This window comes from Diceros bicornis, chromosome 21 (assembly GCF_020826845.1).
Source record: "Diceros bicornis minor isolate mBicDic1 chromosome 21, mDicBic1.mat.cur, whole genome shotgun sequence".
Classification (NCBI taxonomy): domain Eukaryota; kingdom Metazoa; phylum Chordata; class Mammalia; order Perissodactyla; family Rhinocerotidae; genus Diceros; species Diceros bicornis.
The window spans coordinates 18,708,137-18,823,969 of NC_080760.1; the positions used below are offsets into that span (position 1 = coordinate 18,708,137).

General features: G+C 38.4%; 3 protein-coding genes across 4 annotated transcripts; 2 read left to right on the forward strand and 1 right to left on the reverse strand.

The window, feature by feature from the left end:
- Positions 1 to 291: 291 nt before the first annotated feature.
- FBXO43 (F-box protein 43) lies at positions 292 to 12,380 on the reverse strand. The gene is made up of 5 exons (XM_058564715.1): positions 11,675 to 12,380; positions 7,978 to 9,457; positions 4,966 to 5,068; positions 905 to 1,108; positions 292 to 803 (listed from the first exon to the last, which is right to left on the reverse strand). The coding sequence occupies exons 2-5, from the start codon at positions 9,438 to 9,440 to the stop codon at positions 555 to 557; spliced, it is 2,019 nt and encodes a 672-aa protein (XP_058420698.1). The 5' UTR covers positions 9,441 to 9,457; positions 11,675 to 12,380; the 3' UTR covers positions 292 to 554.
- Positions 12,381 to 16,739: 4,359 nt separating this feature from the next.
- POLR2K (RNA polymerase II, I and III subunit K) lies at positions 16,740 to 18,768 on the forward strand. Of its 2 annotated transcripts, none has more exons than XM_058564716.1 (4): positions 16,740 to 16,814; positions 17,413 to 17,482; positions 17,814 to 17,906; positions 18,558 to 18,768. In XM_058564716.1, exons 2-4 carry the CDS (start codon positions 17,422 to 17,424, stop codon positions 18,578 to 18,580), a joined length of 177 nt encoding a protein of 58 aa, XP_058420699.1. In that variant the 5' UTR covers positions 16,740 to 16,814; positions 17,413 to 17,421; the 3' UTR covers positions 18,581 to 18,768. The 2 variants fall into 2 exon arrangements, with proteins under 2 accessions (XP_058420699.1, XP_058420700.1); XM_058564717.1 differs by having other exon boundaries at positions 16,767 to 16,792.
- Positions 18,769 to 25,519: 6,751 nt separating this feature from the next.
- SPAG1 (sperm associated antigen 1) lies at positions 25,520 to 102,834 on the forward strand. Its single transcript, XM_058564718.1, has 19 exons — positions 25,520 to 25,584; positions 29,006 to 29,147; positions 30,960 to 31,119; positions 43,346 to 43,471; positions 46,312 to 46,376; positions 46,891 to 47,000; positions 47,910 to 48,015; positions 50,720 to 50,850; positions 54,482 to 54,588; positions 58,862 to 59,021; positions 76,630 to 77,016; positions 77,350 to 77,449; positions 82,607 to 82,759; positions 86,897 to 87,063; positions 89,833 to 89,965; positions 92,169 to 92,295; positions 100,075 to 100,239; positions 101,306 to 101,674; positions 101,776 to 102,834. The coding sequence occupies exons 2-19, from the start codon at positions 29,008 to 29,010 to the stop codon at positions 101,905 to 101,907; spliced, it is 2,838 nt and encodes a 945-aa protein (XP_058420701.1). The 5' UTR covers positions 25,520 to 25,584; positions 29,006 to 29,007; the 3' UTR covers positions 101,908 to 102,834.
- Positions 102,835 to 115,833: the final 12,999 nt, after the last annotated feature.

The following is a 115,833-nucleotide window of genomic DNA, read 5'->3' on the forward strand; positions in this document are numbered from 1 at the left end:
AGTTATCAATATTAAGTAAATTTTATTTAACCAGAAGTCTGCCCAAAAATGACACTCATTAAATTAAGAGAAAGATTGAAATTATGGAGTAAATTCAATAGAACTTCTGAAAACATTTTATTTATATTTCATTTCAGTCAAAATACTCATTTTGCAAATCTATAAGGCCATGTGCCTCAAGTTCAAAATTTGTAATATGATTTGGAAAACTATTTTTAAAATGTGATTGAAGAACATTTCAACACATGGTGATGAAATGCACAACTTTTAATGCTACACGAAACAGTTAAATACATATATATGATAACATGGAAAATTCTTTATTTAAAACACAGTTATTAAAATGGATAAAAGTGACACAGTAAAATAAAATTTTCTCAAAACTCACCACTTTAAAGAAAACATAAAATGACATGGATTACAATATATACAAAATAGGAAATAAATCATCATCTGTCATTAATGGGAAAATTTGCATGCTTTCAAAATATTCATAATTTTAAATCAGAAAAACATTGCTTAGGGGGAATGCTTCTTTTATATTTAAAGTCTCTTTAGAGGCGTTTTAAATTCCGCTTACTCTGGGCACTTCCTGGAAGAGCATCTTTTCTATTTCTTGGCTTTGCTGTTCCTCTACTACACTCTTCAGACCCATGGTAAGCACACAAACATAACACACAAAAGTCAAAGCCACAGGCAGTGCGGCTACACAGTCCCCTTTTCTTATATGGCTGGTACTTAGCAGGGGACTGGCACCTTGGGCAAGGTTTTAATGCTTCATCAATAAAAAGTGTTTTGGCAACCTGCAGTGAAAGCATACACACTAAATCTTCCAGTTTCATACAGAGAATTGCTTTATTTCAAACTCTGTAAATATTTATTCCTAATACCTTATGATACTCACCTTAACATATTCTTCCTGTTTACTACTTAAATGAGAAACAGAAGAGCTTGCTATAGGTGTCAAAACTTCTCCCCAAGGAGAAAACGTTGAAACTTGTTCTTTCTGAGAACCTGGTGTCCTAGCCTGAGCTTGTACAGATCTTAGAGCTGATCGATTTAAAAGACGGAGCCGAGTGGCAGCATCTTCAACATTTAATATAGCCCCCTGTGGTAAAAGACAAGAGGGGTCAATACTGGAATATCAAGAGCTCCAGGACAGCTTTCTGATGCACATGTATTTAAACGTTTGGATGTGGTTTCATACCACTAGAATTTTCTCCCTAGACCATTCCTTTTTAGAAAAATTTTTTTCTCTCATCTAACATTTAAAAGTCAAGAAAATATAAAAAGAAAAAATTAAAACAATAATGCTAGGTTTAAGTTTACATGATTGGCTATTTGCATGGGTGGGCAAACTTTGCCTGAAAAGGGCCAGATGGTGTATATTTTACACTTTGCAGGCCAGGTAGTCAGTTATTCAACTGCCACTTTGGCAAAAGCAGCTGTAGAGATACATAAATAAAAGAGCAGGGCTGTGTTCCAATAACACTTACTTTAAAAACACAGGTGACAGACAGGATTTGGCCCATAGACTGGAGTTTGCCAACCCCTGTTTTAAGCCAAGGTCTAAGAAGCGGTGAATCTTTTTAAAGTTTGCTGTGGGATATCATGGAATTCTTTGAAGGTTTCTCACCTTAGCCACACGTCAGAAGAATGGGCCTGGTTAGACCATGAAACCCAATTTGTTTGGCTGGTTTTTGTAATACTTGTAAATATTTGATTCATTTTTACAGTTAAGTTTTAAACAGCTTTGGTATTTTCAAAGGAGAAAAAAAATCTCTTATCTGAACTGGATTTTCACATCACTCAAATAGTCAGCCAAGTATTATTTTCAACAATTAATCCTTATAGCTTTCCATTTTGTTAAGGTTGCTAAAAGAAAAAAAATAGGAAAGCTGTGGGGTTTTTTTTTTTGGCATTTTTAACCAGTTATCAAAATAAAATGTACTGTGGGTGAATTTTCTCATGTGTCCAACTATGATTGTGTTTCCTCTTCCTTGATAGTCTCCCTTTGCCACAATTGGCTCCAACAGTGGGGAGAGCTAAAACGTGAAAAATCACAGTAGGATAAGTATAGGAAATGAGGATAGCTGTTCACGAAAAATTATGTGATTAACAGTTTAACAACATATGCATAAGTGTAATGAATGAATATTGGTTTTCAGAAATTAGAATGAATACAGTTGAACTTTTTCAAGGACTCCATACATCTCTTTATATTACATTTGTATAAATGATTTGCAGCCTAGGCCATGCACATGACACAAGAGCATACTAAAATTTTGATGGATTTCAACACAGTTGGTAAGCACAGTGATTGTGCATGCACCAAAAAAATGAATAGGGATATGTTGAAGCAAATTTCAGCCACAGAAGAAACATTTATTCATTTAACAAATATTTATAGAACACCTAAAGGTGCCAAGTGAATAAAACAGTCTAATCCCTGTCCTCCTGGAGCTTAAAATGTGTGCTAATATCTCAACCATAGGAGGCAAAGCAGTCAACAAAGGCATATGTTTATGAATGCCAAAATTTTTCAAAACATAGTCATCATCATGTTACCAGAAAAGAGTAAAGTCACCTTATGGTTGTTCATTTCCATGCTTATAACAAAACAGTGAAGAATACAGTAAATTAAGAATTTCAATGGAAAAGATGTGGTATCCCAATTCTAATGCTCATTCTCACTGCTGCAAAGCAAACAGAAAAAATTGAGATCCTATTATATGTAGCTGGTCTGTGCCTTCTAATTTTCACACATAAGGAGCTTTCAGTGATGCTATACAAGTGTGAGGAAAACTGTCAAACAACTTAGTTTTATGACTTTTCTGTTTTGATTAACGATATACATTAGGACAGGTCAGGTAGAAAGCAACCAGTCCATATCAGAATAGGAGGGCAAAAGGCACCAGGAGGGACGTCTCTGAGGAGAAGAAGGAACAGGTAGAATACCTGATTTGTTTGGACTTACACAGAGGAGATTTCCAGTTCTGGTGGATAATAGGAGATGAATCAGGGATCTGTATAGAGAAACACTAAGCAAAGAAAGAAAGAAACTGGGCAATTATTAACTCTGGAAAAAAAAAGTTATATGAGAAAAAAGGTGTAATCATAGTGTACTACACATTGCAGCTGTCAAAAGTCATAATAATCTCAGTTCAGTCTTAATAATGTCAGCACTTAATTCTGATTCACTCCCAAATGATGGTGATAGGAGAAAGAGCGAGAGGGATTCAGAGAGACAGGTGGGTAGACAGGTAGTGGTAGCAGGGGTGAGAGGTTAGAAAACACACTTAATCTCTCTCTTGAAAAAAAAAGCAAAGAAATAGCAGTAAAGGTATGCTCCTTAGAAATGCAGAGGTAAATATCAGAAGGAACAACTAAAGAGTTGAAAGTGATTGCCTTGATGGGGCAAGAATCCAGAGTAGGAAGGGACAGGGCAGGAGAATATGTATTTTGTCATAAGCTTTATTGTCCAATTTGACTTTTTTAGCCATGTACTTGTTTTACTTTGAAAAAAAATTTAAAAAGCAAATCAAAATAGGAAAAAAAGTCCAAGTAAGGAAAACAGGATAGTCCTTTAAGAAACCAAGTTAAAAAAAACTGGTGGCCAGGATATGAAGATAGAACATTTTATCTAGAATTACCTGAAATGTCACCAAAAACAACCACATTTTCTTCCTTATAGGATGTAAGGAGTACATGGAGGTAAAAGCTTAATATTAACAGGTGCTTGCTTAAAAAATTAAGTCCTTAGCATGTAGGGAAGCACTCTAAAAAGAAATGCTAAGAAGGCAATTAATATCTTCACTATTAGAAACTCCCAGAGCCAGCAGCTGCAGAAGTAGCCAGGAGCTGTGACTAAGTCATAAGGCAACATCATAGGTGAGAAGGTAAAACTTTTCTTAAAAGTAAAGTAGAAAGTCAACATTTTAGTTAACAGCAATCTCTAATATTTCGTTGTAATGAGAAACCTACCAATCTGTATCTAGGTGTTCATATTTGTTTATGCCATGCTTTACATCAATTACTATATTTAGTCAAATTAGAAATTTACTTATGTTATTAAATACTTTTTACTAGAACAAGAATAAGGGAGTAAACTCTCAGAGTTTCTTTTGGTAATGATGCCTAAGAAAGGTCTAAAAGTGGAATATACAATAAATATGGGTGCCAGAGTCAGCAGATGCCTATTATATAAAGTAGCATTCCTAGGAAGAATTAATCAGCTTCTGTAGGACTTTTCTTGTAACTTCAAAGCTGGACCTCAGATCTTCAAGGGAATACAAGTTAATGTATTTTACTAGCACTAATCTGCTATGCTTACTAACCTCCAGGCCTTCATGTATGCTATTCCCTCTGCTGAAACACTTTTCCCTATCTTCACCTGGCTAACTGCTAACTCATGATTCAGGTCTCAGCTAAGATGCACTTTTTCTGAGAAACCTTCTCTTGATTCCCAAGTATCAAACATGCCTCTTAAATGTTCCAATAGAACTAACTCTGGGCTTCTCCTAACACACTTGTATTGTAACCACTTGTTTACCCATATCACCCACAGGGTACAAGCTCCAAGAGAGCAGGGACCATGTCAGAAGTGTTCATCATCATAATCTGAGCAACTGGCAGTAATATCTACTCAAAAGACTGGATAGAAAGTGCTATAAGGATATCTAATTATGAATGGGGTCCAGTATATCATTGGTATTCAAATACTGCTAACAGCACATACACTTAAACAACAACAAAACTCAACAAGTTGTTCTTGATGCTAGGTAGTCTACCCCACTTATGGACTGGATGGAAATGGACTTTGGGAAAAGTAAAGAATTTATGAGTGAATGTTTACTAAATGGAAAAGGTTAAAAGATAGCAGGAAAACCAAATTAGGCTGTCTAGCAATATGGGATTATCAGATATTTATACAAATCCATTTTAGAAAAATATTATATACATTACCTCAGAATATGTTTTCAGTTTTGTGATATAAATTTTCCTCCTCCGATTTGCTTTTTTATCTTGAACAACAATTTCACGCCAATTTCTGCTCACTTTCCAAACACTACAACAAAAAGATCAGTCCTCATATTGTACGTATTCCACAGGATTAACATTTTTTGCATATGGCAATTAATAAGAAAAACTGGTTTTAAAGATTTTGGACAGTAAATTTAAACCTAAAAATTTACATTAAAAACATGACTTGAGGGGCTGGCACCGTCGTGTAGTCATTAAGTTTGGTGCCTTCTGCTTCAGCAGCCGGGTTCACAGGTGTGGATCCCGGGTGCAGACCTACACCACTTGTCAGCCACGCTGTGGTGGCAACCATATACAAAGTAGAGGAAGATTGGCAACAGATGTTAGGTTAGGGCTAATCTTCCTCAGCAAAAAAAAAAAAAAAAAGACTTAATCTACATCATTGTTTCACCATATGAAAGAATTCCTATTAAAATATTAAATATATGCCAGCATTATATTGATAGATTATCATCTCATAAATGGTTAAGGGAAAAACACAGTTTCATATAGAGCCAATATGAGTCCACAGGGAGACTGATTACGAGGATTTAACTTCAAATGTGACACTAATATTAAAAATTTGGAACACAACATGCAACAAATGATTATCATCTATAGCACAAGAGGTTTTTTTTTTTTACCAATTTATCCTATTAATGTATTTAACATATCTATCATTTTGATTAAACAAACACAAGAATAATCAATCCTTCATTGGATGTACTAAGGGCTAAATGATAAATATTATTATGAGTAGCACTAAAAAGTTCCCGTTTTATAAACCAAAGTTTATGAGAATGAAGCAGCTAAAGAAAAAACACAATTTATGTCCACTGATTGCTTATTTATCAATAACTTTGACTATACTAATTGTTAAAGAAAAGGTATTTCTTCAACTGTTAATCTGGTCTTTTTTATTACTCTAACATCACAAATCATCAAAGTGAATAAGATCAGACAGCTGGAAGAAAAAGTTACTTGTTGTGGAGGGCCCCAAGTAATACTTGAGCTGTCAGCACTACTATTCTTCCAGCTACCATGGCCCGCCTCAGTTGCCCTTGCCTCTCCCTAAACTGATACATATGCCTTATATCAGATTGATGGGGAGGAATAGGCAGAAAATCACCTATTGATGGAGAAGAAATGAACCATATAACTGGGTATTTGCTACAGCTATTTCAACTGACCATAATCTCACATTACCAACAATAAACACTGCTAACGTTATACATGCATTCTGTAGTACAAATACTATAAATTTGGAGGGCTGAGCAAGAGAGGTAAGTATTGAAATATGACTGAATATCAACTGCTTCCACAAGTGAGCACCCAAAAGTATCACCCAATTTCTTATTTTGGCTGGTCTGTATCCAACTACTCCAGCATATAAAAATAAAATTCCTATATCTTAGCCATATCTTCAATTTTTAAACAAATAATTTATCTCATTTGAACTTTTTTGTGTTTGTGAGGAAGACTGTCCCTGAGCTAACATCTGTGCCAATTTCCCTCTATTTTGTATGTGGGACACCTCCACAGCACGGCTTGATGAGCAGTGTCTAGGTCCGCATGCGGGATCCCAGCCGCAAACCTGGGGCCCCCCTGAAGCAGAGCACGAGAACTTAACCACTATGCCACCGGGCCGGCCCCCTCAATTGAACATTTTTTAAAGGCACACACATATAGGTGCACTAATCTGTTTATTATCCTATTTGGGTTCCACCCAATCAAGTCTATCCAGAAAGCCCTTAAACCTTAGTAAGAGTTTTTAGGAAAAACTGGATTAGAAATCAAGGAGCTCAGTTATAGACCTAGATATATTCCTGTCTCCTTGAGTGACTGTTGATGGGTCTCTTAATTTCTCTGGAGTTCAGTTTTCTCATCTGCAAAATATGTGATTGGGCTAGATATCTCAGAAGGCTTCCAGCTACGAAATTCTACAATTCTCTACAATAGCGCACAACTAATTTATGGGAGAAAGGTGAAGAGGGGCTTTAATAGAAGTAGTGGCCATAAAAACAGCAAAGACTCTATGAACCAAACTCTTGACATATCCCTATTGAAAAAGAGGTTCACTCTCTCTCCTGCATGTACTCCTCTAACCATCACCTTGCAGAAATCCTGTTCCACACGGCTTCCCTCCTTCCTGGTCATGGCATTCCCAAGGGTCTTGTCTTCCGGGAGTCCTGCAACTCCCCAAAATTGCCAGTATGAACACAGTCTCACTTTAGTCTTTGTAGCCCTAGTTCCCACCCTCAATACTCCTAAATGTCTGACTTAGTTTCTCTTTAATTATGTAACAGCATTCAATATACTGAAATCTCTGTGAACACAAATTCTTTCGTTTCTAATTCCTTGAAGTTCTCCAAAGTAATTAACTTCCACTGCTGTGTTAGCAATGAAAATGAAATAATCCTCGTCTCCCTTGATCTCTGAAAAGACCAAACTCTAAAATGAAAGCTAACCATTGTTCTTGGATTCTAGAACTTAGATTAAATAACTACATGGTATCCTTCGTATGCTGTCATTTCTTAGTCTCCATAATGCTTTTCATTATTTCTGACCAAGTGTCATAACTTTAGTACAATTTGCAATCTGACAACAGGATGTGAACTATTAAATCATTTAATAACTTTCATGGAAGTTTGCCATCTTGAAAATTTAAAGTTCAACTTCCAGAAACTCTCTTCCCAAAGGACAGTGAAATGAACTTTATCCAGAAGATTATACTGTTGCTTCTAAAGCAGGCTTTTAAATAGAAGGGACTATACTAGTAAGCTCTACCAAGTAGTTCACTAAACCACCTTTGATAAAGTGTAGGACAACCAAAGACAGAGATAATAAAACAAATAAACAAAAAACAGGACGACTACCCCACTGATAGAAAAGCTTTTCAACTAAAAAAAAGTGATAAAAGGCAGTTTTATTTCAGAAAAAAATTTTATTTCTTACCTGCATAGGCTTTCTGTAGTCAAGGAATCTAAAACCATAGCAAGAATATGCTTTAAATTTCTATATTTTAATTCTGTTAAGATGTCCAGTTTTTCTATACCCATTTTCTTGCCAATTAGTCCTGCAAGTACACACTGTAGTACAGCAATTTTCCCCTCATCTCTTTCTTCTAGGAATTCATGTGTGCCATTTTGCTGGAATCGTTTCCTTTTGCTTTTCATAAAGAGCTCATGCACTAATTGCAAGGCTGGGGTCTTTGATAAATTCTTAAAGCTTAAAATCAAATCCCCATTCTTATTGTCACTGCTTGGCTGGCTCTCTGAGATGTCTGAAGCAGCTGCTGGTGTTGCTTCAGAGTCAGAATGGATGATCTCCTTCTCCTCTTCTGTCTCAGATTGTGAGCCTTGCTCCCGAAGGGTAGACAGTCTTCTCAACCTTCCAAGACGCCTTGACTTTTTTATGGTGTCCCTCACTTTGAGAGTTCCCTTATGTAGTTCTTGAAAAGAACTCTCCTTGTCAGAGAGCAAATCTTCTGATTTATCCAAGCAAAGTGAATTAAAACCACTGTCTTCAGGTGTTGAAATATTGCCTCTCACTTCAGTTGAAGGAGAAAGCCATTGACTTGCATTAAATTTAATGTTAGCTACAAGATTACTTACTGGAGTCACAAATATGTCCTCATCTGTTCCACAAGTTGTTCCACTAACAGAGGAGCCCCGAAGTTCGGGATATGTATTCTCATCGTTAAACCATAGACTGCTATCACTAAAGTCACGTGTGATAGAGTCTTTAAAATCATTGCCCTGAATTGGAGATATACATTCAACTTCAAATAGGCTACAAGCATCTTTGGAATCATCAACTGTGGAAGTCTTCTGTTGAGAAAAATTTAGTCTCAATTTTTGACTGCTGGAAGTTGCTTCTTCTGTTTTCAAAGCGCTAGTAACTAAAGGACTAAAATTATTTTGCCCTGGAAAACCCAAAGCACTGCTTGGAATATTTTTTCCTAAGTTGAGAACTTGGCTTGAACTACTTTCTAGAGAACTATTTTGTGATTCAAAGTCCCCCTTTAGAAGAGAGAAAGATATGTCCAGCCTTCTGCGCAGTAAAAATTTTTTCCCACTGACTTTAGGAGTTTCACAAAGTTCTGGGGTTTTATTCTTTTCCTTCCTAGGGAAGACAAATCTCTTTTTTTGAGTGGGAGACTCTAAAGGATGTGTTAAGCCCAGATTTGAAGTTTCTGGATGTTCATAGTTTAATGTTGGGCCTTTTTCTGTCTTTCCAAAAAATTCTTTATCTGTATTATCAAAGCTGCAAGATTTTAACAACTCTTTGTAGCCACTATCTTGAAATGAAGATGTGGAACAAAAATCTCTGAAGCTGGAGTACTTGAAATCGACAGTAGGAGAGTCCACCTCATTTCCTGCTCCAGTGCATGCTTGACCTGAATGACTTTCTGACATCTTCAAAATCTCTGTTTCTACAAAGTGAAAACAAATTTCATTCTTCCTTTGAAACGAGCAGCCTAACAGCCTACAGCAAAATACATTATTTGTTATGAGTACAGATAATAATAGAAAATTTTATGGCAATAAAAAAAGTTACTTTAAAAAATAAATCTATTCTACAATATACTTATGTGTATCTTACTTAAAACAACTTTTTGACATCATAAAAAACAAAACTTTCAGGTTATAAATATTCACAGATTATTTGACTAAGCAGAGTCTAAGCACCGTGCACAAATATTTTCTTGAACTACACTTGAGGAGAAAAAAAATCTGGAAGCATCATCTTTAGATGATGTTATTACCTAATGATTTTAACAGCACTAAAGTACATAACTGTAGTTTTAATATTCTAGCTTATTTGTGCTGGCCTAGATCTAGTTAGTTGGATATTTCCTTTCAAAGTTCTGGGATGTAAATAAAGCTGCTTAAAAAAACTATATGCTAATTTTCAAACATATCTTTGGGAAATGTGTCAAATGAGTGCTGCCACTAGATTTCACTGCAATTTGGCTAAGCAACTCCAGGATAATTATTCATACTTGTAACATAGACCCGTCGCAGAAATCCAGTCCCCACGACCATTCACAAAGTCTGAATTCCCAGACTTATACCTTTGCAAAGACTCTTTGGCTCACTGACAAATTACTAACACATTCTTCATGCACTAACCAAAATGAACCATTGCCCCATAGATATAAGGCCATTTCAAACCTGGCATGTTACCCTCATTCATGTCTCATCTTCTAAATATTTTGAGACATAAGGTCCAGTTGCAGGCGTGAATTCACAGGTAACAGGCAACTATTTGTGGGAAACCCACCCTTTATAATATTCTTGAAATTGAAAATAAAGAATTCAAGTAAATTACTTAAAGAAGAAATGTGACTCAGTAATTATATTTGTAAGGAATGACACTAGAAAATACTTTACTCTTTAGCCTTTTCAACAGTATCATCACATTCCTTCTTTCTAGAACCTCAATTTAAATAACTCAAAGGAAGCTAAGATAAGAAAGTTATCATAGTTTCTGATATTTCTCCAGATTACTCAAAGGACACTAAGAAAATTGTCATTCTTTCAAAGTTATCTCCAGACCAAATACACAATTTTTCTCTATTAAAAGACCCTGGGAAGATATAGTTTAGTGACTATAATAGGAAAGTAATTTATGCCTAAGTTACATCATTTAAATATATGAGTGAATGAGTTTTTTTAAAAAACCAAATTGCTACTCTAACCACAAAACGAAATAGTTTCTTTACAGTATAATGATCATTAGAAGATCATTATTACTGGGCCAAGTATCTAAGTGTTTTTCAATCTTTTAAACCTATACCCCTTTTTGGTAAATCTTCCACATGTACCCTTCTGATCTACATCCCCTCAGACGGTGAGAATCACTGCTATATCTTCTGTACATGCTTACCGGCCAAGATCATCAAACTTTGCTTTCTGTAATTTGTATTATATTTTTTAAAAATTTTTGTTTTCAAAATATTAAGTTAATAAGATAGAATATGTCTTCAAATTACACCTCCTCCCACGAATGTTTCTCCCTCTATGAGAATCATTCTATTAAGTAACAGTTTTCACTCATGTTATTTGGTAAAATTAGGTCAAGGCGTCCTTTTAAAAAGTTAAAACAAACATAACTATTCTGCTACTTCTCCACTAGGTGTCTCATCATACTAGAATTTGGGAAACAGAGGTAAACAGAAACAGGGCTGGGATGCAGATATCATCCTCTCCCCCTCCCAAAAAACCATAGACCACTTGTTACAAACATAAAAACTTTCTAGTACTTTTTGCTGTTCATCTACACATTTGAAGTTGTCTCCAACGTGCTTTCTCTGTTGTCATCATGTTCATCTTTCTACTACTCCAAGATGTCAGTCTCAAACAAAACTTAGCTCTTCAAAACTTAATTTTTTAATTATTTTAAATTATTCATGCAAAATTATGGAATGCCCGCTGACATTTAATTTTACCGATTCACCAGTTCACCGATTAATCAAACAATCTCCTCAATATTAATTTTTGTTTTAACCAGGTTCCTGATAAAAGAGTTGAGAACACTTATCGCCACAGTGCTCTTAAAAAAAAAGCGCTTGTCAAATCAGAGAATGAAACTCATTTAACTATATTAAAACGAAATTTCCTTCAGTTGTTAAAGTGGAAAATCTTACCATCAGTAAATCTTGAGCTCTTAGATGTCAAAGTTATGTAGGCTTCCAAACAAGAAAATCTCTCACTTTGCCTTTAAAATTCATGCCAAAGTAATGCTACTCAAAGAGAAAACTTTAGTTTGAACGATTAATTGAAACGTGCCGTAGCACGATGACCGCTCAAATTTGAAGGGTACCAAAAGGACACGCTGCAGGGGTTACTTCTAACACTTGAAAAGGCCTAAATCACTTTGAATTTCCTTCACCTTCCAGACAACAGTAATTTTAATATCTGTTTTCTCCAGCCAGTCTTGGAACTGAGGCAACTCCCCGATTCGGAGACGACGCAGTGGCAGCCGCAGCGCTGTCAGGCCGGCCCGAGGCGCTGTGGGCAACGGTCTCACCAGGGCGTCAACTAGCCCGCTCGGCCCTCCCGGACCCTCCCCGGGCCAGGCTGGCGGGGGAGGCTCGCTCGGCTCGGCCGCCGCGGTCCGGGGCCCAGAGAGACACCGACAGGCCGAGGGCGGCCGGGCGGCCCCTGGAGCGGAGCGAGCGGAGAAGCGAACGGCTTCGGGCGCCTCTCTAGTCCCAGCACCTGGAAAACAAAGTGGGCGCGGGGCCGGGGACGCCCAGAGGCCCGCCAGCCAGCATACACCTGGGGTCCCCCGCTCCCGTCCACCTGGAGCCCGAGGCGCGGCCGCGGGGCGGGGAGGGGAGAGGGGCAGCGGCTGCGGGCTGCGCCGGGGAGGAGCCACAGCCTCGCCCCCAGGGATGCCCGGCTATGGCAACCCCCACGCCGCGCTCGCGTGCGGCCGCCGCGTTTCCCTCCTTCGGTTTGAACTGCCCGCCCTGAGTAACCGCTACGCGCCGCCCCGCCCCGCGCCGCCCCTTCCTCCGGCTCCGCTGCGCCCCCGCCGGCCGCCCCGCGACCTGCAGGTCCCCGGCCCTCGCCTGCGCCAGAGGAGGTCTCGTCCTCTCCTTCCCGCCCTTCCAGCCCTCCCCAAGCACAGCGAGGACCTCCTAATTTGATAGGCTTTTCCTCTCCCCATTCTCACTGTGAGGAGGATTATGGAGAAAGGCTGATAAGTCCTACAGTGGGATGCCATTAAAATAATCAAAAATAATGTAGGAGAAGATTCACTTGAAAATGTTTCCTGAGATAATCAAGTGTAAAAAGCAGATTACAAACCGAATGACTCCTTTTAGAAGTATCGATGTACACAGGATAAGGTCTGAAAGGTATGACTAACTCGGTTACAGTATCTTTAGACGTGATTATGCTTCTTTTTTAAGCATCTAAAAACGGATATTTTATTTACTGGGCACCTATTATATGCCAGTCTCCCTCCTTCTGCTCTTGGCAGCTTCTTTCTGCATCTCCTTTTTCTGGCTTCTTTTCGTCTGTCTATTCCCTAAATGAGCTGTCCTACCTCAGCATTTTTCTTACTTTACCGGTCTGTGCTTACATAATTCTCATTCAGAGCTTCAACCATTACTTTTAAGCCAGTAACAGGTGCCACCACCACTCTTCTCCATCTGGATGCCCTTTAGTCATCCTAAATGCCATATATCCAAAGCCAAACTCACTAACAATGATTAAGCCTCACCTATGTGCCAATTATTGGGCTAGGTCCAGGGAATACAAAGATGAGTGACGCACAGTTACTGTCCTTAAGGGGCTGACCGCTGTAAGTGCTGTAACAGAGGAACGGTAGTAGCACAAAAGAAAGACGGATGGACTAACCCTATCGGAGAAGAAAGGGCAGAGCTAACTTCATCAAGACCATGATGTGAGATGGATTTTGAAGGACAAGTGGCAATTTAAAAGGCAGATAGGTGATTCCAAACTCCAAACATAATGTGCAAGAGCAGGAAAATTGAAACAGTTGGGCACATCAGAGAAACTAAATAATTGATTATAGCTGGAAACTAAGACTTGTTTGAGGAAAAAGAAAAGAAAATTCTTGAGAAGGGAAAGAAGTCAAGTCATGGAGAGTTTTGGATGCACGTTAAGAGTCTGACATTTATCCTCTAGGCAATGCAGAGCATTTGAGAAAGACCACTCTGGCGGCAGAATGGAGGACAGAGGAAGAGAGGTGAGGGTGGCTGCCAGGAGACCAGTTAGGAAGCTACTGCATTACTCTGGAAGATAGTAGGGGTGGGGAAGAACCTGGACTCGACATATTCAGTTGACAAAATCAACTGCATGGGGCAGAGGGTAAGAGAGTGAAGAGTACAAGTTTGGGAGAAAATAAGATGAATTTAGTATGAGGTTGTTAAGTTTGAGGAAACTGTAGGATTTAAGGTAAGGAATTGGTGAATCACACATTCCCCAAGACTGCACCTCTTGGAAGCCTCCTCCACACACTCAGTAGAGTGAGTAGTGCCCTCTCTAATTCTTCAAACAAATCTCTGTTACAGCCACTTTGCCCTTCCCTGCCTAGTATTTGTAAATCCTCCTTCTCTGCTGAATTGCGTCGTGTAGCTTATCGCCTTCTAAAATACCATATTATTTACTTATTTTGTTTAATGTCCTCTCCCCACTCCCACCATAATGTAAACAGGGCAGGGAATTTTGCCTATGGTTAAACAAAATCCACACAACCCCAAACACCATTTAAACACTGTCCTTTTCTGTTTCTCCAGCTATTTTATTTTTCTCTAGATATTTTATGACTGAAGAGTAAAAGAGCATATTATAACTCCCTTCCATCATTCAAAGAAGAATAATTTTTATACTCCCCCAAAAAGGGCAAAAAAGACACCTAGTTACATGTAGCTTGTCCTAGCTTAACTCATATACCCCAAATTTAAGCCACTGAGCTATATTTTCCTCTTCTTTACCCACCACAGTCTTTGGCCTTTTTGCTTCCCTTCTGAATTGGGTGCCATCCCATTACTGACCTCAGAATTCTAAAATCCATCTGTTTTCCACAAGATCTAATGCTTTTTTGGGGGAACATCCAGTAAAACATAATGGAAGACTTTTCCAGTCACCAAGACATTCAAGCTATGCAAGTATACTTTAATGAATATGATCAAGGAAAAAGGAAAACAAAGATTCAGGGGAAAAATAGCAACTTGCATCTCTATGACCATATAATAAGGAGTTAAAAGCACTAGTATCTAAGATGGCAAGACAAATACTCTCATTAGGAGAGGGCAATGCAATAATGTCTGGTACATAGTAAGTGCTCAAGAAAAGTTAGTTGTTACCATTGATAATAGCTTCCACTGACCATGCTCCACAGTGATCCTAAAATTACTGGTTCCTGCTGATAGGAAAGAGGGAGTTGGATTGGGAACTGGCATCAACATGAACTCTTGTTGAAATTCTGGATCTCTTTGCTACCACTTCGCATTACCCTACCCCTCTGTAGCGTCCCAGCACCCATTTGTATTCTACATGTGTTGATCCACTCTGATCTTCATAGACTGTGTTATGTGCCAGAATCATCTTTTTTTGTGTGTGAGGAAGATCAGCCCTGAGCTAACATCCGTGCCAATCCTCCTCTTTTTGCTGAGGAAGACCGGCTCCCAGCCAACATCTATTGCCAATCCTCCTCCTGTTTTCCCCCCAAAGCCCCAGTAAACAGTTGTATGTCATAGTTGCACATCCTTCCAGTTGCTGCATGTGGGAAGCAGCCTCAGCGTGGCTGGAGAAGTGGTGCGTCGGTGCGCGCCAGGGATCCAAACCAGGCTGCCAGTAGCCGAGTGTGCGCACCCAACCACTAAGCCAGGGGGCCGGCCCTGCCAGAATCATCTTGATACCCTAACTGGGAAGTCAGAATCCAGGACAGCTTCCAATGATTAAAGTTACACTTTCTGGATCACTCCATTATCTTTCTCTCATGATAACAATGGTTTTATCTAACACTGCTTGTAGGGAAGCTTATTTTGACTCTTCTATTGGATTACCTCTTTTCTTTGGTTGAGAGGAGAAGTATGTTGTGAGAGAGCTGATGGTCCAAATATTTATGCTCTATATTAGCCTGTCTGTGGAGGAAGAAGCAGGAAATTCCGGTGTGTTTCCCTGGAAATTTAAAAAATTGGCAGCTAGGAAGACTGGGAATATCAAGTTAAATCTCACAAGTTGGTCTGTGGAGGTGCAACCAGCTGGAACTCCTTCTGAAAGTGACAGGTTAAGCTCAAAGTTCTCAAGTTGCTGGATGCAAGATGGGAAAGCAGTATAGCCTGCTTAGTGAGAAAGCAAAGATGTAGTGCATGTTGGGGAGAAAGAAATCTGCTTCTCCGATTAACTATAATAGTTGTTAACGACTGGTTATTTTCTAAATTTTAATAACTTCATTTTCTTCTTCCTCCTTCTGTTGTAAGTAAAATACTACTGTGAAAGAAGCAAATGAATGTAAATGTTGTAAAACCAACTGACATTAATCTCACTGAAATTTTGATCTTTGAAAGAACCCAACCTTACATGGCAGGTTACTTTGTTGTTCTGGAGGACAATACATGTGACGGAAGGAGCGTCAGTGGATAGCCACCGCTACCAAAATCCCTCAGCTGTAGGTGGGAGTAATTGACGTAGCTGCCCTCACGCCCGCCTTTGCTTTAAAATGAGTGAAAGGAGTGGGTGAGAGGGATGACAGGAGCCTAGAACAGAAAGGGTCGAAAAGCAAAAACGAAATTATGTGAAGGATAGGAGGCGTCTGCTCCACCGCCCCAGCACAGATATCAAACCGTTCGAAAAACATAATCTGAAAAGTGTTTTTCCACGTGAAAAATCAGCAGTGAAGTCGATTCTCCCACGTTCCTCGGAATAATGGTTAGCCTAGGATTCCACGGGCACTTGTCATTTTGGTTTCTCTTCTAACCCCCCGCCCTTCTGGAAAAGTGTTACTTTCTACAGACTACATTAGTCAGGAAAACGAACTTCCTTTGACTTGAGGAACTGTTAAAATGCTTTGACGTGCTGAAAAATGAAAATAGCTGTAACGCTAACATGCACTATTGCCCGCTAAGCCTAATATGCAAAACGCCCGGCTTGACCGCCTGTATTCAATCCGGGTTCTTCGGCTACGCCCAGGGCGGAAGGGGCGGAGACTCCACTCCGCGTCATACACCAACGCCGGAAGTTGGCTGAGACGGAGCGACGAGCCGGAATCTGTGTGGAACCGTAGGGTGAGAACGTTCTCCTTGCTAGGTGGGTAGGGAATTGGCGGGTTGGGATTTTGGGCCAAAACTGGCAAGATACTCGGGTTAAACAGGTCTGGTGTGGATTTAGAGTTGGGAGAGGCTGGGGATAGAGTCAATGCTTTAGTCCTTTGCCTGGTTTCTTTCAGTTGAGCTGTTTGGCTATTGGGGGTTGTTTCATTATCCTTCCCTTATCTTCGGTTCGCTTGTTCCCCTGTTGAGGGGTATTATTTTTGTGGCCATCTCCTGCTAAAGTCGATCTGAATCTTTCTGCCTCTTAATAGCTGAATAATCCTGTGCAAATTAACTTTTCTAAGCCTCGGTTTCTTCATCTGTAAAAGGAGAGTAATACCTCCTAGGAGTGTTGTAAAGATTGTAGTGAAATGACGTATAAATGAAATAACACGTATAATGTATTTACTTTTGTGTCCAGTTTGGGGGTAATTGCGCAATATGTTGTTTTTTTGTTTCGTGCTTTACACCTCATAGGGTTTGAAAAAGTACAGATTAGGAATTGGGACGTTTTTAGCTTTCAGAGAAAAATGAGGGCTGGTTGGATTTGTGAAGAGCCCCTTTGAGATATTCAGTATTTAAGTCTGTGATTTCAGGGACTAACAATGGACACCCAGAAGGACGTTCAACCCCCAAAGCAGCAGCCAATGATATATATCTGTGGAGGTAAGAGTAGCACTTACATAAAGTAAGGGTATTTTATTTCAGTTTTTTGAAATTTCTACTTTTATCTTTGGCTTAAATGCGTCGCTCAAGTTTAAAGTTATAAAGCAGAATACTTTAGCAACCGTAAAAAAATCCTCTCATTAAGATTTCTGTCCTGAAAAAGTGCATTGCACCACATCTTTTTTTCTTTCCCCATTAATATATTGGTGATAGCAACATTCCCTTGAGATGGAGTATATTTTGGTGTTCTGGGTGAAAAATATGGTTAAGATAATTTGTTTGTCTGTAATATTTCCCTTTAGACATTGAATAAATGTGTTTTCTTTTCTAGAATGTCACACAGAAAATGAAATAAAATCCAGAGATCCAATCAGATGCAGAGAATGTGGATACAGAATAATGTATAAGAAAAGGACTAAAAGATGTATCCTTTTAACTATGCTTTCTAAATATGAGATGGGAGGAAGTGAAGAGTAATGCTTGGGTTGCGAGTCAAAGACTAATTTCTGGTAAAATGGTAATAACTTTTGGATTACTTACCAAAAAAGGCATGATTAGCATTTTCATGGACCAGTATGCCAATGTATAGGCATATACTAAATAATCTAAATACTAGTTGATTTTGGTTCTCTTAAGTCTGTTTTTCAGGGATTCTCTATTTCACAAAGTACTCATTCTTGAGCTTGAGTTTATGAACAAACTAAATTATACAAGGAGAAATCACAATATTGTGTATGTATGCTACCTGATGGAAAAAGTGAAGCTTACAAATTAGCTGAAAGAGAGTAAATTGTTATGTGGTAACTAACAATGTTTTTTAAATCAATAAGTTATCACCTTTAACATTGCTTCAGTGTTTTTTGGTGCTTTGGTCTTTTGCACTTTGGAAAGGGGACTAATAAAAATAGAAATAGTTTTTTTAGTTCATTTCCACTTGTCATAGTAAATAGTGAATTCCATTTTTTTGTGCATTTTAGATTAAATAACAAACAAGCTTATTGCAAAGAGAAAGTGACTTGGAAGTGTTAGATCAATTTTTAAATACTTTTTTTGTCCTTAACTCAGTTTAATACAGTGGTGGTTTTTGATGCTCGATGAGACATGGAATTCAGAAGAATATCTTCATTTGTATTTGGATTTGCTGTTAATGTTGTTGTATAGCTTTTGATTAGTATACTTTTCTTTATGAAGACAACTGTATACACATGATTTCATTTTAAAACCATATTGTATTTAGTATCTATTAATAGTTTATATAAATAAATTACTTCTGTTCGATTACATGATTTACAATTTAATTTTATTGTGTATGTAATCTGACGCACAATGGAGGTTAAAAGTGCTTCCCCAAATTGCACTTTCAATCAAAACTTAGAATCATCTGGGGCCCTTGTTAAAAATGAAGTTTTCTACGGCCCTCTAAAGGTGTGATTAAGTTCGTTCCTTGGAAACCACTGTTTAACATCACCAACTGTTTGTTAACCTTCTTGCATCATTTTGTTTTAGAGTGTATCAATGCACTTACTGTCAGTGTGCATACCTCATTTTGAGTTATATTTTTCATTTGTTACTTGGCATAGACCTTTCTGTATTTGTATATAATGCTTGACTATCTTTTTTTTTTTTTTTTGAGGAAGATTGACCCTGAGCTAACATCTGAGACCAATCTTCCTCTTTTTTTCTCCCCAAAGCCCAAGTACATAGTTGTATCCTAGTTGTAGGTCCTTCTGGTTTTTCTGTGTGGGACGCCGCCTCAGCATGGCTTGATGAGTGGTGAGTAGGTCCGTGCCCAGGATCCAAACTGGCAAACCCTGGGCTGCCGAAGTGGAACGTGAAAACTTAACTGCTGCATCACCGGGCCAGCCCCGTGCTTGACTATTTTTTAAATCTTGGGTGAGGGAAAAGAAATTTTAATGGTTGCTCTCTGTAAGGCAAAATCAACCCCAAGTAAAGTGGATGAAGCAGTCTGTTAAGGCAGGTGCAGTTCCCACATGTAATCATTCATTAAGGTAAAAAATTCTGGGGTCGGCCCAGTGGCATAGTGATTAAGTTTGGGCGCTCTGCTTCAGCGGCCTGGGGTTCACGGGTTGGGATCCCGGGCACAGACCTACACACCACTCATTAAGCCATGTTGTGGTGGCATCCCATGTACAAAAATAGAGGAAGATTGGGACAGATGTTAGCTCAGGGACAATCTTCCTCAAGCAAAAAGAGGAAGATTGGCAATAGATGTTAGCTCAGGGCCAATCTTCCTTAGCAAAATAAAAAAATTCTGCTTTCAGGATATAAAAAGAATAGGGATTGGTTTACACTGAATTATTGAATAAATGTTTAAAACTTTTGCCTTGATCTTAGGGATGTGGATACTCATACTCCATCTGTTCCAGGTTTCCATCATTATGGAATGTCACGTTGGCCTCCCTAACATTCATTTTGAAGATTAGATATACTACCACTTTATTAATAGCTATGTGTGTCTCTGACATTCAAAAAATTAACTATGCCATTTTAAAAAAACACCTGTATTTCTACTACCATCCTTGAATACTAAGTTTTATAAATTTATTACGTGCTCTACAGAATACTGCCATGCTCAAATTTTTAAAGAGTGCTTCCTTGGTCCAGGTTTTCCTTTAGCTATGGCTTTCATAATTTTGTATCTGCTGCATTCCTTCTTGATCTTGTCCTTTTTGGACAAAAGAATCTCAATAAATACAGTAGCTCTTTATGACAGCCCCCAAACAAACCCCAACTCACTGGATAACGTTGTTTCTCTTAACTTCTACTTTCGTCATAGGTCTTTTGCCTATCAGTAGTTAAATACAACATTGTTATTTGGTTAACTATACCGTGGTTTAATGGAAAAAGTATTACCACTGGAACTCAAGACCACTGTTTTAGTCAGTCACTTACCTCTTTGTGTCCCCTTCATCTATAAAATGGAAGTAATTTTACCTCTTGCCTATCTGGACAGTTTTAAGAAAAAAAAATGAAAAAAAATATATAAAATTGTTTTAAAAAGCTTCTCTTGAATAGTGCTCTATAAATATAAAAATCAGTAAATCTGAGCTTGAAATTAACTTATAACTTGTCCCCTATTAAACTGCTCACCGAAGATTATGGACATGCATGTCTCTGAGAAAAGCATGGAAATTGGTTCAGATCCAGCCCTGCTACTCAATGACTGGCCAGCCATTTTTTTTTACTTCAGCTTCGTTATCAAAGTGGAGGAATTCGTGATGGTCTGTACAGTGCTTTGAGACTCTGAAGCTGTCTTCAGAGACTGAAGTTATGAAAAATTCGAAAATAGTAGAGGAAATCAGAAATGACCGGTCCTAAGGAAGAATAAAATATATAAGGTGAGGAAGTGTAAACTGAGAAGATGTAAAAACAAGTTGCCTCCTCACAAATACAAATAACATACACATCCCTGCTCCTCCTAGAATAACTTCTGTGTAGAAAATTAGTCAAGAGAGAGTGGTTATTTGAGCAGAGGGAAGCAGGGTGGGAAGAAACTTGCCATAGGAAGACCAGGGGAAGAAGCATTCCCGAAATAGGGGGAACAGCCAGTGTAAAGGCTCTGAGGTGGAAAGTAAGCTTGCCTTGTTCCCACTTCAGAGTGAAGCCCATGTGACTCAAACTTCGAGGTGGACAGAGGCCAGCTCACTTAGGGCCTTGTGATGGGAGTAAGCAGGAGAGTGACATAGTTTAAGACTTAAAAGATTATTTGAACTGTTCTGTGAGAATGACAACATAGGGACAGGTGATAGTGGGGAGGCCAGTTAGGGGCCACCTGTAATAGTTCAGACAAACAATAATGTGTCTGGGCCAGAGTGGTAGCTGTGGAGGGAGTGAGACATCACTCGCTGTGAGATGGGTTTTGAAGTTGAGCTAACAGGATTTATTGATGGATTGGTTAGTACTTAGGAGCTCAGTAAACAGTACAGACTTTGGCAAAAGGCTTTGGGTCCACCCACAGTGTCCGTTGTTAGCTGGCAGTGTGACTTTACCACGGTTCATTTCCTCACTTGTAAGAATGGCATGAAATAATAGCACCTACTTAAAAGATTTGTTGCAAAATAAAGTGAAATTCTCCATAAAAACTCTCTTAGCCTAATACGTGTTAACTATTATTATTATCATTAGGGTAAGTATTACCATTTTCCACACATGATTATATTGGCTTTAGGATTAGTCTCCCAGCTACCAGCCTTACTGACCTCCATACTCCTCAGCTTGTCTTTTCTAAAATACCAATTTCATGTCACTGTCCTGCTGAAAATCCTCAGCGGCTGCCCATTTTGATAAAATCAAAACTACTGGGAATAGTACATTTGGTCCTTGATAATCTGACTCCTTTCCTACCGCTGTCACCACTTCGACCACCTCTCACTTAATTCTTTGGTTCTAAGGAGATGTTTGCAGTTCCTGAAGCAGGTAATAGACCTTATTTCTTTCTTGCCTGTGCCTTTTCCCATGGTTTTCTCTGCCTGAAATGACCTTTTCTGGTGTTCTTCACCAGCGTCAGAATTTTGAAGGATTGCTTTATTGTCTTCTAGCTTCCAGTATTATTGTTGAGAAGTCCAAAACCATTCTTATTTCTTTTTTTTTTTAATTTTTTGTTTATTGCAGTAACATTGGTTTATAACATTGTATAAATTTCAGGTGTACATCATTATACTTCTATTTTTGCATAGTTTACATCATGTTCATCACCCAAATACTAATTACAACCCATCACCACACACATGTGCCGAATTATCCCTTTCGCCCTCCCCCCTCCCCCCTTCCCCTCTGGTAACCACCAATCCAATCTCTGTCTCTATGTGTTTGTTTATTGTTGTTATTATCTACTACTTAATGAAGGAAATCATACGGTATTTGGCCTTCTCCCTCTGACTTATTTCACTTTGCACAATACCCTCAATGTCCATCCATGTTGTCACAAATGGCTGGATTTCATCATTTCTTATGGCTGAGTAGTATTCCATTGTGTATATATACCACATCTTCTTTATCTATTCGTCCCTTGATGGGCACTTAGGTTGCTTCCAAGTCTTGGCTGTTGTGAATAACGCTGCCATGAACACAGGGGTGCTTGTATCTTTACACATTGGTGTTTTCAAGTTCTTTGGATAAATACCCAGCAGTGGAATAGCTGGATCATATGGTAGTTCTATCCTTGATTTTTTGAGGACTCTCCATACTGTTTTCCATAGTGGCTGCACCAGTTTGCACTCCCACCAGCAGTGTATGAGAGTTCCCTTCTCTCCGCATCCTCTCCAACACATGTTGTTTCCTGTCTTGTTAATTATAGCCATTCTGATGGGCGTGAAGTGATATCTCATTGTAGTTTTGATTTGCATTTCCCTGATAGTTAATGATTTTGAACATCTTTTCATGTGTCTGTTGGCCATCTGTATATCTTCTTTGGAGAAATGTCTGTTCAGGTCTTTTGCCCATTTTTTAATTGGGTTGTTAGTTTCTTTGTTGTTGAGATGCATGAGTTCTTTATATATTTTGGAGATTAACCCCTTATCAGAAGTATGGTTTGCAAATATCTTCTCCCAATTGTTAGGTTGTCTTTTCGTTTTGTTGATGGTTTCCTTTGCTGTGCAGAAGCTTTTTAGTTTGATGTAGTCCCATTTGTTTATTTTTTCTGTTGTTTCTCTTGCCCGGTCAGACATGGTGCTTGAAAATATGTTGCTAAGTCCGATGTCGAAGAGCGTACTGCCTATGTTTTCTTCTAGAAGTTTCATAGTTTCAGGTCTTACATTCAAGTCTTTAATCCATTTGGATTTAATTTTTGTGTATGGTGTAAGGTAAGGGTCTACTTTGCATGTGGCTATCCAGTTTTCTCAACACCATTTGTTGAAGAGACTTTCTTTTCTCCATTGTTCGTTCTTGGCTCCTTTGTCAAAGAGTAGCTGTCCATAGATATGTGGGTTTATTTCTGGGCTTTCGATTCTATTCCATTGATCTGTGTGTGTGTTTTTGTGCCAGTACCATGCTGTTTTGTTTACTATAGCTTTGTAGTATATTTTGAAATCGGGGAGTGTGATACCTCCAGCTTTGTTCTTTTTTCTCAGGATTCCTTTAGCTATTCGGGGTCTTTTGTTTTTCCATATAAATTTTAGGATTCTTTGTTCTATTTCTGTGAAAAATGTTGTTGGAACTTTGATAGGGATTGCATTGAATCTATAGATTGCTTTAGGAAGTATGGACATCTTAACTATGTTAATTCTTCCAATCCAAGAGCACGGAATATCTTTTCCATTTCTTTGTGTCTTCTTCAATTTCTTTCAGCAATGTTTTATAGTTTTCTGTGTACAGATCTTTCACCTCTTTGGTTAAGTTTATTCCTAGGTATTTTATTACCATTCTTATTTCTAATCCTTTGTATGTAACCATTTCTCTCTGGCAACTTAGAATTTTCTTGAGCAGTGTACTGAAATCTTTGCGGTATGTGCCTTGCTATGGGTCTGTTTTCTTCCACTGTTTTGGTCACCTGGTGGGACTTTCAATCTGGAAACTAAAGTTCTTCAATTCTGGGAAATTTTCTTGAATTATTTAATAACTTCCTATCCTCAATTTTCTCTTCTCTACATCTTTTTTTAAAATTTAGTATTAGATTTCATTGACCTAACTTTCTCTTCTTTTGTTCCGTTTTGTTTTTTTTCTTTGCTCTGCTCTGTAGATTTTTTTAACTTTACTTTCTAGTCCATCTATTGGGGTTTTCTTTTCCCCAATACATAATATTTTTGTATTTCTAAGAGCTTAGGTTTTCTTTGATTGATCTGATTTCTTTGTGTATATATGATACACACACACATAAAATCTCCCCTTGTTTCTTGGATGCAATGTCTTATCTCCAAGCAAGACGATAGTGATAATTTTCATTTGTCTTCATAGTCTCTTTCCTTCAAGTTGCTTTTTATCCTGCTTGTTTATTAAGCGTAAATGTTTATGTACATAATTATAACCAGAAGAAAACATTAAGTGTGAGTGAAAAGAAAAATACAGAGCATGTGGATTTACAACCATTTCCCCAAGCATTTAAAGGATTTCTTCCTATGCTGGAAGTAAAATGATGTGAAGTTACACTAGGCTGAGTGTTTTACACTTAGCACATAATTTTGAGCGAAGTTTGCTGGCTGGAATGAGGTGTGAAGTGACATTACAGAGCCACATGTGATGCCATTCCCCATGACAATATAGTAAAGCAACCTAAGGATTACTCTAAAGTTTGAATCTGTGTCTATAAACATGCAAATTTAACGATCTCTAGCACTGGCAATAGAAATAATGTAAATATAATTAGTCATATTTTGAGCACTAGAATTTTTATCACTATTAGTGCCTGCTCAAAGACTGGAGCTCTGTAATTTAAGTGCAAAGGGGGAAGAGAAATACATTTATTGAACTATTATGTGCCAAGCACTGTATGAGATGCTTTATGTTTAACTAGTCTGAAATAATAAAACTGAAATACAGTTCCTCACAAATGATCTCTACTGTTTTACTCATCTGAATTGTATTATGTCTTATTCTCCTTTGTATCCCAGCGCCCAGTACAGTGTCTGACTCATAACCAGCACTCAGAAAAGGTTGACTGCGTGAAAGAGAAGAGAGAATCTTGCCTGTCGTTTACTCTTTTGTATAAGGGGGAGGGGCTAAGTAAATCTAGGTCGCAATGTAGCTATCCTGAACGTTTAATATGTTTCTATAGTTAAGTAGAAGTAGTTATCAATTTACCTTGCAGGTAGTACAACAATCCAGAACAATTAAAGCGTTTTAACTCAATCTAAAACGAATTCAAACGCAAAGGAGAGGAAGGGGAACTCGCCAACTTCTGCTCTTACTTCTCCCTTAATGGTCCTCTGCCCGGGTGAAGCTGGGGCCTGTAAGGCCAATCAGCGGGAAGGCAGGTCCAGGACTAGCCAATGAGACCGCGGAGGGCCTAAGCCCCGCCCCCGGCGTCCATCGCACGCCCCTGGGCGCGCAGGAGGGCGACTCCGCCCCTCCCTGCGGGGCAGCTGGTGAGGTGTGCGGCGGCGGGTGTCCTCCGCACAGCGCGGGGTCTGAGAACCAGGTGGCCAGAAGTAAGTTACATCTCCCTGTCGCAGTCTCTCCTCTAGGGAGCCGGAGGGAAAGGCAGAGCAGGTGCACCGTCGGACTCGAGTGGGAGGGAGCGTATGGTGGGATAGACAACCTTCTCGGTCGTGGGAGGCGAACTGGGGCCCTTTGCTTCTCGCGGCTGAGTGTGGCTGATGTTGGGACGGAGTCGCGACCCCAGGGGGTTCCTGCGGTCCGCCAGCGGCGACCAGTCCTGGTGACCAAAGCCCGGGAGTGGGGAGCAATTTCATAGGGTCCTGAAGTGCCCCCTGACGGTTGGGGGTTTGCTCTAGAGCTCCCGGATGCCGGCCCGTACCTGACCGCGCCGCCCTCTCGGGCAGAGCTGTACATAGAAACCGTTGCTACGGCTGGAGGATGACATGTCCTTTCGGTCTCCGGCTGCAGGGGGCGCTTGGCCTTGTGGTTGCTGGAAAGAACGTGCCTAGATGGAAGCAAACTGGTTTCCGTGTTACTAATCCATAGCAGTTTACCTTGAAGGTATTACTGATAAACTGATTAGGAAATATGGGAAATGGGTGTGGATCAGGATGATGGAGAAGAAATAAAAATCCAACTAGGACCAAAGGTTTTCCTTTGGTCAGAGACAAAGAAATTACAAACAGATGTGGAAGAGTTCTAAAGAGAGCAAATAAAATATTGTATAATTTGTTTTTTGGAACTTGAGAATTAACGTTTAGTGTTCTTGAGAATGTGTATCCTACCAAAAAAAAAATCGTAGTTTTCAAAAAGAATTCTCAGAGAAATGTTAAAACAGTGTTCAGAGTTAAACTCGTTTGATTAGGTAGGAGATGCTTCTGCCATTTCAAATGTTTTTCACTATATTTTATTCAAATCATAAAATCTCAGGGGTTGCAAGAAACGTTCAATTCGAGGTAATCTATTTTAATCCCATTAGATGCTTAAATCTCTCCCATCAAAGATCCTCCAGCTCTTTGGAAAGATTCTCCTAAGGCAACCCATTCTATTCTGGGCAGCAGCAATAATTTAAAAGATCTTCATCTTGCTTTCCTGTAACTTCTACACTTAAAGCTATCCTTGTGATGGGAGACATTCATCCTACTGGGCCCTGCCTGTGTGGTGTGAAAGCCTCACTCTCATTTCTCAGCTGGATCTCATCCAAAAGCTGTCATCTGGATCCTATCCTCAAGTCAAAGCCTGCAGGAATATGGAGAAGCTCTGCAGAGGTCTCGTATAAGACCAAAATCCAAGAGAGCAGGCATGCTGAAGGAAATACCTCTAATGAATTAGACCCATTGCTGCTACTTCTTTTAAAATTTATCACCCAGTATGTTTTAGGGCAGTGATTTTTTAAAAACTGACAATAACTCACAATAAGAAATATATTTTTCTTTGCAACATGTGCATTTATGTACACACATATATAATTTTTATTTACGTAGATGTGAATAAAAATTTTTACAAAAAATATTTGCTTTAATGGTATGTGTCAGGTAGTCTGATTGTTTTGTTATTTTATCTCATTATAAAACAATGTTGGCCCGGCCCCGTGGCTTAGCGGTTAAGTGCTCGCGCTCCGCTACTGGCAGCCCGGGTTCGGATCCTGGCGCGCACTCACGCACCGCTTCTCCTGCCATGCTGAGGCTGCGTCCCACATACAGCAACTAGAAGGATGTGCAACTAAGACATACAACTACCTACTGGGACTTTGGGGAAAAAAAGGAGGAGGATTGGCAATAGATGTTAGCTCAGAGGTGGTATTCCTCAGCAAAAAGAGGAGGATTAGCATGGATGTTAGCTCAGGGCTGATCTTCCTCATAAAAAAAAAAAAATGCTGATTGCAACTCACTAAATTGGTTTCATGGGTTGCCACCTGCAGTTTGAAAAGCACGGATATGATAAGTATGTAGGCTCTGTAATTGCTTACTGAGATTCAAATCCTCAGTTTGCTACTTAATAGCTATATGACCTTGAGCGGTTTACATACTTGAAACGTCAACTTCCTCATCTGTAAAGTGAGGGTAATTATTAATATCCTTCATGAGAGTGGTTTTGAAGAATGAGATAATTCATGGCACATAGTAATTTAGCCCCATAAATGTTAACTGTTATTACTGCTGTTTACTTAAAATAAAACCTACCTGATACAGTAGTTGAAGGATTAAATGAGGTAATATATGTAGAGTACTGACAGTGGTGCCCAGCACACATGAAGAATTATGTATTTGTTGCTGTTATTATTATCATCATCATTAGCAGCGTATCATTGGAGTGAAACTGTCCAAGGCCGCCTTATTCCGGATTCAATTCAGCAAGTGTTACTTAAGGGGTATAAGGTACTACTTATTATGTTATTCCTGAATATATGAAGATGAATAAAGTAATATCTCTCACGATCTAGAAGGGAAGACAAAGAAACATAGTTAGAATATGTGCTATATGCTATGAGAGAGCTATGTACAGAGTGCCATTGGAACACAGATCTGGGAGCTGTTCGTTGATGGAAGTAGGAGGCAGGGCATGGGAAGAGGGTGATGCTAAGGAGAGTTACAGAAAGGATGTGATTTATGTGCTGAATCACAAAGGATGGTTGGGATGTTAACATACAACTGAAGTAGAAGAAGGTCATTCAAATTAACATTAAAAAATATCTTACAAAGCAGTTTGAGCACTAAAGGCGATCAGAATATGCCACCCCCAAATAGGCCATTTGGCATAAGGATTATTTTGAGCTGAAGGCAATTAAGAAACAGCAGACACAGGAAGAACTCTCTGCCCTCCCTGTTTCTGCCTAAAAGCAGGGCATAAATTTCCTTTTATGAAGGTGTCCCCTCCTCCCCTCTCCCGTATTAGGAGGAAGAGATCAACTCTTATCATAGTAGATGGACAGTCAGCACTGAGATGAGTCTGCATAAACAAATCTTACTAAAAGAACCCTTATCTTCCATTAGTTTCTCTCGTATATTTACCTTCTCCTAGAAGCCAAAACCGGTTTTTCTTTTCTAATCACTTTACAGTTTATCACCCTTTGTTAAAATGATATGTAGATTCCCAGCCTAACAGTTTCTTTGGGTTTTCACTTTTCTGTGAAGCTCCCATGTGCATATAAAATAAACTTTTCTCCTGTTAATCTGTCTTTTGCCAGTTTAATTCACAGGCCTTAGGTACTGAATCTAAATGGGTAGAGGAAAAGTTTTTTTCCCTCTTCTACAGCATCAAAAACTGCTTTGTCATTGTAGTCCATCTTTGCTTAAGTGAAGATTAAGCAAAATAATCCATGTGTGGTACATAGTAATTTAGCTCTATGAATGTTAACTGTTATTATCAAGGAGAGAGAATTTAAAATGAGTAGCCTTCCTCTTTGGAAGAAACACACCATCTTATTTATGTATATATAAGATTAATAACTTTTCCTATACTATATTTCAGCCATGACTGCCAAAGATTATCCATCATTGTGGGGCTTTGGAACAACAAAAACATTTAAAATTCCTGTTGAACATTTGGATTTCAAATATATTGAAAAATGTTCAGATGTTAAACACTTGGAAAAAATTCTTTGTGTGCTTAGGTAAGCATTTAAAAATCATTTCATGTTTTGGTGTGTCAATGTTAATTATATTGTTATTGATTTCTAAAGGTCAAAACTACATTACAAATAGCAAATTTGGAGCAAATTTTCAAATATTGAGATTGTTGTTTTTGTCCATGTTAAGTTCCAGAATAGTGGTTTTGATCCTGTGGCTAGTTTGGAGGGTTCTGGCTAGGTCTGCTTCCAGCATGAGACTTAGGCTAATTACTATCCAAGAGGACATTTTTCTTGCTTCCTCCGCATTTTCTAGGAAAAGATAAAGTAGCTTTATTAGGAAAAGGTAAAGCAGCCATTAGGAAGTAAGGTTAGCTCACCAGCCTATGCTGATAAAGTTTTTGACACTCTCCCTCTTTATACTGTCTGCCAACAAATGTGGGTGACTCACTGGGAGCTGGTCACGCGGAGGATGGTGGGGAGGCTAGGAGGTAGGACCAGAAGGCAGGAAATCAGGGCCTTCTCTGGGTAAGAGCCCCATGGCCGTGATTGGCAAACTCGAACATACATCAACTATGGTTGTTAAAAATGCAAATTTGAGGGTCCCATTCCCAGAGATTCCACTTCAGGAAATCTGCAGGAGGGCCCAGAAACCTGTGATTTTAGCAAGCATGCTGGCTGATTGACATGCAGGTGGTAAAGGGAACGCAGTACAAGAAACACTGCCCTGGGGCATACCAGCCTGTGCCACTATTTTGGATTTCTTGAGGAATTTTCATTTGGAGAGTAGCCTACTATTGCAGAAGCACCTGTGGAGCGTGAACTGCTCCTTTCCAGGACATTGGTAGTATTCCTTCTGCTCGGTGGTAGTTCTGTATTTTCTTCCCTCTGGCCCTCATCACTGTGTCCTTTCCTTTTTCTCTCTCTTCACCTTCAGCCTCCTGCCCTCCCCAAGCATCCCTGCTTGTCCCCAGCCAGAGTTGATGTACTAACTTCATCATTTCTACAATGGAGAGATGAAACATCACATCATATTGTTTTCCCTTTTGTGTTTCTCAGCAGTATAGGACATTTTCGTTTATATTTGGTCAAGGACTGATAAAGAAAATGAGAAGTTCATGGGATGGAAGGGTTTGAAAGCTACAGTGATAATGTTGGTTCTAAGAAATTCTATCATTAGCCTAATTAAATTATATTGCATTGACTTACGATTATTTTTTAAAATTTAATTTGAAAATGAGATTTATTTCAATTTTTCTAAAAATTTAAGAGTAGACACACAAGAGAAGGGGAGAAGATTGATTTTCCTTAAAAAAACTAAAAAGAACAGATGTCTCCATTTAAGTCTCTAAGGAAGGAATTCTGTTCCTTGAGTGGTTGAATTTAGAGGCATATTGTTCTATACTATGCCTCTGCCATTTTCTTTCTATTCCTTTGGAAAAAAAAAAAATCGTGAACTCCTCCTTAGAAAGGAAGTCCCAAGTCTCACTTTCTGCCTGTCTCTAGTATTGAATTTCCATTTTAAGTTTAAAATTACCTTATGTACAAAATGAACGTGTGTGTTAAAGAGGAGAGAAAATGCTGTTTATTCAACTTTTAAAGTGTATGATGGAAATTGATGTCTTTGGAGCTCCTTTTTTTCCATCATTGCATCACTTGGGAGATTAACAGATAAAAAGGGAGGTTGCTGGTTGAGGAAGGTGAGTGGGAAGCCAGCAGCCCAGCCTTCACCTTGTGCACAGGCAGTCCTTGAACCTCCGAAGAACCCCTGGGCTCCATGGAACTCAGCTTGCCAATCACTGGTCTAGATGATCTCTAAATAAAGTGATAGCTCTAAAATTCTGAATTTTTTTGAAGGTCTGGTGAGGAAGGATATTATCCTGAACTTACAGAATTTTGTGAAAAGCGCCTTGGAAGCTTGGCTCCTGAAAGTAGAGCTTTAAGGAAAGAGAAACCTGCAGCGACAGCATCTAGTTTTACAGCAGAAGAATGGGAACAAATTGATGGTGATATAAAGGTATGGAGTAACACCAGTTTTTGTGACATTGTCACATTGTGTATATGTCTGCTTCACTTCTCCGATATCCTAGGCTTCTTTTTTGTCAGTAAAGGGCTTTTAGTGGTAATTACTTAGGTAGTATTGCTTGCTTCTTACACCCAGGGGAATATTGTAAAGTACACACACACACACGTCTGTGTATTTTAAATGGCTGAATACTATTCTATCCTACGAAAGAAACATAATTCAGTTAGCTCCTATAAATAGTGCTATTCGAACATGTTTGTTTATAATTTTTTTTTGTATCACCCTAGTTATTTCCTTGGGATAAATTATTAGAATTCAAATTGCTTGATCAAAGAATCTGAATATTGTTAAACATTTCCATGTTTTCAGAAAAGTCGTACGTTTGTTCTCTCCCACCAGCAGTGTATACGAATGCCCATTTCAGGTACTCTTCACTGGATACTGTAATCATTTTTTAATTAACTAAATAATTGAAAAAATGATAATAATGTATTGTTTGATTACTAGCAAAGTTAAATTTTTTCATCTGTCTGTCACTTAAATTTCTTCTTTTGTTAATGGCCTATTTGTGTCTCTACGGATTTCTTTTAATCAGCTTTATTTATTGAATTTACATTCAATAAAAATTAGCAATTTTATGGTACACATTTCACTTAGTTTTGATGAATGTGTATGCTATAAAACATTTCTGTTATCCGTAAAAGTTTCCTTGTGCCCCTTTGCAGTCAATGCCGACCCCACACCCTGGCCCCTGGCAACCACTGAACTACTTTCTATAGTTATAGATTTGCCTTTAGTAGACTTTCATATAATCATACAGTATGTTGTCTTTTGTGTCTGGCTTCTTTCACTTAGCATAATGCTTTTGAGATTCATCTATGTTATTGCATGTCCGTAGTTCATTTCCTTTCTCTGCTGAGTAGTATTAAATCGTATGGCTATCTCACAAATTGTTTATCTACTTACCAGTTGATGAACAGATGCCAAAATGTTTTCCAAAGTGGCAATCCTGCCAGTAATGGATAAAAGTTCCAGTTGCTCCACACCCTGGTCAGCACTTAGTATTGTCAGTTTTGTTAATTTTAGCTGTTCTATTAGGTATGTAGTGGTATCTCATTGTGGTTTTAATTTCCATTTCTCTAGTGACTAATGATGTTGAATGCCTTCTCATGTGCTTATTTGCCATCTGTATATCTTCTTTTGTGAAGGATCTTCAAATCCTTTGCCCATTTGAAAAAATAGGATTGTTTGTGTTCTTACTGAGTTGCAAAATATGTGTCTTTCATTAGATACATCTTTTTTTTTTTTGTGAGGAAATCAGCCCTGTGCTAACATCTGCCAATCTTCATCTTTTTTTGCTGAGGAAGACTGGCCCTGGGCTAACGTCTGTGCCCATCTTCCTCCACTTTATATGGGACGCCGCCACAGCATGGCCTGCCAGGCAGTGCGTCGGTGCACGCCTGGGATCTGAACCGGCGAACCCCGGGTCTCCTCAGCAGAGTGCATGCACTTAACCGTTTGCGCCACTGGGCCGGTCCCTGTTTAGATACATCTTTTGCAAATATTTTCTGATATTCTGTGGCTTGCCTTTTGTTTTTTTTTTTAATTGATGTCTTAATAGTTTATAACATTGTGAAATTTTTGTTGTACATTTTTGTTTGTCAATCACCATATACATGTCTCCTTTCACCCATTGTGCCCACCACCCATCCCCTTTGCCCCTGGTAACCACAATACAGTTTTCTCTGTCCATGTATTGGTTTATATTCCACATATGAGTGAGATCATACAGTGTTTGTCTTTCTCTTGCTGGCTTATTTCACTTAACATAATACCCTCCAGGTCCATCCATGTTGTTGCAAATGTGACAATTTTGTCTTTTTTTATGGCTGAGTAGTATTCCATTGTATATATATACACCACATCTTCTTGATCCAATCATCAGTCAGGGGACACTTGAGTTGCTTCCACTTCTTGGCTATAGTGAATAATGCTGCAATGAACATAGGGGTGCATAAGCCTCTTTGCATTGTTGGTTTCAGGTTTGTTGGATAGATTCCCAGTAGTAGGATAGCTGGATCATAGGGTATTTCTATTTTTAATTCTTTGAGGACTCTCCATACCATTTGCCATAGAGGCTGCACCAGTTTGCATTCCCACCAGCTGTGTATGAGGGTTCCTGTTTCTCCACATCCTCTCCAACATTTGTTGTTTTTTGTCTTGGTGATTATAGCCATTCTCACGGGCGTGAGGTGATATCTTAGTGTTGTTTTGATTTGCATTTCCCTGATGATTAGTGATGTTGAACATCTTTTCATGCGCCTATTGGCCATCTGTATATCTTCTTTGGAGAAGTGTCTGTTCATTTCCTCTGCCCATTTTTTGATTGGGTTGTTTTTTTTTGTTGTTGTTCAGTTGTGTGAGTTCTTTATGTATTATGGAGATTAACCCCTTGTCAGATATATGTTTTGCAAATATTTTCTCACAGCTGGTGGGTTGTCTATTCATTTTGATCCTCGTTTCATTTGTCTTGTAGAAGCTCTTTAATCTGATGAAGTCCCACTTGCTTATTTTTTCTTTAGTTTCTCTAGTTTGAGTAGGCATGTCATTTGAAAAGTTTCCTGTATGACCAATGTCAAATAGTGTGTCGCCTGTATTTTCTTCTATGAGTTTTATAGTTTCAGGTCTCGCCTTCAGGTCTTTGGTCCAGTGAGTTAATTTTTGTGAATGGTGATAGCAGATGGTCTACTTTCATTCTTCTGCATGTGCCTGTCCAGTTTTCCCAGCACCATTTATTGAAGAGACTTTCCTTTCTTCATTGTATGTTCTTAGCTCCTTTGTCGAAAATTTTTTATTTTCGTTTTATTTATGGGCTTTCAATTCTGTTGCATTGATCTGTGTGTCTGATTTTGTACCAGTACCATGCTGTTTTGATTACAAGTGCTTTGTAGTATGTTTTGAAGTCAGGGATTGTGATGCCTCCAGCTTTGTTCTTTTTTCTTAGGATTGCTTTAGGTATTCGGGGTCTTTTGTTTCCCCATGTGAATTTTAGGATTCTTTTTTCTATTTCCATGAAGAATGTCATTGGGATTCTGATTGGGATTGCATTGAATCTGTAGATTGCTTTAGGTAATATAGACATTTTAACTATGTTTATTCTTCTAATCCATGTGCATGGGATATCTTTCCATTTCTCTATGTCATTGTCGATTTCTTTCAATAACGTCTTCTAGTTTTCATTGTATAGGTCTTTTACCTCCTTGGTAAGATTTATTCCTAGATATTTTATTCTTTTTGATGCAATTGTAAATGGTATTATCATTTTGAGCTCTCTTTCTGTTAGTTCGTTATTAGCATACAGAAATGCAACTGATTTTTGTAGGTTGATTTTGTACCCTGTGACTTTGCTGTAGTTGTTGATTATTTCTAATAGTTTTCCAATGGATTCGTTAGGGTTTTCTATATGCAAAATCATGTCATCTGCAAATAGTGAGAGTTTCACTTCTTGGTTGCCTATTTGGATTCCTTTTATTCTTTTTTATTGCCTAATTGCTCTGGCCGAAACCTCTAGTACTATGTTGAATAAGAGTGGTGAGAGTGGGCAGCCTTGTCTCGTTCCTGTTCTTACAGGAATGCCTTTTGGACTTTCCCCATTGAGTATGATGTTGGCTATGGGTTTGTCATAAATAGCCTTTATTATGTTGAGGTACTTTCCTTCTATACCCATTTTGTTGAGAGTTTTTGTCATAAATGGATGTTGGATCTTCTCAAATGCCTTCTCTGCATTTATTGAGATGACCATGTGGTTTTTATTCCTCGTTTTGTTGATGTGGTGTATCACGTTGATTGATTTGCAGATGCTGAACCATCCCTGTGTCCCTGGTATAAATCCCACTTGATCATGGTGTATGATCTTTTTAATGTATTGCTGTATTTGGTTTGCCAATATTTTGTTGAGGATTTTTGCATCTATGTTCATCAGCGATGTTGGCCTGTAATTTTCCTTTTTTGTATTGTCTTTGTCTGGCTTTGGTATCAGCGTGATGTTGGCCTTGTAGAATGAGTTAGGAAGTGTTCCATCTTCCTCTTTTTTGGAATAGTTTTTTGGAATAGTTTGAGAAGGATGGGTTTTAAATCTTCTTTGAATGTTTGGTAAAATTCACCGGAGAAGCAATCTGGTCCTGGACTTTTATTTTTTGGGAGGTTTTTTGATTACTGTTTTAATCTCTTTACTTGTGATTGGTCTATTCAGATTCTCTATTTCTTCTTGGTTCAGTTTGAGGAGGTTGTATGAGTCTAGGAATTTATCCATTTCTTCTAGATTGTCCAATTTGTTGGCATATAGTTTCTCATAGTATTCTCTTATAATCCTTTGTATTTCTGTGGTATCTGTTGTAATTTCTCCTCTTTAGTTTCTAATTTTATTTATTTGAGCCTTTTCTCTTTTTTTCTTAGTAAGTCTGGCTAAGGGTCTGTCAATTTTGTTTATCTTCTCAAAGAGCCAACTCTTTGTTTCACTAATCCTTTTTACTGTTTTTTTGGGGCTCAATTTCATTTATTTCTGCTCTAATTTTTATTATTTCTCTCCTTCTGCTGACTTTGGGCTTTGTTCTTCTGTTTCTAGTTCTGTTAGGTGTAATTTAAGGTTGCATATTTGGGCTTTTTCTTGTTTGTTGAGCTGGGCATGTATTGCTATGCATTTCCCTCTCAGGACCGCTTTTGCTGCCTTGCATATGAGTTGGTGTGGCGTATTTTCATTTTCGTTTGTTTTCAGATATTTTGTGATTTCTCCTTTAATTTCATCAATGATCCATTGGTTGTTCAGTAGCATGTTATTTAATCTCCACATCTTTGTGACTTTCCCAGTTTTTTTCTTGTGGTTGATTTCCAGTTTCATAGCATTATGGTCTGAAAAGATGCTTGTTATGACTTCAATCTTCTTACATTTATTGAGGCTTGTCTTGTTTCCCAACATATGGTCTATCCTTGAGAATGTTCCATGCGTGCTTGAGAAGAATGTGTAGTCAGCTGTTTTTGGATGGAGTGCTCTGTTTATGTCTACTAGGTCCATCTCATCCAGTTTTTCTTTTAAGCTCACTGTTTCTTATTGACTTTTTGTCTGGATGATCTATCCATTGATGTAAGTGGAGTATTAAGATCCCCTACTATTATTGTGTTGTTGTTAACATTTCCTTTTAGATTTGTTAGTAGTTGCTTTATGTACTTTGGTGCTCCTATGTTGGGTGCATGTATATTTATAATTGATATGTCTTCTTGGTGGAATGTCCCTTTTATTATTATATGTTGCCCCTCTTTGTCTCTCTTAAAGTCTACTTTGTCTGATATGAGTATGACAACACCTGCTTTCTTTTGTTTGCCATTAGCTTGGAGTATTGTCTTCCATCCTTTCACTCTGAGCCTGTGTTTGTCTTTAGAGCTCAGATGTGTTTCCTGGAGGCAGCATATTGTTGGGTCTTGCTTTTTAATCCATCTGCCACTCTGTGTCTTTTGATTGGAGAGTTCAATCCATTTACCTTTAGATTAATTATTGATATATGAGGGCTTAATGTTGCTGTTTTATCACTTATTTTCCAGTTCTTTTGGATTTCCTTTGTTTCTTGTCCCATGTGTTTCAGACTGCCAATTCAGTTTGGTTGTTCTGTCTTATGACTCTTTTAGTTTTCTCTTGATTTATCATATGTGATTTTGTTCTGGTTATTTATTTAGTGGTTACCTTGAGGTTTATATAAAAAATCTTGTGTATGAGATAGTCCATTATCTGATGGCCTCTTATTTCCTTATACTAAGTCAATTCGACCTCTTTCCTCTTCCCCTTCTAAGTTATTCTTGTCACAACTTATTCTATCTTGTGTTGTGGGTGTGTGTTTAAAGTGATGAGGTTATATTTTTTTTTGGTGAATTCCTTCCTTTGATCTTTGATTTTGGTATTTAATTGGTTGCTAACCTATTCCAGTAAAGATCTGCTATTTTTCTGATTTTGTCTATCTATTTTTCTCCTTGCTCCAAGCTTTGTATTCCCTTTCTCTTCTTTTTTTCAGGCCTAAGGGCCTTCTTGAGCATTTCTTATAGTGGGGATCTCGTGGCCATGAACTCTCTTAGCTTTTGTTTATCTGGGAAAGTTATTATTTCTCCATCATATTTGAAGGATATTTTTGCTGGATAGAGTATTCTTGGCTGAAAGTTTTTGTTTTTCAGTATTTTGAATATATCATTCCGGTCTCTCCTAGCCTGTAAAAATTTCTGTTGAGAAATCCGCTGAGAGCCTGATGGGAGTTCCTTTGTACGTTATTTTTGTTTTTGTCTAGTTGCCCTTAATATTGTTTCTTTATCACTGACTTTTGCCAGCTTTACTGCTATATGACTTGGAGTGGGCCTCGGCCTGTTGACATATTTAGGTGACCTATTGGCTTCACTTACTGGTGTTTCCTGCTCCTTCCCCAGATTTGGGAAGTTCTCAGCTATTATTTCCTTGAATAGGCTCTCTGTTCCACTTTCCCTCTCTTCTCCCTCAGGAATACCTATAATTCTTATGTTACGTTTCCTAATTGAGTTGGATATTTCTTGGAGACTTTCTTCATTTCTTTGTAGTCTTAGTCCTCTCTCCTCCTCCACCTGGAGCCTATCTGTATTCCTATCCTCTATAATGCTAATTCTTTCCTCCATATTGTCAGCTCTGTTCTTTTAAGATTCCATATTCTCCTTTATCTCCTCCATTGTGTTCTTCATCTCCATCAATACTGATTGGTTTTTCTTTATGATTTTAATCTTTTTTGTGAAGAAACTCCTCATCTCGTTGAATTGTTTATCTGTGTTTTCTTGTATTTCTTTGAGCTTTTTTATGATAGCTATTTTGAATTCTCTGTCATTTAGATTATGAATTTCTGTGCCTTCAGGGTTGATTTCTGGGTGCTTGTTATTTTCCTTCTGGTCTGGTGATTTAATGTACTTTTGCATCGTGGTTGCTATATTGGCTTTGTTTTTCTTCATCCTCCAAACATCTGGCTGCAGTTTCCACCTGCTGTCACTGTGTAGGGGTCACCGGCTGTGTAATCTGTGCACCCTGTACTCCACCTTGGCTGCTCCGCCACTGCGGGCTGCCCTCACTCCGCCCTGGCTGCTCTGACTGGTTGGCTAAGCTGCAGTGTCCCGCGTGTGGGGGGGAGGGGATCTCTCTTTTGCCTGGTGGGTCCCTGGTGGGGGGCTTCTCGCTCGCCCCTCGTTATCTGCCCTCCTAGAGTGCTCAGGTGTTGATGGCACCCTTGCAGCAGTTCTGAGTCCTCTCTGTGAGAGTTTCCCACTGGCTGAGAGAGCCCGAAGAGCTATGGTTTCCCCGCAGAGGGCCATGCCTCCCCCCTCCCTGGGAGCCACGCAACTGGAGTTGCCGATCTAGTGGGGAGGGAGAGGATTTCTCCTTACCTCTCCCCACTTCCTCCAGGGACCCCAGTACATCCACTCAGATGTGTGGCAGCGTGGGTCTTTCTGATGTCCCTTTGTGCTATTTGAGTGTCCCTTGTTGCTCTATGATTGACCCTTTTGTTGTATCTTATTGGGGGAAGAGTTCACGGGAAAGCTCACTCTGCCATGATGCTGACGTCACTCTTCATTTTTTTAACAGTGTCTTTGGAAGAGCAAAAGTTTTTCATTTTGATGAAATCAATTTTTCTTTTATAGTTTATGCTTTTTGTCCTATTTAAGAAGTCTTTGTCTAACCCAAGATCCCTACATTTTCTCCTATGATTCTTCTAAAAAGTTTATAGTTTTAACTCTTAAATTTAGGTCTATGATCTGTTTTAATTTTTGGATACACACATATACACAATATGGATATCCAAGTGTTCAAACACTCTTTAATGAAAGATGATCATTTCTCCATTGAACTTCTTGGTACCATTGTCAAAAATCAATTGACCATGTATGTGTGGGTCTATTTCTGGACTCTCTCCATTCTGTTTCATTAATCTAAATGTCTATCTTTACTCCAGTACCTCATTGTCTTTTTTGTGTGTGTGAGGAAGATCAGCCCTGAGCTAACATCCATGCCAATCCTCCTCTTTTTTGCTGAGGAAGACTGACCCTGAGCTAACATCTATTGCCAATCCTCCTCCTTTTTTCGCTTTTTCTCCCCAAAGCCCCAGTAGATAGTTGTATGTCATAGTTGCACCTCCTTCTAGTTGCTGTATGTGGGACGCTGCCTCAGCATGGCTGGACAAGCGGTGCTTGGGTGTGCGCCCAGGATCCGAACCCGGGCCGCCAGTAGCGGAGCGCTCGCACTTAACCGCTAAGCCATGGGGCCAGCCCCCATCATTGTCTTGATTACAGTAAGTCTTGAAATCAAATAGTGTAAGTCCTCCATTTTTGTTCTTCTTTTTCAAAGTTGTTTTGGCTATTCTAGGTCCTTTGCTTACCAATTTTTGCAAAATAACTTGCTTGTATTTGGATTTGGTTTGTGTTGGATTTGTGGATCAATTTTGGAATAACTGACATCTTAACAATATTGAAATTTCTGATCCATTCACATCATCTATTTTATTTGTCTGTTCATTTAAATCTTCTTCAATTTTTTGTGACAGTGTCTTGTAGTTTTCAGTGTATAGTGCTTGCATATTTTTTGTTAAATTTATTCCTAAGTATTTCATATATTTTATGCTATCGTAAAAGTTAATTTTTGTGTGTGTGTGTGAGGAAGATTAGCCCTGAGCTAACATCTGTTGCCAATCCTCCTCTTTTTGCTGAGGAAGATTGGCCCTGGGCTAACATCTGTGCCCATCTTTCTCTACTTTATATGGGACACTGCCACAGCATGGCTTGACAAGCAGTGCGTTGGTGCGCACCTAGGATCTGAACTTGTGAACGCCAGGCCGCCGAAGCGGAGTGCGCACACTTAACTGCTCCGCCACCAGGCCGGCCCCAAAAGTTAATGTTTTTTAATTTTAGTTTTTTCTTCATTCTAAGTCACTCTGGTTATGAATTTTTATTATTTTTTGGTCTGGTAAAATGCATATCACATAAGATTTACCATCTTAACCATTTTTAAGTGTACAGTTTGTTAGTGTTAAGTATATTCATGTTGTTGTGCAACCAATCTCCAGAGCTTTTTCATCTTGCAGAACTGAAACTCTGTACCCATTAAATAACAACTCTCCACTTCCCCCGCCTGTCAGCCCCTGGCAACCACTGTTCTACTTTCTGTTTCTCTAAGTTTGACTAATCTAGATACCTCATATCAGTGGAATTTTAATTTTAATTTGTACATTGCAGGTTTATAGTTATCTAATTGATCTTTTAATAGTGACTTTGTGTCTTGTGATCTTGTTAAATTCACAAATTAGTTCTAGTAGTTTTTTGTTGATTCTTTGGATTTTCTATATGCAGGATCATGTCATCTGTGAATAACAAGAGATTTACTTCTCCTTTTCCAGTCTGGCTGTGTTTTATTTCTTTTACTTGCCTTCTTGCACTGGCTTGGACCTCTAGTAGAATGTTGAATAGAAGTGGTGAGAGCAGATATCCTTGTCTTATTCCTAATATTAGAGGGAAATCATTCAGCCTTTCACCATTAAGTGTAATGGTAGCTTTAGATTGTGTATAGATGACCCTTTATCAGGTTGAGGAAGGTCCCTTCTATTCCTTGTTTGATGAGAATTTTTGTCGTGAATGGGTATCAAATTTTATGGAATGCTTTTCCTGCATTTATTGAGAGAAATATAAGATTTTCTTTGTTGTCTGTTAAATAGGTGAATTATGTACACTGTTTTTGATGTTATACCAGCCCTGCATCCCAGGATAAACCCTACTTGGTCATGATGTATCTTTTTTTATATATTGCTGGATTTAATTTGCTAAAATTTTGTGAATGATTTTTGTGTCTATGATCATGAGAGATATCAGTCTGTAGTTTTCTTGTAATATCATTGTCTGGTTTTGGTAGCAGAGTAATGCTGGCCTCATAGAATTTGTTGGGGGGCCGGCCTGGTGGCATAGCGGTTAAGTTGACGTGCTCCACTTCGGCGGCCCAGGGTTTGCAAGTTCAGAGCACCGGCACAGACTGATGCACCACTTGTCAAGCTATGCTGTGATGGTCTCCCATATAAAGTAAAGGAAGATGGGCATGTATGTTAGCCCAGGGCCAATCTTCCTCAGCAAAAAGAGGGGGACTGACAACGACATTAGCTCAGGGCTAATCTTCCTCACAAAAAAAAAAAAAAAAGAAGAATGAATTGGGAAGTGTTCTCTCCTGTTCTATTTTCTAGAAGAATTTGTGTATAATTGGTATTATTTCTTCCTTAAATGTTTTCTAGAATTCACCATTAATGCCATCCTGGCCTCAAGTTTTCTTTATAGAAAGGTTTTAACTATGAATTCAATTTCTTTAATAGATATAGAGTTATTCAGGTTATCTTCAGAGCTCTCTGCCTAGCTCTCTCCTCTTGGATATTTTGCGCCCCAAATCTTTGCAATCTTGGCCTTCCCAAACCTGAACTCTGTTCTTCTGAATTCAGCAGGACCACAGAGCTGGTTGAGTTTCCTTTGCATATGCTGTAGCCGGGAAATTCCAGGCAGTAAGGTGGGGCAGATGCAGGGCTTACCACATTTGTTTCCCTTCTTTCAAGGATCATTATCCTGTGCTACCTATTGTCCAGTGTTTGAAAACCATTGTTTCATATGTTTTATCCGGTTTTCTAGAGTTTAGGCAGGAGGGTAAATCCAGCCTCCATTACTCCATCAGAGCCAGGAGATGTCCCTTTATTGATTTTTCTATTAATGTGTTTCTTATTTATTTGTAAGAGTTCTGTCCTATATATTCTACATTTTTCATCAGTTTGTTATTTGCCTTTAAAACTTTGTATGTGGTGTTTTTCATGTTTATTCATTTAGAAAAATTTAATGTAATCACACCTCTTGATTTTATCCTTTATGATCTTTTCTTTCTTTTATACTTGGGAAAGCTTTCTCTCTACCAGATTTACCTGTATTTTCTCAGAGTTCTTTTGTGGTTTCATTTTGCTTAAGAAATAGTGTTTTTAAACAGACTCTGGAGAAACATTTTGTTCTGTTTTACTTTATTTTATTCAGCGTATTTTACTGAGGTGAATAATACATTTGAAAACAATTTTGAGATGTATGTATTCTCTGACTCAGAATGCTGAGTTTTTTTTAAACTTTCAGCTTTCTCATTTTACCATTTTATTGACTTGCATTTGAAAGTCTGGTAATTAATCTACAAGTTAAAGTAGCAGTTTATGTCCAGAGTTCTTTGGCTTTGTTTTCAGTTTTAGCTGCAGAGCCTGCTTTTTCCCCCCGTTGTGTGTTCTTTCCCAGTCACTTCCTGAGTTAGTCTCCTTCTCATCTCCCTTTCTTTCATCCTCTCCTTGCCTCTTCTCCCTCGTCACCATTCTCTCTTATCCTTTTTCTTCCTCTATAACTCCTCCTCTTTTCTTTTACCTTTCTTCCCTTATGTTTTTCTTTTTCTCCTCCTGTTTCTCCTTCGTGCCCCCTTTTCATCCTCCCTGCCTCCTGTACAGATAGGACGGATAATACAGTTTATTGCTATATCCCAGTGCCTATTCTAAGTGTCTGACAAATATTAGATCATCACTATAGATTCACTGAATAATAAATAATAGAATTTCACAGATAATAAAGAAATCTCTTACTCAATTTTTCCTGGAACCTGTGACAGTTCAGTTTAATAAACATTATTGTGAACCTATTATATGCCAGACACTGTGCCACATTCTTGAATCACAAAGGTGAGATTAACACATAGGCTCTGCTCTCAAGGAACTTACAGTATGGTGAGAGACATGAACAATAAACAGATGATTTTAAATCTTTATGCTAATACGTGGAGGAGGAACACTTTTAACCCAACCAGAAAGATCAGGGAAAGCTTGCTGGAAGAGATGATGAGTAAGATCTTGCAAGATAAATAAAAGTAGGAAGGACAACAACATATGAATATACATACTGAACTGTACACTTAAAAATGGTTAAAATGGTAAATTTTGTTATGTGTATTTTACCACAATTAAAATAAAATAGTAGGAAGGGCATTCCAGATAGAGAGAATGGCATGATCAAATTGTCACCTAAAAAGTTGACCCTTAGGAAACTATGATGATGTATAGTCCTTTCTAATGCCTGGTTAATTATTTCAAACTGTGTTTTTACCTTCTTTTTTCTCCCTTCTTCTCAGAGTTGGGTATCAGAAATTAAAAAAGAAGAAAATAACGTACATTTTCATGAAACTGAAACATTTTCAGCAATGGAAGACAATCTGCCTCCAGTTCGTGGTTCAAACAGCCGTCTTCATGTTAGTAAGGTAGGCTGTTTTGGTGTGGGGTGTGGGTGGTAGGGGAGAAGGTTGTTGTTTATTAAGGGAGCTAGCTCAGTTTAATCAGAGTAGCCACAATGTAAGGTACTGTAGGAGAGTTGGGGATTTTTTTCAGCTGGCATGTGCTATTACCTTCTTGAGTAGGCTGTATTTCATCACTTGGAGATCAAAATGAAACAGCGTTTTACTTAGAAGATTTGCATCTTGGGTTTACTGCCTTTCCTCATTTTTTCTTTTGTTGTTCTGTCTCTTCTACTCTGACCAGTTTTGATGAGCACATAAGATCCAATTCAGTGTGTGAGAACTTGAGGGAATAATTTTATATATCCAGTAGAGGCAGCGAGGAAATAATTTATTACATAATTAGCTGTGGATTTAAAGTGTTCAACAGATACTTTCAAGCAGTTATAGATGACATTCCTCTGTTTAGTGCATGTGTTTTTCCCTTATACTCAGCCCTTTATGATTATTTCTCTGTGGTTGATCCCTCTTTTGTCATGTAGACCTCTCCTTGTTAACCCTTGGGTTCCATAGAGAAGGGGCCTGTTGGAGTTGCAGGTCCATTTTACTTAACTTCAAGTTGACACTGAGCTTCTAGGCGTCCACTTGACCCTGATATTACGGAATCTAGCCCGTGTCTCCTGGGCATTGGGAGTCTCTGGGCTTTCACTTGGATCACACATTCTATTCCCATTGCCCTCCTTTTTTTCTTTTATGCCTACCATTTTAGAAAGGATGGCTCCTCAAGTCTCTTCATTCTGAGTTAACTCGTTCTTGTTATTCTCATCTCTTCTTTGAATCCTCAATTTTATTTAAAAAACACCCATAGCCCTTCATCACTCTGCTCTCTGATAATGTACCTTCCTGGATCTTTTTACTCCCCATTAGAAATTACTCAGGTAATTGATGTACCCAGTAATATGGTAAGGATGCCACTATCTGTAGTCAACGAATTTGTATTTATTGAACACCCATTATGTGCTAAGTCTGTGCCCTGAAAATATAACAATGAATAAGACTTGATTTCTGCCCTTGAGGAGCTTATAGTCCAGTGGGGTAGACAGCCTGGTGGTACAGTGGTTCTCAAAGTATGGCTGTGACCCTGGTTGTCCCAGAGATCCTTCTAGGGGGTCCAGAAAGTCAATGGTATTTTAAAAAATAATGCTAATGTTTTGTCTTTTTCACTGTGTTGACATTTGCACTGAGAGTAAAACTGCTCAGGTGCCTTAGCACAAATCAAGGCAGTGGTGCCAAACTGTACTAGTGATCCTTGTTTTCTCCACTGCTGTGCACTCACAGTAAAAAATTCCAGTTTAACTTAAAAATGTCTGTGGTGAAACAATAAACCTTATTTATTTTGTTAAATCTTGAATCTTGAGGACATGTCTTTTTAATATTCTGTGTAACAAAATGGGAAGTATACAGAAAGGACTTTGCTGTGAAGTGAAATATGATGGTTATCTCGAGAAAAGCACTTGTATGATTGAGTTGCCAGCTTAAGTAGCTGCTTTTTTCTGGAACAATTTTTACTTGAAAGAGTGACAGACAAACTATAGTTATTCAAACTTGGATTTTTGGCAGGCATTGTATTGAAAATGAACAAAGTGGGCCTGTCACTTTAAGGAAGACTACCAACAGTATTTTTTGCCAGTGATAAAATCTGAGCTTTCAAGTGCAATTTAGAGTATTTTATATTCTTATGTGGCTCTTGAATACCTGCTTGTAACAGGAAAATTTCCCCTTAAGGGGGATACTTAAAGTCTTTTCTGACAAGCTCCAAGAAGATATTAACAGATATGATTTTTTAATTGTATAATGAAATGTATGAATATTTGGAAGACGTGCATAACTCCAAATGACCAGTGCACAATGTTACAAAATTGTGTGTGGGTAAATAGCCCATTCAAAATGGTTTCAGATTATGACTGACTTTTAAGAAACAATTTAAGAAGCTATTTGTAAACATAATGGCTATTGTTTGCTTTCCTCCATTCCCTTATGGTGCTCTCAGTGGGCATGTGACCTAGGTTGGGCCACTTAATAGCACCAAGCTAGTGCTTAGTCAGGGATGGGTACATGAGCCAAGCTAGCCAATCAGAGTCCTTCCCTGGGATTTCTCTAACTAAAGATGGAGAGAAGAGTACCTCTCTTTTTCCTTTCTGATTGGGAGGCCCGTGAGGTTATAATCCCAGACTGCTTGTGGCCAGGTTTCCTACTACATGGAAAAAGCAAGTAGCCAGCGGGGAAAACGAAATCAGTAGGCAGTGAGAAGCAGAGACTAGGGACAGGGGGAGAGAAGGAGAGCTGAAGGAGAGAAGGAGAGAGAAGGCATATGAATCCTTGGTCTAGCAATATCCCTGCCCTTTCATCAGTTTGGTTACGTAAGCCAATAATTTATTTATTTTTTAATAGAATTAGCCCAAGTTCGGTGTCTGCCATTGCAAACAAAACAGCTCTAATACAGCAAAGAAGTTATTCTTATTTCTCCAGTGTGTAACTTTTAAAAGAATGAATGATAGTTTAGTACTTTTTTATTTTAAGAAAATCACAAATAATCACATTTCACAAATGTGAGTTTTTAAATTTTGTGTATGTACTTTAAGTCCTGTAAATTGCTCCCAGAATTAATTACAAATTTAAAATCCTCTTTTAACCTGCTGTATATTATGTTAATAATTATAATACTGGAGTTATTTTAGCTACAAGAGTACCTATGTTTCTTATCCATTCAATTCATATATCTTAATCCAATAGTTTACATTGCATTTATAGTAAAACCTGCTAATCTTATATTAAATATCTCATAAAATATGATTTTATTTTTTCAGGAAAAATACTCTAAAAGTAAGCCAGCTAAAAAGAAAATTCCAAGGGATTATGCAGAGTGGGATAAGTATGTTTTATATTTCTTTATATAAAATTTGTCACTGAATAATTCTCTACCATAAAATACTGTAATAACTTCTTAATTATTACAAACCTGAACATATCAAGAGTACCAAGTTACTGCAATACAGTACTAGGAGTATACAGTCTAAGCACTTTTTGATCTTGATTTTTAATTAAGTAAAAATTAACTGCATCCTTTTGTTTATAAGAGCAAACAAAAATAACTAATGTAATACCCATCCACAATAAAAAAGAATAAAAATTTTAAATTGAGAGAAATTGGTCATAATTTTAATTACAAAGTTCTGAACAGTTTAGGTCTGATTAATATATGAGTCTTTACTAAATTGCATGGTTTCTAAGAGAGAATACAGATGACTTGTAATACAAACTTATTATGCGTTTTTGGAATATGTCTCTAAAGGCACAGTGAAACAAATACAAGATTGTCAATAATAAAGTTTATTTTCTTGCTTGTATTGTACTTTTTTTCAGTTTTTATTATTCTTTTGTTTAAGATTTGACGTGGAAAAGGAATGTTCAAAAATTGATGAAGATTACAAAGAAAAAACTATAGTAAACAACAAGTCACATTTGTCTAAAATTGAGACGAGAATAGACACAGCAGGTAATTGGGGGAAAATAAGAGTAATTTAGTACTCTTTAAATTTTTTGAATTATAATAAAAGCTTTCAAACTGGAAGACATTCTCTTTAAGTGCTGCAGATTTCCATTAAAAGTTTATGGATGGGGCCAGCCCCGTGGCTTAGAGGTTAAGTGCGCGGCTCTGATACCGACGGCCTGTGTTCGGATCCCGGGCGTGCACCAATGCACTGCTTCTCCGGCCATGCTGAGGCCGCGTCCCACATGCAGCAACTAGAAGGATGTGCAACTATGACATACAACTGTGTAGTGGGGCTTTGGGGGGAAAAAAAAAGGAGGAGTGGCAATAGATATTAGCTCAGAGCCGGTCTTCCTCAGCAAAAAGAGGAGGATTAGCATGGATGTTAGCTCAAGGCTGATATTCCTCACAAAAGAAAAAAAGAAAAAAAGTTTATGGATGTTCTCCTAGAGTTGACCACCTCCAACAAATTCAGTTCTGTCCTTTAACTGCTTAATTTTATATGAGTAATAGTTATACTACTTAAATTTAGTAAGACTTAAAAATATAAACCTACTTTTTTACTGTAATTCTTGTTTTTCATTCCTTTTTTCAAAGCATCTTTTTCTTCTAAATCCCTCAAATTTTTTTATTTTTGCCTCAAAAAAATGAAACAGTTTGTTTTTATTTGAAGTCCATAGGCATATAGCACCTTTAAAGTGAAACAAAACCAATCAAAAAAATCTAAACCTTCAAAAATTATGAATGATTAAAAAAAAAAGAAAAGAAACATTCTTAAACTTAGAAAACCTTTTATTTTCTTTTATTTATTTTACAATTTTCTGCTTCTGTTAAAATAAGCATTCTTGGATTTTAATTTTCAAAAAATTATATTAAATTATATTTTTATGTATAGCAGATAACATTTATTTCTAGGTCTAACTGAGAAGGAAAAAGATTTTCTTGCTACTCATGAAAAGGAAAAAGGAAATGAAGCTTTCAACTCAGGAGATTATGAAGAGGCTGTGACGTATTATACTAGGTAAGCAGATTTTTGTTGTGGTTTAAACTTAACATTTAAAAAAAGATAATTTTTAAATTTAATTGTTGAAATGATATAAATAAGCTAAAAAGTCTGTCAGAATCAATCCAGATATTGTACTTGTGATTTATCATAAATTCACTTGTGTTTGCCTTGTTTTTTCAATACTTTTCTTAAACCCCTAAGCTCCCACCCCAATCCCACTTTTGACAGAGGTCCTAACTTTCCTGTTTTACAGAGAAAATAGAAGCCATCTGAATGGAACTTGACGGAAAGTCCACATAGCATAGAGGTTAAGAACTCAAGTTCTGCAGTCAGACTGCCTGGATCTACTCCTAGTGCTTGTGCTGCTACCTCCCACCACAGGGCCTTTGCATATGATGGGTCCTCTGTCTAGAATACTCTTCCCTCTTCTCATTATCTAGTTAATTCTAAATTATCCTTCAGATCTCAGCCCTTGCCTCACTTCTTTGGAGAAGTCTTCCTTTACCTTCCAGACTAGGTTAAATCTCCTCCCACTCTATACCACCCCCTCCAATTTTTATAGTCTCTTATAGCAATCTTACTTCTCCTTTTTAGTACTTGTTGGAGGTATAATTTAAGTTTATGTGGTTTGATACTAACTAGACTGGAAGCTCTGTAAGAGCAGAGCCCACTTGTCAGTTTTTTTATACCACTGTATCTCCAACGCCCAGCAAAGTACCTGGTTCATGGTAGATGTTCAATGAATACTTGCATGAACTTTTGAAGCTCTTACAATTTATGAAAAGTAGACTAATTTCCTAAAATATTGTTGTAGACAAACTGCGCTTATAGAATCACTAATTTTAAAACTAAACTCTGTACAATTTTCCTTCCACCAATTTTTTTTTCACATTGTTTGTGTCTCCAAAGAAGTTTGTCTCAACTGTTTAAGTGAACATATAAGGTAAAGAGGATATTAATGTATCTTTCATTCAGTACAGCCTCTCCTGTTCAGGCAGGTGGCTGTCAGCTCCCATATCCTTCTCTCTCTTCTTGTAGAAAGTGGAGAATCTCGTCTGTTACAGGGGACAAAATTCTTGTCTTCTTCTTTTAGGAAATCACAGAGGTGAAGAATTAAAGCAGTATAGCATAATGATTAGAGGAACTCAGACGTTCTGACCTTGAGCAGATTCTTCACCTCTCTTGTCTCAGTTTTCTCAGTGTGATAAGGCTACCTCAGAGCAGCTGTGAGATTAAATAAAACAACACGTCAAAAAGCAGGATAACGTGGTGGTAAAGAGAGCAGGGCTGGAGTGGACTGTTGGGGTTTGAATCCTGACTCGACCATTTACTAGCTGTGGCCTTGGGCACGTTACTTAACCTTTCTGTTGCATTTGTTTTCTCATCTGTAGAATGGGAGGAGCAGTAATACCTCCTCCACAATTGTAATGAGGATTAAATGAGCTTAGTGCTGAGTGCCTGGCATGTGGGAAGTACTCAGGGTCACGGACTTGGATTATTTATTCTTTCATGTGTTTTCCATGTTTGGTCTCTACCCAACCATGTTATTTCTTTATATTCATCTTTTGTGATCTTAGTAAATTGACAGTTTTTGTGACTTTTCCGTTTTCATCTTGTGTTCTTCTTCTGGGTTTAGAAAATTCAATGCACCAATACCCATATCTTTCCTATGTCTAGGAATACATTATTTCACAGCATTTCAAATCAACTTTTTAAGTGGAATACATTATTTCACAGCATTTCAAATCAACTTTTTAAGTAACAGCCAAGTAGGTTTTAAATTCTTCTTTTTATTTATTATTTTGCATTCATACCCTTAATGTAGCAAAATTTGCTCTCTTAAAGTCTGTCTTCCTCAATGACTACTACTCTCCTCTGTTTCCTTCAATTAAATTCCTTTGATTAACTTATGATCATTTCCTTAGAGTTAAATCTACTTTTAGATTACAAACTAATTTGTGTCTGTTAACACAGTAACAACTTAATAAAGGATATTAGTTGTGGTCGATTGCTCTGTTTTTTTTGTCCTAGAAAATCGTCCCCAAGGAATCAGAAAAATGTATCTGATATTTGATGTTAACGTAACTGGTTTTTAAGGAGGTCTATGGGTATTGAAATACCATGTCTCCTCTAAAGCCAGAGTCAACTTTAAGCCTCTTAATTGGATATTTAAGCATCTGTCTAAATATTGATTTACTGTGTTTATAGAATTGTGTTTTATGACTTTTGATGATGCAGGCAGTTTTAGTTTTCCAGGGCTGCCATAACAAGTACCACATACTGAGTGGCTTAAACAACAGAAATTTATTTTCTCACATCTCTGGAGGCTGAAAGTCTGAGATCAAGGTGTTGGCAGTGTTGGTTTCTCCTGAGGCCTCTCTCCTTGGCTTGTAGTTGGCCATCTTTTCTCTGTATCTTCAAGTGGTCTTTCCCTGTGCTTATCTGTGTTATAATCTCCTCTTCCTATAAGGACACCAGTCATACTGGATTAGGGCACACCCTCATGACCTCATTTAACTTAATCATCTCTTTAAAGCCTGTCTTCAAATATAGTTACATTCTGAGATACTGGAGGTTAGGACTTCAATATGTGAATTTTGAGGGACACAATTCTGCCTATAACACAGGCTGTAGTTGTTTTATTTACAACTTTAGTTGAGTTTCTCTATCTTATGTTTCCCTCTGGTCTGCTTATTGCCAATAAGTGTCTCTTTTATAGGAGCATATCAGTGCTTCCCACCATAGCGGCCTATAACAATCGCGCTCAAGCAGAAATCAAACTACAGAACTGGAACAGTGCTTTTCAGGACTGTGGAAAGGTCTTGGAGTTAGAACCTGGAAACTTAAAGGGTAAAAATATTCATAGAATGCTTTTAAATTTATAGCAGGATCTGTTAGAGACTCATTATGTTTACACTAAAAATATTTCACATAAACTCGAATTTCTATATGTGAATCATTACCTTCATGAAGTTACTTTTCATTTCCAATTTAACTTGGAATTTAAGTTCCTGATTATTTGCACTGAAGTAGCTAATAATCCCAGAAGATTAAATAAAATGTATGTGTTTCTAAAGAAATATCTCAAGCTTGCATTTGAACTGTGGTTTGTTTTTTTCTTTCAGTTTTTTTTACTGTGGTAAAATACATGTAAAATTTACCATTTTAATCATTTTTAAGTGTACAGTTCAGTGGTATTAAATACACTCATATTGTTGTGCAGTCATCACTACCATCCGTCTCCAGAATTTTTTTCATTCTGCAAAACTGAAACTCTGTGCCCGTTAAATAACAACTCTCTATTCTCCCCTCCCCCCAGTCTCTGGCAACCACCATTCTACTTTCTGTCTCCATGATTTCCTAGTCTAGGTACCTCATATAAGTGGAATCATACATTTATCTTTTTGTTACTGGCTTATTGAACTGTATCTTTTTATCTAAAAAATATTTAAGTATAACTTAATATAGATTTTCCGATATTTATTAATATACTATAATGAGCTCACACCAGAGCTGTAGAATCTTCTACCTGCTGCTTTGCGGGCATTTCCACCTAGATGTCCATAGACATTTTAAATTAAACTGATACTGAGCAATGGGCTTGCTCTGCTTGCCACGATCTGAGCCAATTAATCACAACAAGTTAGAGATCGAGAAATGAAGTTTAATTAGATGAGCCGGCAAGTTGGAAGACAGGTAACTAATGTCTCAAAAGACCCATCTTCAAAGATTACAGAATCTTGAGGCAGTTATATAGGGAAAATGGGCAGTAAGGAGGGGGTCCAGGGATGTTGATCTCCAGGTGTGACCGGCTCCAGGCATCACATTGTTCCATTCTTCTGTCGGCTGTGATGGATACCTTATAGGTGTGTTCCCCACCTGTGGTCAGCCTGTTCCTGGAGAGAAACTCATAGAACAAAGTTTCTAATTTATCAAGCTATTGGAGAATATATATGTAAGTGGAGGCCATAAATCAGGAGAGCATGTGAATTTTTTGGAGTACGTGCAGAGCAGTGAGTAGTCACACAGAGGAGGGGCTGGGGCCATTTAGTGTAACAAGATGGCCTCATTTCTGCTCACTTGCGAAACGTGTGCAAAACTGACTACGTCTTTCCACCAAAACTTGTACTCTGTCCTGATTTCCTGTCTCTGTGACTGCACCACCTTGCCATGGTCCAAGCCTGAAATAGGCAAGTCAGACTCCACTCTAGTTTTCTGTTAACAACAAAGAATCTTTCCAAGAGGGAGTGGCATAGATTACAAGACACTCATTCTATTTCATTAAACATTTATGGATTCAACTAAATATAAACACTTTTTTCACGTAGATTGTACCCTTTTGTGCTTACAAACATGAGTGAGCAGAAACCGTGGGTGTGCTGAGGGGGGTCTTGGTGCATCAGCGCCGACTGTCATTATCATGGATTGCCCTCCTTTCACCAGTGAAGTCCTCTTGTGCCTGTATTTTGTCTCTGCCGCAGAGTGTGAGTGGGCTCCCAGCTTCAGGCGGATGCCTGGTAAAGGTTTTACGATCTCCTGATAGGCCCACACCACCACTGTGCCAGGCCCTATGCCAAGCACTTTACGTGTATTACCTCCGTTAATTTTCCCAACAGCTCAATAGAGGTGCAGATACTATTATTAGTACACTCACTTTACAAAAGAGGAAACTGAGACATAAAAAGATTAAGCAACTCACCCAAGAGCAGACAGCTAGCAAATGGCAGAGCCAGAACTCAGCACTGGACAACAGACTCCAGAGCCCACATTCAACCACTGTGCTACTTTTCTGTGACTAGAATGGCCTTATGTTGTCATTCTTCATTGTTTGAGTAATTTCTTTCTTTCTTTCTTTTTTTTTTTGTTTTGTGAGGAAGATTAGCCCTGATCTAACATCTGTCACCAATCCTCCTCTTTTTGCTGAGGAAGACTGGCCCTGGGCTACCATCCATGCCCATCTTCCTCCACTTTATGTGGGACGCCGCCACAGCATGGCTTGACAAGCGATGCAAGGGTGTGCACCCGGGATCCAAACCTGCAAACCCCAGGCCGCCGAAGCGGAGTGTGCGCACTTAACTGCTAAGCCACTGCGCTGGCCCCCGAGTAATTTCTTAAGCACCAGAAACTTCACTATTTAAAAAACAAATTTGAGAGAGCCAAATCTAGTAATGAGTATGGCCATAAAACATTAATATGTTTGCTTAAGTGAATGAATAACTTCCTCTTCAAAATTTTATTTTTTACTCAAAAGATAATTGTTCTAAATGCAAGGTGGTATTTGGTTTCCATCCTGGAATGGAAAAAGGATATTGGTGGAAAAATTGGTGAAATCCAAAGAAAGCCTGTAGCTTAGTTAATAGTATTGTACCAATGTTAATTTCTTAGTTTTGACAAAATACCATAGTTATGTAAGATGTTAGCATTAGGGAAATCTGAGTGAAGGTATGTGAGAACTCTCTGTTTTATCTTTGCAACTTTTCTATAAATCTAAAATTATTTCCAAAATGAAAAGTTTAAAAAAATGATAATTGTTATATCATGAATATTTCTTGATAGATATTCCTTTCTGAAATCTAAGTAGTAATAATAATAGCTAAACTTGTGCTTAAAGTATAGCACTACAATTTTGATTAAATTTATGACAAAATGATTTATCCTTTGGATTTTCATGGCTCATTCTAAGACTAAAATCAAATTGGTCAAATTTATGTTTTAAAATAGTGTTTTAAAATATATCAGATATAAATCTCTCACTTTTCAGAATTTCCAAGTGTAATTATTTTCAAAGTAATGACTTATTACACCAAGTTCTCTCATTATATAATGGATAATGATGAGACTAGAAAGACATTCATTTTCAGTATAAAATAATTATCAAATTATACATTGAAACCTATGAAAAAATCTGATGCAAATTACCAAAGTGCTCAATTTCTGAACCTAGCTGACTTAATCATCAGGATTCTCTCAGCTCCCTGTGTGAAATACCTCCTTCTAATCATTTTAGAGATTGCTGTAGACTTCAATAATGACCCTATATTCTGAGCCAGATGCTGGTCAGTAATATACTAAATTTGAATAAAGGATTTGCTAAGTTTTCACAAAGTGATAAAATAATACTAGTGATGATTATAAGGAGAAAAATGTTATTGTTTAGTGAAAAGCTTCCCAATATTGCAGCACAGCATGGTGCCTCTGAAGGGTGGAGGTAGGGGGTCTCTCAGCCCTTGGAGGAGCTGGCAGGGCCTGGGGCTGCCTGAGGGCCAGGCTGTTGGTGGGGACAGTTGCCTGATGCAGCCTCTTCTGTTTACCTTAGTGTCATCTTCTTTATGTGCAACAATGTGAAAATGGGTGTAGTTAAGCTTTGTACAGTTGCATCCTAAACTGTTCAGTGCTACTTATATTCTTTCACTTGAAAAATATGTTATAACCATGATGGCATATGTTAAAAAATGTAACTTTTATTTTGGTAAATTTTTAGCTCTTCTGCGCCGTGCCACTACATATAAACATCAAAACAAGCTCCAGGAAGCTATCGAAGATTTGAGGAAAGTGCTAGAGGTTGAACCTGATAATGAGTTGGCCAAAGTAAGTACAGAAAATGATTCTTCACCTAATTCTATAGTTTGTTATTTTTGTATTTATGATATTAATCTTGCTGGATAAACGATGTTGAGGATTAGGTCACAGCTCTAAAAAGTATATCCCAGACAGCCTGAAGTGTTAACATAAATTTGAAGTGGAAGAAAGCAGGCTCTTAAATTTCCCAAAACTATAAACCTAATTCTGAAGGACAAATATTTGTTTATTTATTTATTATAATTGACATGTAACATTGTGTATGTTTAAGATGTACAACATGTTGATTTGATACATTTGTATATTGCAGTATAATTACCACCATAGCATTAGCTAACACCTCCATCACGTCACATAATTATAATTTGTTTTTTGTGGTAAGAATAATTAAGATCAAGTCTCTTAAACACTTTGAAGTTTATAATACAATGTTGTTGACTATAATCACTATGCTGTGCCTTAGATCTCCAGGACTTATGTATCTACTAGTTGCAAATTTATACCCTTAAACAGCATCTCCTCAGTGCCCGTACCCCCCAGGCCCTGATAACCACCATTCTACTTTATTTTTGTGAGTTCAGCTTTTTTAGATTCCACATATAACTGATATCATACAATAGGGACAAATATTTAATTTTTCTCTGTCCTGCAGTGTTGTAGGCAATGCTTTTCTCTGAGCTAATCTCACTTTATTGTGCAGAGTGGTATAGAAGTTTCCTAGATAGGATTAGGCACGAGCTCCATGGCCATAAAAGAGTGCGTGGTAAGCATAGCAGCACTGGCAGCATGTGCTGCCTGACTCAGTAGACTGACTTAGCTATGCACTTAGAGGGATCCATGTTAAGGCCTAAAGAGTAGAGGTAAGTGTCGAGAACTGTGAAGGGTCTGAGATTTTACCCTACTTGCAAATTAACGAAGTGACCTGAGAGAAGATACAAGACTCCTGGAACAGACACAAAAGACTTTGTTACTCACAGCGTGGCAAGCCAATAAGCTTCAAGTTTATGTCAGTTCCCCTGGCCCCCAAGTCCCATGGGAGTGGTGCAGAGTGGCCCAGATAGATGCTACACACTCAGTGGTTTTGTGTCACAGTTTAGGAATCTTAAATTTAGGAAACCCCCATCTTTTATAATGGGATATAAGCAAATCTTCCCAAAATTCTGTTCTGGTGGGAAACATTATTTTACTGGAGAGCAAACAAACCTGCTCTCTCCTCTGCAGGGAAATATTGTCTCTGTTTTCCAAGGCTGTTCTCAGTACAAACATCCTTAAAAAGACAGCCCAGAACAAAGGTTGTTTAGTGCTTCTGCTCACAATATATTCAGAAATGTGAGAAACCCGTGGAGAACTGGCTTCCAACAATAAGTTGTCACTGTTTCCACATACATCTTGGGTTATCTCACTCTCTCTGAGTGGCAGCTAACGTCCCTAGTGTATCGGCTACATTTGTCAAGTCAGCATTTAAGTGGATTAGGTTTAGGGCCTGGCTTAGGAACACATCTTTTCCCCGTAGTATTTCCTTTTTATAATGGTATGTTTATTGAAAAGTTAATGTAACTATTCTAAAAGAAAAAATTGGAAATAAGGAAAACTACCTTAAATTTCACTACCCAACACATTTCATGATTACATGTTAACTTTTAGGCTTCAAACAAATGTTTGCTTTTTTTTTCTTTTTTTGGTGAGGAAGATTGGCCCTGAGCTAACATCTGTGCCAACCTTCCTCTTTTAGCTTGAAGAAGAATAACCCTGAGCTAACATCTGTGCCAATCTTCTTCCATTTTTGTTTGTGGGATGCTGCCACAGCATGGCTCAACAAGTGGTGTGTAGGTCCACGCGTGGGATCTGAACCCACGAACCCTGGGCCACCGAAGCAGAGAGTGTGAACTTAACCACTATGCCACCAGGCCGCCCCCAAATAAATGCATTTTGATCTTAACCATATGCAAAGATTAACTCAAAACAGATCATATACCTTAATGGAAAACATAAAATATAAAAGTTCTTGAAGAAAACATAGGAGAAAATCTTTATGAACTTGGGTTAGACAAATATTCCTTAGATAGTGACACGTGGCACAGTCCATAAAAGACAAAGTCAATAAATTGGACTTCATCAAAATTAAAAACTTTTGCTCTTTGAAAGACACTATCAGAAGAATAAAAAGACAAGCCACAGGCTAGGATAAAATGTTTGCAAATCATGTATCCAACAAAGGACTTGTATCAAGAATATATGAAGAATTTTTATTTATTTATTTATTTTTCATAGTTCACTGTTTTTTTTTTGTTGTTTTTTGTTTTTTGTTTTTTATTTTTGTGAGGACAATCAGCCCTGAGCTAACATCCATGCCAATCCTCCTCTTTTTGCTGAGGAAGACTGGCCCTGAGCTAACATCTGTGCCCACCTTCCTTCACTTTATGTGGGACGCCGCCACAGCATGGCCTGACAAGCAGTGCATCAGTGCGCGCCCGGAATCCGAACCCGGGCTGCCAGCAGTGGAGCGCGCGCACTTAAGTGCTACGCCACAGGGCCGGCCCCCTATGAAGAATTTTTAAAACTCAATAATAAGAAAACAAACAGGTAAATAACAAATAGGCAAAATATTTGATCATACACTTCACAAAAAGAGATATGTAAATGGAAAATAAGCACATGAAGAGATGCTCAATATCATTAGTCACTAGAGAAATCTAAATTAAAACCACAAGAGGTACCACTACGAACCTGTTAGAATAGCTAAAATTAAAAAGATTGACCATACCAAGTGTTGACAGGGATGTGGAGGAACTGAAACTCTTGGGAATATAAAAATGATACCACCACTTTGGAAAACAGGTTGACCGTTTCTTAAAAAGTTAAATATAAAATCATACACCTACCATATGATCCAACCATCCAATTCCCAGCTATTTACCCAAGAAAAATGCAAGTGTATGTCCATACAAAGATTTATGCACGAATGTTCATAATGGCTTTATTTGTAATCACCCAAAACTAAAAACAGCCTAAAATGTCCTTCAGCAAGTGAATGGATAAACAAGTTGTGTTATAGCCATACAATGGAATACGACTCAGCAATAAAAAGGAATGAACTGTAATAGAGACACACAACTACATGGATGGATTTCAAAATAATTATGCTGAGTGAAAGAAGCCAGACAAAAAAGAGTCCATACAGTGTGATTCTATTTATGTAAAATCTTAGAAAATGCAAACTAACCTATCTTGACAGAACAGTCGTTACAGGGAGGAACAAAAGGAAGATATTACAAAAAGACAGGAAAAAACTTTTGGGAATAATGGATATGTTTATTATTATGTCAAAACCTATCAACTTGTGCGTTTTAAGTAGGTGCAGTTTGTCAGTTATACATACCTCAGTAAGATGTTAAAAATGGGGAAGGAAAATTGTTTGATGTATATATTTTTCATTCTAGTTGGCATAAAATATTAAAGAACTTTCAACAATTACTTTAAAAAAATCATATGTAGTATGATTTAATTTGTGTACTGTATATCTCTGAATGTATATATACATATGTCAACGAATAAGAGGCATAAACTACAAGAGAAGCAAAAAGTTTATTTGGGTTCTCAAGAATTGCAATTTGGGGAGCACAGATTCAGGTAGAAACCCAAGTAGTGTCCTGCTAGGGAGTAAAAGTCAGGGGCTGTTAAAGACAAAGAAGGGAGGTTGTATTAGAAAGCATTTTAATTGGAGTTGGAGGCAGAGAGCTAGTCATGGCTAAACATTGATTGATATCGATTCTATCTTCAGCAAGTCCACAATCCTCAGTCTTTGTGGTCAGGATGTCCATTCTTCTGCTGGCTTCTCAAACAGTTGCTTATAAAACAATTGCCGTTTTGGCCCAGTCCAAAGGTTTGGCTCAGGCCAGGTTCAAGACAGCAAGGCGGTTTCTCTGGGAAGGCAGCTCTGACTTCACTTAAAATGGCTCCATATGGTCAATTTTGACACTAAGAACATATCTAGGAAGACGATCATCAGAATTTCAATAGTGTTATCTGAGTGGTAGGATTTCAGATGATTTTTTCTTTCTTTTTGTACTTGATATGCCTTAAGTTTTTTACAGTAGACATGTATGATTATAATCAAACAAAGCAATGAAGTTGTTTGGGAAAAAAAAAAAGATCACCATAAAAACCTTATCTTAGTTATCTTTATTCACTTTTTAATACTATCTTCATATTCTCACCTGAAAGAATGGTTATATTTTTTTATTAAAGGAAAACATTTTCTTTAATGGTGTTTATGTTGCAGAAAACCTTGTCAGAGGTTGAAAGAGATCTGAAAAATTCTGAACCTGCATCTAAGACTCAAATGAAAGGGAAAAGGATGTTTATTCAGGAGGTAGAAGACGCAGAAAATGAAGATGGAAAGGACAGTGGAAAAAACCCTGAAGATGGCAGTGGAGATAAGAGTAAAACATCTTTTCTCTTTTGGTTATGCAAAAAGCTACCTTTTTATATGATGAGCTGGCTCAAATTTTCTATTTGTATAGAAATTCTTAGTCTGTCAAACTGTTTCTAGCTGTGCTTTGTAAATCCACAAGCAAATTTTTCCCTAATCTTTTTCTTAATATAGCTCATCTTTTTCTTTTCCTTTTTATTGAGGTATAATGGATATATAACATATTAGTTTCAGGTGTACAACATAATGATTCGATATTTGTATATATTGTGAAATGATCACCACAATAAGTCTAGTTAACACAGCTCATCTTCTTAATACAATCTCCCAAACCCATTTTTCTTCTTAACCTGACACCTTTTTCTAGTGCTCAATGTAATTCCTGATGATCACCTTTAAATGTAAATGGCTGTATCTATGCGACATCAACCATTTAAGTTATCCTTAGATCTTTTTCTTAGATGATTGTTTTGTATATAGCTACTTGGTTGCAAACAAATATGTTGGCTTCAAAGGGGGTATATGCCTAAAATGAATGCAGTGTTGGAAAATTGCTATAGGTGAATCTCAAAAAAAATTTTTTAAATATGCAATTTCACCTTTGATATCTTTTTTTAGAAAGCATCTAGATAAAGCTTAATCTTCATAATGTGAAGCAATGAAAGTTACGTCAGCTTTAAGGGGAAAGATCTGCCTACTCTCTTGACCAGGGAGGAATATTTTTTCCCCCTTCTTGAGAGCCCCTGAGCAACCAAAGGGAAGATATCAATTTTGAAAATTATTCACAGGAAAAAATCAACTTTAAGTAATTTGACAGAATATTTAATTTTGAGAGAGAAATATAAAATGTTCAATTCATCAACTTAAAAAAATAAAGAACAAGAAGTATAAGTTTTAATTTTTTTTAATGACAAAAAATATAAGGTAAAATATATATCTCTGGTTAAAATATGATCAGTTAAGCAAGGAAAAATACAAAGGAATAGAAAAGAAGTGGGGGAGAGAGAAGAGGAGACAGAGAGTAGGAGCACCAGAGAGATAGGAAAGGAAGAGAGAGCATCAAAAGGATAAAAAAGGGAGAAATTAAGGTAAATAGTTTTTCAAGGATTGACGTTCATGTTTCCACCGGATTTTAAGTAAGTTCTGGCAGCAAATGTTCTTCTTAGGATTTATATTTAGCTTAAGATAATTAGCCAAGTGGCTTACAATTAATGGAAATAGTTTGGAATCTTGTCTGGAACAAGATATAGTATAAACTATATCAATTGCTACTATTTTAAAATTATTATTCAAAGAATTTACACATAGTAAAAATGGACGTATTTGGTATACCGTTCTAACATTAGTATGATTTCGTGTAACTACCATCACAATCAGGATACAGAACAATTCCATCATGCCAAAAAACTCCTTTTTGTTCTTCTTTTAGCCAAACCCTTCCCTCACCCCAACCCTTGGTAACCACTGATCTGTTCTCTGGTCCTATAGTTTTACCTATTCCAGAATGTCATATAAATGGAATCAGAAAGTATGTAACCTTTTGAGATGAGCTTCCTTCACTTAGCATAATGTCACTGAGATTCATTCATGTAGTTTCATGTATCTTTGGTTCATTCCTTTTTATTGCTGAGTAGTATTCCATTATGTGGATATACTGTGGTTTGTTTATCCTTTCATTTGTTAAAGGACGTTTAGGTTGTTTCCAGTATTTGGTTATTTATGAATTGAGCTGCTATTAACGTTCACATGCAGGATTTTGGGTGAACATATGTTTTCATTTCCCTAGGGTAAATACCTAAGAGTGGGATTGCTGGGTCATATGGCAAGTGTATGTTTAACTTTATAAAATATTTCCAAACTGTTTTTCTAGTATGGCTGTACCATTTTGCATTCCCATTAGTAGCGTATTAGAGTTCTAGTTGGTTCACATTCTTGTCAGCATTTGGTTTTGTTCATTTTTTAAATATTTTTTAGCCATTTTATTAGGTGTTTAGTGGTTTATTATTGTGGTTTTAATTTGCATTTTACTAATGGCTAAAGATGTTGAACATCTTTTCATGTGCTTATTTACCATCTCTATATCATTTTTGGTAAAGTATGTGTTCAAATTATTCCACCAGTTTTTTTAAATTGGGTTGTTGTTTTCTTACTGTTGAGTTTTGACAGTTCTTTTTATATTCTTGATAACAAGTCCTTTGTTAGATATGAGATCTGCAAATTTTTTTCCCCGTTTGTAGCTTGTTTTTTCACTCTTTAAACAATGTCTGTCACAGAAAAAAGGGTTTTAATTTGGTTAGAGTCCAGTTTATCAAAAATTTTTAACGTACTGTGTTTTTGGTGTTATGTCTAAGAATGCTTTGCCTAACTCCAAATCATGAAAATTTTCTCCTATGTTTTCTTTTAAAAGTGTCATAGTTTTATGTTTTACACTTAGATATATATCCATTCTGAGTTAATTTTTTATTGAGATGTGATTGACATATAACATTATATTAGTTTCAGGTGTACATGATGATTCAATATTGGTATATATTGCAAAATGATCACCACAATAAGTCTAGTTAACATCCATCACCATACATAGTTACATATGTTAGTTACATAGTTGCCTCTGGCAACCACCAAACTGTTCTGTGTAACTATGAGCTCTGTTTGTTTGTTTTTTAGATTCCGCATATAAGTGAGATCATACAGTGTTTGTCTTTCTCTGACTTATTTCCCTTAGCACACTGAGTTAATTTTTGTATAAAGTGAGGATTAGATTGAGTTTCATTTTTTTCCATACGGATGTCCAATTGTTCCAAAACCGTTTGTTGAAAACTATCCTTACTCTTTTGAACTGCCTTTGCACCTTTGTAAAAAATCAATTGGCTATATTTGTATGGCCAGTGGAATCTAATTCTGGACTCAATTCTTTGCCACTGACCCGAGTGTCTGTTCGTCTGTCAATACCACACTGTCTTGAGTAATGTAGTTTTATAGAAAGTCTTAAAATCAGGTAGTATAATTCCATCAGCTTTATTTTTCTTTTTCAAAATTGTTTGGCTATTCTAGTTCCTTTGCCTTTCCACACAGTTTTAAAATCGGGTTTTTTTTTTTCCAATTACATTTTCTTTTTCTTTTTTTTTTTTTGCGAGGAGGACTAGCCCTGAGCTAACATCCAATGCCAGTCCTCCCCTTTTTTCTTGAGGAAGATTGGCCCTGGGCTAACATCCGTGCCCGTCTTCCTCTACTTTATATGGAACGCCGCCACAGCATGGCCTAACAAGCAGTGCGTCGGTGCGCACCCAGGATCCGAACCTGCAAACCCTGGGTTGCCACAGCGGAGCGCACGCACTCAACCGCTGTGCCACCAGGCAGGTCCCTACATTTTCTTTTTCATGGTCTGCATTCCTCTCATTTCTCTTAATATTCATGTATATTTCTTTATTACATTTAAAAAATCACATACATTTGATGACTATTTTACTACAAATCTCTGTTATATTACTAAAATTTACATCTCTACTCACTGCAAAACACAAGAAATTTTCCTCTATATATCACGATAATATATAGTTGAGTATAATAGGATAAAAAATATGAAGTAGTTAAATCAGGTTTTCTATATCTAGAAAAAGTCATGCTGGGAATTTGATTGGAATTGCATTGAATTTGTAGATCAATTTAGGGGAGAAACGACATTGTAACTATATTGATTTTTCCAATCCATAAACATGGTATGTCTTTCCGTTTATTTAGGTCTTTTTTGATTTATTTCATTAGTGTTTTGAAGTTCTCAGGATACAGATGTTGCACATACTTTGACAGATTTATATTTAAGTATTTCAATTTTGGGGGGAGCTATTATAAATAATTTTATTAAAATTTCAGAAAATTGAAAATTCAACTGTTCATTGCTAGAATATAGAAATATGATTGACTTTTTAAAAATATGTTTTGCAGTTATGCTAACTCACTGACAAGTTCCAGGATTCTTTTTGTAAATTCTTTGGAAATTTTTTCATAGACAATTATGTTGTCTGCAAATAAGGACAGGGATATGGCTAGGGATTATGATGTTGAATAAGAGTGGTGAGAGTGGACATACATGCCTTTTTCTCCATCTTAGAAGACAAGCATTCAGTCTTCCACCATCAAATTTGATGTTAACTGTGAGTTTATGATAGATGGCCTTTATCAAAATAAGGAGGTAACCTATTTCTAGATGATTGAGAGTTTTTATCTTGAATTGATGTTGAATTTTTTCAACTACTTTTTCTGTATCAGTTGATTTGATCATGTGGTTTTTCTTCTGTAGTCTGTTAATATATTGGATTACACTGATTGATTTTCAAATGAGCCAGCCTTGACTTCTTGGGATAAACCCATGGATCATCATGTGTTATTCTTTTCATATATTGCTCGATTTTATGTGCTAATATCTTGTTGAGGAATTTTGCATCTATGTTTGTGAGAGATATTGGAATATAGTTTTTCTTCTTTGTACTGTACTTGTCTGATTTTGGTATCAGGGTAATGCCAGCCTCATAAAATTTGGGAGTTGGGATGTGTTTCCACCACTTCTATTTTCTGGAAGAGACTGTGTAGAATTGATGTTATTTCTTCTTTAAATATTTGATAGAATTTGCCAGTGAAACTGTCTGGGCCTGAAGTTTCTTTTGTGAAAGATTTTAAATTACAAATTAAATTTCTTTAATAGATATACAACTATTTAGGTTGTCTATTTTTTCTTGGGTGAATCCTAGTACTTTGGTAGTTTCAAGAAATTGGTCCATTTCATCCAAGTTGTTGAATTTATCTGCATAGAATTGTTCATAGTACTCTCTTATTATAATTTGAATGTCTGATTGATCTCTAGTGATATCTCTTCTTCCTGATATTGGTAATTTGTGTTTTCTCTCTTTTGTTTTGTCAGTCTGGCTGGAGGTTTATCAATGTTGTTGATCTTTTCAAAAAACACCAGCTTTTGATTCATTGGTTTTTCTCTGCTTTTTTCTTTTCCAGTTTCATTGATTTCTGCTCTTTATCATTTCCTTCTTTCTGCTTGTATTGGGTTTATTTTACTCCTCTTTTTCTAAGACACTTGCTCAAGATAGAGGCTTAGAATGTTTATAATGTTCTATCATAGAAAGATAGAAACTTTTTCCCCTAAATAAGCATTTGATGCTATAAGTTTTCTTCTAAGCACTGCTTTGTCTGCATTCCACATATTTTGATGTTGTATTTTCATTGTCATTCAGTTGAAAGTATTTTCTGATTTCACTCAAGACTCTCTCTTTGACCATAAGGCATATTTAATTTCCATATTTTTGAGATTTACTGGTTATCTTTCTGTTATTGGTTTAAGTTTACTTCCAGTAAGATCAGAGAATGTACTTTGTGTTATGTCATTAGTTTTAAATTTGTTAAGGGTTGTCTTATGACACGGGATATGTGATGAATGTTCCATGTACACTTGAAAAGAATGTATATTCTGCAGTTTCTTTGGTGGAGTGTTCTATAAATATCAGTTATATCCAGTTGGTTGATGGTGCTACTCAGTTCTTCTTTATCCCTGCTGATTTTGTTTACTTTTTATATTCCTTACTGGGAGAGGAGTATTGTAGTCTACATTTGTGGATTTGTCCATTTCTCCTTTTAGTTCTATCAGGTTTTGTGTTATACGTCTTGAGGCTGTATTGTTAGGAACATACACATTTAGGATTGCTGTGACTTGTTGGTCAATTGATCCTTTTATCATTATATAATATCCTTCTATCTTTGGTAATTTTACTTGCTTTTAAGTCTACTTTGTCTGATATTACTATAGCCATTTCAGCTCTTGTTGGATTCATATTTGCATAGTATATATTTTCTCATCCTTTTACTTTTAACCTACCTCATTAAAGTGGGTTTCTTTTAGACAGCATACAGTTGGCTCTTGTTTTTAATCCAGTCTTACTAATTCTGTCCTATAAGTGGTATGTGTACACCATTTACACTTAATTAAATATTGAAATGTTTGTATTAGGTCTAACATTGTATTATTTGTTTTTCTGTTTCTTCTCTCTGGTTTTTGTTCTGCTGTTTCCTCTTTCATATTTTCTTTTGGATTATTTGAATTCTGTTTAGTTTTTTATTTTAATTTATTGATTATTTTACTATATTTCTTTACACATTCTTTCAGTGGTCCCACTAGGGATTTATATACACATACTTTTCTTTCCACATTCTACTTAGAATTAATATTTTACCACTTCAAGTGGAATGTAGAAACCTTACCACCAAATCAGTCCCTTTACCCTCACCTCTATGTTGTAGTTATCATATGTGTTACATCCACATTCATTGAAAACTCCATCAGACAATGTTACGATTTTTGCTTTCAATCTTTCTACACATTTTAAAGAATTTAAGAGGAGAGAAACAGTCTATTTTATTTACTCAGATTTTACCATTTCTGTTGTTCTTCCTTCATTCCTAATGTTCCAAGTTTCTTTCTGGGATCAATTCCTTTACATCTGAAGTACTTCCTTTAGCATTTCTTTTAAAGAAGTTCTGCTAGAGATGAATTCTCTTCATTTTCCTTCTTGAGGATGTCTTTATTTCACCTAAATTTCTGAAGGATATTTTTGCTGGATATAGAATTCTAGATTAATAGTTCTTTTTTCAGCATTTTAAACATTTTGTTCTGCTGCCTTCTATCCTCCATGGTTCTGATGAGAAATCCATTGCCGTTCAAATTGTTGTTGCATTATATATGATGCGTTGATTTTCTCTGGCTGCTTTCAAGACTTTTTCTTTGTTTGTATTTTTTTAGCAGTTTGATTATGATATGTCTTGATGTGGGTTTCTTTGAATTTATCCCTTTGGGGTATGCTGAGCTTCTTGAATCTTTAAGTTTATGTCATTGCCACATTTGGGAAATTGTCAGCCATAATTCCCTCAGATGTTTTTTCTGGGCAACACTATTTCTCCTATATACTATTGGGACTGTTATGACACAATTGTTAGACTATTTAGTATTGTCCCACAAGTCCTTGAGGCTCTGGGTTTTTTTTTTTTTTTTTTCAGTTTTTTCTTCTCTTTGTTGTTAAGATTGAAAAATTTCTATTGATCTATATTTAAGTTCACTGACTTCTTCCTCTGTCATCTCAATTCTATTGCACCCATTCAGTGAATTTTTTTATTTTGGTTATTGTATTTTTTTCATTCTAAAATTTCCATTTGGTTCTTTTTCTTGAAATCTTCTATTTCTCTGCAAAGCTTTTTAATCTTTCTATTCCTTTCAAGAGTGTTTGCCTTTATTTCTTGGAGCATGGTTATTATAGCCACTTTCGAGTTTTTGTCCGAGAATTCACAACATCCATATTATCCAGGTTTTGGCATTACTTAATTGTCTTTTCCCTCGCCAAATATTGAGATTCTCTTTCTTCCTCATTTGTTAAATAATTTCGCACTGTATACTAGCACTTTTTAATATTATGATATGTGATTTTCAGTCTTGTTTAAATCCTATGGAAAAATTTTTTTGAAGCAGTTAATCAATCTAGGTAGGTTTGGGTAACAGCTTTCCTATCTGACTTCTGTGGACTATGGTACTAATGTCAGTTTAGTTTCAAAACCTTTGTGGTGCTATTTGCATTTGTTCCATTTGTGCACCATCCCATGACCAGCTGGGGTCTGGGCAATGGTCTTCTCCTGTAACTCACTTCTCGAAATTTTTTGTATGATGTTTAGGGTCAGATTTATGCATATGGATCATCTAGAGGGTGAGCCCAGTTTGTATACAATTTTATTCGATTGTTTTCTTGAGTTCCCTCCTCTCTGTGATTCTTCTATACTCTTTCTGGCTCCCGGGGTTTTCCTTCCTTTTCCTCTGGCTAGAAAGCCAAGCTTTTAATTTCCCTATTCTATGGCACACTTCCCATGGCTGTGTGCCTCTGGGACTGGGCAGCAAGAGGACAGAGAGAGACCAAAAAACAATGGGGACATTCTTGGGACCACAGTTTCTCTGGCCAGAGATAAGAGTTTCTCTCCTTCAAAATTTTAGTTATCTACTTGGCTGCTACTGCCATTGCAGCTGTTGCAGGATTGCCTAGGAGCTAGGATTGGAAAGAATAGAAAAACAAAACAAACAAAAAAGAAACAGGAAATTTCCCCAACTCTCTAGAGTTTGTCTTTTTTTAGATTCCACACATAAGTGAGTTCATACAGTATTTCTCCTTCTCTGTCTGACTTATTTCACTTAGCATAATACTCTCAAGGTCCATCCATGCTGTTGCAAATGGCAGGATTTCCTTTTATGGCTAAATAATATCGCTCTGTGTGTGTGTGTGTGTGTGTGTGTGTGTGTGTGTGTGTGTAACATTTTCTTTATCCATAGGAGTCAACTATCTTTTTGCTTTAGGTAAATAATAGAAGACTTCTCCTGAAGCTCTTTCTGTCCACACCCAGCGCACAGTTTTGGGTTTTGGACTGCCTCTGATCCAGGCTAGGACAAATCAGAGGAAAGAAAAATTAGAAATTCCCTGCTGGTTTAGTTCTATTTCAAGTTCTAGTTCCTTTCCCTAGTCGGCCTGCTACCATTTACTTTTCAGTGTCTTCATATAGCTGTTTCATGGATTCTGTCCAGGTTTATTGTTATATTCAGTGGAGACACAGGATGGAGTGTGTTTATTCCCTCTTGCCAGGAACTGCCCTTCTTGTTACTGTTTATTTTTTTTGAAAGATTAGCACATTCGAAGAACTATGAAAGTGCTTTACATAGGTTATTTTATTTAATCCTCAAGGAAGCTATAACTATCCATATCTTTATAGATTAGGCATTGGAAACTTAGAAAGGTTATTTGCCGCATTTGCCAGGTTGTAAGTCACATGGTTAGGGTATGGCCCCAAATCTGTGTGACTCCTAAGTTTATCTCTTATAAGTCCTTACTAGATGCCAACTAAGAAAGTACAGCTTCGCTAAAACCCAGGCTGACCATCGCCAGGCTACACTGTCAAAGAAACAGATATAATTTGGCATTTATCCACTGTTGTGCTCACTGACATTGTACCAAGAACTCTTATCAGAGGCTGAACCTATGTTGAAGGAGCAAGTGAGTTAATGACTAATGTGAGAATTTTTGATTAAAAAATGGGCAGAGGAACTGAACAGACATTTTTCCAAAGAAGACATTCAAATGGCCAATAGTTACATGAATATGTGCTCAACATCACTAATCATCAGGGAAATACAAATCAAATCACAATGAGATATCACCTCACACCTGTTTGAACAGCTATCAGCAAAAAGACAAGAGATAACAAGTGTTGGTGAGGATGTGGAGAAAAGGGAACTCTTGTGCACTGTTGGTGGAAACGTAAATTAGTATAACCACTATGGAAAACAGTATGGAGTTTCCTCAAAAAATTAAAAATAGAACTACCATATGATCCAGCCATCCCATTTCTGGGTATATATCCAAAAGAAATGAAATCGCTATCTTGAAGAGATAGCTGCACCCCAGTGTTCATTGCAACATTATTCCCAATAGCCAAGACTTGTAAACAACGTAAGTGTCTACCAATGGATGAATGGGTAAAGAAAATGTTACACACACACACACACACACACACACACACACAGAGGGATATTATTTAGCTATAAAAGGAAATCCTGCCATTTGCAACAGCATGGATGGACCTTGAGAGTATTATGCTAAGTGAAATAAGTCAGACAGAGAAGGAGAAATACTGTATGAACTCACTTACGTGTGGAATCTAAAAAAAGCCAAACTCTAGAAATAGATCTACTGTATGATCTATTTCTATCCAGTATGTGGAATCTATAAAAATTCTGTAGTATGTGGAATCTAAAAAAAGCCAAACTCTAGAAATAGAATGCTGGTTGCCAGGGGCTGGGGGATGGAGGTATTGGAGAGAAGTTGGTTAAAGGGTACAAATTTCCAGTTATATGATGAATAAGCTCTGGGGCTCTAATATACAGCATTGTAACTATAGTTAACAATACTGCATTGTCTACTTGAAAGTTGCTGAGAGAGTAGATCTTAAATGTTCTTACTACAAAAAAAAAGGGAGGTATGTGAGGTGATGGATGTGTTAAGTTATTGTGGTAATCATTTTGCAATATATATGTGTACCAAATCATCATGTTTTACACCTTAAACTTACACAACTTTGTATGTTTATAATTTAATAAAGCTGGGAGGACAAAAAAGATACTAAAAGGCCCTCCTCACAAATAGAGATAAACAAACAGGAAAGGCCTAATCATTAAAATTACTTCTATGATTTGAAATCTGAGTCAAGATTGTTGTAGTGTAATATCATTTAACAGATTGATAAGATGTTTCTCTCTGAGTTAGGTGGTTATTCCTAAGGTGAATCCCATAGAGAAGCAATATTCCCATTCAGATATCCAAGCAGCCAGAGCTTTAAGAGAACCATTTCTGATCCAGTCATTTGTGCCACCCGATAATTATTTTGTAAATTAGAGAATAAATAAAAATATGTAAGGTTCAGGGGCCGTCCCGTTGGCCTAGCGGTTAAGTTAGCATGCTCCTGCTTTGGAGGCCCAGGGTTCGCAGGTTTGGATCCTGGGTGTGGACCAACACACTGCTTGTCAAGCTATGCTGTGGTGGTGTCCCATGTAAAGTAGAGGAAGATGGGCACCGATGTTAGCCCAGAGCCAATCTTCCTCAGCAAGAAAAAAAAAAAAGGAGGAGGATTGGCATCAGATGTTAGCTCAGGGCTAATCTTCCTCATACACATACACACAAAAATAAATAAATAAATAAATAAATAAATAAATAAATAAATAAAAATATGTAAGATTCAGAAAACAAAAATACCTTGATGGGAAGAATATAAATTTTTTTTTTTGGTGGGGAGGATTGGCCATGAGCTAACATCCGCTGCCAATCTTCCTCTTTGTGCTGAGGAAGATTGGCCCTGAGCTAACATCTGCGCCCATCTTCCTCCATTTTTGTGTGTGGCACACCACCACAGCATGGCTTGATGTGTGGTGCATAGGTCCACACCCGGGATCCGAACCTATGAACTCCAGGCCACTGAAGCAGAGCACATGAACTTAACCACTGTGCCACCAGGCCATCTCTGGAAGAATATAAATTTTAAGACCGGTTGGTTCCCTTCTATCAGGAAAGCAAATCAAGATTAGGTGGAATAAATGGCTAGAAGCTCAGAAGTAAGCCTCTTATTTATTTTTCTCTTGCTGAGGAAGATTGTCCCTGAGCTAACATCTGTGCCAGTCTTCCTCTATTTTGTGTGTGGGTCGCCGCCACAGCATAGCCGATGAGTGGTGTAGGTCCACTCCTGGGATCCGAACCTGCAAACCTGGGCTGCTGATGCGGAGCATGCGGACTTAACCACTAGGCCATGGGGCCGGCCCCAGAAGTAGTCCTTTTATAAAGATTTTATTTATTTATTTACCCCCCAAAGCCCCAGTGGATAGTTGTATGTCACAGCTGCACATCCTTCTAGTTGCTGTATGTGGGACACGGCCTCAGCATGGCTGGAGAAGCAGTGTGTTGGTGTGCGCCTGGGATCCGAACCCGGGCCGCCAGCAGCGGAGCGGACGCACTTAACCGCTAAGCCATGGGGCCAGCCCAGAAGTAGTCCTTTTAAAATGAAATAACATCAATAGAATTATCTTATGCTCAGCTCTACCAAGTTCCATTGTTAGATGACATGTAAAAAGAGCTTCTGGAGTCTTAGACAGGACAGGAGAAATCCAAGTCACTTTTAGGAAAATGTGAAAGCCCAGAAGGATGTTATCAGGTTGGAATCATGTGTTTCCCTATCCCACCACATTCCAAGAAAGAATTCTTAGTCATTATGGGGTATGATGTAGGGAGTCCTGAAGACCGTGGGAAAATGCAGCAATTAGTGTTTTGTCACCTTAGCTGACTGACAGTGCTGCTCCCCTGCGAGCTCCACTTGGGTTGGCCAGGCCCAGTTCACCCAGACTGAGGTATAGCATAACCAATGGATTTAATTTAGCAGCTGACAATTACTGAGCACCTACTCTGTGTCAGGTACTGAGATAAGACAATTGATAGGCTTTCTCACCTGTCCTTCTAAGGATGAGAAATATATGCCTAGTTGCCAGGCTGATTAGATCTGGGGATTTGAGTTCATGGCTTGCACAGAAACTCTCCATTTATTTATGTTTTCCTTCCCTAGTAGAGAGCAGTTAGAAGTGGCCATCATCATACAAGTGTAGCTGTCAGAGACTTTGGTATTTATTCTGTCTCTTTATAGAGTCTGTGAGCAGTGATCAGAGGAAAGTAAGCATCTAGGTCCCTTGTAGTGCTGTTGCTTATTCCCCACTGAAAAATGAAATATAAGAAAATAAAGTCACAAACCAAAGAATAAAATATAGATAAATATTTCTCTTGTCCTAGAATTGGCAGGATCAGGAGGGTGGAAGGGTGTGGATTTCAAAGAGTTAAAACAATAGACAAAATCATAAACAGAAAGGTGAATGATTTTGATTATGTAAAAATGAAAAACCTGTATAAGTCAGATGCTATAAAAAAAATTAAAAGGCAAATGACAAACTAGGAAAAATGGCAAGGAGTCGATAACCTTATAATATGAAGAGCTTTTATGAAACAATAAGAAAAAGTTAAAGAGCCCAGTACCAGCATGAACAAAGCATATGAACAGATAAATTGCTAATGAAAAAATTAAATGATCAATAAATTTTGTATTACTAATGAAAAAATGAAAATTAAATATAGATTTTTTTCTCCCATCAAATTGGCCAAGATAGAAAAAAAAAACTGAAGTATCCTCTGCTGTCAAGGGTAAGCTGAAATAAGCACTCTTTTTTAAAAATTGAAATATAACTCATGTATCATAAAATTCAACCTTTTCAAATTCAGTAGATTTTAGTATATTTACGAGATTGTGCAACCATCACCACTGTCTAATTCCAGAACATTTTTATCATCACAAAAAGAAATCCCATACCTGTTAGCAGTCACTCCCGTCTCCCCTTCCCCTGGCAACCACTAATCTACTTTCTGTCCCTATGGATTTGCCTATTCTGAATTAAATGGAATCACACAATATGTGACCTTTTGTGTCTGGCTTCTTTCACTTAGTGTAGTGTTTTCAAGTTCATCCATGTTGCAGCATGCATCAGTACTTCATTTCTTTTTATGGACAAATAATATTCCATTGCATGGCTAATACCACATTTTCTTTATCCATTCATCAATTGATGGACATTTGGGTTGTTTCTGCTTTTTGGCTATTATGAATAATGCTGCTGTGAACCTTCACATGCAAGTTTTGTGTGTGTGTGTGTGAACATGTTTTTTATTTTCTTGGGTATATACCTAGGAGTGAAATGCTGGGTTATATGGTAATTCTATGTTTAACTTCTTGAGAAACTGCCAGACTGTTTTCCAAAGTGGCTACACCTTTTTGTATTCCCACCAGCAATATATGAGGATTCCAATTTCTCCACGTTCTTGCAAACACTTGTGATGGTTTGCCTTTTTAATTATAGCCATCCAAGTGGGTGTGAAGTGGTAACTCCTTATGGTTTTGATTTGCATTTCCATAATGACTAATTATGTTGACCATCTTTTCATGTGTTTATTAGCCATTTGTATATATCTTCTTTGCAGAAATGTTTCTTCAAGTTCTTTGCCCACTTTAAAATTAGATTATTTGTCTTTTTATTGTTGCATTGTAAGTGTTTATATATTCTGGATACTAGACCCATATCAGATATATGATTTGTACATAATTTCTCCCATTCTGTGGGTTGTCTTTTTACTTTCTTGATAATGTCCTTTGATGCACAAAAGTTTTTAATTTTGATGGAGTCCATTTTATCTATTATTTCTTTTGTTGCTTGTGCCTTTGGTGTCATATATAAAAATCCATTGTCAAATCCAAGATCATGTAGATTTACCCCTATGTTTTCTTCTAAGAGTTTTATGATTTTAGTTATTACATTCAGGTCATTGATTTATTTTGAATGAGGGAGAAGGAGTCCAACTTTTGTTTTTTAGCATGTGGAAATCCAGTTGTCCCAACACCATTTGTTAAAGAGACTATTCTTTCCCCATTGAATGGACTCGGCACCCTTGTCAAAAATCAATGGGTCATAGATGTATAGGTTTATTTCTGGACTCTCAACTCTATTCCATTGGTCTCTATGCCTATCCTTTTGCCAGGACAACACTGTTTTGATTGCTGTAGCTTTTAGTGTGTTTTGAAATCAGAAGTGTGAGTCCTTTGATTTTGTTCTTCTTTTTCAAGATTGTTTTGGCTGTTCTGGGCCTCTTGTAATTCCATATGAATTTGAGGAGCAGCTTTTCCATTTCTGCAAAAAAGGCTGTGGAATTTTGATAGGGATTATGTTGAATCTGTAGATTGCTTTGGGTAGTATTGGTATCTTAACAACATTAAGTCTTCCTGTCCATGATCAAGAGATATCTTTCCATTTATTTAATTTCTTTCAGCAATGTTTTGTAGTTTTCAGTGTACAAGTCTTTCACCTCCTTGGTTAAATTTATTCCTAAATATTTTATTCCTTTGGATGCTATCGTAAATGGAATTGTTTTTGTAATTTCCTTTTGGATTGTTCATTGCTAGTGTATAAAAACAACTGATTTTGTATGTTGATCTTGTACCCTGAAACTCTGCTGAATTTGCTTATTAACTCTAGTAGTGGTTTGTGTGTGTGTGTATTATTCTTTGGGAATATATATACATACATATATATTACAATATTTTATATATTATATATATGTAATCCCAAAGAATCTCTCTCTCTATATATAATCATGTCATCTATGAATAGAGATAATTTTACTTCTTCCATTCCATGTGGATGCCTTTTATTTCTTTTTCTTGTCTAATTGATCAGGCTACAACTTTCAGTGTAATGTTGGTAGCTGCGGTGAAAATGGCATCCTTGTCTTATTCCTGATTATCAGGGGAAAGCTTTCAGGATTTCACCATTGAGTATAACGTTAGCTGTGAGTTTTTCATAAATGTATTTTATTGTGTTGAGAAGTTTCACTTCTGTTCCTAGTTTTTATCCTAGTGTTTTTATCATGAAAGCATGTTGGATTTTGTCAAATGTCTTTTCAGTGTCAGTTATGATCATGTGGTTTTTCCCCTTGTTCTATTAATGTGGTGTGTTGTATAGATTGATTTTCCACTGTTGAACTACTCTTCCATTCTTGAGTTAAATCCCACTTGGTCATGGTACATAATGCTTTTATTTATTTATTATTATTATTATTATTATTATTATTTTTGTGAGGAGGATCAGCCCTGAGCTAACATCCATGCCAATCCTCCTCTTTTTTGCTGAGGAAGACCGGCTCTGAGCTAACATCTATTGCTAATCCTCCTCCTTTTTTTTTCCCCAAAGCCCCAGTAGAGAGTTGTATGTCATAGTTGCACATCCTTCTAGTTGCTGTATGTGGGACGCGGCCTCAGCATGGCTGGAGAAGCGGTGCGTCGGTGCGCGCCCAGGATCTGAACCCTGGGCCGCCAGTAGCGGAGTGCACGCACTTAACCGCTAAGCCACAGGGCCGGCCCTATAATGCTTTTAATATGCTGTTGGATTCAGTTTCCTAGTATTTTGTTGAAGATTTTTGCATCTACCAGTTACCCAAACTACCCCACCCAAGGCTACTGAAGTCCTTTGGTCTTTAGATCTAATGGTTCCCTTTAGTCCTTAGGCAGTCAACATTGTTGGCTGTCCCTTCCTTTGATATTTGTTATTGTTGACTCCTTTCTCCCTGAAATACTCTTTCTTCTTAGTTTCTGAGGCAGAATACATTTCTAGGTACTCCTCTGTCTCCACTGGAGATTCTTCCTCTGGTCATTCTTTAAGTGTTAGTATTTCTCAGGGATCCTTTAGAAGATCTGAGTGACCCCATCCACACCCAAACCTTGATGATCCTTTAAATGCCAGCAACTCCCAAGTCAGTGTCTCTAGATAAAGCCACTCCTCTGATCTACATTTGGAGCCACCTCCTGAACAACTCCTCTGGAATGTCCCACAGGTAGTGCAGTGCCCAACAGGACTCACAGGTCTTTCACGTTCGGACCTCTGCTTACCTTTGCAGAGACTGGCAAAGGTGTCCAGGGACATTTCAATCTTAAGGAAAGAGGTGCAGCTTTGTATTCAGTTCGTTTCATTGGAATCCCAGTTATGCTGGTTTCTAGCTCTTTGTTTAAGCGAATTCCTTACCTTCTTCCTTGTGTCTCTTTTGCCTCATTTGTAAAGTGGAGATGATAATACTTGGTACGAGGATTAATGATAATGAAAAATGATAATGTATGTAAAGGTCTTGACCCATATTAAGTTCTAAATAAACAATACTATTTAGTAATAGTATTGGTCAGACAAGGGGATGGAAAATAATACGAATTTGTCCATTGTTTCTGCTGACACTGACTTGTGCTCCCACATGTTTTTATGACGGGTGGGGACTTGAGTAGCAGATACCAGATGAAGAGGACTGGCGCCTTGCTCTAATATTCCTACTGGGTCCAGTCTGGGGACCTATGGCTATAACAAGATCTTTTTATTGTTTTAATAATTAAGCCCCTTTTAGTTAGTGATCCAAAATTGGATGTTATTCCGCTGTACAGAAAACTCTATTTATTAGTGTGTTTTTATACTCAATGCTTGCCTTATGGTGACGATCCATTGATTTTCATTTAAATATTTGTGGTTTTTCTATTCTGTCTGTGCTTCAAATCCTGGCTTTACCATTCATGAAACAGAATGGAAAATATATCTATTAAGAATCAGATTTGAACTTGTTAAAAAAAGCTTAGAAATCTCTGTAGTCTTTAAGTGCTTTTTAACAGTGCTTTGAAATGATGAATTGCTTTAAGTATTGATAAGACACCACCCATCAGTGAAATATTTATACATCATTTTCATATTTTAAAAATAGTAGATTCAGTAATCAATTATTAAAGGTATGATTAATACATGAAATCTTTCAATCAAGATCAAAGAAATTTACAATCTTTTTAAGGCTCACTTGAAGCTCAAAATATTAGGTACTTATTTTATGTGACTTCTTTGCTAAATTCACTTTAAAATGACTTAAAAATCACTTGGACTTTATTTTTCTTTCAAATGATCTTTTTCTCCCAGTCCTCTAAAATGGGGGTACCCTAACCTTGGGTGCAATTAGTGTATTCAAGTTTTAATAACTTCATTCAATCATAAATTATAAATAGAAAAAAAGTATATATTTTCTAAGATCTATCTCGGCACATAATGCTTTGATGAAGTTAGGATTTCGAAATGCCGGTTTTCACGTCACAAGCCCTTCAGCGTTTAAAGAGTTAAATACGGGCTTGGCTGCTGTCCTGGCCGGGGAAGCCCCAGGGGCTCGGGAGCCCCCGGCCTCCGCAGCCAGCGCTGGGGCGGACGGACCCCGGAGGGCCGGAACCGCCGCGCTCCGCCGAGGGGCGGCGCCAGCCCGGCTTCCCCGGCGAACACGCCCCTGCGGGCGGCGGCGCCGCGCCTTTTCGCCGGGCACCCCCGCGGCCTCGGGTAGTTTCTCCTGATGATGCAAACGCTCACTTCCCGCATCTACTTCCCACAGAGGCCGCCGAGCCGACGGGAGCCGGGCGCGCCGCCGAGCCGGGCGCCATGGGCAACATCCAGAAGAAGCTGACCGGCAAAAGCGAGGGCGGCAAGCGGCCGGAGAGGGGCGCGCCGCGGCGGGGCCGGGCGCCCGGGGCCGGCGCGGACAAGCGGGGCCGCCCGCCCGCCCCCGCGACGCCGGGCAGCGCCAACGGGCACCCGGGCGGCGGGCGGGGCGCCGGGGACCCCGCCGCGGCCGCCGCGCTCCCCGGTTCCGGCGCGCCGCCGCCCGCCCCGGTCAGCCCCGCCGGCCTGAAGAGCCAGGGCAACGAGCTGTTCAAGAGCGGCCAGTTCGCCGAGGCGGCCCTCCGGTACTCGGCGGCGATAGCGCAGCTGGAGCCTGCAGGTGAGGGAGCTCCACCGCGGGAGAGGCGCAGGCACTTCCTGAATGACAGGCGTTTGCGTCTGTACATTCCTTCCTGGTGACCCAGCGCGGTGTGACCTGATCGCCGGGAGCAGTCCTTGGAATGCGTAGCATGTGCCCGGGCGAGGCAGGTTTGGTGTGTCCCTTACGGGCTTTCCCTGTGGCCAGTGCGGGCACAGCCAGCTGCTCGGAGCTCTGCATTATCAGCAGTCTGTAGGACTGCGGTGCCCCTGGAGACCTCTGTTGTCATCTCATTCTGGTGAACTGTGATTTTGCTAATGGATTTTAACTGTGTTTAATTAAATGTGATTTTAGGAAGTGGAAGTGCAGATGATCTAAGTGTCTTATATTCAAATAGAGCAGCGTGTTACCTGAAAGAAGGAAACTGCAGTGGATGTATTCAAGATTGTAACAGGTAAACTGCCCGTGTTCAGGTTTGTCGAGAGATTATCATTTCAGTGTGATGAGTGCAGCATTTAATATCCTTCTAAATTTTCTGCATAAGAGTCTAATTTCTTAAGACAGTTTTAAGGTATGTGAATTGATTAATACATAAAAATCATAAATTCTGTTTCACATATGAAGACAGTTATAGAAGATTGTGCACACTCCTTTCATTTCCACTGCTGCTACGTTAGTGCATGCTCTCTTCATAGCAATCCTAGACTCCTGGAGAAGCCTTCTACCTACTCTCTTTGCCTCCTCCAGTCCACTGTAGCATCAGAATAACTTTTCCTGAAGCATTATTTTGTCCAGACTGTTTCAAACAGGTGTTCAGTGGCTCAGTATGGTCTTCCAAACAATTATGAACTCCTCTGTCACCGCGTTGCCCCCAAAACAAGCTTTCTGCTCCCATTTGGTCCACTGTCTGTAATGCTGTCTGTACATCTTTGCTTCTGAAATCCCTGCTCAGCTGCTCTCTCCTCTGTCTTCCTGGTCACCTCAGGTCCCTGGTCATTGGCACGTCTATAATGCTTGCACTGTCACTGTTACACGTGTAGGTACTTGTGTCATCCACTGCATCAGATTGTAAGCTCTTTGAGGTCAGGAACCATGTTTTACACAGGTTTGCATCCCACAAGCATGGCAGTCACCCATGGTACTCAACAAGTTACATGCTGAGATGGATGAATATATTTACATGAGTAAAAAGTATTGTGTTCTTTAACCATTAAGTAATAAGCCTGCTTCAGGAGCCCTTTGGAAAGAAGCTTTTATTAGTGCATCTACAAAATAAGAAGTCGTATGTCCTGGTTTGACCTTCACAGTCTTGGTTTACTCCTCTTATCTGGTATAATTATTAATATCACCCCTTTTCACTCTCTGAAGCCCTAGTTTGGACAGTAACTTATGTGGACACCCTGATTATAAGGTGAACAATTTATTATTTTTTTCATTGGTCGTATCAGTTTACCCATATGGGTAAAAACTTGCTAGTATCTGTGTGTGTACAGTCTAAAAAGAATGCCTTGAGGTGCTTGGATTTTTTGCGAATTTTACGTATTCAAATTTAAAATAAATAATATTTATATTCACTTTGGCCTGTCTTTAGATCCCATCCACTGTTGCGCTAGCTCACACTAGCTAAGTGTTACATTTTCAGGATTTCGTGAGCTGGTTGAAGTCAAGCTGGTAGCTTGAGATCTGCCGTGGTTGGAGTACTAATACCATGAAAATTGGCAAATGCCACAAATCTGGGCTTTTTTCCCAGGAGAGCTGGTTGTTAAACATTTACCACTGCCCATAACTAACAAATAAGACCATGTGAATTTGCAGAATATCAGGCACGTTGTGATTTGCGGCCAAGAACCTTTCAGCTCAAGTGTCTGTTGCTAATACGTTACCCTTCCGACTTGTCTTACGTCTTCTTACAGTGAGCAAGTTCAGAACTCTTTAGTTAAAACTTGGGACCCCTACAGTTAGGGGCTACTTAAAACAGTGGACTCACTTTGTCTTTCAGTGAGATCATTTAAGGTGGCAGACATTTTCTTGCTAAAATGTGTTGTGTTTCAGTGTGGGCCCAGGAGGTAGTCAACGATGGTACTCCAGCCCTGGTGTCTAGGGAGGCTAGAATGGAGGTTTATCCTGGGGGAGAGCAGGAGATGGCCTGCGGGGGAGGGAGGTGGGCAGTGCTTTAGGTAAGGTGTCTTGAGATAAGAGCTGTGTTCTAGGCTGAGAAATCTGGCTCTGCTCGTTGGTACTGACCTCCCTAGAGATCGGCCTACTTAGGTGTTTTATTTGGTCCCTGGCATTTGAGTTCCAGCGTAAGGGGCCTGGGATGATTTTACTCCAAAACAGTGATTCTCAGTCTCATTTTAATGCCAAAGAAACCATGATTTGCTTTTGTGAACATGTTGAAATATGGATATGTTTAAATCTGTATGAACTAGGAATCATTTATTAGCAGAAATATGACTGTGTTTCTCTTTACCTCAAAAAGATTGCATACATTTTAAAGGAAGCCTATTTTTTAGTTTTTCAGTTCATTATCTTTGCTCCTTGGAGAGTTGTTTTGTGTTCCAGGAGCCCTTATTACAAGACAAGTGGTAGCAGGAGTCAAACATCAAAAAAGAAAAACTCATGGGGGCAAAATTTTAAATAAGGGGGAGGTGGGAACCTATGAAATAACCATGCATTGTGGGGGAAAAGTATTTGATTTTTAGTGTCTGAACTCCCGGGGCCCACGCTGAAGCACTCCTGAGAGGTTTCCCAGGGGCATGTCAAGAGAGAGTCACTGCTGGGCGGGTAGTGTTTGAGGAGCTCCAGGGGCTCCGCCCTGCCCCTCTCCTCACCACAGGCTTCCAGGTGGAATGTGGAACAGGGTTATGATGCCTAAGCAAAAGTTTAAAACCATTATTCTAGAAATTACTTCTTATTCTCTCATAATTATCAGCTAAAAAAAATCTTCACTTTTCCCATCTGTCAGAGAACCTTTTTAGGTTAACTAAACCACACGGAAAATCTTTCAGTGACTTTCCACTGAGGATATTTTGACAGACTCAATGCGAATGAATGTTGCCTAGTAATTCTCTGGTCTTGCTCGTCTTTGCTGCTCTCTGACAGACTTGAAATTAGAAGACTCTCTAGGGTCTTAACTGTGTTAACTTGAATAGTTAAACTTTTCTAAACTCGGGTTTAAAAGTTCTCTATGTTTGTTTGTTTTTATGAATAGATGCTTTTTTTTCCTAGTGGAATTTCCATTTATAAGCTCATATTCGTTTTCAGGATTGTCGTTAAAGAGAAAAAGCCTTGCATATACTAGTCAGGGGTGCTAAAAATTATATGCATCATCTCAATTTTAGATTCCACACCTTTCTCAGGGCCATCTTGAGTGGATAAATAGCGTCTTGGTCAGTGGAAGTCTGGTGAAATGGGGGTAGTCATGTGGCTGTGAAGTATTTATATATTTACAATTTCTAATTTCTGTTCGTGTTATTAATATCCGCTAAGCATTAAACTAAGCTAGATTTAAGGCAATGGTACATGTGATAGATCCTGTTGCCCAGAGATCTGTTTTCTAATGTTTTAAGTGTTTTTACTTGATTTTAATTTTATTTTTTAAATAACTTTTACTAGTACAAAAGTAACACATAGCTATTATAGAAAAAATTTTAAAACCCAGGACAGCACAAAGGAGGTCATTAAAATCACCCATAATCTTAACACCTAGGCAGAGCAAAATTGGTTCTTTTTCAGAGAGATGAAGCTTATTAGGTTTAATGACATTTGTAGAACAACTTCAGATTTCAGGAGCACACCCACACATGGAGTTGAGTATCTGTACAATGTGGAGAATTGTGGAGGAGTTTGAGTGGCAGATGACTCCAATCCCCTTATTTGTAGTGTTTTTGTGTGTGTTTGTGGTAGAAAGAGTGTGGGCTCTGAGGGTTCATTCCGGAGGTGCTTGCTGAGTGCCTCTCATGGCCCCAGCATTGATCTAGGCACTGGGAATGTAGTGGTACTCAGGATAGGCAATGCCCTTGCCTTTTTGAAGCTTAAATTCAAAAGAACTGACATGTGGGCAGAGTGCTCCATGTGTCTCTCCATTTCTTCACCTGCAAAATGAACGTACTAATATTTACCTTTCAGACTTGTTGTGAGATTAGATGAGAAAGTCTACAGTGGCTAGCACATAGCAAATGTTCTATCAGAGCTTCCTCCTTGCCAGGTCACTGTAGACAGGAATAGATAGCAGATCTCTAAGACTATTGGAAAAAAGTAAAGCAAAGCAGCCCTCACTCATGCTTTCCTGCAGCAAGTTAAGTATCTGATATGTAAGCTGCTTGTAGCATCGAGTTAACCGGAAAGCAAACCTGCAGTCCCCCGTGTGGAGAGTCTGCTGCGGATCTCGTTAGTGGGTTACACAGAAAGCAGGCTCTTCATAGCATCTCTGCACAAAGTCCTTCTTTGCAGTTTCAGTTCATTTTGTTAAAACTAAGAGTACAATAGTTTTCATTTGTAAATTTGGTCTTTTGATTGTATGCTTTATTTCAGAATACAATGAAGTACATTAAGTAGTGAAGTAGCTGTAAACAGTTACTTCAAACAAAATCAAGGAACATAACCTTGGAATATATCTCTAGTGATATTGGAAATACTTCATAAACTAAACAGTGCAAGACGAAAATTCATGACTTACAAGAAATCATTGTATGCTTGCTTCCTTGATTCCCTCTGGTCTATTTTTGAAGACTTTTGGCAGCAAGTAAATCATGATAAACTATATTAAGTTTAAGAAAGCTGATTTTCAAAATGTAATGCAAGTTTTTGTGGTTCTGTGCTAAGGTGCTTTATTAAATATGTTGTTAGTGCTGTTGAGTCAGTTCCGACTCCTAGCGATCCTGTGTACAGCAGAGCAGAATGTTGCCCAGTCTTTTTCCCCATCCTCTCACCTTCTGGCGGTATATCAGACAGTGCTCCACTGCTATTCATAGGGTTTTCATGGCCAATTTTTTCAGAAGTGTGTGGCCAGGTCCTTCTTCCTAGTTTTAGTCTGGAAGCTCCACTGAAACCTGTCCACCATGGGTGACACTACTGGTATTTGAAATACTGGTGGCATAGCTTTCAGTATCATGGCAACACTCAGCCACCGCAGTAAGACAGCAACAGACGGGTGGTCATTCCTGACTGGGGAATGAACCCGGGCCACCAAGGTGAGAGCGCCGAATCTTGACCACTAGACCACCAGGGCTGGCTATTAAACACATAAATGCAAATAAAAATTTTCTTTTTAATCTGTCAATAACAAGAATCTGTTGAAAGCCTACTCTGTGCCTGGTGCCGCGGCAAGCTCTGTGCCGGCCTTGAGGAGGGTGAGGCGCGCTGCCTGCTGCCGGGAGCTCGGGCCTGGTGGGGGAAGTAAATCGTGAGTGCTTTGGTGCCGGTCTAAAAGAAAGGGAGTGACTGCAGGTTTGATTGCTCTGCTACTCTGGGTTTGCCTTTCTGGTATGTTGCCAGGTCTCCACGATGAAATATCAGATATGTATGTTTTGGGGAGTCCAGTACTATAGTTAGTATAAGTTAAAGACTTATTTGTAAAACAAATGACGTGTAATATTTTTGTCTCCTTTAGGGCTCTGGAACTTCATCCCTTCTCAATCAAACCTCTTCTTCGACGAGCAATGGCCTATGAAACTTTAGAGCAGTATCAGAAAGCTTATGTGGATTACAAAACAGTGTTGCAAATAGACTGCGGAATCCAGCTAGCAAATGACAGTGTTAACAGGTAACTTAATCTGAGGCAGCTACCTGAGGTCTAGTTGTTTTATAATGTAATTCGATTTTTTTTCTTCCCCTCCTTCAAGAATGATGTCGAAGTGTAGACGTGTTCTCAGTTATTTACTTTATATGAATGATTGCCTTCTTTCACTCCATCAAAACCAAATGGTTCTCTCTCTCTAGCTTAATTTCTAACTGTCTCGTAATACATTTTGAGTTGTCCTCTAACACCTTTATGTTTGTTTCCGGGTCCATTTATTACTGTTCAGTGAATATTCTTTTTTTTTTTTTTTAATAGCACAGGGAATAGCTCTTTTGTGCTGCTCAAAATGCACAGAATTTAATTTTACTATTTGTAAATATCTGTGGAGTTAGGAAGGTTGGTTTTCAGAGATGTCATAAATCAGTAGTAATTCTAGGACAAGATCCAAAAATGTAGTGAAAACTGCCATGTTGAATCTTCTTCTCCTACAGGATTTGCAGATGTTCATTGGCTCCACATCTGTCAGTGGAAACATATCTGTTGTTTCTCCTCAGGAGAATGGATGTCTTCATGAGCCTGCTAGATATTTGTGTTATATGCCCTTTAAATAGATACTCATCTAGTATGAGTATTAATTTATAATGCTGAAATAGCAAAGAATTTGGATCTAATTTCTATTATGACCTATTTACCCCCTGAGTGAGAATGGGAAGGTAAGAATTTCCAGACTTCATAAATTGCTTTCAGGTGAAATTTGAAAATTACTAGTTGGATAACATTTCTAGTTATGTATAGTATTTTCTGATCCTATTCATCCAAAGTATAACTTCTTAAGTATTTGTGTGTTACGCTGTGCCCTGTGTTGGTCTACTGTACCGTGCCCCACTACCGCCAAAAAGACAATAAGGGAAAAAATGGCATAGTCTCTGTCTTTAAGCAGACTAGAATATAGCTAGGGGAAAAACTGAACATAAGACAGATTATCCCCAAGTGTGAGTCTGTCAGTAAGGTAGGGGAGCACAGAGAGGTCAGGCTGCCTTTCTCTGTGTGGGCTGCAGTTGTTGCAGAGAGAGCACTTGAGGTGGTCTTTGAAAGGCACAGACAGAACATGAGGAAACCGTGAGCAAAACTGTAGAAAATGAGAATGGCATGTTTCGTATTAATTCATTTTTTAAAATCATGCCTTACCTCCCACGTGGTCCCACTGCACTTTGGAGAAAACTGTTGGAAAGATCTGGATGTGGAGCCGGCAGCCGTTCCCTGGAGCTTCCACTCAGGTCACATAGAACCTGTCTGACTCCAGCCTGACTGGAAGAAAGGGATATATGTTGGTTATTGGATCTTGAGTGGGACTAGGTCAAACCTCCTTGATCTCAAGCTTGTAAAGTCAGGCAGTGTCACCTGGGAGCTGTCCTGCTGCATAGTCCCCTACTGCATGTCATCTGCTGCCTCCTCATATGTGCCTAAAGGCCCTTTCCCCCTTTTTGTCTGGTTAATTCCTTCTCATTCTTTAGGAGAGGACTTGCTTCCCCTAGGAAACGACTTTCCTGATCCACCCATCTCCCCCCACCAAACATGCACTTTAGGCTCCTTTCCTCGGTGCCCCCAGAACCCTGTGCCTTCTTTTATTACCAGCCGCCATATTGTTTGTACATTCTCTGTCCCTCTCTTTTTGTAAAATCCTTTTTCTCTCATTCTACTAGGAGTTCCTTGAGGTCAAGAGTTGTGTTTTATCCATCTTTGTAGTTGCAGTACCTTGTACAGTAGATAACCTCAGTAAAAATGTGTTGAATGAGTACATTCTCCAGCAGAGAGAGCAGAGTTCACTCCTGGGCTTTGGAGCTCTGCTTTTAATTTGTCCCTCTGTCTGGTAGTCTCCAAGATAGTTGGGGAAAGTAGGATCTTTTCACAGAGTTAGGGGTTCTCGTGAAAACACGTGAAATATCTGACGGAGAGGAGGGGCCTGTTGTAAAGATATTTTAGGAAATCTAGTTCATAGTGATAAATTGAGTGGTCTGAAGGGAGAAATATGTGTCTGAGAAACTCCAATTACTAACATTTCTGAACCCTCTGCATTGCACTTTTTTAAAAAATTGAAGTAAAATTCACATAACGTAAAATTAACTATTTTAAAGTGTGCAATTTAGTGGCCCTTAGTACATTCACAATATTGTGCAACCACCACCTCTATCTAGTTCCAAACATTTCATCACTTCAAAAGGAAACTCTGTCCCCATTAAGCAGTCACTCCTCATCCTCCCTTCTCTCAGCCCCTGGCAACTACTAATCTGCTTTCTGTCTCTATCATTTACCTATTCTGGATAGTTCATATAAATGGAGTCATAGAATATGTATCTTTTGTGTCTGGCTTCTTTCACTTAGCATAACGTTTTCAGGGTTCATCCATGGTGTAGCATGTGTGAGTACTTAATTTCTTTTTATGGCTGAGTAATATTCCACTGTATGTGTATACCACATTTTGTTTATCCATTCATCTGTTGATGGACATTTGGGTTGTTTCCAACTTTTGGCTGTTGTGAATAGTCCTGCTCTGAGTATTGGTGTACAAGTTTTTGTTTGCATACCTGTTTTCAGTTCTTTTTGGTGTTTACCTAGGAGTGGAATTGCTGGGTCATATGGTAATTCTATGTTTAGCTTTTTGAGGATTGTATTATACTTTTTATATGTACACAAGAAGGTTCTTTTATACAAATCAACTTTTAAGACTCATTCATTTTTTTAATTGAATGGTTCTTGCTGATACATCATTTTATAAGAAGATGAGGAGGCTTTGTCTGGTTTTGCCTTCTGTATTTTTCTATAAAATATCCATTTTTAAAATTTCACTCTTCCTTTTCATGAATCCCATATTTATGCTTGCTTTTCCATCTAAGAAACAGCGGCTCTTTTTTTTTTTTTTTTTTTAAACTTAAACATCTGTGTTTATTTTGCTTTTGTCTTCCATTAACCATTTTCCTCTCTTCCTCTCCAGGAATCTTATATGTTAAATTTCCCTGCATATACTTATTTACTCCCTGGCAACACATCATCTCTTTTCAGCTGCTTCTTCCTTCCTCTCTGCTGGTAATACAGGTTTTGCTTGAAAATTCTTTTTTCTAAAGCTTCTTTTTCTTCTACAGTTGTGGGTGGTTATACATTATTTTTCAAATTTATTTTTTTTACAGTAAAATATACGAGATTTGGTTATCATAATCAAAGATTACTCTTGAAATTTCAGTTTAAGAAACTGTAGGGAAAGTATGTGTATTACATTTGACTCTATATAAATAATAAAAATTTTCCACACAAAAAGTACTACTGAGTTAACTAACTTGAATGCATTCTACTAGTTACCAATAAACCTTCTCAGTCTTGGGGATCACCTTTTTTAAACCAGATTCATCCCAAAGACATAATTCAATTTTGTTTTTAAATCTAAGTATGATATTTTGTATGTTTAAAATAGTGAGAAAGTGATAATTGGGGGTGTTAATCTGAATTTTATGATGGCCCTTAGTACATGTCATTAATGCAGGGGCCTTCATAGTAGACTCCAATATCCTGTTCTTTCATCTGTATGCATGTGAAAACAAAATAAGTGGAATTTTAGAGATGAAAAAAAACACAAGGTAAGAGTATCTTAACCACATGTAAGTGTTTTAAGACAAAGCAATATTCCACGTGACAGCTAGCCCTCATCAGTTAGCAGCCAGTCGTGTACACTTGTCTTAAGTGTACAGTTTGGGCATAGAAATTCTAATGTACTTCTGATTATTCTCAAGAGTAATACATTATCAATTTAGTAATTATATAAAACGTTATGTGGGACATTTCTTCTAGGCCTCCTAAATTTTAGTTTTATATTTCACTTTTTCAAAAATTAAAATTTTATTGCATATACATTAAAAAAATTTTTTAAACCAATTAGAAATGTCTCAGTTTTTTCTTCTGATACAGAAAGGATCTAAACCTACATCATTTTTGGTAACTTTTAAAAGTCCATTTGAAGACAGTTTACGTGGACAGCAAATAGTTCAAGAATGTATTTTCTTCAGGAAAGTACAGAGGCTGTACTTTTGTAAGTCTTACTCTTGATGTGACTTTCCGTAGTATAAAAAGCAAACTGCATGATCCATAAGAGAAAACTTACTTTCTTTTTAGAATAACACGAATTTTAATGGATCTGGATGGACCACGCTGGCGGGAGAAGCTGTCACCCATTCCTGCTGTGCCCACTGCCGCGCAACTGCGAGCTTGGCAGCCTGCAGCAGAGACCCCCCCAGACCAAGTGGGAGATTCCTGCAGCCATCACCAGCTGGGCGTCACAGGTCGGGGAAGCTACACTCATTTCTTCTGAGGGTTATCTTGAGCCGTGCGGATATTTTCACAGGAAAGCAGAAAGAGAAGAGCATGAACTCAGGTGTCAGACCTGGGTTTAAGTTAAGACCCTGTTCTTCCTCTTTCTAACTATGGAGTCTTAAAAGTTGCTTCATACCTCCAGTCTCCTAGTCTATATGAAAGGGAGAAATAGGAACAACCATCTCATGGAGTTGTTCTCAGGAATAAATGGAGATATGCATATAAAATACTTAGCACGTGTACTGACTGTAAGCTTATAGTAGCCTGTTAAAGGTTAAGTTAGCATTATTATTCAGAAGAAGAAGAAAAAGAATTAAGTAGCATGTAGTTCTCTCCTACACCATGTATGTGGCAAGGCTAAAGTAATAAGATTGATGTGTTTGAAATAATAAAATAAAACTCTATAATGTAAATATCTAGCAGGTACTTCCTTCTGCCTTATATCCTAGTTGTTAACATATCTGCATTCCCAGTGCCTCCCTCATTACTTTGTGCAGAATGTTTAATAAGTGTGACTTCACTCTTGCTTTCTGCTTTAAAGCCAGATGAGGCCCCATTTCCCCTGCCTGCTTGGGAACTCCATGTGTGTCCCCAGATTGAGCTTCATCTTGCAGACACTCTGAGGTTCCTGAGCCATGATGTGCCAATGGCTAGTGTTAGACCCTTATCCTCTTCATAGCCTAGAACGATGCAGGGAACATCTGCCAAGGCTTTTAGATGATTTAGCAGTCCTAGGAAAATCATGGAAATCTCTAGTTTTCTAGGGTCCATTATTAATGGAGCCTGGCACGAAGCATTTGCTCAATAAAGGGTAGCTATTTATTATTAACAGAATACGTATACTAACCATACTGTAGATATGTGACAGCAAATTATAAGCACAAGTGTAATCAGCACTTTCTGTTCATATTTGTGTACTGATTATTAGGGAGAATGGAAACCAAAAGCTTAAAAACATTGGGGGAAGAAGAGCTTGAGGAAAATTTTTCAGCAAATTGAGGGAAAAAAATCCTCTGTAATATTCTATTTTAGGGCTTATATATACCAGGATTTATGGGGAGAGTCATTTGGCCCCGTCGTGTGAGATCCTTTGAAACATGAAACATTAGGCAGAAATATTCTGTGATTTGAAATAAAAAGTGAAAAATTAACTAATATTTGTGCCATTCGTGCAGAGGGACAAATAAGATTATCGTTTACATTCCATGTTTATACTATGAATTCAGTACATCTATCAAGATTTTTAGATTGCAGAATTTAAAGGTATATTTTAAATTTTAAGTTACGGATTTTTATTTTATAGCAAGTTACTCTCTAGGGTAAAGTTATTACATAGATTCAAAATTTTAAATTTTAACACATTGTATGTGTTAGAAAACTTTGATTAGAAGTCACAGAAGTTCTGTTGACTTAAACTGTGAGGAATGGTTTTGGCTCTGAAATCAGCACGGCTCATCTGGGCTCAGGCTCTGGCTGGAAACAGTAGAACCATAGCAGTGTCAGCCTTCATGTCTGCACATAGCAGTGTCCACAGGGAGAGAGACACCATTGCTTTCCATGGCATTAATTTAAGAATGAGGAAATACGTTGCCGTGAAGCCATAGCTTTGTTCTCCTGTTACTCTATTGTCTTGAATTCTGTTGGTGCTTATTCTCATTATGCTAATGGGTCATGTGCCCATTCCTGAGCCAATCCCTGTAATGAAGAAATGCCATGCCCTGATCAGTGGGGTCAGCTTCCCCTGAGCACATCAGCTGAATTGGAGAGGGGTGATAGCTGAATGAATGTCGAGGTACCCTTAGGAAGGGGGAGATGGATCCTGAGCTGGGAGTCAGCCGTGGTCACTGCAAGATAATAGGTAATGGTAATAGTTGGGACTCTCTGATTGCAGATAACAGAAAAGCCAACCCTTAATGGCTTAAGCAAAAAAGGTTGTTTAATGGCTTCTGTTGTGTAAAAATCCACAGGTGGCGTAGCTGCAGGGATGGCTGGATTCAGGACTCAGAGATTCTTCCTTAGGTCTTCATGTTGGCCTCTCTCTTGCTCTGTTGGCCCCCTTCTCAGACAGACTCTTCCCTTCTCAGACAGACTCTTCCCTTGTATCACAGGATGGCACAGTAGCTCTCCCTTCACCCTCACATTCCACAGGAAAGAGCAAGAATTACTTTACCAGAAGCTGCCACAAAATCTTATTGTAGCTCATTGACTCTCATAGGCCCATCCAAGACCAATTAGATTATTGTGGCCAAGAGAATATAATGTGCTGATTCATAAAAAAAAGATTACCCCAAAACGCAGGGCTAGAGTGGGGTTCGCTTTACCTAAACCACAGGAGCAGAGAGTGGAGGTGTGATTTTCCAAGGAAATTTGGGGTGCTGTACAGATGTCTGCTTCAGGCTTTAACAGGTGTGTTTGTTCATTTTTCGTGGAATAGTTATTAAACCAAACACTGTAGATATTTGTTTCTCCAGCAGAGAAAACAAGGCATACCAATATGGATAAAATGATAGCATTACTTGTATTTTATTTTCTAATTTGAAAAAATAGTGTCATAATTGTATAATTGTTTTTACTGATAGCCAGTTTATCTTTTTGTGTATAAAATTTTGTTCCATTTAGATTTTAGCTCTGCATGGTCAAGTTAATTTGCAATAGAAGTTTTATTTACAGACATACTTAAGATTTTGTAGAGGTACTTATATGAATACTTCCTCTTTTTTCTTTTTTGGATCCCATAGATGAAAAAATGTTTAAAGCTCTTAAAGAAGAAGGAAATCAATGTGTTAAGGACAAAAACTATAAAGATGCCCTTAGTAAATACAGTGAATGCTTAAAGATTAACAACAAGGAATGTGCCATTTATACAAACAGGCAAGTTCTTTGTAACTTTATATATTTATGTTAATATTTTTTATTAAAAAATATAGATGAATTAATTGCCAAAGTTTTTTTCTATGGTTCTGAGAATTTACATAGCAAATTGTTCTAGGTGAGTGTTTTTCAAAGAGGTGGGGAGAGATTGCAAACCTGAGGTGTGGTGGGCTGGGAGGCCTGATGTGGTCAGTGTTGTGGGTTCCTGCAGGCGGCCACCATCGCTTCCTTGGCTGGTGCTGCTCTGACACTTCCGGGCCGTCTGGCCTCGCCGCAGCTGGCTAGGCCTGAGCATTGTCCTCTTGGTAGAAGCAGGAATCACTTGCCTGTCAAATTAGTGTTTTAAGTGCTCTTTTCCTCTTGAAGTGCTAAGGGAAGGGACCAGCATCTTTTAGTGTGCAGTAGGAATGGGCAGATTGTTCTAGAGTGCCACGCACATTACCACATTGTGTTAAAAAGGTAGTTCTCTAGAATATGGTGATTTGGGGATTTCTAGGGATTAGGTAGTCTGGGGTGACAGGGAGGAATAAGTTATAGTTCCTAAGGAGTAGGGACTCACAGCAAGAGTTTTCCTAGCTATTTCAGATGAATTGTTTCTAACTTAGCCTCTCACCACTTTGTTTTTGTACATGTTTGCCTCTGATGGCAACTTTTTTGCCAGAAATTTTGTCACTAAATCCAGTGGGTGCTTTTCTACCCTTCTCCTGTTCAGCCTCTGAGGTACTGGGCGTTAATGGCCCCTCGGCTTTCCCCGGAGCCCGCCTCTCCCCTGGCTGCTGTGGCGCCAGCTCGCTGGCTGGCTCTCCTCTTCTCCCTCCACGGCCTTTCTTTCCCTGGTGTTCCCCGGATTCTGAGGGTGTAGATCCCTTTTCTGCTCTGTATGCTCTCTGGGCCATTGTGTCCTCTCCCCGGCTCCGTTTACCCCCTTTCAGTGACGTCCCTCACATCCGTCTCGGAGCTCCGGATCTGAGCGCTCCCCTCCCTCTGCCCTCCAGATGGGTCATCATCCCGGACCGCCGCCTCCCTCCCCCGTCTGTCACGGCTCCCACGTCCCACCTTCTCCATTCCTCCTCAGCCTTGCTCTCCACCTGCACCGTCAGCCCCCGCTCCGGGCCACCGCCGTCTCTTCCTGGATGTCTGCAGCACCCTCCAGCTTCCCCGCGCAGTCTCGTTCTCTCTTGTCTCATCCTCCAAGTAGCAGCTAGAGTGATCTTTCTTAAATGTAAACATGTCAGCCGCTGTTTAAAAACCCCTCAGTGGGGGCCGGCCTGGTGGCGCAAGCGGTTAAGTGCGAGAGCTTTGCTTTGGCGGCCCGGGGTTCGGGGTTCGCCGGTTCGGACCCCGGGCGCGCACTGATGCACTGCTTGTCAAGCCATGCTGTGGCGGCATCCCATATAAAGTGGAGGAAGATGGGCAGGGATGTTAGCCCAGGGCTAATCCTCCTCAGCAAAAAAGAGGAGGATGGGCAGATGTTAGCTCAGGGCCGATCTTCCTCACAAAAAATAATTAATAAGTAAAAAAATAAATGTATTTTAAAAAAAAAACACCCTCAGTGGACTTCCCTTAAGTTCAGGATAAAGCTCAGCCTCCTTGCTGTGGTTCACAAGGCCCTTCATGATCTGACCTGCCCACTCTTCCAGCCTCATCCCTGCACTCCAGCACTCTTCTTAGTCCATCGAGAGCACCGTGTTCTCGCTCACTGTAGGACTTTGCAAATGCTGTTCTGTTGGCCTCCACTCTCTCCTCCCTACATCTTAATTCTCAGCTCAGTGCCTTCCTATTGGATAATTCTTACTTCATACTCTGAGCTTCAACTTAAATGTCACTTCTTCCAGGAAGTCTTCCCTGACCACTCCTCCCCTGGCCTCAGCCCCACCAGATCTGATGAGATTCTCAGCTGTGTGCTCCTAGAGCATCCTGTGCAGATTTTATTGTGTTGCTTGTTTTAATTGTCTGTCTCTTTGGCTAGACTGCAGCCTCCTTGAGGGCTAGTTCTGTATTTTGTTTGTGGTTGTATCCCTAGTGCCGTAACTACACGTATTGCAAGAAAATGCCATAATTGGAGTAAAATGTTAGGTTTAAATCGAAACAACTATGGTATAGAAACAGACTTGAGCTATTTTCTGATTTTTGTTAGCTGTCTAGATTTACAGATATGTTGTCCTTACCTTTTGTAAAACTGAGTTCCATTACGTTACACCAGAGCTCTCTGTTACTTGAAGCTGGGCCAGTTTGAAGAGGCAAAGCAGGACTGTGATCAGGCGCTCCAGATAGACAACAGGAATGTGAAAGCATGCTACAGACGAGCTCTTGCTCATAAAGGACTCAAGGTGAGGAAATCCTCGTTTTAATCTGTAAATTGGTTTTCATGGACATAAATCTCGGGGTCATGGAATGGGAATGAGATTATCCTGGAATTTAATCCTAGTTCTATACTAATCAGTCCTAAACTTTGGAATAGGCCTCTTATTTCCCCTAACCATAATGTGGAGCTAGATAATTTCTAAGGTTCTTTTCAGCTCAAAAATTATGATTTATTTCCTGATTTTCTAAGGAGTGTTGTTAGTTATAATAGGTCCACTTTAAGGGACAGGAAGGTTTGTTGCTTAATTACTGAAGGCCACCACCAGTGCCACTGGATTCCTCCAGCAAAGGATTGGGGTTGTCTGTTGGGTGGGAAGAAGGCATCAGAATGGAAGATGGGCTCACCTGTGGAACTTGGTAGAGGCGTATCAGAGATGGGGAAGCTTGTGGTGATTAGGGCCTTAAACTGGCTGGTGGTCGGTGTGAGACTGTAGCATGGCATTCTTCTCTGAGGAAACTACCTTATTATTTTCAAGGAAAGCGTCGTATAAGTATGCTTTTCTTTATGCTGATTCTTCTGCATGGGAAACTTGAATGAATGTTTACTTTTGTAGAAAGTAACATCACAAGGAAAAATCAGAACATACCGGGAAATGGCATTTCTTGAACTGGTATTTTTTAAAAATCAATTTAAGTTCTAAATGAACAATGAAACTCACACATTATAAGTGTGCAGGTCATTGACTTTTTTTTCTCTTCAAAGGTTTTTTTTTTAATTGAGATATAATCGACATATAACATTATATTAGTTTCAGGTGTACAACATAATGATTCCATATATGTGTATATTGCAAAATGATCACCACAGTGTATGTAGTTAACGTCTGTCACCATACATAGTTACAAAGTTTTTTTCTTGTGATGAAAACTTTTAAGATCTACTCTCTTAGCAACTTTCAAACATACAATACAGTATTGGTAATTGTAGTCACCATGCTGCACAGTACATCCCCAAGACTTATTTATTTTATAACTGGAAGTTTGCACCTTTTGATCCTGTTTACCCATTTCCCCCACCCTCCTGCCTCACCGTCGGCAACCACCAGTCTGTTCTCTGTATCTGTTTGGTTTTTTGTTTGTTTTTTTTTAAAATATAAGTGAGATCATATGGTAATTGTCTTTCTCTGTCTGACTTAGCCTCAAGGTCCATCCATGTTACCACAAATGGCAGGATTTCCTTCTTTTTGTGGCTGAATAATATTCCATTGTGTATATATATACCACATTTTCTTTATCCATTCATTCATCAGTGGACACTTAGGCTGTTTCCGTGTCTTGACTATTGTAAATAATGCAGCAGTGAACATGGGGGTGCATATACCTTTTTGAGTTAGTGTTTTTGTTTTCTCCAGATAAATACTCAGAAGTGGAATTGTTGGATGATATAGTAGTTCTAGTTTTAACTCTTTGAGGAATCTCCATACTGCTTTTCATACTGGCTGCACTAATTTACATTCCCACCAACAGTGCACAACAGGTCCCTTTTCTCCACATTCTCGCCAAGACTTATCTCTTGTCTTTTTGATGATAGCCATTCTAACAGGTGTGAGGTGATAACTCGTCGTTTTGATTTGCATTTCCCTGATGATTAGTGATGTTGAGCATCTTTTCATGTACCTGTTGGCCTTATGTATGTCGTCTTTGGAAAAATGCCTATTCAGGTCCTCTGCCCATTTTTAATTGGATTGTTTGGGTTTTTTGCTATTGAGTTGTATGAGTTCTTTTTATATTTTGGATAGTAACCCCTTATCAGATATATGAGTTGCAAATATTTTTTCCCATTCGGTAGGTTGCCTTTTCATTTTGTTGATGATTTCCTTTGCTGTGCAGAAGCGTTTTAGTTTGATGTAGTCTCACTTGTTTATTTTTGTTTTTGTTGCCTTTGCTTTTGGTGTCAAATCCAAAAAATCATTGGCAAGACCAAAGTCAAGGAGCTTACCACCTGTGTGTTCTTCTAAAAGTTTTATAGTTTCAGATCTTACATTCAAGTCTTTAATCAATTTTGAGTTGGTTTTTGCGAATGGTGTGAGATAGTGGTCTGGTTTCATTCTTTTGCATGTGGCTGTTCCGTTTTCCCGGCACCATTTATTGAAGAGACTGTCTTTTCCTCATTGAGAATTTTTGGCTCCTTTGTCATAAAATAATTGACCACATATGTGTTGGTTTATTTCTTGGCTCTCTATTCTATTTCACTGATCTATGTGTCTGTTTTATACCAGTACTATACTGTGTTTTGTTTTTTTTTTTAAAGATTTTATTTATTTTTTCCCCCCAAAGCCCCGGTAGATAGTTGTATGTCATAGCTGCACATCCTTCTAGTTGCTGTATGTGGGACGCAGCCTCAGCATGGCCGGAGAAGTGGTGCGTCGCTGCACACCCAGGATCCGAACCCGGGCCGCCAGCGCGGAGCGCACACACTTAACCGCTAAGCCACCGGGCCGGCCCAGTACTATACTGTTTTGATTACTGTAGCTTTGTAATACAGTTTGAAATCAGGAAGTGTGATGCCTCCAGCTTTGTTCTTCTTTTTTAAGATTGCTTTGGCTATTCAGGATGTTTTGTGGTTCCATACCAATTTGGGGATTGTTTGTTCTGTTTCTGTGAAAAATACCATTGAAATTTTGATAGGGATTGCATTGAATCTGTAGATTGCTTTGGGTAGTATGGACATTTTAACAATATTAATTCTTCCTATCCATGATCATGGAACATCTTTGCATTTATTTATGTCTTCCTCAGTTTCTTTCTTCAGTGTCTTATAATTTTCAGTGAACAGATCTTTCACCTCCTTGGTTAAATTGATCCTAGGTATTTTATTCTTTTTGATGCAATTGTAAGTGGGATTGTTTTCTTAATTTGGTCATTAACTTTTGAGTAATGTGTATCCCCACGTAGCCACCACCCCAATCAAGATAAAGAACATTTTTGTCTCTCCAGAAAATTCCCCATGCCTATTGCCCTTAATCTCCCTCCTTCCACCCCCACCCCCAGGCAACCACTCATCTAATTCCTATCACTGTAGATTAGTTTTGCTTCTTTTTGACATAAACATAATTATAATCATATAGAATGTACTCTTTGGCTTCTCTTGCTTAGCATAGCATCTCAGATTCATCCATATCATGTGAATATCAGGAATTATTCCTTTTTATTGCTGAGTTGTATGAATATACACAATTTGTTTTATGTATTCCCCAGTTAATGACATTTAGGTGTTTCCAGTTTGGGGCTGTTATGAATAAGCTGCTATGACATTCTTGTGCACATTTTTTAAGGACTTGTTCACGGACTGGTACAGCTGGATGCCCTGGTGGGTGGGAGTGGGGGATGGAGGGAGATGGTCAGATCCTGAGGTGCCTGGGAGGCCATCCTGTGGAGGCTAGGCTTGATCCTGAAGGTGATGGGAGCCCCCAAAGGGTGGTAAAGGGTGGCATGATGGATCAGATTTGGGAACAACGTAGAAGGTGGATCAGAGGAGGGTCCAGCATGGCGTAGGGAGATAGGTGAGAAGCAGATGCCTGAAGGAAGGTAATGGCGGAGGGAAGAGAGAAGGTGTATTAGTTTGCTAGGACTGCTCTAACAAAGTACCACAGATGCTGGCTTAAACAGCAGAAATTTATTTTCTCATGGTTCTGAAGGCTAGAAATCTGAGATTTGGGTGTCGGCAGGTTCCTTCTGAGGGCTGTGAGGGGATGTGTTCCAGGCCCCTCTCCTTGGCTTATAGATGGCTTTCTCCTCCCTGTCTTCACTTCGTCTTCCCTCTGTACATGTCTGGGTCCAAATTTCTTCTTTTTATGAGGACATCAGCCATACTGGGTTAGGGCCCACTCGCATTTCAACTTGATTACCTCTTTAAAGAACTTATCTCCAAATATGGTTACATTCTGAAGTACTGTGGGTTAGGACTTCATCATACAAATTTTCAGGGGGACACAATTCAGCCCATACAGAATGTGAGGGATTAATTGAAGGTTGTTTGAAGGTCAAGTTGACAGGACATCCTGAGCAGTAAAATATATGGGGGAAGAAAGGAAGGGGGTGCCTCCCTGGTTGCTGGCTCGGGTAACTGAGTGGTGCAGTCTGATAATGGAGGGTATACAGGAGGAGGGGGAGGTTTGAGCAGGGAGAGGGATAGTTTGGTTTTGACCTTATTGAATTTGAGATAGTTCTTTTAATTATGCCCATCACTGACAAGGAAATACCTGAAAATATATTCTGTAAAACCTAAGTTTTGTTGGGAGAGGGCGGTCATGTTTTTGCATAGTATATCAAATCAGTATGATCTACGTGCATTGACTAATCAGGCTTTTCTAGATCCTACATCCACTCAGGTTGCAGTAGAGCCAACCTGTACAGATGCTGTGATACGACCCCTATGCCAGTGGAGCCATGCTGCTGCCCACCCTCCCTCCCTCTTTCCTGTCCCAGTTTGTTATAAAGGATATTGATGAATAGCCAGGTCCATAGGCGAGGTCCAGAAGGGTCTCGAGTGCAGGAGTTCTGTCTCCACAGAACTGGCATGCACCACCCTCCCGGCATGTGGATGTGTTCACCAACCCGGAAGCCCCACAGCTGTGCTATATTTACAGTGCCCGTGTGACCCAACCCTCCCCCACTTTTTTTGTTAGCAACACACTCATTTGTAAACCTCATGTAAAGATTTCCTAGAAGGTGTGTGGCAGCATGAATGACAAGAGGCTTCTTCAAATTTTACTCATCTCTTTTTAAGCTTAATGGGTTTGGATACATGAGGGTAGATCTGCATGGCTCATAAGTTTATACATGTCCAGACTCTTAGAGCAGGTTTACCTCCTGCTGCCTGCCTGACTCTCTGAACTTGTTTACCTGACTAAAAGGCAGAAGGTGTACCTAAGGAAAGACCAGGATTTTATGCTTCCTTGGAATGAATTCTAGAAATTGTATTATGATGCAGAAAAATAATCCCCAATTTGAGTAATCCTATCCCACTAAATTATGAGGCTGGCGGCTTGGTTTTCTGGTTTGACTTCTTACAGCTTGATTTAAGTATCCTGTAATTTGAGTTATGTGCCAAGTGAATTTAATTTCAGGATCTTCAAAGGCTACAACTGCCTATAAAACACATCGGAACTTGCGGCTGGATCTGCTTCCTCTGTCACGAGGAAGTGGCACAGGGGCTGCAGTGGCAGGTGAACACTCTGCTTTCTCGGATCTTTTGTTTGTTTTCTAACTGATTTCAATCCTTTTTTCCTGTGTACCAGTTTTGAAAAATAACAGGGCTTTCCTTAATATACAGCTGTTCTTCACAAGAAAGGATAACTGAACATTTTGCTTTTACTTACAATTTATTTCTTTTATTGAGTGGCACTTATGTGCTAGGCTTTGGGAGCATAGAGGTGAATAAGACATGGTGCCTGCCTTAAGGAATTTACAGCCGACTAAGGTTGCTGCAAGGCCAAAAATATCAAAGGGTAATATCTTATAAAATAATTGTTGGGGCCGGCCCAGTGGCATAGTGGTTAAGTTCACGCACTCTGCTTCAGCGGCCCCTGGGTTCACAGGTTTGGATCCCGGGTGTGGACCGACGCACCGCTTGTGAAGCCATGCTGTGGCGGTGTCCCATATAAAGTGGAGGAAGATGGGCATGGATGTTAGCCCAGGGCTGATCTTCCTCAATAATTGTTATAGTTTAAGCACATCTATTAATGGTAAATGTTATCGCAAACACATGTAATTATACTTTTTTTTTTTAAGGCCTAATAAGGTCATTAGTAACTTTTAATGTCCTCCTTTTTTCTAAAGGCACCTTTTCTCTTTCTATCAGCTCTGCTCTTGCCTCCACTCTGCATGGCTGCTTTCTCTGCAGGTCTTGTGTTGTTTGACAGCTGTATCAAAAGGAGACTCCTTTCCCCGCAACCCTGGGTTTTCTTAATTGCATTAATGACAGTCCATGCTCATTTTCTCATTGGTTTGTTTTCTTATTGTTTCCCTTCATGGGGCCAGGGGCCCATGGCTGTCCTTTCTCGCACGGTGTGCCTGGCTCCCAGCACAGCGATGTGTTCAGTGGCCGTCAGTCACGTGCATGACCCTTGCCTGACCACTCTGTGGGATCCGGCACACTGGCCCCTCCTCTTCCGCTGCCTTCCTGCTTGATGCTGTCCCCACCCTTCCTGCTGTCCTGCCTTCTCTTCACACTTGCCTCCCTCTGCTCTAACACTTACAAAGTGTGCTTCCTGTTTTCTTAGGTCTCCTCCAAGCACACAGATTGCTCTTTAGGCACAGACTTGTCTTGAATGGAGGAAAAAACTCACATCGACTCCTGTGTTGTTGAACTTCCATTTCCAAGGCTGTAGCTCACAAATTTCTATTTTCAGGCCTCTTACTTGAGCTTCACAACTATTACCATTCACCCTTCTGGTCATTGCTGCCTTGATCATCGCAGAGATTCTCTCTATGCCTCAATTTCCCTATCTTTAATGGGGACAGTAAAAGTATTTAGAGTGCTATTGTGAGAGTAAAGTAATAATACTCGCAGAATGCTGAGAATGGTAAGAGTGAGTTAGCTATGATTACTCCCTCACCTTGCCCTGCTGCCTCACTTCCTTTCAGTATGGTTCCCCGCCTGGAACACTTAGAATGGAAATACACTTAGAATGGAAATACAATGTCATGTGTTTTTCTGTAGCAGGTTCCATCTGTGCTGTTGTGACACAGTGGTATGTGGAGATTTGTTACTAGTAGTCCATAATGTACTATAGTTTGTAAATAATTTACCTTTTTAAAATAAATTAGAGCAGATTTAAGGTTTAAACACATCACTCTTGTTCTGGTGTGTTGCTGGGTAGAGAAGGAAGGGATGTAGCATTATAGCTAGTCCCCCAGGAATGTCACATAACCACTAGCTTAGCTTACCTGGGCCTCAGCCTCCAGTGCCTGCTGTCATTGAGTGTCATGAATCCTTAGAGAGGTTACACATCATGGGAATTCTTTGCCTTCTCACAGAATTAATTTTGGTTTAATCAAACATGGGTCTAGTCTTCTAGAATATGGCCTGTCACAGCACACTGAGATTTTGTGCATCTGTTTCTGCTAGCAGATTCTGTCCTGTGTTTTGTTAAGCTTAGTTTCCTTTTGTGTCCCCTCAGCCTCTCCAGTGTACTGTCCGACTCTTTATGGAAGAATAAATGTTGACTTGAGCCTATTACTGTATAGCACTTTGAAGGGTTTTATGGAGCAAGATATTATGGTAACAGCTAACATTTGCATACTCTTTTATAGGTTTAAGCCACTCATATTATTAATTCATTTATTACTTGGTACAGCCTTGTAAAAACTAGAATAGAGAAGCTCTTGTTATCTTTATTTAAAGGTGAGAAAACTGAAGCTCAGAAAGGTTAAGTAGGATCTTGTTCAAGTTTCACTGCACTACAGGTGTGGAGAATGTTCATTTATTCATTTAGCAAGACGACAGATGCCTACCATGTGTTAGGGACTGTGAAAGTTGTGGTGAAACAGAATTGAGCTTGAGTCTTCTAACTCCAGATTCTGTGCTCTTTCTTCTATGGAGGATGTTCGCTGTGTTACGGGTTATCCTATTTTAGCCCAAGACTCCCCTCGTAGGCCTCGCTTTATCACCGTGGTGCTAATGGGAAGCGCTGCACACACTCTGCACTACTCAGCTCAATATTGGTGCTCCCACCCTGGCTCAGCTGTGCCCCTTCTCCTGTTATTCATGGAAATTATTTTCTCTGCCTTTCTACTTTCAGAATTATCAGAAAAGTTTAAACGATCTCAATAAAGTTCTCCTGTTAGACTCAAGTATTGTTGAGGCAAAGCTAGAACTGGAAGAGGTAACCAGATCCCTTAATATTGAGGATAATACAGCGTCATCCAGCAGAGAAAAAGAGAGAAGGAAAATTGAGATTCAAGAGGTATTTGTATTTGATTATCTCTGAAATTACTCTCTTGGGAATTTTATATTGGATTCTAAGGTCATATCCTATGAGTTCTGCAAAAAAAGTTTAAATTTTGTGTTTTTATTCTGATAATCAGTGAAGAAATTTTAACCAATTATGAAGACAGAACTTTTCCTTTGCCGTGATAATCAGCCATTGTGTTCCCAGCTTGGGTCCATGGACAGTATTGGGAGTCTGAGGTTCTTTTTTTCTCCTCTCCCTCCCCCTTTCTGGCCTGTGGTTTGTATTGCTTCCATTCCAGATCGCTCTGGGAGCCTGTGGCCATTGAGCTTGGCTTCAGGGTAGACCTGGAGAATCCTGACAGGACTGACTCAATTTCAGTGGCCTTGCAAGCCACACCCCATAGAGATTTTCCAGATTGACTCAGACCTTTTTAGCACTCTGAAACGAGATTGGCCTCATCAGAGATCTTAGACTATCCCAGAATCAAACCTGCCTTTGTGATTTCAGGTAACTTAATGTCTTGTGCTGTAGCTTTTTGCTTTGCCTTTAGTGAAGAATGTTAGCTCGTGAATTCCTGTGTATTCATGAAGGCTAATATCATCCCAGTTATCGTCTTACATTTCCACTAAGAGTAAGAGGCTAATATGTGAGAGAAGCTAGGAAGCTTTTTCCCTATAAGGAGGGAAGAAAAAACTATTTTTAGAGAACTGAAAAATGTAAGTTCACTTCTCTGTTAAATGTAAGGAAATAAGTAAATGTAAAATTCATCATGAAAAAAAGATAAAGTTGTTCTAGGTCTTCTTTTATACAGCAGCTTTATTCATGGAAAATTATTTAAAAATTTTGTCACATTTTCAATGTCAAAACATTTTTTAAAACTGTGGATACTTATACCTTAAAACTTCTCTTCCTAAAAAAAGTAGATTTTATGATCTATTACAAATTACACATTTTTCACTTAGAACTTGACTAAAATACAGTCTACTTGTGTTTTTTAGTTCCTTCTCATTTTAATAAATGTAACTTGGGATGTGTGTGATAGCTGTTGTGTCACAGTATAATTTTTTTCCTCATGAAGGTGAATGAAGGCCATGAAGAGCCTGAAGGGACCTCAGAGGAGGTCTCCACTGACTGCCTGGCTTCTGAGAAGGGGCTCACAAGCAATGGGCCACAAGAATACTGTGAAAAACTACCGATCACCAAGCCTAACAATGCCTATGAATTTGGTCAGGTTATAAACGCCATCAGTAGTAGGAAAGATCAAGAGGCTTGTGCGCACCTTTTAGCCATCACTGAACCAAAAGATATGCCAATGTTGTTGAGTAACAAACTTGAAGGGGATACATTTCTCCTCCTCATTCAGTCTCTGAAAAATAATCTTATTGATAAAAATCCCTCATTGGTGTATCAGCATCTATTACATCTGAGTAAAGCAGAAAGGTTTAAGGTAAGTGCCAAAATAGCTTATTAATATTGCTTTGTTTTAGGGTTTCTATAACTTTAAAATGTTAATTTTTTATGCTAATATAATTTTTCTCTATCTTTCAGATGATGTTGACACTAATTAGCAAGGGCCAAAAGGAGCAAATTGAAGAGCTCTTTGACGACCTCACAGACACACCAAATAAACATTTTACTTTAGAAGATGTACAGGCTCTAAAGAGGCAGTATGAGCTTTAAATCAAGATGATGGTTAGATTTCTTCCATGCATGTATATGTTCCAGTAATGCTAATGAAATGGTATTCTAATAGAGTTGCATGGATAAAACGTGGCTTAGAAAAGATCCCTTGGTCTGGACTATGAAATATTTTGCTTATTTTTATACATAGAACATGTATATTCTACAATCTACTTTTTATTAATTGTAAATATTTTCTTATGCACCAGAGCTAACATCTTGATATTTAATAATAAGTATATTTGGAACTTGTTAAAATGCATTTTAATTTATATTATACATTTACTTTTAATAGCTCAGTTGTTAAAAATTTGAGTTAAATTACATTTCTTTGGGTTATGAAGGAGTCTTCTTAAGTTTGATAGAAATGTATTTCTTTAACATTCATTTTTAAAAGTGAAAATCATTAACAATGATTACTATATCACCTTTATTTCCTGCTAAGATATATATAAATCTCATTTTATACTACTGTGGATTACATTCCACTAAGATGAAATGCAACACATAAATCTATAATATGAAATGATTCTTAAATAAATTGTGATTATTAATTTAGAACTAAAAGAGGAACTTATTTTTTCTAATGTGGAAGCATTGCCTAATAATTAACAAAAATTTCTACCACTTTTTACTAGATTTTAAAAAGCTACTTTCTCTTATATATTGCTTATGTAAGCAGTAACAAAACCACCACTATATAAAAGCAAACTGAGGCTGCATTTCTATTTGAATTGTCACCTCCACATTTTTTTCAAACATTTAAATGTCTTCTCCCTTCCAGCTTTTTTCCCCGTGTAAGCATGACCATATTTATTCCCTTAATGTAAAAGGGAAAGTGAAGACCTCTTAACACACTGAAAGCTCCTTGGCTAACTGAGTCCAAGGAAAGGTATTTCTTACAATAAAACATTCTCTATCACTGTACTGTCATTTATTCCTGTAGTCTTTAGTCTTTAGTCAATTTTTTTTCTGGAGCATTTTCTTGTTCTTTAGAAGTGAAGATGAAAGATGAATATTATTTAATCTTTTTAAATTACCGACTATTCTAAAAAGCATTGTAGGTAAATGGTAACTTTCAAACTGCCATTTTTCTTTTAAGCTGTTCTTTCCTTTATTCATAAATGAAAAATCTACTGTAATGGGTATTTAACTCTAGTCTTCAAGCAAACAGTTTTCTCTTTTTTGATGGTATTGAATTTTTGTAAAAGTAAATAATAGAGTGTTAGTAACTTCACAGTAGAGACATAAAGAGGAAACGTTCTCTTTTGTTAACAGTTAAATACACAAGACCTAGCTAGCTGCGCGGGGCTGAGCTCTCCGGTGGCAGCACCCTCCCCCTCAGAGGAGGTGGAAAGCGGTGAGTGAGTGCCAGGCTCTCCCAGTTGTGTGGGCTGTGGCTGGAGAAACCCATTTCTCTCTAGCAGCACCCAGAGTGCTGAGGCAGGACCTCCATGACTGCTGAGGGGAAGGACGAGAAAGTGAAGGAAGCAGATAAGAATATCAAAGGGCATTAAAAGAATGCCGTTCCTGCTGACAGCTTCAGGACTTCAGCGGGAAGTCTGCCAAGTCTCTGGGAGTATCCCACTCGAGCATCTCCCCACTGGGTCCAAGGGCACCCTTGATGCCCCGAGGGCTAAACCCACACCTCCTCCCACTTGTGTGTCCGGATCATTGTGCATGCCCCTGGGTGCGGCAGCGAGAGAAGGTCCGCTAATCAGAGTGCTCTCAGAAAAACAGACCAGGGTCTATGGGCAAGGAGAAACCACGAACTGGAGCTATAGCACCACCTTCTGGAAAACAAAAGAGGTTTCTAGCAGCCAGCCTGGTGAGTTTTAAGAAGAAAGGATGTAAAAGGTTAAGAATTCTGCCACAAGATTTATAGTGCTTACACAGAGCAAGAGGAATGCCCAGTCCTGCCTGTGAGAGGGTTAGGAAAGGTTTTAAGGGGATAATTTTGTAGCTTGAGAGAAAAGGACAATACCAGGCGGAGGAAACAGGAGATGCAAAGGCATCAAGATGCATGTTGAAGGTGCATGTTGAATCAAAGTGTGAAATAACTGGGCATGTTCAGGGAACTGCATGTAATCTTAACATTAGTGGAGCATAAAGTTTGTGTGATAAGCCTGAAGGAATGATAGTTGGATAGAATAGACAGCTATATGCTGCATATAAAATGGTAAAAATATCAAGAGTTTTAATTATACAGGTTCCTTTGTGAGTCAGGCATTACCACTCTTGGTAATACTTGGTTTTCTTCCCCTTCTGGGCGTATGTAAGGCTGTACTTTTCAGCCTCTTTGTGATGGGATACGGCCATGTGACCAGTTCTGCCAACAGGGTAGAGATGGCAGTGATGTGTCACTTCTGGGCCAAAGTATGCAAGAGCTGGCACAGAGCCCTCCACCGTCTTTCCCTTGCTGCAGTGACTGAGAAGGCCTCATGTTCCAGTTAGCAGGTTACAAGATGATGACACCTTCATCAGCCTGGTTTTTTTTTTTTTTTTTTTTTTTTTGCTGAAGAAGATTCACCCTGAGCTAACATCTGTTGCCAGTCTTCCTATATTTTTTTTTGTTTGTTTGAGGAAGATTAGCCCTGAGCTAACATCTGTGCCAATCTTCCTCTCTTTTGTATGTGGGTTGCCGCCACAGCATGGCTGATCAGTGGTTGGTCTGCACATGGGATCCGAACCTGCACACCCGGGCCACCGAAGTGGAGCTCGCTGAACCCAACCACTATGCCACGGGGCTGGCCCCCCGCCTGGTTCTTTTAGTGTTGATCTGAAGCACAGTCCTGCCAGTCTTCATTGAACAGGTAGCATGAAGAAGAAATAAGCTTTTTTGTGTAAAGCCACTGAGATTTTGGATCGTTTGTAATTGTATCCAAACACTTAACCTCTCACAGTCTGTTTCTGTATCTCTTCTGTCGCAAGCCCTTAAATCTTTCCTGAGCTCCCGACCTGTAAAAACAACTTCAAACTGTTCATCTCCACATGGCTGTCTCATAGACACTTCAAATGTAATATGCCCCAAACTGAACTCTCTGTTCCCTCAAAATCAGGCTTCCTTTATTCCATATCTCGTGGAAAGGTACCAGCACTCATGTACTGGCCTAAGACAGAAACCTTGGCTTCATCCTAGTCTTTTTCTTGCTCTCTCAAACTCTACATCCAGTATTTCATCCAGGCACACAGTTTCATTACCCAAATATGGCACACTCAACATTGCCTGTTTTTGTACAGGACGTTTTTATGCTCCAAATGGTCTCTCTTCCCTCTTCCCTCTAAAAAACCACAAGGCTAATTCTTAGTCATCCTTTAAATCCAGTTCAAATGTCACCTCCCGGAGGCTTTTCCTCACTTGCCTTGGCTGAGTTAAATGATCTTTGTTTTCTCACAGTGCCATGTGCATAGCTCTACCATAGCTCTAAGTGTTAAGTGTTTTGAGTTGACTTGTCTGTGACAGAAAATGTCTAGTTTAGTTCTTTTCCCCATATTGCTCAGCAAAATACCTGACACAAAAGAGATGCAATAAATTTTCATTTGATGAATGAGAAGCATTACTAACTTTATATTTTGGGGTACATATATTACTTAATGTATTTCAATAGAATGTTAGCATTTGTTTTATCTAATGGGTTGCTGTAAATCATGCATCCGGAAGTAGAAAAATCTCAGAGTAATTCTATATAGGGTGAGGGTGATTTACCATCAAAGCTTAAACTCATGCCTTAGGGATGTTATAAGCAGTTTCTAGACATAAGATTGAAAGACAAAATATTAAAACGGAAAAGGAGGGAAAAAAACCAAAGGCTCTTAAGTTAAAACTGTATGTGACAGTACTTACTAGGTATATAACACTCAAGTAAATCACAATCACTGGGCTTAAGTTTGCATATTTTTAAATGATTAGTAAATATCATCTGGGCTGACATTGTTTGTTGTGAAATAACATGAAAATACCTTCTAAGCTATATACAATATAGGAGACTATCACTATTTCTGGTTCATGGACATTATGAAGGCTCCCTGTGAACAGATCCTGAATCTGGGGTTCCACATCTCCTAACTATGGACCACCAATTAATGTCCAGTCTCTGCAGTTGTTACCACATGATCCTATGGTCCACTACCCTGGTCACCCTCAGCCTCTTAAACTTAACTGAAATAATTGAGGCCATCCCATATGCCTGCTCCAATCAGCTTCCCTTCTGTTTGACTTATCACCAAATTTTCCCCGCTCCATCTCTCCCAGAAAATAGTCTTCCCTTTCCTTTCTAATGTGGATACATGATCCTATCCCCTTTTCAAGGACTTTCCTCCAAGAATAATACCTTCTCTTTTGCATCTGTAATATGTCCTTCTCTATTGCTGCCTTCCTCTCAGCCTACAAACCTACTCAACTCTTCCCCACGTAAAGTCCTGCAAGCTTCCATCCTTTCCTATACCGTCATACAGTTATGGACTGCATAATAACATTTCAGTCAATGATGGACCATATATACAACAGTGGTCCCATAAGATTAGTACCATATAGCCCAGGTGTGTAGTAGACTATACCATCTAGGTTTGTGTAAGTACACTCTATGACATTCACACAATGACAAAATCACCTAACGATGCATTTCTCAGAACACAGCCCCATCAAGTGACACATAACTGTATTTTCTTTTCTATTTTTTTTTTTGGCTGAGGAAGATTAGCCCTGAGCTAACATCTGTGCCAATCTTCCTCTACTTTTCATATCTGGGTCACCACCACAGCGTGGCTGATGAGTGGTGTAGGTCCATGCCTGGGATCCGAACCTGCGAATCTGGGCCTCTGAAGCAGAACGTGCCAAACTTAACCACTACGCCATGGGGCTGGCCCCTGTATTTTCAAAAATAGATAACTTTCTCCATTTTTCCCACCTCCAAAATTTCCTTTTTAAAAAGCAATTTGGCTTCTACCTCCCATCACTATTGAAAGTGCTCTCAACAACCTTGATCAAATACAGAAGCCTTTTCTTAGTCATAGAATTGGGTTCCATTGTAGCCTGAAGAGATTTTTTTAGAGATCATCTCATCTAAATCTAATCCCTTTATTTGTATCAAAGCCCAAATAACATGAGAATTATTGCATAGTGTGAAATGCTGAGAAACTGTGACTGTATTGGTTTTGCCCTTTTGCTGAGATTTGTGGGCAAAGGAGGTGAAATTTGGAAGGTCAAGAAGCAAAGCCTTAGGGCAGCTACAACATTGAATCTAAAGTGGCTATTTCTGAATTCTGAGCGATAATCTATCTAGGCAAATTGAGAGCGTATCTCGTTCATAAACAAGATCTCAAAATGCAAAGGGTTCTACAAGTTGACACTGCAAAGTGATGGATATATTGAGAATTTGATGTTTGTCAGGAAAGCTTCAAAGACATGGAACTATAACCTTTTCATTTCCACTTCTTATGCATCTTGGTTAAAACTCCCTTCATGTGACCAACTTGTGGTGCCTCACTGTTAGAAATGGTGTCTTCTTCACTAGAGGCCTTCCAGGAGGAAGGCCAAAGAGTTTATGTGCAAGGAGATTAATTATGAGGTATAGCAGAACATTACTTTCAAGTGATTTCAAAGATATTTTCTTACACTTGTTTTTCTAATATATTATGGGTTTTACTGTCTAGGAACAGGATGGAGCAAAGCGTGTCCATTTGGAATTTGTTTTACTCTCCTATTAGCCAGTTGGCACTACTCAAACCAAAAGGACCCCTAAAGACTTATGTGGAAGTCACGGAATCCTGCCTTTCTCAATTCTCTACACAAGGGATGTCTGTTAGCAAAAATCTCTGTCTCCAGAATATAACGAATTTTGTCAAGTTTATAGGTTTTGATGCCTTTTGCCAAAAATCAAATAAAAGAGATGGTTGATGGTTGAGGGCAGAAAGATCAATGAAAAACAAGCAGGAGACTGAGTATAAGAGACTCCCACAACTGCCTCCTCTCTTTTTATCAGGGAAACTGCTTTAGAGCATAGACCTTGGTGTCAGATAAACCTGGAATTAAATCCCAACTCATACTCAGGAGCTGTATAACCTCGAAGACTTTAGGTTCCTCATCTGCAAAATGAGGAGGGATATCTTCCTACCATTCAGGATTGCAGCATTACATAGTTCATGTAAAATGCCTGGTGGTACTTAATAAAGTACCTTATCTTTCCTTCAATGTGTATAATTGCTTTCTTCCTGTAAGTATAATGATCTAATTTATGTTGTTAGAAAGGATAAGAAAGCTCTTTTCGAATACTGTGGACATCTTCATAGATAAGAGACAGCCAGAGACGTGGCTGGCCTTGGACATCTGGCGCCATCTCCTGGAAATCAGTCATGTTAGAACAGCCAAGAGAGGACTCCACAGGTTGAGCTGCACAGAACATCTATTTGTAATAGCATGTGTCCTTCTTTTCCACTCTGTCACTGTTCTGAGGGTGAGCCGGCACAAATAGTTGTACATTCAGAGTCTGGCATAGGCTGGTGGGTGCTTAGTAAATGCTGCATGAATAAATCTAGAAGACACTGCCCAGAAAGGTGCTCTGATTTTGAAAATTCAGATTAGAGAAATTCCTATTGTTGAGAAGTTTATAATGACACTCTAAATATTTTTCAAACAGTAGTTCTTGGAATATTTGCATCAGAATCACTTGGGAATCTTAAGAGTCCAAGAGGTTGGGAATCTGACTTTTAAAATTATCTCTCGTGATTCTTAGGCAAGTTGGAATATACGACCTACTGTCCTAGAAGCCGAGTGTGCAATAACTAATTAATATCTGAGTTGCATAAGCTTTGCAAGTGAAGTATTTATGATCCTCTGAATAAAGTATTGTGGGGGACGCTGCTTTTAATAAGCTTATGACTAATTTGGAAGAAACAGAAAATAAAACCAAGTCCAAGAGACTGTAATAGAAAAAAAAAGCATCAATGAAATGTTCAAGTGTCAAAGTAATTAAAAGGGCCAAGTAGAGTTAATCAAGAACCTTTTCAGGAAGAGGTAAAATCTAAACTAGGTTTTCAAATAGACTTGGGTCGATGAGAAGGAAGAGCTCAGTATGATTGAATTACTTTACTGTAGAATTTCCAGTATCACAATGCATTAGAAACTTAGCTTAAAACTCTGCCACTGCAGGCACGCTTCACTGTGTAGTAGGCAGAAACCAGACAGGACACTTACAAACCAAACTGACTTGGTTTTCTATTTTTCCTTAGGGTTTTAATAATGACCTAAGTCAAATCCAAAAATAGCTGAAAAAAAAATTTTTTTTAAGATTTTTTATTTATTTTTTCCCCCCAAAGCCCCACTAGATTGTTGTATGTCGTAGCTGCACATCCTTCTAGTTGCTGTATGTGGGACGCGGCCTCAGCATGGCCGGAGAAGCGGTGCATTGGTGCACACCTGGGATCCGAACCCAGGCCACCAGCAGCGGAGTGCAAGCACTTAACTGCTAAGCCACGGGGCCGGCCCTGAAAATTTAATCTTACTAGCTGCGATTTGACCTCTTTTATGTCAGTTTCCCACCTGTAAAACAGGACCAAGTATTTGCTATAATTAAGCAGCGGGTTGGGAGGACTAGTTCAATAAACACAATTTCAATCCTAATTCATATTTGTGCTAAAACAAGGGCAAAGATTTCACTAGGATCATTTTAATAAAAAAGACAGATAATAACGAATGTTGGCAAGGATGTGGAGACATTAGAAACCACATCTATTGCTGATGGAGTACAACAGTACAGCTGCTTTAGAAAACAGTTTGGCAGTTCTTCAAAAAGTTAAACAGTGTTACCATATGACCCAACAATTCTAGCATCACACCCAAGAAAACTGCAAACTTATGTTCACCCAAACACTTGCACACAAATGTTCATAGCATCATTTATAATAGCCAAAAATGTGGAAACAACCCCAATGTCCATCAACTAACTGATGAATAAACAAAAATGTGGTATACCCATATAATAGAATATTATTCAGCCTTAAAAAGGAATGAAGTACTGATATATGCTACTTCATAGGTGAACCTAGAAAACATTGTTAACTGAAAGAAGCCAGACACAAAAGGCCACATATTATATGATTCCATTCATATGAAATGTCCAGAATGGACAAATCTATGCAGATAGAAAGTAGATTAATGGTTTCCAGGGGCTGAGAGGAGGGAGGAATGGGAACTGACTGCTTATGGGTACAGGGTTTCTTTTGGGGGTGATGAAAATGTTCTGGAATAAGAGAGTGGTAGTAGTTGTATAACCTTGTGAATATATTAAAAACTAGTGAATTCTACACTTTAAAAATGGTGAATTTTAGGATATATGAACTATATCTCAATTTTAAAAATTGAGGAAAAATAAAGCAAACCACCCAATGCAGACAATAACTTAAAGGCAAAGTCCTCCAATCAGCCCCAAAAAGGCTACCCCTTTAAGCTTGTCAAGAACTTACCAGAAGGAATAAAGCTGAGGATGAGTGAAAGATTAAATACTTCCAAGCTATGATTGGAAACAAGGTAAGGATGTCTACTGTTACCGTTCCTATTTAACACTATAGTTACTGGGGGTTGAAGCCAGAACAATAACACCAAAAAAAAAAAAAAAAAAAAAAAAAAGTTACTAAAGGCATCCAGATTGGAAAGGGAGAAGTAAAACTGTCTTTATTTGCAGACATGATTGTCTATATAGAAAAACCGTACAGAATCTACTAAAAAGCTATTAGAATTAATAAGTGACTTACAAGTTTGTAGGATTCAAGATCAATCTACAAAAATTAACTGTATTTCTAAATACTAGTAATGAATCAGAAACTGAGATTTTAAAAAAGATTTCTACACTGAAAACTACAAAACACTGTTGAGAGAAATTAAATAAATGGATAGATACACCATGTTCATGGATCAGAAGACTTAATATTGTTAAGATGTCAATTTTCCCCAAATTGATCTATAGATTCAAAGGAATCACAATCAAAATCCCAGCAGGCTTTTTGGTAGAAATCTAGAAATTCCAGTATAAAGGTAGTAGTGAGAGCGGTGGGAAAAGGGTAGATTATTTAACAAACAGTGCCATCACAAACAGCTTTCCATCTGGAAGAAAATAAGATTAGACCTCTATGTTATATTAAACATAAATTCAAGACAGAGTAAAGCAAATGTAAAAAATTAACTAAAAATATCACAAGAAATCTAGGAGGAGGGGAGACCTTCACCATGACTAGAAGATCTGAAATATACAGACACATTTGACAATAGAGCTTTCTCTTCATATGGCAAAAAATAATATATGGGTAAAGAGTGTATGGGAAGCCTCTGAACTATCTTTGCAACTTTTCTGTACATCTAAAGATAGTCCAAATAAAATTTATTTAAGAATAAAATTAAATGCACAGCAAAGAAAAGTTAATAAAGTCAATAGTCAAATAATAGATTTGGAGAAAAATATAACTATTAATAGCCATAATATATATAATATATAGCTATCATAATAGCTATAATATATAAGAGCTATAATAAAGATATCTTTCAAATTGACAGGGAGAAAACAACCCAAAAGAAAATAGGCAAAGGGGCCGGCCTGGTGGCGTAGCAGTTAAGTTCACGTGCTCTGCTTTGGTGGCCCGGGGTTCGCGGGTTTGGATCCTGGGCACAGACCTACACACCACTCATCAGGCCACGCTGAGGCGGCATCCCACATAGAGCAACTAGAAGGATGTGCAACTATGACATACAACTATCTACTGGGGCTTTGAGGAGAAAAAGGGAAAAAAGGAGGAAAATTGGCAACAGATGTTAGCTCAGGGCCACTCTTCCTCAAAAAAAAAAAAAGAAAATAGGCAAAGGATATAAGAGTCAATTTATAGAACAGAAAATCAAACACCACTATTCCCCTCCTCCCATAAAAGAAAACCACACAAAAAGATGTACAAATTCACTAGTGGTCAGGGATATGTAAAATCAGGTAATAGATACTACTTTATCCCAAACAGTCTTACAAAAACTATAAAGCTCTAATATCTATTGTTGGTGGAATGCACAGGAAAGAGGACTCATGTATTGTTAGTGGAATTCTAAAGTGTGACAGCCTTTTTGGGAAGGCAATCTCATAATCTTATTAAAATTAAAATACATATACTTTTCAACCTAGCCATTTGATTTCCATGAATCTATCTCCCATAATTAAAACTACCAGAAAATAAGGACTTAGATATGAGGATGTTTCTTGCAGTGTTTTGTAGTGAGGAAAAAAAAAAAGACACAAAGTGAATGTCCATCAATATGCAGCCATTAAAAAGAAAGAATTGGGGCCGGCCCCGTGGCTTAGTGATTAAGTGCACGCGCTCCGCTGCTGGCGGCCCGGGTTCGGATCCCGGGCGCGCACCGACGCACCGCTTCTCCGGCCATGCTGAGGCCGCGTCCCACATACAGCAACTAGAAGGATGTGCAGCTATGACATACAACTATCTACTGGGGCTTTGGGGGGAAAAAATAAATAAATAAATAAAATCTTTAAAAAAAAAAAGAAAGAATTGGAGCTATACCAGTTGACTCGGACTGATTTCTGTAAGATACTGAGAAAATGAAGAAAATAATCAATGCATACATGCATTGTGTGTGACGATATGAACATGGAGAAAACTATGGCATCATACATACTTGGTTATTTGCATTAGTGATAGGGAAAGGTAATGTGAGAAGAGGGGCAGAGAAAAGAAAGGGGAGAGCAAAGAAAAAAGAGAAAGGAAATAGGGGAGGAAAAGGAAATAAATTCTTTTGTGCACATTTAAACTCTAAATAGTAATTGTCTCTAAAACATCAGTTCACACATTACCTCTAAAGCAAAAATGATTTATCTAGCTGAAAATATTACATTTTCCTTAAACAAAAAGCCTCCAAGAAAAAATTAAAATGCCTTGGTTACGGCCAACCCTGGAACATGATGTTCTAGTAGCCGTTATACATCTTAGAATATTTATGAACTAACATATGTGGTATAAAACCTTGTTAAAAGTGACTGCCTTTTCAGCCACCGTCTTGTTTCAAACAACTCATTCTGGTGTACAATGTAATGAAGTGACTGGTCCCCAACTCTGAGGCCTAAATCCACAAACATTCTCTTTCCCTTTGCTCAGTTGTTCTGTCCCATCATAGCAAGCTTATCCTCAATCCCTCTTCATATATGAAGGACTTATTAAGCACATACTTAAAGGAAAAAGAAAAGGAAACACAAAGTCCTTGCCCTCAAAAGCCTTTTCTTTCTTTTTAAGATTTCTGTTTTTTCAGTATCCTGAATTTAGAATTTGGAGGCACCTGGTACACATGGTATTGTGAAATATCTAAGTTTTACCTCCTCCATGCAAGACAAAAGGTATCAGAAATAGGTGCTCCAATGCTTTTATGCAAAAAGCTGGAAAAAAAAGAAAAACAATAAAAGCAGGACTATGTTGTCACCAGAGAGCCAGCAAAATCTACACATTCTAGGATTAGTAAACTCTTGCAGAGGAAAGAGCTTGCCATTCCCTACTACTCATATTATATGGATGAAAATGAATTGCTTACTAACCACGAAAACCTGGCTCTCTATGGTATTAAAAAACAAACAATTCAGAAGGCTTAGATAGCCCTGACAGCAATTTCTACCAAACATTCAAGGAAGACATAATTACAATCTTACTCTGATATTGAAGTTTATCGCAAGAGGTTAGTTTAATATTTGAAAAATCAAATTTTCTATATTAACATATTAAAGGAATAAATCACAATTATATGATAGATGCCCCCTAAAAGAGCAGCCAATAAAATTCAAAGGTAAAAACTCTTGGCAAACTAAGAGTTAGAAGAGAATTTAATAAATCTGATAAAGGGTATCTACAAATATGTGTGTGGCAAATATCATAATTAATGGTTGAAACATTGAAAGGTTTCCCTTTGAGATTATTAGCAAGTCAACAATAACCACTGCGCCCATAACCACTGCTGTTCAGCACTATACACTTAAAGTCCTAGCCAGTGCAAATGGGTTAGAAAAGAAATATACGATGTAAAGATCAAAGAGGAAGAAACAAAACAGTTTGAATCCTGGTTCTGCCACATACCAGCTATGCAACTCTGGGCAAAATACATAACTGTACTTCCATTTACTCCTCTGTAAAATGGGGATAATGAATACCTCCTTCACAGGGTTGTTCTGAAGAGTAAATAAGTTAATCTTTTAAAAGTATGTAGAAAGTGTTTGAAACTTCACAAAATAGTTACACAAAAACCAGCTGTATTTCTACATACTATTAGTAACAAACAGAAAATGACATCTAAAAATTATCAAGTACCTGGGAATAAAATTTAACAAAAGACATTAAAGATCTCTGATAATTATAGATTCAATGCAATCCCAGTCAAAATTGGTGGAACTCAACAAGGTTATTTTTAAATGTTTATGGAAATGTAAAGTGCCAAGTACAGTCAAGACATCCTATAAGAAAAGCAAGGTGACAGACTTGCCTTATTAGATATCAGACAAATCTCCAAGTTTGATGTCTAAATTGTCCATTAACTCACCTGGGAGATCTCTTTCTGGAATGCTCATCCATTAAGTATGTCTACGTAGTTCCTCCCTCACTTCCTTTAGATGTTTGCACAAATATCATCTAAAAAGAGATCTTTCTGGTTGGCCGTGTATAAAAAGCACTATCCAATACTTCTAGTTACTTTATTCCCCACCCTGTATTTTTCATAGCACCCATCATCTGATATTATTTTAAGCTCTTTGTATATGTTTATTATTTATGTCACTCTTCCAACTATAATATGAGCTCATTGAAGCCAGCGTATCTGTTTATTTGGTACAATATCTCCAGAACTACTTTGTTACCGTGTTGAATGAAAAAATAAATTGGCATAAATCACAATTCTGACTAGCATATTAAGTGTAACGATTAAATTTGAACTAAATTTAAAAACTGCATACTCTCTTCCACTATTCATCTATTAAACGATGGCTACCAAAATACTATAACTCTCCCCAAGCTTGGAACACTATTTTGGGCATTCAAAACCAATCAGTATGTAAATACTGGCTTTTAGCAATGATATCCCAAACTTTAATAAGGGAAAAAAATGAAACAAACCCATTAAAAGTAACCACATAAAATGTAGCCCCAATATCTTGATGACTCTGAATAGAAAGGCAAAATGATCTAAGGAGCAATTTAGGTATTTTGTTCATGTCATCTAAGAATTAATGGCTCTGATGGTTTTCAACACACATTTTATCCAAAGGTGATCAAAGTTTATATGTAACTAGACAACATGCTATGGAAAGTCTTACATATTTACAAATTAACTCAATTTCCAGTGAAAACAGGTTATGAGCAATGGATTGTGTGAATTTAATACAAAAAGCTAACTAATTCAACATTCTGAAGCTGGGAATTTGTACATGTAAGAGAATCCAGTTAAACTGGTGGTCTACATAATGAACTGTAGGGTATACTATTATAATCTTTGTATTATTCTCTCTCACTAACATGTAATTTTTTTCCATAGGCCTTAAAGAAAGCAAAGTACAAAGGGTTTTAAAAAGATTTTGGTGAGGTGAGGCCTGTCTTGAACCCTGGAGTATTCTCTTGTTCTAGGCTAGCCCAGAGTTGAGTTCCAGGGGAATCTGTCTTGGTCCTAAATTAATTAAGGTTTGAAGGAACCCTGGGAGATGAAGGACCTTCTAAAGCCAGTTGAAAGGTTTAGACCATTTTTAAAGTGAAACTGAGGCAGTTCTCGGGGGTACAACCAGAAGAGAGATGGCGTTAAATGAATGCACTGGCCTCCTCCATGACACCTGTATTGCTGTATTCCTCCTAAAATCATTCAGCTTTCCATTTAATCTTTAGACTTTTATAGAAATGTCAAGAAGGCAGTCAACATAT

Coding starts and splice junctions, on each gene's coding strand:
- FBXO43 (XM_058564715.1), bottom strand. CDS start 9,440: ATGTCAGAAAGTCATTCAGGTCAAGCATGCACTGGAGCAGGAAATGAG. Junction 5,069..7,977: donor ACTACAGAAAGCCTATGCAG/GTAAGAAATAAA, acceptor TTTTTGTTGTAG/TGTTTGGAAAGTGAGCAGAA. Junction 804..904: donor AACAGGAAGAATATGTTAAG/GTGAGTATCATA, acceptor CTTTCACTGCAG/GTTGCCAAAACACTTTTTAT.
- POLR2K (XM_058564716.1), top strand. CDS start 17,422: ATGGACACCCAGAAGGACGTTCAACCCCCAAAGCAGCAGCCAATGATA. Junction 17,483..17,813: donor AATGATATATATCTGTGGAG/GTAAGAGTAGCA, acceptor TTTCTTTTCTAG/AATGTCACACAGAAAATGAA. Junction 17,907..18,557: donor TAAGAAAAGGACTAAAAGAT/GTATCCTTTTAA, acceptor AGTTTAATACAG/TGGTGGTTTTTGATGCTCGA.
- SPAG1 (XM_058564718.1), top strand. CDS start 29,008: ATGACTGCCAAAGATTATCCATCATTGTGGGGCTTTGGAACAACAAAA. Junction 77,017..77,349: donor AGCGCAGCTGGAGCCTGCAG/GTGAGGGAGCTC, acceptor ATGTGATTTTAG/GAAGTGGAAGTGCAGATGAT. Junction 77,450..82,606: donor TGTATTCAAGATTGTAACAG/GTAAACTGCCCG, acceptor TGTCTCCTTTAG/GGCTCTGGAACTTCATCCCT.